The following is a 144,179-nucleotide window of genomic DNA, read 5'->3' on the forward strand; positions in this document are numbered from 1 at the left end:
CATTGTGGAGATGCTGACAATGATTGAAACAGGGTGGCCTAGTACAGTAGTCACAGGCCCTCAGTTCCAAGCAAGACAGAGGATGAGCGCATGCATGTGGGGGGAAGGGAATCATAGCTGGGCAGAGCAGGATCCTTCATAAGATTCTGAAAACTGGGGTATGGGAAAGGCAGAAAGAAGTTGATTACAGCTACCAAAGATGACAGAAACCTGGGAGAGTAGAGATTTTCCCATTGGAGAACTGATGCATGTCGCAGAGCAGGTCCTTTTGACCACGACCTTGCGCGCGCATTGCCCATTCTGCCACACAAAGACCCCTCAGAGAAAATGTAGGCCGCAGACACACACTGAGAAAGCATAACTTGTAAGCGCACAATGCAGCTTTCTGTGAACGGAATTTAACCTTGTAGGCATCTAAGAACAGGGAGGTGAGCATGAAAAGATAGCGCACAGCTGCAAGACATAAATAAGGCTTTCTTGACCAGTCCTTGAAGGTAGGGAGGTAGGCATAGGGAGATAAGACGTAACTGCCATACACACTGACCATGCCCGCACGCGGCACTGTCCATGAAGCCATTAGGCGGGCATCATGAAAAATCCTATAGGGCAATATTGCACATTACCTCATTACCAGCCTATCAGGCCCGGCCAGGGAACAGACCCTAATAAGGTACCGGATATCAGGTTATGTTGTAAAAGATCCTCGACCCCTTTGTTCAGCGAGGTTCCGTGTATTGAGGGCACGTGTCTTTTTGCCCAGCTGAAGGATTGATCACCCTGAGGCTGCCTCCTCACCCTTCGAGTCAAAGATAGGGGTTCGCGAGTTCTGAGCATGCTCCGAGTTCTAGTGTGTCTTTACACTGTTATCGTTGCTGGATTTGTAAGTATTTCTTAAATATACTAGTCATTGGTTTAGTTAATAGTTGAATCGTGTTAATTTCATTGTGTAATTCTGTAGAGTGTAACTGAGTTCTATTAACCACAGGGTGTAAATTGTATAATCTTGTGTAGTGTAGTGGTATTGTATTAAGGCCAAGTATAAGTTTTACAAATAGAAACCTAGGAGTTGTTAAGTTGTAGAGGTAGATTAATGACTAACTCCACCAGCTGCCCTAAAATAACCATAGAGGGGCTGGCTGTGGACTGAGTTTTTATTATCATTATATTGGCTTTGTTTTTATATTTTTTGCTTGCATGCTGCGCTGCCTTAAGCGAATTAGAGATAGTGATTTAATATAATCGAATTATAATCACAAAGTTTGTAATCAGTTAAGTGCAGTTTGGTTCAGTTTTCCCCTCCTATAAAAGCATTAGGCAATTGCTTGTTTTAAAATTCATTTAAAAGTCACTTGATTTTTGATAAAAGAACCATTCTGTTTAATAAAAAAAATCATTTGTTTCACCATCATCCAGTAGTTTTCACTGGTTTGTCGGCTTTAACCCCTGGGGGCTCCCATCACATCACCAAACCAAGTTGCGACAATGTATATCTTTGGAAGGCTAGAGAACACACACATACACACACACACACACACACACACCAGTTTGCTTTTTCCTATCTGTTTTAAAACATGTTCCCCTCCTCCCCACCATCACTCTCCACCCTGTTTCAGGCATTTTTCTGTTCCCCACCATTCTTTCTAGCATGATAGTTCATACCATCTGGGAATCAGTATATTAAAGAAGGAGCAGTATGAACACTCTGTGAATGGGGTTCTCCCTCACTATTAGATCTAGATGATGGCTTTCAGAATCTCTCCAACTTTCTTTTCAGTTTACCAAGTTAGAATCACACTCCTAATGCTGTCAGGTGAACTGGAAAAGGGAAGTGCTACCTTGTCAATGAGTCTCATCAGGAACACTAGCTTTGCTATCTGCTTAAGCGGGTAGGACACCAACCTCAGATTCAAAGTTAGCAAACTGTAGGGCAGGCTTTAGATGATATAGAAACATGGGCTGCAGGTTTAAGAAGCAAGGGAAGGCATTGCCTCCCCTGGGTCTTACTGCCCAACCTCTCATCTCTTCCTATCCCTATACTGACAATTCCTGCAGGTTCCCTCATCAGGCTGTCCTATGGTGGGGCAGGGAGGAACTTTAAAGTGAAGAACTTTAAAGTGAAAAGCCTTCTAACTTTCCAGATCTATTAGAATAACACTGAACTTGCGAAAGAGCCAGTAAGTGACACTGAAGCCATTTAACAGGCATGTGACAACTGGAGGCATACGTTGTCAGTTTCTGAATCTACTGACAAAAATTGTGCATTATTGTAATGCAAATGAAGTCCGGGATTTGAATTTCCCGGGCTTCATTTGCATATTGCTGGGTGCCGCCATTTTTAAATGTCCGCTAGTTGGGACTCCATGCCCCGCGGCTACACGCAGCATGAACTAGGTAGTTCAGACTAGGCTTCCTATTCCGAACTACTGTTACTCCTCGTGGAATGTGGGACAAGGAGTACCGGTAGTTCGGAATAGGAAGCCTAGTCCGAACTACCTAGTTCGTGCCACGTGTAGCCGCGGGGCACGGAGTCCGCACTAGCGGACATTTAAAAATGGCGGCACCCAGCAATATGCAAATGAAGCCGGGGAAATTCAAATCCCGGGCTTCATTTGCAACTCCGGTTGACTACATTACCACCCTAGTTCGAACTAGGGTGGTAGTGTAGACATACCCTCAGAGTATGTATGTCTAGAATACAGGGTGTTTTCAAAAAAAGTAGCCTTTTTTCGAAAAAACTTCACCTGCATCTAAACTGCAGCTGCATTCTTTCGAGTAGTTATTTTGGACTAAGGTCCTCGTGTAGATCAAGGCAATAACATTTAATGATTTTCAGGAAGCTGCAGCAATTTCCCCACCATCACCTGTTTTGTTACCTAAAAACACCAATAAAACATGATATGCTGCCTCTCTCCTCAATAGAAAACACCTGATTATCTGTTTTGACTATTTTTGCTGCAGTCTTGATTACCCAATATTAAGTTATCCAAACTAATTTGTCCCTTCTGTATCTTAATGCATTGAAAATTCCCTCAATTACCTGAAGCCTCGACCATCCAAAAGTATTCCATGTCAGCTATAATTTCCAGGAAAAAAAATCAAGGCTGCATTATACTTAAATTAGCTCTGTGGCATCAAAAACTATGATGGTTTTACAACCTGAACTCCTCTCTTGGAATAGCTGCCCCTCTTCAATCATTAAAACAAACAAACAAACAAAAAACCCAAACCCTGAAATGAAATGAAAACTATGAGAGACTGAAGTCTGGAAATAATCTCAATAACACAGCCTGCTAGAACTGAAACATTTCATCTCCTCTAAACTGGTTCAAATACAAAAAAAAAACAAAAAATACAAAAAAATAGAAAGTTCATGCTATAAATGAGTCTATTTACAAGACTTAAACCAAACTCTAAGCTAAATGAAACAACTATACATTCTGATGTTCTTTAGTGAGATGGATCATTCTTCCAATCGTCTCATACCCCATTGATGCTAATATTTTCAGTGATCCCAAATATCAGTGACAGTGCAAGGTTTTCCATACTTCACTCCAACAATTTTCTTCAGGCTTGATCAAGTAAGATTACCTTTCAGAGCAAAAGCCTCCATACACATTCAACCCCTCATTCAAAGCCTCTTTGGTGAGACAGCCAACTGGAATGCCAGCAGGGTACCAATTGCAATATAAACACAGACCATCAACTTATTTCAAATAGGCCATTGAACATCTGTCAGATGGTAATGATTTTCAAGTAACTGTCACTAATGACCATTACTAGATTCTAAAATCTGAAAAAGCAGGCTGTTACAATTGAAGTGGCATGGTGACAACGAATTTTACCCTGAATTGAGCCTGTGCTAGCTATATTACTGTCAAAGATGCCAGCATCAAGTTTCACTTACCAAAGTATGATCTGTCAGAAGAATCAAATTAAATCGTAGGAAAACAGCAGGAACAATATGTAACTAAATCATTTGTCTAGAAGACCAGGCTCCTCACCTCAGACTAAATATGTCAGATTCCTCTGCTTGACAGATATGCTTATGGTTCTTATGGGGGTTTTCATTTTTTTTTCCAGAGGCCTTTAGAACTAGAGCAGCAAAGGGCAACTGAAGGCTGCAGCATTACATATTATGAGATAAAAATAGGTGCTTTCAGTGTAAAAAATGCAGTGTAAAATGAGCTATAACAGTATTCATTTGAATAGATGTTCCATAGAAAATTCCTGTCAGAACATATACAGTTTCTGGCAGCAGGCAAATGTATAACTGCACTAATATATGCATGTACGTGTTTTAACTATAAAAGACATGTGTGTCAGAGGCTGCTATAAATCCATGAAGTAGATTTTGGTGACATCATAAAGCATGAGGGGACGGATGATCATAGGGCTAAAGAGCTGAAATGAAGCAAAATTGGTCAGATATTCCTGGGAGAATTCTGTACCAAAAATTAAAAATTCTGGGCACAATATTTTAAAATTCTGAATATTTTATTTGTCAAAATAACACTAAGTAATCATGCCAGTTTCATTTTTTTTGGTGGTAATTTATTTCAAAGAGCCTGTCAGTAGGTATGTCTGTAACAATACAAACAATAACAAAAAACTCCCAGGAGTAGAGAAATTAAAAAAAACTGACAAACAAGGTCTGTTTCTTTGCCCACTTCTGTCCTTTGAGAAGCTCATCTGTGGGGCACTTCCCCAATCCCAAATACTTACATTCCCTCCCCCCAGAGCCCAGTTGTAGGGCAATGCCCCAGCCCAGACACTGGCATCTCCTTCTCCACAAAGCCCTGAGGTCTAGAGGGAGAAACAGCTTGATGTTGAGTCCCAGGCTTGCATGGAGTGTTTCTGCTTGCCATCTCTATCCTCAGGGTATGCCAGGAATTGCAGCTGCCAGGAACTCTACAGCTCCCTCTCCTCTCCCCCAGCAATGTCTTCTATTTGTGCAGTGGTGCAGAATTCTCCCAGAAGTAAGGGCTCAATTGTTAATTCCCTTGTTCAATGTCAATCTCTTTGTGCCTCACCTCTCAATTTGCGAAATGGGGATAATGCTTCCTTGCTTCCACCCTCTGTCTTCTCTGTTTAGATTTGAACCTATTGAAGAAGGGAATGTTTCTTATTGTGTGTTTGTACTGTGGCTAACACAGCAGCACCTTGATTGATACGTGGCCTCTTGGCACATAAAAATAAATACATTCTAATAATAATAAATGAAAGCAGAGACTGGATGGTATAGTGGTTTCATGCCAGATGCAAATGAATGGCATTTTCCTAAACAGATGTATTTGCATTGTAATTGTTAGGATTTTACATTTTAAAATGTCAGCTTACATTTATACTATGCAATATATTAATAAGGCAGCAAAGGCTGAAATGACTGATTATAAAGATTTACTCTATTGTTTATCCATATGTAGTAATAGTAAAAATGTACATCAGAAACAAAAAAGTATTAGGATTTTACATACATAAAATGTAGGAAGTGAAAAAAAATAAAACTCAAAAACAGTTTTAATGCTACACATTTGTGTAAACACATTAACATAAAAGGATTTTTTTTAACAATGTTACTTCACAGTTATATAACATTGAGAAATTAAACATGCCATTGATATACCTGGTCCAACTACATGTCCAATTGTTACAAAAATGTAACCAAAAATATCAACAACACAAATGCAATTACAAGAAATAGACTTGTTTCACTCCCCAGCACAGCGAAGTACAAATTGCATGGGCAGCTTGAAGCCCTAGTAACAAATTATATATATTCTATGTGCCAAGATCCCGCTGGATAGCAATGCAAGATTACTAATCACTTGGACCTGGCACATCAGTAAGAGGAACAGAAAGAGGCTGCATTTGACCTTGATGCATTATAGGAAGGGAATTATAGTATGCAGTATTTTGTAAAATATTATAACAACTTTTTACAGAATGTTATAACATATCATTCCCCAGTTTCTTTAAAGAACCAAAAACAAGACTAAAAATTCAGAGGCAGATCTTGATACCCATACTTATGTGCAACAGTGCCTTAGTTTCTAAGTAATCCCATGGCTATTGGGCAATGAACAATGGAAAATGTTAGTCAGACATCATGTCTATGGGACTACTTACCAAGTAAGCTTCTCCATATGAGTAAGACAGAACATAGTCCTCAGTTAATCATCACAGATGTAGAATCTGAGGAATTCACCTAAATACTGAGCAAGGACATCGCGCTGTGACTCCGTCTTGCACTTTAAAAAATTATATTTCCTAATTTAATACAGGATGATGTCAGTGGGAGTTTGCCAGAATAAAAACTGAGTGAGAACCTGAAGTTGTTACTCACATACTGTAGAAATTTTCTATTTTGAGTTGATTATGTACAGATTAAGGTGTCAAGATGATTCACTCTCCAATCTCTAGAGCCTCAAAGATTAGGTATTGCTGAAGTGGGGCAAAGTTTGTGTCCTAAAATCCCTTATCAATGCCACTGATAGATTTATTGTTATTCATGTGATTGAATATAACCACTACTGTACAGGCAGTCCCCGAGTTACGCGGATCCGACATAAGTCGGATCCGCAGTTCTGAACGGGGCCGTCTCCCTGGTCTCCAGCAGACCAGGGAGAAGAAGCAAAGTGGCGGAGCACGCGGGCTGCGGACAGCCCAGACGTGTCTGGGCTGTCCGCTGCCCGCGTGTTCCGCTGCTTTGCTCCCCGTCCCCCTGGTCTGCAGACCAGGGAGAGGGGGAGCAAAGCAGAGCAAAGCCGCGGAGCCCGAGGGCAGCAGGACAGCCACTCTGGGCGCTACTGGACCAATCCGGCAGCACCCCAGCTGCTCCGCCCCAGGCGTCCTGATTCAGCCACTGCTGGTCAGTTTCAGCAGCGGCTGAATCAGGACGTCTGGGGCAGAGCAGCTGAGGTGCTGCTGGGTTGGTCCAGTAGCTCTGAGGAGTGACGGCACTACTGGACCAACCCAGCAGCACCTCAGCTGCTCTGCCCCAGGTGTCCCCAAGTCAGCCGCTGCTGAAACTGACCAGCGGCTGATTCCAGGAAGCCTCTGCCCCGGGCTTCCTGGAATCAGCCGCTGATCAGTTTCAGCAGCAGCTGACTTGGGGATGCCTGGGGTTCTTAAGTGGAATCTGTATGTAAGTCAGATCTGTCATCCAGATTCAGCCACTGTTGAAACTGATCAGTTTCAGCAGCGGCTGAATCTGGACGCCAGTTCCGACTTACATACAGATTCAACTTAAGAAGAAACCTACAGTCCCTATCTTGTACGTAACCCGGGGACTGCCTATACATGAACTTTCTACTCGCTGATTCACATGCCATGTCCATGTGATCGTATCCACTTGAATGTAGTCCATGGTTTCTAATTGTTTTGTGTTACAATTTTATTGTTATGGAAAATTATTTTTATGTAAGATATATTTATATGTTCAAGGCCAAATTCCCAGATACGTTGTAGTCACTTGGTATTCTTTAAGCAGTGTAGAGTGTCATTCAAGTGGCTAGAGATGGCTAACGAAGAATTCCTTTTAAATAGAGTAAACTATCTTCTGATGGAAAGAATTGGAGCCTTAGTCACTTTTTGAATTTGGTCATCTAATGTGACTTCACTAGTCACACAAAAGGACAGAAAAGTATTAGACACTTTGAAAGAAGTTCAAAGAGAAGACACTTTTGAGTTTAATTCCAAAAAGTACTCAATTTAATCAACATTTTCAGAAAAATGTTCAGTTTTCAGATATTACCTTCTATGTGAAAGCAAGGATTTTCTTCCCTGGAATCAACCAGGAAAAAAAAAAAATCAAGATCTGCTACATAACAGGGATTCACTCTTAGGGTACATCTGCACAGCAGCATTATTTCCAAATAAGTGATGTTATTTAGAAATAACAAAGAGCATGTCTACACTGCAAGCCTTTATTCTGAAATAATATTGAGCTGGAGAACTTCTTACTCTGACTCATGCTAACCCTCATTTCACAAAGAGCAAGGGAAGTCAAAGGAAGACTGTTCTTCCTTTGACTACCTGCTGTGTAGACAGTGCCTGAAGCCAAGTTAAACTATTTCAACTTCAGCTACGCAACGAACGTAGATGAAGGTGTGTCACTTAATTCAATTTTAGCCCTACTATGTAGACATACCCTAAAATGATGTAAAGGCTACCACCTCTCCACGAATACACCCATTTGCAATTCCAGGACATAACCTTGCTCTGAGCAGAAGAGCTTAAAAAAACCCATGGACTTACAGAATTGGTTCTGTTAGCTCTCAACTAAGAAGTACCCTTATATGTCCTTTGTAAGCTGCCAATAGCCAACAAAGGACAATATGCTTGCATACGAATGTGCAAGGCCCAATCACGCATCCACTGAACTCAAAACAGCAAAAAGCTCCTATTGACAGCATTGGGAAGAGTGCTGGGTCAATAATTCCCATTGGCATCAATGAGAGATGCCAAAGAGAGGTCCCAAACTATCTGCAAAAGTCATTAGTAATCTAATTGAATTGAAACCTATTTTCTGCAAATATGGGGGATGTAACTTGAAGAAAAAAAATGTAAAGGGGAAGTAATTGTGAAACACTGAGGGTGTGTGTACACTACAGTTTTATCAGAAAATGGACTAAACTTGAATTACGTCCACACTGCAATCACGTTCTTTGCCACCAAAGGCCACATGCAAACCCAGGAGTAGGTTTGCATGAAAATCAAGTTTGTCCGGTGAGACCCCAACCCTGAGCTTCCCCTCCCACTTCTTCCCCTTGCTATCCCCTTCCAGCTCCCTTCTCCCAGGTTTTCCCCTCCCCTCTCTCACCCTCTATCTTCCCCTCTCCTGCCTCCTTTCCCCAGTCTCACCAGAGTTTCATCCCCCCTCCCCAGTTTTGTTAAATAAAGAGAGTTTGTGTTCATGAAAATACATGTATTTTATTTGACATCAGGAAGGGGGATTATGGAGGGGTAAGTGGAAGGACGTGAGGGAGGAATAAGGCTCAAGCCCCCAGTGGGGCAGACCAGGGAGGCTCTTAGTGCTCCTCAGGGTGGAAGCTCTCCCACAGGGCCTCCTGGATACTGACAGCCCCCCGATGGACCTTCCAGATGGAAGCCTGCAGAAAGTGTAGCCAGGCTCACAGCTATACCTCCATGAGAAGCACCAGAGTGCCCAGGGGCAGCTCTGGCTCCATGTTGCAGAGTGCTGTGGTGTCTCAAGTGAGAGCAACCAGAGCACACAGAAACAAAATGCTTTGCTGTCCCTCATCGAGGTAGGCAAGCAAGCAGGGAAAACTGAGAACCGACTCTGTCCAGGGGTGTGGAGGTGTCCCTTTAAGCACAGGCCTCGGATAGCCTCAGGCAGCAGCCATACAAAGTAACTCCTGACCTGATGCCCTGCCGGACCTGGTTCCAGCCATCCTTAAATGCGATTCAAAGTCCATTCAGTGTGGACACGCTATTTTGAAATAGCAAAAAGCTATGTTGAAATGCATTTTGTGTGTAGACACATTATTTCGAAATAAGCTATTTCGAAATAACTATTTCAAAATAATGCTGTAGTGTAGAGATACCCTTGGGCAGTTATTTTGGATAAATAAATAAAAGCTAGTAGTATAAAACATATGACAAAGTCCATTAAATTACCTTTGTCACATCACTACCTTTCAACCTCCAAAAATTCATTTTGTAGAGTACATAGAGACCACAGGACATGAACAAGATGAGACACCTTTCATGTCAGGGGATAACTAAATTTGCAGAGCTTACTGACATGACAAGGAATCTGACCAGTGCCTCTGAATCTCTTTTCAGCCTAGGAGAAAATTAAAGGAACTCCTAGTCATTTTCTCAGGCAATTATGCATAAAGGGACTTAAGCTCAGTTTTCATGATAACAAGCAACTGGATAGTGATAAGCAATCCGTGGCATCCTCTGCATCCCGTCTTTCTTCTCCAGTAGAGGAATGATACTTTCTGTAATGAGGTCTTTTCCCTCCTACCAGCCCTCAGTGGTGTCCAGGGAAAATAGTAAATTAAAGGTTGTTCCTATGAATTACTGAGGACTTCCAACCTAGCCGAGGCAAAAAAGATTTATGCTATGAAACCAATAGCTCTCTGCAGATTGTCTTTACTGTGTATATTGTCTGGGAAAATAAGATATGTCTCTCTCACTTTCTCTCTCTGTTAGATAGCCTATAAAGGTCACAAAAGCTAAATCCAAACATAATGACACTGAGAAATGTCTCTATTGCTGAGTAACTACTAGCTGACTATAATAGCATTCATTTATTAATACAAAATAACATTACTCAGAACATAAAGCCAATTTACTGTGTTCCAACATGAAGCAAAATAAATACATCTAAAATTAGATTCTATTTGCTGAATGAGATTACCTCATTTTCAGAGCAGGCTAGTTTAAGAAGCCAGTTTAAGTTTTGCTTCTTTTTTAGTCTGGAATGAAAAATAACTGACTTCATAATAATTTCTAAAGCAAAATCCTTCTGTAGAGACAAAAATGTTTAATTCCCATGAGAACTGCATTATTATGCTATTCCATTCAACATTAACTAAATTCATAATCTGTAAACAGGGAATCTCCTACACCTTAATCTGCAGTAACTGTGCACTCCTTAGAAATCATGTCCATCTTGGTCAGGATTTTCTCAGCTTTTACTTGAAGACAGAGGTTTTACCTCTGCCATCTTAATGAAGGAAAGCCTAAGAAACTACATAGGCTTTATGGACTAAAGGGGTAGATGTGTTAGTCTAACTTTAAAAATGAACAAGTAGTCCTGTGGCACCTTAGGCTATATCTAGACTACAGAGGGTTTTTTTAAAGTGGCCCTTTTTCGAAAAAACTTCACCTGCGTCTAGACTGCTGTTGCGTTCTTTCAAAATTAAATCAAAACAATGTGGCTGTTTTTTCAACAGTGGCAAACCTGCTTTTATGAGGAAGAATGCTTTTTTTTCAAAAGAGCTCTTTCGAAAAAAGGCATTCTTGAATGAAAACAGGGCCTTTTCAAAAGAGAGTGCCCAGATTGCCAGGGTGCTCTCTTTCAAAAAAGCGGATCACTTTTTCAAAAGTCTTGTGGCTGTCTAGACTATCTCTTTTGAAAGAGGCTTTTTTCCAAAGAGCTCTTTCGAAAAAGCCTCTTTCAAAAGAGATCGTTTAGACAGCCACAAGTCTCTTTCAAAAGAGACTTGTAGTCTAGACATACCCTTAGAAACTAACAAATATATATATATATATATATATATATATATATAGCTTTTGTGTGTAAAATCCACTTCGTCAGATGAGTTGGAGTGGAAATTACAGAATCCTGGATATATACAACAGAAAAAAGTAGTTACATGTCAGTTGTGTCCCATTTATAGAATTTGATATGGAAATGCAATTTCTCCCACCTTTTATATTCACATTTCGCATCCAGCCTGACTTAATTAGCTTTATTAACACCAGTCCTACAATTGACAGGTAACTGCTTTTTTCTGTTATATATACCCTGGATTCTGTAGTTTCCCTCCAACTCATCTGACAAAGTAGGTTTTACCCACAAAAGCTCATTATCTAAGCTTAAGGGAGCGGTCGACAAAGGCTTCTCTTGTCGACCGATCTGCGTCTTGACTCATGCACTGTGCTGACGATCACCTGAGCCGGCATAGCACAACGGCCATTTTTATTTTAACAAAGCCAGGGATATTTAAATCCCCGCTTCACTATGTCGTGTAGTCTATTTTACATGCCTAAGGTACCACAGGATTGCTCATTGACTTTATGGAATTCACTCCAGATTTGCAGTGGTATATATAGGAGCAGAATTGAGTTATAATGCAGTGGGAGACAGATTAATCCAAACTCTTGGGGCCTGATTCTCAGTTTCCTGGCACCTTATATAGTCACTTATTCTGGTGCAAGTGGGTGAAAAACATAACCATGTCAGAATGGCAGCATTATACATCCACTTTGCATAGCTATAAATGACTATGGAAGACCATGGAGAATCAGGTTCTTAATGCCATAGTGTCTGTATTTACTTTTATTCTGAGTCTGAAAACTGTAAATTGAGACATACCAACATTAGTCATAATTTCGACCTTCTTTATATACTTTTCAAGCTCTGAAGTGCAGCTTGTGGGGGTAAGTTCCCCGATTTTGCTTCTGCTTTTACCAGTGAGTCAGTAGTGAATATAAAGATTTAAATCTACCCATTTCTGTCTAGAGAGGGCTTTTTAATAACATGAAAATACTTTGTCTTCCTCTGTTATTTGCCACAGCTCACACGCCCACCTGATTAAGTGTTACTAGAAAGCGTGACTAGTTGCTCACTGCACAAAAACACATTAAAGTTTGGTCCTAGGTGAGAAATAACCTGACATAGAAACTTAACAGCAATGGTCAGGCAACACAACAACAAAAAAAATAACTTATAGAAGAAGTCTTTGGGTCCTAAGGTCACCAAAACACCAAATGAATTAAAGAAAGACTTCAGCTTTGACTAATCTTTGCACAACAATAATATTGAATGTCATAGTCAATTCACATTATGGAGTATATTTTCCTTTTGATATTCATGCACAAGTCCTGTTCTGCTCAAGTTCCCAAAAGACATTTAAAGTCACTAGTACAGAGTCAAATCTTCCCAGAAATAAATCAGCAAATATAACAGCTTTAAAATTTGCTTTATTTTGAATTTCAAGCATTCTTAATAAACCATTAAGAGGTAAAAAGAAAGAGAAATCACTTCCTGGATCTTCACCTTTTGTTTAAAATTTTATAAAGATTATAAGATACTGTAATGGGGTACTCACCCCCAGAGTGTCTTCTGGCAGTCTAGTGCAATCTGGTTGTGGAATCTTCATCATTGGAGACTTTTAAGGGCAAGTTAGACCAACACCCATCAAGAATGGTCTAGATAATAGTTAGTCTTGCCCTGAGTGCAAGGGACTGGAATGCATGACCTCTTAAAGTCACTTTAAGCACATCTACAGTAGGAAGTTATTTCAAAATAACTGAATGTGAAAAAATAACTCCCGAAATTACACAGTTGAACTAGTGTGCCCACACTACAGTGAAGCCTCGAAATGAGTCCAATGCAGGCTCCGTTATTGTGGATGTGCTACCTTGACAGAGTTCCAGGAAACACTGGGAAGTAATTACTTCAAATTACTCTGGGGAGTAGTTATTTCAAAATAGCAGCCACAGTTCATCCACACTAACGCTATTTCGAAATAACTATTTCAAAATAAGCATTATTACACAAGGAAAGCAGGAGTACAGATTTTGAAATCACCAGCCTGTTATTTCAAAACAACAAGCTTGGCAGTGTGGATGCTCTGCTTATTATTTCAAAATAAGGTGGGTTATTTTGAAATTACTCCTTAGTGTAGACCAGGCCTTCTGATTCTATGAACACCACAATCACAGCCCTGCCTCAGCTTCCCCCTACTGAGCTTTCTGTAAGTCTAGTGAGGCAGCATGTTGAGCAGTGGTGTTTCAGGATTCTAACTTATTTAACTCAAAGGTGAATATTATACAAATACACTTCCACCTCATACCCTAGTTGGTGGGGAAAGGGACCGAGTTAACCTTAGTCCAGCAACCCCACTTATGTCCAGGTCCCTTACCAGTGAGGCTTTCTTGACCCAGAACCATCTTCTGGGGTCAGGACCTTTAGTATCAGCTGAGTCAGGAACCCCCACTGGTCAAACCACTATGACACTTCCTTAGAACAGCATGGAATTGCTCTGATTTGGGGCTCCTGCTATTACCTGATGAAATCCTTCAACTGAGACCAGGTTTTGCTAAGAGTTGGCATTCATAGTTCCTTCCTTTTGGAGTCTCTGGCTATGTCTAAACTGCAGGGTTATATCGGAAAAAGATATGCAAATTGAGAATTTTCTCCTTTTTTTTTTTTTTTTTTTAAAGACGCTTTTCCAAAATTTGGCCTGTCTACACGGGGCCAAATTTTGGAAAAACCTCCTCTTTCGGAATATCCCTTATTCCTGATACAATGAGGAATACAGGGATGCCGAAAGAACATGTCCACTTTTTTGGAAACTGTTCTACTGCAGTGTAGACATAGCTTCTCCCACTTAGGAGCTTTGTTTTCTTCCCTAGTGGGGCTTCCTCACTAGCTCCCTCTGAGAAGCCCTCCCCTTAGCAACTTTGTCTCTCTCTTTCTGCAAACTGTTCCTTTCTCTAGGAGCTTCTGTTTTCTAGGGACACTCCACTGAGAATAGCTTCCTAGCCACCTACCTTCAGGAGTTCTTTCCCCAAGTGCTTCCTCACAAAAGTCTCTTCTGCTTGAGCCCACATAACCCTTAAAGATGTTCCTTAACTAATTAACTAGCTTCCAGTTATTCTGAGTTAACTACTTCCAAATGAACCTGCTCCATTCCATCTTGTGGAGCCTGTCTGAGATAGGTGGAGCCTCTCACCCCTTCAGAAGGCTAACATCCTTCTGCCAGATACATTTATTTATCATGTGGGGATCTAGCTGCTTGTCTTGCATTGTTAACAGTGGAAGCTGCATGACTAATATGCACGGTTTGGAAAAGGTTGGGATGTTTGAACAAGAAAGGGGAGACCAATGTGACAGCAGTTGGTTGAAACACACACATTCTGTCCTCTACCAGCGTTTATTTGGCAACTTCCTTTCACATATGGATCAAGAAGAGGAAGGTTTTCAGAGCTCATGTGGGATGAGTTGTTTAGTCTCTTGTTTATGGCAAAACTGTTGAGATTCTGTGTCTGAATGATTCATGGGAATAGTTAGGTGGAGATCAGCGTGACCATTGAATCCACAGGGCTGCCTAGCATTACCTAATAACATGCAAGTTTGGGGACTGATTCTGATATCATTTAACTGGTTTTTGTTCTATGCCAACATTAGTGACTCCAGGGAAGTTGCTCCTGAGTTCTGCCAGCATAAATTAAACCAAAATCAGGAACAATTTCCCATGTTATCTGTGCCTGCATGTGTGCATCTTGGAAGTAGCAGTTTCTAGGGGATGTATGTGGCAGGGATATTACAGGTTCATCCATATTCTGGAATATATGCTTTGGTGAAGCATCAAGTATTTTAAGCAGTGTAAGGGGGTAGCACTCACCTCTCACAGGTGCCCTCTTCTGGCCAACTATGTGTGCCTGCACAATGCTGTTTGAAGCCTATTTGACAACTCAGACTTCTGGCAGTCTCACATGCCCTCTGTGCAATTAAGCACAAAACCCCTTCTGGGGTACTCCTTTAACAGGGGCCTATCTCTATGGCCCCTGTAGTGTCTTTGGGTCTATGCCTTCAGTCTGCTCTCCATTGTGGTAGAGAGTAGTGCTCCCAGAAGGCAGCATCTTCGCCCTTTTCTCCTGGAGGCAGCATTTTAACTCTTTCCTCTGGGCTTTATCTCCACATTCCAACAAAGTTCAGTTTCCAACATGCTCTCCCCTCAAAGCTATCTGTAGGGCTTCTGCTCTCTCAGTCAGGCACTCCCTCACTCTGCTAAGCTTGAGGTCTCCAAAGAAATTGAACATCCTGTGGTCTGGCAGCTCCTTTTATAGGGCCTTCCTGGCCTCTGATTGTATGGTTCTCCTGCAACCACTGTAGCCTTCTTGGAATACCTCTCTTTTGTCCTTTTCTGGGGCAGGGTGTGGGAAGGCCACAGGTCTCCAGCAGAGGTCTTCAGGGCCTGGTTCTCCCCATCACAAGCAGTCTGAAGGTTACATTGCCATAGATTTAACTGAGAAGCAGTTTGTTGGTCAATTGGTTTAGCATCTATCTGAAAGAGGGATTGTAACAACACTGAGCTTGGTTCTTCTTAAGCCATTTTCCAAATGAGCAGTTCAATCTTCTGTGCTTTCAAAAAAATCAGAGGATCTTTGGCTTTCTTCAGAAAGATTGCAGAAACCTGGTTCCCTACTATACCTGGGGAACAAGCACACACACAGACAGACGCCAACACCAATTCCCTCCACACTGTCCAACTGTGCAACCAGACCAACAACTCTCAACCAGCAGAAGATGATATAGAATTGGCAATGAGCAGGGTTCAAATAGTAGCCTTCCCTGTCTTATGGGTTTAACACCCAGAGGCCAAATTGTGTCCCCAAATATCTGCAGACAGTGAAGGCCCTTAGTGAGAAAACAAACCCTGCCTATGGCTACAGGATTCAACAGATGGAAGGGGTAGAATGTGTGTGAAAGAGGTGGAATCACCTTCTCTATATGTAGCTTTCCAATATTCTCTGAGGTTCCTGCTCTCTATAACATATATCCTGGGACTGTCTCTTCTGTTTCCCATTACCTTTTCATTTCTTTTTGTTTTGATGCAGTGGTTATTATAAAGTAGCCTACTCCATTTCCAGTGAGCTAACATGGCCCATCCATAAAAATGAACTTCTCCCAAACCTTTCTTGATGTAAATGCCTATGTCTGTCTCTTAAACCACTTGCCTGATGCTATCTTCCAGCACTCATCCCATATTCAGAGGCTTCCCTAATAGCTGTATCCCATATAGTGAAGAATATGCATAGGAAACCCCTAACATTGTCTGTTTTGGAGATTCCTGTGACATCAGCACACACAGTACACATTCTATCAGGGAAGATCCAAAACATGTATGTTCAGATTTTGCAGAAGGGCATCCAGCATCACTGTGAATTCCTCTGAGAAAAATCCTGGTGGTGGGTAGGAGATTGATGAGCTTCACCCGACTGTAAAAATTCCTTGAGATGGGGAAAGAGGATCCTGTACTCTTTGCCACAGAGACTCTGGCTGTTAGGGAAGGGGTACCAGAGAATTTGAAGCTTACCTGCTATATTAAAGGTAGGGAGGAAGGGTGACAGTTAGAAGTCTTCTAAAAAAGTTTGTATTGTTCTAAAGAAACCCACACATCTCTCTTTGCTTGATTGAATTTAAGGGTCGCTCTAAGGTTCAGACAATACTTACTGAGGGTGTGTTTAGACTACAAGCCTCTTCTGACAGAGGCATGTAAAATAGGCTACCCAACATAGACAATGAAGTGGGGATTTAAATATCCCCGGCTTCATTAAAATAAAAATGGCCGCTGGGCTGTGCCGGCTCAGCTGATTGTCAGCACACCGCGCGAGTCAAGACGCGGATCGGTCAACAGGGGAAACCTGTGTCGACTGCTCTGTTATGCCTCATGAAACGAGATTTACAGGAGCGGTCGACAAAGGCTTCCCTTGTCAACTGATCCATGTCTTGACCCGTGCGCCGATGATCAGCCGAGCCCGCACAGCCCGGTGGCCATTTTTATTTTAATGAAGCCGTGGATATTTAAATCCCCACTTCATTGACTATGTTGGGTAGCCTATTTTACATGCCTTTGTCGGCAGAGGCATGTAGTCTAGACATACCCTGTTGGACTCCCAGTTATCAGAGAAGACAGAAAGGCCTTCTTCCATCTGCAATTTTTTCCATTTCTGTTTGTTAAAGACATAACTACGTTTTTGCCCCCTCCAGATTACACTATTGTAATGTGTTATACTTCAAGTGAACCAGGAAGTGCCCCTAGAAACTAAACACGGGCCCAGGCCTCAATAATAACCTTTTCCTCAGTCATACACAAAATGGCAGCTGTCTTTAGCAGAGACTTCTTCTCACAGAGCCCAGGGTATGTCTCACATGAGCTGAGAGAAGAGGGAGGAAGGAAGTTACTCAATGCACTGTTTGCAGCTATGAAACAAGGTTCTCCCTTAAGAAGGTGGAGTCTGTTTTACCATCTTTAAGGCAAGATGCACAACTCACTTCTTGGTGCAGGTCTTCTAGCAAGGGGAGGGTGGTGTCTCCTGACTCCACTTAGCAATTGATCCTTTTACTAAGAGTCTGTGTTGGATGGAGGAAGGTATAGAGAGCTCTACTTCCATTGTGAGTGAAATCCACAGTACATATCTTTATGCAGGAGCACCAAGACACTACAGTGATGAGTGCATTAGAAGTGAGTTTTATCATTTAAAAGGAAAACAATTCATGAACTGCCTTTTGGGGAAATTTTAATACCATTCCTTGTGCAGTGGTATAAGGCATAAAACTGAAAGGCTAGTGATTTTAATCACCTAAGAAGATTAAAAATTCTAATTATTTCATAAAAAGACATTGCTTAGAATGACACTGCTAATATGAAATTGGATTTCTAAAGAAAAACACTATTGATATGGGTAAGACATTGCTGACAGTCTTTTGGAAAGCTCAAATTGTGCACAGCTGTCTAAAGCTATTTCATTCCCAGAAGGATGGACGAGATGATCTAATAAAGCCTTTCCAATCTCTAACTTTCATTATGTGATACAGTTATTATATAAAAGTATGTTAACCTAGATAAGGAATGCAATTGTTTTCATGCATAGAAATTATTTTACAGTATAAACATATATTAAATGCTTCTCCTCGTACAAACCACAACAGATTTATTCCAGCAGCATGCTCTCAAGTGGCTCCTCAATACATTTCTGCCACCAAGCATAAAAGAAAGTATCCCTAATTTCCCTGCCTCTTTTGGGGATCTAAATAATCCCTGACAGAGACAATTTATTCCTGAGACTCATAAAAATATTTGTGCTGAGTAAATTTACGTCTTTGAATTTGGAATGGCCCAGACTGAGCTAGATTATAGGCATCTTCAAAACGTTGCCACTGGAGAAGATAGCCCAGATTCAGTTACAAAATCTTTACTCTCCTTCACACTATACAATCTGAATAGACTCTCCATTCACTCAGTATAGTTCATAGGAAGGAGCAGCGTACTAATATTTCCAGCATGTAAATATATGATGTCAGTTTGCACAGCAGTGCTGCCTGCTCTGGTTATGATTGTGAGATAGCATTTTTGTTTAAACAGAAAATCAAATGAAGGGTTTCCTAAGCTGCTTATGTCTCCTCCAATGGAATTAACATACCCCTGGGACAGAAGGTTTGTTACAGAGGCAAACTGATGTGAGAACCCCTGTCTGAAATATTGGTAGTTCGTCATTGATTCATTCAATCTATTAGTGAAAACTATGGTTTGCTACTGCAGTCACTGACATGGCAAGCATACAACACATCAACTGCCCACTAAAGACAATGGGTATGTTGTCAGGTTGGTTGGCAAATGTGAAACAGACAGTGGGAGACAGATATATTGTAAGGTAAATTCTACTCTGCAGTTAGATCGATCATGTAGGGTTACCCATAACAAACACATCTATAGCTGAGACTAGCACGTTTGAAAAAACAATGCAGAGAAAGCCGTAACTGCAGTATTTCTACTACCACATTGCCATTTTGAGGAATTACCGTTTTGTTCCCTCTAGAACTGTGAGCCTGCTCTTTGGAGAGCCCATTCCAGCAGCAGGGTTCCATTTCAAGCTCTCTCAGAGTTTGAGCCTTTTCAACTGCAGAGGTTCCAAGTGACATTTCTCTCCCACTATTGATTCAGCTACACTAATTATGCCTTTGGCAATATTGTCTGTATCCATTTGGGGTCCTTTTCTTTCTTTGCTTTCAAATGCTTAAAAATGCCTCCTGGTTTAAGTGTCTGGTCTACCTTCATTGAAGCTGAGTTTTCTTTTCTTTTTTTTCCTGTGATGCACTGCTGCTGTGCAAACAGACAGCCCCTTTTCTCCCTGTCTCAAAGTGGTAGAAAGACAGTCACACGAGCACACCAGTCTGTTTTTTTATCTTCTCTTCAGTGATGATGCCAGATCTACAAAAAATGTTATGTTTTCACAGAGCACAATTTTTTTTAACCTTCCTTCCCATGTGGGAGGAGGACATTTAAATCTATTGTAAAATTATAATGGAGGGAAAGAGTGTTTTTCTGTAATAATTATGAACTCCAGACAAACAAGGACTGGATAATGCTGTGTAGTGGCTGCAGATTCTGTTGAGTATTCTAAGCTTGTCTTCCCCTATTTTCAGTGTACTGGGAGACTGAATGAAAAGGTAACATTCCACACTAACAGGCTGCTTCAAGGAAACATAGATAGATAGATAGATATATAGATAGATAGATATATAGATAGATAGATAGATATATAGATAGATAGATAGATAGATAGATAGATAGATAGATAGATAGATAGATAGATAGATAGATAGATAAAATAAAACATCAGCAAAGACAGCATAGCAGAAAGCCTTCTCTAAATTTGCTTACTTTTATGTCTGGCTCTTTATTTAGAGTTTTTTCTACTTCTACTCTGTTCACTTTAATCTTTGGAACCATTTTTTAAGTAACAAGAATATAAAGGGTCACACATTGCTGGATAACCCCATGGCTATAGAAACATTCCAAAGCACAGCACTTAGCCCAGTGGCACAATTTCCTTAAAACAGTATGATCACAAGTAGCTTGCTGCAATTCCAAGAGAGGAAAATACCTTTTGAGATCAAATAAAATGTATGAACTATAAGATCATAACAATGAGTGGGACTAAAGAAAGGAAAACAAGTCCTGATATTTTATACTAATGCCAGGTTTCTATATGAACCTGTGAGTTATAATGATGAAGTGCTGTAATGATAAAAGACTCATTTTCTAAAATCCAGTGCCAGCTAGCGTCTATTTTAAGATGAAACAGGGATATCCTCTCCAATATCATGTTGTATGTGCATTCTGTCCATGCATCCTACTTATGTTCAGAAGTCAGAGAACTGATCTGCAGTGGAATACTTAGGACATAGACACATGAATTTGCAGTCTCCTTCCGATAAGTCCTTTGAGTGATGCAGAACCCAAATGATGGGAAATGGGAACACAATGTGATACAGTATTACTACCCTCTGAAACCAGAAATTCTGAAAAGCTCGTGAGTGAGCCTCTTTTGAGATTGAAGTCCAACTGTGATACCCGTATTCACTTTGACCAGCACTTCACTCCATAAATAGCTGCACTGAAGTCAATGAAACTATTTGTGTATTATGAAGTTCATACTAATGTGAAGTTCAGAATCTTTGCGATTTCCCCATCACTGGTAACTAGTGTGCATTTTATTACCCATACGAATCTAAGTTTAGTACCACAGATGTTCCTAATTTAGTTCAAAGACTTTTGTAAGACATTTGCTAGATTACATGTCAGATACAGAATCAAGGCCAACAACAGATACTCATAAAAGCGTATTTCTCTCTAAGGCTGAAAGAAGCAATTTGCATTCAGCACAAAGCAAAACCATCTCCAAGGTCAAAGAAAGGATTGCTGAAACTTATGCACTTGCATAGTTTGTAAAGAATGCCGAAGGTGTGTATAGCAGGAAGAATGGCAAGATGTCATTTAGAACCAGAAAGGTGGAAATTAGAAAGGATTTGGGTATGAGATTTTTCTAGCACAACTAGAGCTTTTAAAGCTGATTGCTTTTAAGACAACTCCAGTATGGTTTGGCACAGATTCTGATCTGACACTATTTCATAATAGAGAAGTACTAATTACAAATGTTAGTCAAGAGTCTTTGGACAGGAATATTTGTTATTGATAATAATATATAACACTCAGAGAGTGCTTTCCTAAGCATGGAGCTCAAACATGGGTAAGCGTCGTGAATCCTGTTATACAAGTGGCAAAACATACACAGATTTGGGCCCAGATTTTCTGGAATGGCTATTCATTTTAATTGGCCAGCTTGAATCATTAGCCCTGATTTCCCCCAAGTATGGAGTCTGCTTTTTCCTTTCAACTTTATGAGAAATAATAAGATACTATTAACAGACAGCAGGCCAGAACCATTTAACAAACTTAAAGGTCATTTGTCTCCCAATAGAATGTATCATTTGCTTGCCTAGCATTTACCCTTTGTGCAGGAGAGAGGCACCTTGAGAGCAGCCTCACAAAAGATTGCTGCAAGCCGTCAGGCTAGAGTGTGTACATGATTAAACTGACCCAATGGCTCAATAAGCCACCCAAGGGGACTGGGATCACTGGATTCCAGGATGCTAGAGCAGGCAGGCTGAAATAATGGCATCAGGCCTTAGCTCTTGAGTTGGGGGTTGGATTTCACCCCAAGTACTTCACATTCATAGAGAGCTTGAGTGTGTAAACAGCTAAAAGGAATCACACAGAATGAGCACAGAAATTATTGCCATGTACAAAATAACTTTACTGGGCAACAACTCACAGCTCAAGTAGCAGACTGTACCAAAGATTTCCTCCAGTAGCAGAAGGAAGAAATGCTCCTCAATAGGCCAAGCAGCAGCAATGGACCTGCACTGTGGATGCAACTTCAACCCTGAGGCTGAAGTAATTTTCTGGTGCCTGCTGCCCTCATTTGCATCGGAGGGAAATAGCCAGTGCATGCATACAACAGCAGCCACTCTGATCCAGCCACTGCCATGCCCAACCCCCTCTATAATCCACATTGCCCAGCAGTACAAAAAGACTTCACTCCCATCCTCCTCTAAGCTGGACTCCATGGCACCCACACTGTGTATCACTTCCTCAAGTCCTACTCCTCACTTTACCAGTTCTATTGTGGCAAAAGCCTTCCTTGCCTGTGAAGGTGAGGGCAATTTTTTCCCTCAGACTTTTCAGTCTAACTTGAAAAAAAAAAATCTCTGAGGGGCAGCCATGTTAGTTTGTAACTTTAAAAACAATGAGTAGTCCTGTGGCACCTTAGAGAATAAAAAAAATATATAGTATCATCAATAAAACCCACATGATCAACTGATGAAGTGGATTTTACCCACGAATGATCATGATACTATATATATATATATATATATTTGTTAATCTCAAAGGTGCCACAGGACTACTCATTGTTTGAAAAAAATCTATGATCCCAGGCTAATTTAGACTAGAAGCCTTTGCAACAGGGAACATGTCTCTCTAATTCTCTGTGAAGCTGCCAGGAAATCATTGCCTTTAAAGAAATGATACAAATGACATTCACTGACATTGTAGTCACCTCATTATAATACAGACTCTGCTTTAAAGAAAAAACAATGACTATGCTAGATCTCCACAAAGATTACATTATTACAGTGGACGAGGCTATATATTGAATTATTTTGTATGGGGGAAAATAATGCTTGACAGCTGAAGGCCCTGAGAGTTATAATTGCTCCTTTCAACAGCTAGGACATTCACATATGTATTAAACTGGTTGCAACATTACAAATCATCTTGATCAATTGGTCCATCAGCCCTCAGAGAGAGAGCACTGATCACAACATACCATTAGTGCTGTTCTAGGCAGTACTTCAGCCACCCACTGGCCAGGCTGTCAGTGGCAACATTACAAATAATGCTCTCAAAGACTGGGCTTGAATCTGCTCTGGCTTGCATGGGTGTAAATCAGAAATTACTCCACTGAAGCTTGTAGGCCTTGTCCTTTGCTGGGGTAAATTGTCATGGGTCCATTAAAGTTAGTGGAGTTATAACAATTACACTAGCTGAGAATCAGGCCATCTATTTGCATTCCTAAATATGGATTTAGGCATAATTTAAGGCAACCAAGAGTTGAGAAATTTGGCTTATTTGTGATAAATTAAATAATTTTAAAAGATCCTAAAAAGCAGAAATTGAGCTGTACCTTCTTTTAGCTTTATTGGCTGGTGAGAGGAAGATCAATCATTAACAGAACGAGCACTTGGAGTATCTTTATTGCTGTTTGAATTAGGGGGTATGACTCAGTTTTATTTTCCCCAAGCTGGTATTTTTTGGTGATATCTGCAGCAGAGCAGAGCTGGTGGCTGAGAAATTACAGCAATGGCATATGCAGAGTGGGTCACATGTATAGGCCTTCTGACCCTCCCTGTTTATAAAATTCTATATATAAATCAGGATCAAGATATTCCAGGACAGTTTGCTATGCTACATATTACCACATAGAGGCTCTTCTAAAACCCAAGGGAAGTATTTTTGAGATTGCTATAGACTATGGGTCAAAACTAGATATGTTGCCATAACTGTTTAAGTGGAAGCAAGCATATATTTATAGGGCTTTTAGTTTGTAAACGAAGAGGTTATTTTTCCTAACCTGGGTCAACTTGATGGTTGCTTCTTTCTGGGTTGTGATATTTTGTCATACCTCTCACAGCTTTCAACTAGTCAGCTTTCTGCTCAAAGGGGATCAGAAAGGGATCAGTTACACATGAGACTGGCACAAAAGGCCTTTTATTAACTCCCTACCCACAGAATTTTTCTAAGATTAGAGTCCTTCAAATGCGTCAGAACAAATTGTCAATCTAAGTCTTTATCTGAGCTGTACAAAACCGTTTTAACCTGTCTGCCAAGTAAAACGGTTCATTCACATACAGATAAGTTCTACCAGATTTAGCTTAGTTCATTACCTTTGTGCCTACCCCGTTTGAAATTTCCTGCTCCATTCCTAGGTCTGACAGCATTTTTCTCCTCCCTGCCCTCCAGCTTTCAATTGCTCTATTATCCTTTGATTGGTTCATGTTTGTTGTAATTCATTTACTCCTATGTCCACGCTAAATCTATTTCCCTTGCAGACACATCCTCTCACTGACACTTTCTAGATCACTGACATTCCCAGCTTGGTAACAAATACTTTAAGCTTTATTTAAACCAATAGTTATGAAACTGTGCTCTGTGACCTACTGTCAGGTCTTGGAGGGAGTCCCTGTGGTCATGGGAGGTCATGCAAAAATGTAAAATTCCACATATTTTAAATGATAAAAACTGGATGCATAACAGAAGCCTTGTAATGGTGAAGCCATTCTACTGCTGTAGCCTTGAAATCCCAGTTAGCTGTAGCTGTGTGTTTGACTGGCTTTACTTTATACAATAGAATACAAACTCCATTCAAATATATTATTATCTGTGACATGAAGTTCAGGTACCATGCAGACTGACCATTACAAGATGTGCCCCTCATTTCAGATCTGCCTAGGGAGCACAGTTAAAATGCTGGAGTTTTGCCATATGAATGCAGGGTGTGTTGGTACAATGAAGAGCACCGAGTCTGGGACCTCGTGCTCAAGATGGTGACTTGAGGGGGGAGAAAGACGCTGAATACTTTAAAAAGTGAAGTCAGTAAATAGCCAATAGGGCTTTAAAATATCTGAAGTATTTCTGTTGAAACTACAGAATTTTAACATATGATTGTATGAATATAATGGACCAGATCCTTCAGATTGGCTGAAGGCCACTTGATGTGAGTCCTGAGATGGAGAGTAAAGATGGCTTTAAGCCATTTCTGTGTTTTCCCAGTCCTGAAGCAACTAGATGTTGGCCTAGTTCCCAGACCATATGGAAGCAGCATGAAGGCTGATCTAAAATGCACTGGCTGAGAAAAGCCCCTAGGGTCACCAGGGCACAAGAATACTCTAGCCATAATCATTTTATCCAGCTATCTCTCATGAACCAGCAGCAAGCGCCGTGTGCCACAGGAGCTGTGACAGTGACTCTGTGCCACACCGGGATTTCCCGAAGTCAGAGCAGACCTTCACTTGCATAGACAGCTTTCAACACTGTTGCCAGTCAACTCTGTCCAGGCCATTGCAAGACAAACTGAGATCTCTCTCACGGTACAAGATCCCACAACCGACTTTCTTTAGCTAGGAACTCAGCAGTTTAGATTGTTTTGTAAGGAGGAGTACCCAGCTTTAGCTGCAGAAATCAGGGAAGTTCTCATCCAGATTTTGTCCTCATGTCTCTGAGCTGTGGTGCTCTTCTGCTATGGCAATGAAAAAAAAGTAAAATATCAATGCAGTTTTTATCAACCATAAACTATCTTAATCTGGACAATACTTTCCCAGTATATTCTGGTGAGGAACTGCTTTTATCATCTATTCAGGCCCATTCACAATATCAAACTGTGAATGTACTTTGGTCAAGATTTTTACAGACATAAAACTTAGGCTGCTAAATTTATATTTAGACACCTAAATAAGTAGCCTGATTTTCAAAAGTGCTCAGTACACCCAAGTCCCCAGTTACTTCAGTTCAATTAAATATGGTTACAACAAGTTAATTTCTCCATCTTTTTTTAAAGTCTTGGCCATAAACTTTTTAATACATGGTTATTATAGGAATAGTTATGGTTACAAAAATGTGCCTACTCATTGTTAGAGATCTTGCTAAGGTGAGTGGGAAGGAGAGTCACTAACATTCCTCAGTCTGAAAGGGCATCTATCACCAGCTCCAAAAGCATTGGCAATCATTATTTAAACTATGAGTTGGGCACTCCTAGATTATATTTGGTATCCTTTGGAATATTACTTCAGCTAGCACGGAGCTCAAAGCCTAAAATAAAGATTTTAATCATGTGAAACAAGTGGCAAATAACTGTCCACTAGACAAAATTTCTCAAGTTTGTGGTCTAGTCTTAGATTTAATTTAAAAAAAAAAAAGTATGTGCCTGATCTATAGAGCCTCTTCAGAAACTCAGTAGTAACTAAAGAGAAAAGCAAGAATGACATCAAGGGAAAAAAATCAAGGAGAAATAGGAAACAGAAAGGCACTAAAAAAAGTGTCCTGTGCATCCCTTTGATAAGTTAAAAGCCCTTCTTCGTTCCTGTTTAACAGTGGTAGTTTGAAGTTGAAACAGGAGGAACTGTATATGAACTGCAGCGCTAGCTGTGCTCAAGTCATTATGGCTCTGCTTTTGATGTTAATCTTCCAGCAAACTTTTAAGCAATATTTGGTAGGGAGGGTATATCTATTTCTCCATTTACTACCCTGAGAGACCGGAAGTGTTTCTGATGTACTTTCAGTTCCATGCAGTGCTAGCACCAGCTGCGATTTCTTTTCAAATAAACTTTTAAAGTGAGTTTGCAAGCTTGTGAAAAGTACCAGACTGATGGCGCTGGGGAATGCAGTCCTCAGCCTATGCTCAGAACAGGACTGGGTAGCCGCTTACTCTGCCAGTTACTCTGCGCCACTCCTCCTTGATATGCCCCAAATTGTGAGACCACACCTCTGAAAGGAAGATGTCAGGTTATTGTCGATGCCATTCAGTCCCAGGCATTTCAGTTGAGACATCAGAGTGAAATTAGTGCCAGTTGTGTTGGGGTTGTGAGGTGGATATGTGTCTCCTTGGAGTCCGCTTAGGAGCCCTAAACTCATTTCTCATAGGACACACAAAAGCTTACAGGTGGTAAATGCGGCATGTACCACACAAAAGTGATTATTTGTTAAAGGAAAGAGCAAAGACCCAATTGTTGGGTCCTGTTGAGCTTTCCTTGGCATAGGACATTAAGAGTGCATCTAAACTAAACTATCCTTCGAAAGAGGATATGCAAATTCTGTGGGAATCTTCCAATCGCATTTTCAAAAGAGGAGCTCTTGAAAATTAAAATAGTCTGGACAGGGTTTTTTTTTTTCAGAAAAAAAACCTTTTTTGAAAAAAAACTGCATAAACCTCCTTTTTTTAGGAAGAGTGTTTTTTTTTTAAAAAGGGTCTTTTTTTCAAAAAAACTGCATCCGGATTACTTTCTTTTTTGAAAGATCCTCTGTTGAAAATGTTATTGGAAGAAGATATGCAAATTCCCTAAAAGGGAGTGAAAGTCTTCAGTACAAGTTAAAGCAACCTCTAGAAAGGATACAGAAAAAACCACCAAAAACAATTCCAGGGAATCTTATAGAGTAATTGATGAGTAGAAAGCAAAATAAACCTTGATTGATTTGTTTAAGGACATCCTTAATTAGTTTAGCAGAGAATACAGCATGACTGCTTTGCGGATTATGCTAGGGATGGAGAAGCCAGGAACTATGCCAGGACTTTTCCATGTTCCTACCAGCACAGGCTGCCTGGGCAGGGCACTAGCTGACCTAGTCGCATCTCTGGGCAGCTCTGATCATATTCTGGGCTGAGTGACAGAATGGGTGCTGCTGATTGTTTGTATTGCTGTGCTTCTACCAGTGGCCCATAGCCACAAGCAGAACCGAGAACAATCTTATATTAATATGCCTATCACAAAGAATGTATACAATACAACCATAAACCTGCAGCTTGCCCATGCCAGCCAACTTGGGATCATAGGGCTCACACTGAAGAGGTGGTTTAATTAGGTTTGCGCATGGGCTGAAACCAAGTTCTGGGACCCTCCCACCTTGCAGGGTCCTAAAGCCCTGCCTTCAGCTTGAGCCCAAATGCCTGCACTATAATTAAACAGCCTCTTAACTTGAGCTCTGTGAGCCCAAGTCAGCTGGCACTGGCCAGGCACGGAGTTTCATTTGCAGTGCAGCCATACCTGTATTGAGTTTATTTCTTTTCAGGCAGAAATCTGTACACAGGGTACACAAACTTTTTTTAAAGTCAACTGGTGTTCTTCCTTGTATCTCTAGGAGCAAAACTGAATCCTGGGTTTACATATTATACGTCATCACAATATACAGCAAAATCTGTAATAATTGTATATTTCACAATGTGCAGATCTAACACAAAATTCTCCATGCTTGTTATTATCCCTACACAGATTGCAGTTCTATATATGTACTATGTTGCATACACAGCACATACATTCTGAGTGGGTAGAATGATCCAAATCAATCCCAGCTTGTGTTAACATGTAATTTAGGACTTTTGTTCAGCAATTTGTCCGTTGCTGTATATCATAAAGCTCATTTTCTAGCCATCAAGGCCTGTTACTGTAGCTATTGAGTGACTGCACTGCTACTCGCTGAAAGAGTAGACTGCTGGCTGAGTGTAACTGTATCAGACAGACAGCACCATTTCCTTGAATTGCTATAGGGAGTTCTCCCAACAAAGGAAAGTGCTTTTGATGGGTTTTTTTGTTGTTGTTGTTTTTTTTTTTAACCTGCTTGCTGCCAGGAGGCTCATAATAGAGCCCATGCTGTTAAACCACATTGGAGCTCAAGCTGCAAGCTGTGAGCCAACGGAGCTTGCAAGCTGGATGAACTGTGCAGAGCAAACTATGTATTCTCAAGCATCTGCACATGTACCAGAGGCTAACCATTTTAATGCAGTTACTGTCATAAGACTTACAATGTGCTATCTAGCAAGACCTATTAAAATTTGCCTTATTCTAAATATTGATAGCAGTGTGCATATGTCCAAAGTTTGAGGTAATGCCATTAGCTAAGGAAATGGCATAAACTCTGGCTTAATTTTTTCAGATGTAGGTGCCTACAGCTAGTCACCCTATGGTCACATTCTAGCATCTAGTTACCCATAATTCAGAAGTGCTGAGAATCTGTAGCTCCTGCTGAAGTCTTACAGAATATGTGCTTGTATGCTGATAACTGATCACTCTGGACCATTTTTTCAAGGGAAATGTCACCAAAAACATTCATTAAACTTCCAGTTCCCAAATGCCTCTTTGGAAATGTATTCCTCACGGCATTGAGATCCCTGATGTAGCCGCATGCCACAGTGTTTACTTTTATGTACCTACCCACACAATTTGCAATTTTGTATGACTGAAAAAAATCAAAATAATTCTTTCTAGCTAATTGTTTTGATTGCTCAAAAATAGAAAACTGCAACATACAACACATAAGCAACACCCAGATCAATGACTGCCACTGAAGAATGAGTTGAGATCTACAGCACAGCTCACTTTTGTTTGCTTGCTTTGAATCACTAATTTGTGCTTTACAGCTAAATATCCCATGTAAAAGAACATGAACTGCAACATTTAAATTTTTAAAAGGTACAAAACAATCTTTTCCACCCATGTGCAGATTTTTTCCATCTGTGTGTGGAATAAATTTTTAATGTGCACCAAGACATTGTGAATGTGCATCACCAATAGAAACAAAAACCTAGCTGTGAACACGCTGCTAATCAGTTGAGTGGCATTTGAATCTTTTCTGATTGGCACACAAGCATACAGCTTGCAGGGAATACTGGATACACAATATTATCTGCATTCTTTTTCATTATTTTTCTCCCTATTGCAGATTCCCCTCTGTCATCCCCCTCCCTGTCCCTTCTCTGTCTCTATGATCTTTTCACATTTTCTTGTAATATGTGACAAATTTAGAGTCAGATTATAGCCCATCCAGAGCTCTGGGGAGAAGAGAGAGCAAGGGAGAGACACTTTATGTCATATTCAGGCATACTGCCTTCAGAGTGCTGGAGGCAAATTATGCTAGGCAGCAGTACTTGCCACATAGCTGTAAAAATATATACACACAACTTTACTCCCTTTTTCCCCCCAGCATTTCCCTGGCAGTCCTGCCCCTATGTAGACACATACCTGGGTCTCCCAAGAAAATGTCCTCTGCCCCACATCAAAGATGTAATCACTGAAATATCTTTATTCCGCAGGTTTAAATTATCCATAATGCCTCCCAACTTTGTATTATCAGTAAAATTAATTACCACACACCTACATTTTGTGCTGAGGTCATTAATAAACATAGACTATGTCTACACTGTGGAGCTATTTTGGGATACCAGAAGTATCCTGAAATAGCTATTCCACTTCTTTTCATCAAGCCTGTTATTTAGAAATGTAACAGGCTTGCTATTCTGGTGTCCCTGTAAACCTCATTCCACGAGGATTAAGGGACATTTCAGAATAGCACTCTATTTCAAAATTAACTCAAAGTAAGCTACACAATTCGTGTAGCTCAAATTGCATAGCTTATTTCGAGATACGGGTGCAATGTAGAAGCACTTTCCACCAGCCTGATAGTTCACCTTTCAGCACAAGCTACTGCTTTCTCTCCTTTAGCCATTTCCTTACTTACCTTACAATTCTTGCTCTAATCCACACCTCTAATTTAACTCATACTTTCCCATGTGGCATCGTGTCAAATGCTTTCCTAACATCCAAGTATATTATGTTTACTGCATATCTCTCGTCTAAAAAAATTAGTTATTTTCTCAAGGAAGGCAAACATAGAATCATAGACTCTTAGGGTTGGAAGAGACCTCAGGAGGTTGAGTCCAGCCCTCTGCCCAAAGCAGGACCAATCCCAACTAAATCATCCCAGCCAGGGTTTTGTTAAGCCAAGACTTAAGAACCTCTTCCACCTCCCTAGGTAACTCATTCCAGTACTTCACCACCCTCCTAGTGAAATAGTTTTTCATAATATCCAACCTAGACCTCTCCCACTGTAACTTGAGACCATTGCTGCTTGTTCTGCCATCTGTCACTACTGAGAACAGCCTCTCTCCATCCTCTTTGGTACCTCCCTTCAGGAAGTTGAAGGCGGCTATCAAATCCCCCCTTACTCTTCTCTTCTGCAGACTAAATAAGCCCAAATCCCTCAGCCTCACCTCATAGGTCATGTGCTCCAGCCCTCTAATCATTTTGGTTGCCCACCACTGGAACCTCGGCAATGTGTCCACATCTTTACTGTAGTGGGGACCCCAGAATGGGATGTAATACTCCAGATGTGGCCTCACCAGTGCCGAAAAAAGGGGGATAATCACTTTTCTAGACCGGCTGGAAATGCTCCTCCTAATGCACCCTAATATGCCATTAGCCTTTTTGACTACAAAGGCACAACTATTGACTCATATCCAGCTTCTCATCCACTGTAATCCCCAGGTCCTTTTCTGCTGAATTGCTACTTAGCCACTCTGTCCCTAGTCTGTAACAATGCTTGGGATTCTTCCATCCCAAGTGCAGGACTCTGCACTTGTCCTTGTTGAACCTCATCAGATTTCTTTTGGTTAGTCTGGCACAATCTACCTATGGTCAACCCATGTTGCATTACTTTCCTGTTTCCATTTATCTCCGTTATTCTTTCCTTCACAATTGGTTCTGAAATCTTGCATATTATTGCCATTGGACTAACATGTCTGTTAGTCTAGACTACATGGCTCCATCGACGTTTCACGAGGCATACTGGAGCAGTCAACAAAGGCTTCCCTTGTCGACTGCAGAGTGTCTAGACTGCCCCGCTGTGCCAATCAGCTGATTGTCGGCACAGTGCGGCGGCCATTTTGATGTAAATGAAGCGGCAATTATTTAAATCACTGCTTCATTTTGCTATGTCTAGTCAACTCATCTACATGGCTCTGTTGATGGAGCCATGTAGTCTAGACATACCCTTACAGAAAAAAACAACAAATGGTCTGGTAGCACTTTATAGACTAACAAAACATGTATATGGAATCATGAGCTTTCGTGGGCACAGCCCACTTCTTCAGATGATCAGAAGAAGAAGAAGTGGGCTGTGCCCACAAAAGATCATGATACCATCTACAAGTTTTGTTAGTCTATAAAGTGCTACCAGACCATTTGTTGTTTATGTCTGTAACTGTTCTGGATCACTCTTTCTCATTTCTTAAATATATGTAGCTATTCTACAGTTATAGACTACTCCCACTGATTAAGTAGATTTTTTAAAAAATCCTTGCTACTGGACTATCAATCTCATTTGCTACATCTTTCAGAATTCTGTAATGGAAATTATCCAGTCCCCTGGATTTGAGCACATTAAGCTCTTTGAAAGGGTGAACAGTAATTTCACTTCAGAGGCCTACAGCCTGTGTTTTCTTGTGGGAATGAATAGAACCAATAAACTTCAATGTTATTCCATATTTACTCTGACATGACAAAGTATGGATCAGTGTTCGCATAGCAGCTGTTTGGCCCCACTACTATATGCCCAATATCCAGCCACAAAGTATTTCCCAAACTGCAAAAGTTGCCTTTCCTATATTGTTCAAATTCCACTTCCAGCCCAAATATTTTGGTAGTTGTGATCCACAGGAGGAGCTCTTAACTCTAGAAGCACATAAAACCTAGTCAGTAGGGCTGACAGCCTTGCCGGGCCCCTGGGCTATGTGGGAAGGGTTCAACTTCACGCTCCTGGAAAGAGCGAGATCTTAACCAGAAGGGATTTGGCTGGGGTAGCCAGCCCTGAGTGCCACCCGGATCACTCTGCACAACTCCCCTCCCCTCCACCACAGCTATCACAGCTACTTGGAGCACACCATGGAGGTTCTCTGGCATCAATTTAAAGGGCCGAGATTTCAGACACTAGTGCTACTATGGTAGAAACGGCAGCCAGAGCCCCAGGCTCTTTTGAGTCCCCAAGCCCCAGGACAACTGCCCTCTTTGTCCCACTGTTGGTGGGTCTGCACCTAGTCCATGCATATGAACATATCTGCAACATGGGGACTGGCTAATAACAGCTACGTGTTATTATTTTAAGGGGTATAGATTTCAGTGTGGAAATTCTATCATCTGCATGCAGCTGACAGTGCTCAAAAAGTGAGTACAAGTATTTTCACAAGCAAGAGGCATGGCTACCTTGTGAAAGTTTGGCCCTTTGTTTCCTTCAGTGCAGAGAGATGAGGAGGTAGAGGGTTAGATTTCAGGCTCCTCTCCAGCCTGAGAGTCACTCACTGTAGTTCTCATGAGAAGCAGCTGTTTAACCAGCGTGGTCCATGCTAGACACATCTATAATCAATCAGGTTAAAATAGATGATGTGTTTCTATCAGCCTATTTTTAATTGTACTACTAGCTGCCTTTCTTTTTTGCAGCGGGAGGTGGAAATGCAGAGGTTCTGCTTTACCTGCTTTTCTTTTATAAGTTCACACACCAGCTCCTTTTATAGCTTACGAGCTGGATCTTAAATGTGTAACAGGGAATTTCAGACAATGAGAAAAAGAAAGGGAAAAGCATATGCTAAGAAGAGACAGAAGAGACCTGACACTTGAGGTCATTGGAATTGTTCAAACAAAATGTGTAAGATATCTTATTGTCCTGATTCATCAGGTGCAGTCAATACAGAGCTCTTACTGGGTCTGTCAGAACCTTGCAGTCCACAGTCAAGCAGCCTTGCTTGTTATTGGAAGCATATAGCCATCCATCTGTCAAATCCCTCTGTGCTCACAAGGTCTTGTGAAGGTGCTGGTTATTTGCAGTCTTTTTTTTTTTTCAGTGCTGATCACTGTTTGGTGTTCAGATGATTATTAGGAAGCACTGTTTGTCTCCCCTGGCTCCTGTTAATATGTATGTATGATACTCCCCCCATGCTTTATGGAAATTGGCTTGTGACTATGAATATGCATAAGTCAAAAATGCTTTAAACAAAATACATCACGTGACTTATCAGTTTTAATGTTGCAATCTGCTGGATCTGTATATCCTATTTTGGAGCATGTATCATTCTTGTATGTGAAGTTAGAAATATGAAGTGTGAATCTGTTAATAGGTTTAAATGTGCTAATGAAAGCCATTACTGGTGCCCCCAAAGCCTAAGGGCTTGTAAACAGCCTTCTTTGTGCTTTAAGTCCCATGGAGGTTGGCCTTAGGAAGACATGTGACCATACCACCTGATACTGGAATTCATTTTGAACCTGTTTTTTTCCCCATGGAAAGGGGGGAATGCCAAACAAGAGAGTCCCATAGGGGGAGGGGAGCAGGGAGAGAGAGCCTATTTAAGCACTGGAAAGCCTTTGTCTTCAACTTGTCTTTGAAACTCCCTGACACACCTAAAAGGATACTTGAAAAACTCTGAAAAGCTGGGGACCCATCAGAGTAAAAGAGTTCGGTGATTTGAAGATTTTACCTGAAATAAGAACAGCTGTTTAGGGTAAGAATTTGTATATAACGGTTTTCTTAGGGTGCATCTACAGAGCAGGGCTTAACTGAAAATAAGCAATGCAAATTGAGTTATATCAATTGCACAGCTTATTTTGAAATAGAGAGCTCTTCCTCCAACTTCCCTTACTCTTTATTACAATGAGGGTTACAGGATTTGGAGTAAGAAGTCCTTCAGCTTGACAGTATTTTGACATTATTTCAAAATAACTGCCTGCTGTGTAGATGCGGATTAACTTATTTTGAAATAACCCTAGTTATTTTGAAATAATGTTGCTGTGTAGACATACTCTTAGTGAATTAGAACTAGCTATGCATTTTCTATTCGTTGTAATTTAGTAACTTTGATCTGTCTGTTTTCACTTGCTGCCACTTAAATCCTACTTTTTTGTACTTAATAAAACCACTTATTTACTATCAGATCCAGTGTAAATAAGTGTTACCTGGGGGGAGGAACCACTGTGCACATCTCTCTTTCATTGACAAAGGGGGTGTACAGCTCCATGAGCTTGATGATAACCTGCTCTGTTCATTCCCTCTGAAGCAGCCACTACTGAAAGACAGGATACTGGGTAGACGGATCATTGGTCTGAGCCAGAATGGCCGTTTTTCTGTTCTTATTGAAAGGAGGAGCTGAATGACTCTTTAATATACCAGTCATAATCAGTTTTGTGGTGGGGGGTGGTTTCATGGTCCTGGAAGGGGTGGGGCTGGAGTAGCCAGTCCTCCACTCTGTCTGATGCCTGGTGCACCCCAACCTCCAGCCCTGAGAGCCACACAGAGTGGCACTCTGGTAGCAATTGCAGCAGCAGCAGCGGCTGGGAACTCAGGGCCCCTTTGGATTTCCATGCCCCAGGTCAACAGCCTTCCCTTCCATTGTCAGGCTTGATGTTTCATTTCCTATCTAGCTCAGTAGTGCCAAAAATCACTCTCACGTATGGGCTGTTTAATGGCCTATGTAAAATTGTTTGGTAATAATAATAAAAATAACAGCTAGCTTTTATATAGCACTAATCAGTAGATCTCAATGTGCTTTCAAAGGAAACAAGTATCATTAGCCTCATTTTAGACTTGGGAAAACTGAGTCATGGAGTGGAGAATTGACTTGGGTCACACAGCAAGCCATTGGCAGAGCCAGAAATAGAACCTACATCTCCTGAGTCCCAACACAGTGCTCTGTCAACTAAACAACACTGCCTCCCTACAGTATGCAGTACATTTGCCCATGCATGGTAAACTGCCATCACATTGGGCATTAGCTGGCATGATTACTAGTAGTCTAGCTGAGGAGAGCCAGGAATGACTCAGCAAAGACATACCAGGGTTCCAGAGGCCCTTTATTGCTTTACTTGCTATAAGAACCTTAAGGCTAAATCCACCAAGAGATTTAGGTGCCTAATTGCCACACAAGGTGCCTAAATCCAAAGTTTAGATCTTAAAACATTCCTGCCTATCCCTGTAGCGGCCTATGTTTCTATCAACAAAGTCTCCTAACTTTCTGGTAGTGGATGCATGCACGGCCACTTGAGTCTGATGCCTGGCACCTAACTCATGCCTAAGCCCTAGAATGAACCTCATATTTAATGCTCCCCACCCCTCATAAGCCTATAGACATTGTTCAGAGGTAGCCTCCAAGTCAATACTGAAGAAAATGCTGGTGGTGGTGCCACCTCTCCCATTGTTACCCAGTAGCCCAGTGCCTAGCTCTCTCACATCCCACAGAGTGCCCTAACCACTTGGCTATGGAGCTGCCAGGAGTGTGCTTCTCTCAGTCTCTCCTGTTTGAGCTGTTCTACCTTGTATAAATAGTTAAATATGGCATTGGACCAAAGGAGGAAAGCAACAAGGGTATGTGTGACTGCTGCACCCACCTGAGAGGTAAGAGACACAGCTTTAAGCCCCTGCACCAATGTATATTTACATATGATATACTCAGTGACACAGCTTCAACAGGCATGCCCTATAGCCTAGTGGTCAGATCTTTCTTGTGTGAGATCTGTGCTCAGTGCTCTGTTCCAACTCAGGCAGAGTAGGGATCTGAACTCAGGTCTCCCACTTCCTAGGAGCATGTTGTAACAACCAGGTAAAGGCGGGGGGGAGGGAGCATTGCCTCCTTTTCTTCCATTTTGTGTGAAGAAGGGATTGCCTGGTTTAGGAATCTACCTCCAGGTGTGAGTCATGAATCCAAGTGGAGGGAGGTGGCTCCTGCAAAGGTGACTAATTCTCTTTGAGGGGCACAGCATTGACCACATCCCTCTCCCTCAGCATTTCCTATTGGCTAGTTCACGCAACTCCCCACTCAGTGTGCTAGCTTCTGTGGATCCCATTCCCAGAGCCCTAACGCTCCCCATGCATGTATAGGGAACTTGTATGTCTAGCTTGGGGCTGTGGAGTACACTGAACAGAGTGCCAAAAAATTAGGCATTGCACCAGCGTGTTTAAATCCCCTTTGTCGATCTAGCTCTTAGGCTAGTTAAATCAGTTGCCTTTCAAGAGGACTGAGGGATGTATCTTATAAACGTTTACTCTTGTGGGTAGTTCTTGCCTACCCCCGTTACAGTCAGTGGGACTATTGATGTGATTATTTGCAGGCTCAGACTCTCGATTCACTTTAAAATAGGGATTTCACTCACCGCAAGTTATGTGGTATATTGCTTAAAATGCCTTATAAATCCAGAAATGTCATTTTATTTTTCAATTCACCGTGATCAGTGCAAAAGCCCTGAAATTTGTACTCTGTTATTAAATGTGAGTGCTCCTTTAATCATTAATTGATATTTGACATCCAATAGCTGCCTAATTGCATTTAAATTACATTCTTATGTGAGATGCTTAAGTATTTAACATTAACTGACTTGTAAATAATTGATTTTTTAAATTGTGAACTATCAGCCCCCCCCTCATCAAGCAAGTCACTGGTCATCAGAGAGGAGAATTAGCTGGGTTCGCAGCACTGCTGCCTCCCATCACACAACTGTGGACAGTTGCAAGGTAACTGGGGTGGCTGAAAGAAATCTACTTACTCACTGTATTGCTTTGAGAAATACCCCCACTGAAGAATGTTTAACCACAGGAGTCACCCTTCATAGTGACAGCTCCATGGCCCTTACTGAAGTGGCACGGAAGACATTTCTAAAGGTTCAGCTACTATGCAGGACCATTAAGCCTCTGAGGCACACAGGAAAACAAAAAAGACTGTCAGTGTCATGTCTGAAGCAGAAACAAGCTTTGAAATATAGGAGAGGATAAAACAAAAAGCCTGTACAGGTATGTCATTCCCAATCCGATAAAAATACTAGCAGAATGAACAATAAAGGTTGGATTTGAAAAGCTGCTGTCTCTGGGAGAACCATGACTGGTTCGTTTTAACCTAAAACCTGACACATAATTGTGCTGCATCTTAAGGTCTTAAGAGCTCACTGTGGCTACAAGCTTAGCAATAAGAAAAAAGAGATGCATAGAAATGGTGTGTTAAACAAGATTTCTGGATGTCTGTTTTATGTAAGGAAAGCCCAGTGTAAATCATAGAGGAAGATAACACATTTCACCCAAGTTGCTTAGCAAAGAATTTCAAATTTCAGTTTCTTCTAGAGAATCCCAGAAAGACTATACACCCACAGATAAGGTCACTGATTAAGAAATTAAATGTGTATTAGATGTTTAAAGTTGTTCCTAGGGAGTATTTGTAATAAATAAATATATTTTTTGAGATGAAAAATGTGGCATGAAGTGATAGCAATTTTTTATGGTTCCGGTCATCTTTATTAAGGCAAAATAGTGCACCCATAAAGAGCTCTTCCAACCATGGATTTAACTTGTTTCCAATACAAATGCATCAGCTGCAGCATTTTCATGAAAGACATTGAGTTTTGAATGCCTTTCATCTTGTTGTCTTGTGATTTAGGTGGGGTAGTTGTACATAAATATGCAGAGTTCTGCATCCTTGATGAAAATAGCTTCCCTAGTTTATGAGCTTGCATACATTGTGGGCTGAATTTCTTGACACAGAGTAAAATTTATATTGAAAGAAAAATATGAGAATAAAGCAAAAAGAAAATTACTACAAAGGGCTTTCCTTTATATAGCAAAAGTGCCAACACTAGCCAAAGTCATTTTGGACACTTCCTGTTGGTTACTGTCCCTTGAATACATATTGTTTTAGAACAATGTTGAGTTAAAAACTATGGACCAGATCCTTCTCCACCTTGGCAGTACAAAGGAAATTTAAAGATGTGAAAGTAGAAATGAGAACAGTTCTTGTGTAAAAACCATTACAACTGATGCAACCCATACCTTGTGTCTGCTTTAAGTCCCATAGGATAAGTTGTGTAGAATTCAATTTATCAACAAGGTAATCTCATTTACCATTTACATCTCATTTACCTTTTTTTAAAAAAAAAATTGGCACATTAGCAGTTGTTTACTTTTCTGGAACTTCTTCAGGCCTCCAAGACTTTGTGAAAAATCAACATTAATGATCCAGTAATTGACCAATACCACTGTCAGGATTCTTTGAGTTTCAAATATATTTTTTTAAATTCCTTCTTACCCTTAAATCTGCTGGCCATAGATTTTTCTCCTTGTGGCCCTTTGTCTTCCTTATCAATTATCTATAATTCCTAACTTCTCTCTTATATTCATTTCTATCCACTTCCCCTTTCTTCCATTTGTTATAAATAGAAGTGGACCACATAGGAAAAAATGCTGAAATGCCACCTTTGTTCTCTTCCTGATTTGGCATATTTGTGCGTTCAGCCCCTGACAGTATATTTTCAAATAGATAAATCTCTTTTGTGTCTTTGAACTTGCATGCTAGTGAAGGAAGAGCACATTAAGAGGATTTAATTAGAGGAAAAGTTTAAATACAGCCTCTCTCTCTACTGCTAATGCATGGGAATGTGAAGTCATGGGAGGACTAAAGGGGTAATACATTCATACGCATAATCCATGGCTAAAGAAAGGGAATATCATACAGTATATAACAGTGATCTTTTGTGGCCAGTTAAATTCTGCTGTTCACGAGATTCCTCCCATCTTTTAAACCTGGCAGCTATTGGAGGTGATGAAAGCAAGGCAGTTATAAAGCACAGAAAAGTGGAGAACCTTTGGAGGCATGATGGATTTCCTTAAAAATGCATGCAGTGACTGGGGAACATTGTTAAACTAAAAATATGTACTAGATTGTGTAAAATTGTTTGACCAAAGTTGGGCAGACACTGTTTTTCCTGGGAGTGAAATTCTGGCCTCATTATAATCAAGTGCAAACTCCCATTGACTTAAGCAAAGTCGGAATTTTACTCTGGATGTAGTAGCAGACAATTGAAGATGATCATGCCCCTTCTCCTCCTTTGCTTTGTCTTCCTCATTCCAGAGACAGCTTGTGACATTTCTGACAGGTGCAGCACAAATCACAAAACAGTTATTTCCCTCTCTGCCCATGGTACAATGTACTAGTTATAAAAAGCTTACCTATTTATAGTGAAGAAGCAACAGGCAGACCCAGAAGTGAAGCTGTCACCACCTCCTTTGACAAAAGGGCTGGTGCAGGAGTGCAATAGGAAGCAGGCAGAACCTGAAGCATATGCAGAGCCTATTCCATGGGGATGGAAGACACGGAGGCACTGCCCCATCCCCACTCCCTGCAGCCTGACTTAATTGCTACCATCCTACAATGGCCTTACCAAGCAATGGTTACCACAGCTCACCCTTATAAGGTAACGTCTCAGCATGGTAAATTGGCATGATAACAAGGCAGCTTCTTGACGCACAATTAGCTATGCCAAGATTTGTGCCTCATCCAACATAATATTCATCAAACATCCTGGCATTGCGTTTCGGTACCCGATGTGACATTTAAATCAAACCACAAATTGTCCTTACAAAGACAATTTTGTAGCTTTGGGGAATTCATGGGTGGGGTCTGCCTCACTTGGTTTGGCTGATGAGCTCACCTTGCCTCAGACAGTCAGGGGCAGGTACATTTTAGATTCTCAGCTGTTTGTGGCCAAAGTGGTTACTGTCTACATCTTCTGAGAAGAAGCTCACATGTCAGAGGTCTTAGAGACTGCTTCATTAATCACTCAGCCTTTGTAGAGCACTTTGCATCTCCAAGTATTTTACGAACCTTAACTGCTTAAGCTTCCCAACAACCCTGTAAAGAATGTGGATAAAGATATGTTTTATTAACCGCTTCACAGATGGGAAAACAGAGATCGAGACATTAGGCAATTTGGTCAAGAGCAATAAGAGATTGGATTAGAACTCAACAATTCCTGGCTCCCAGAGCTCTGTTCAGACAAGAGCTCTGGTCTATTTGACACAAATGTTTTTGTATGAGGATGAAGCCTAAGTACTAAAAATCCTTATGCTATTGGGTGGAGGGATGGAGGGAATGGTTGTATATTTGCAATTCTTCTTTTTTTTTTAAATCCCTTAATCCTCACCCAATCATTGTAGCCCAGATTTCCAGTTCAAATTAGAGAATAATGGCAGCTGAAAAATTCGTTTTAAAGAAAACAATCTCAAATGAAATAAGTCCCTGAAAACACCAATGTTCATTTTGGTTTTTTTTAAACGCTCATAACTTAATATGACCAAATATTCTTTCAAATAACTCCCATGCTGAATCCTAGCATGCCAAGATTTAGCTTGTTGCAGAGTGTTATTGAAGAGTGACAGTATGCCCTCCCCTCAAAATAGGGGCTAATGGTGGAAAACTTGGCAGCCTCCCAACTGAGCTGCACTGAGATAATAAGGTATACATGAGTTAATGGCTTCACTGGGTCACCTGCAATGGAATTCTGAGAGCCTGAGATATGGTTCCCTGAGCAAAGGGGTTTATTGTGATCAGACATTTCATAGAAATAATGACCAGAGTGTGTGCTTCATTTCCCTTCTCCTGGTGATACCCTGACAAAGGCCATTTGGATGAGATTCAACAGTTTGAAAGATGCTTTGGAGTACAACATTCTGTATCTGAAGATGACAGAATGTCACTTTGTTCTCCTTTAGAGGGTTTCTAATCACAGCTTTGTTACAGCTGCTGGGATACTGAACAAGATAAACCTATCTGGGGCTCAAAAATAACATCTTCTCCTTCACCTTTCTGCCATGCAAAAGTCCCAAAGGGAAACTATTGAATGATTTGTGGATAATGGTCAGAAATGGGGAATGTCTACAAATTGAATTTCTGTATATGATAGGTGCCAGATTTACAACCCTGGAAACTGAAGTTGTGTATTCCCAAAACAGGTGGATTCATGGGCTACGGCAGCGCAAGTTTCCCCAAAGTGCCCTGGAAATATACTCTCAAATCAGGAGTAATTTGAAACTGGAGCTGGGCAACTTTTTTAGCCTAGATATCCACATGCTTACTCAGAGAATCATCACTCATGCTTCCTGCTTTTGTCCCTTGTTAAAGATTTTCTAGCTGCAAAACATCCTGTAGCCAAGTTGGCAACGATAATGCAGCAGGGAAGACCTAGGGCCAAAGTCTCAGCTGGTGTAAGTCAGTGTGTCTCTGTAGACTATAGCAATGAGGTCCTTTGGTATGGCATATATGCCATGTTATGGATGTGTTTGTTTTGTTGTTTCTTTAAATCTGCTCTTTTGAAATGGCTGCCATAATTTCAGCCATTTAAGTCACCTTAGAAAATCCTTAGACATTAACTAAAGCCATAGAAAATCTGTCAAGAAAACCTCAGAATTCAAGATAAGAATGCAAAAGTCAGACCCATGACTCCAAAGGTACAGGCCCATTGGCAGAGGAGAGGGGAACAAAGGCAAGCAACTGCCATGGGGCCTGGCTATTCAAAGGGGTCTTGGGCTTCCAGCCACCGTCATTACTGTGGCAATATCCAGGGCCCTGGGCTATCGCTGGAACCCTGGGCAGCGTGCTACAGAGCCCTGGGAGGTGCACTGCAGATGGCCCTGGGTGGAGGAGGGGCTGGTCTGGGCAGTACTGAAGGCTGGATGCCCCAGACTCACCTCTTTTGCCTGAGGTCCACCCCTTCCAGGAGCATGGAGCTGCCCCCCACCTTGCCTCAGGGCTCAGGGAGGCTGTTGGGTTGTCTGCAAAGGTAGATAGAACTGATCATAACATGGCAGTTCAAACTGACTAAGCCTCCAGCAAAAGTGCTATGCTTCGTTGATCCAGTGATGCATGATGCATTCTGACCTCCCTGAGACATGGCATTGACTATGCATTGCTCTGTGTCCCTGAGCTTTTAGTTAATGGGGCTAGATGCAAGAACTTTGCAGGATCAGGCATAGTTCAACAGCATGCATTATACATAGAAGAGCAATAACCTGCCATGTTCACTGGTTGCATAGCACTGTCAGTACTATAGAAAAGAAAATATGAAAAATATGTTTCCTTTTTCTTAAGGGATTTATAAAGGAGGCAATACATAGGGTTAGTCAGCACTACAAATATGCTGCTGGTATAGCTATACCGGCAAAGCCCCCTGGTGGAGATGCAGCTCTACCAGCTAAAGGAAATCTTTGGTTGGCATGTTAAACAGCTCCCTGGATCACATAAATTATGCTAGGAAAAGGGCTTGTTTGATGGTATAAGATGCAGTTGCACAGGAAGTTTCCAAGCTATCAATTGGGGATATGGGTTTTGTTCCATACTCCTAAATGAAGGAGCTATGCTAGCAAAACTCTCTAGTGCAGAGGTAGGATCTATGAAGGTAATAAAGCACAGGAGAATAAGCATGAAATCAATTCTTATCTGCCCCCTTCAAAAAAATCCACATACAATCAAAAGACAAAGGAGGCAACTGTCACAGGGACAGGCAATTCAAACCTGGCCTGGAGTTCCAGTCACCACTGCTGTAGCTGCAGCAGGGGCCAGAGCTCTGAGCCCTTTACATTGCCACAGGAATATCACACAGTGGAATTTAGGGCTGCCTGGGGAAACAGAGATGCCACACGGCATGCTCCAAGCAGCTCTAGGAGGTGGGGAGGGGAGAGTGGGGGCACAATCCGAGCAGTGCTGAGGGCCACCTCATATACTAATTTTCAATAGCAGTTCATTTTTACTTAGAAAAAGCACCATTGATTGGTCCACATCTGATGAGAAAAATATCTCTGGCTGAATAAGTTCTTACTTCTGTTAAGGACAACTTAAATATAAAAAATTGCTTTGAAATCAAAGAACCTAGGAGGAGAGACCCCCTATGGGATTTGCAACAGGGGTAATTATGCTATGTGTGTGCATGCACACACACACGAAAATCCTGACTTAACTACAAGGAAGGTTTCCATGATTATATATTTGGCACACAGGATATCACAGGTGGCAATTCAAAGGGGGTGTTCTCAAGAGATATTCTATCACCTAGGATTTACTGTGACTAAGGCTCCAAAGCTGGTTTTAAATCTGAACTGGAATTTAAAGGAAGGGGGGAGGGGGAAACACTTCAGCACCACACAGAAAATCAATCAAACCGTAGGCCTAAAAATATCTCAGCTTTGGACATTTTTTTCATTCTTATTAGACTTGAAAGCATGCCCATTGATCTAGCAAGAGCAATTTGCTAATAATTAGACCAGCAAGGGAGGACTTGGGATTTTAACCAGGAAGGTGGAGGGGGGGGGAGGTACTCATACTTCAGAAGCCATACCTGTAGCAGCAAAGATAAAAGAGCAGCTAATACTTTTGCTCACTGAAAAGCAGATATTGTTATACTAACCCACAACCAAATTATCCTACCAAGCAACAAGTCTGAAGCCTACAGAGTCATGCACATTTGTAGCTGCCAGCCATCTGTGTCTCTGAGATACCACAAATTATTTTTGAGCACTTAATGAAATAGGCAAGGAACTTCTGGTCTTTCCTATCAGTTGTCCCTGCTAATGGTGAGTTGACTGCATCAGCTCCAGTGCTATGTTAACAATATCTGTCACTGAATTAAAAAGGTAAAGCAGGTTTGCATCACACAAACCAGACTAGTCCTCATTTAAATATCTTATAGGAATGCATGAAAGCAATTCAATAGCTATTGTGCATATTAGCCTAATATATATTAAAAGTTGAAAGTAAATTAATTGTAAAAGAATGTTCATTTGATTAATATTTCATAAGGCAACATCCTGTCTCCTGCACCTTTCTAGATGGCACACAAAAAATCAAAGGTATTCATTTTCTTATAAATTATGCATTGTTTTTTATTTTAAAAGAAAGAGGCAGATCAATTTTAGTTTGAAAGGCACATTAAAAATGTAAGCTCAAGAGCATGGGATACATTTCACAGAAGATTGCAACTGCTAACCGTTTTTTCTCATCTACCAGAAGAAATCAAATGAAGCCAGGTTGCCTCTGGGGTTTCAAACATCATTACAATTCATCTTAATAATGAAGTTAAAATTAACTGAAAGAAGACAAAATTAAAGGAAAAAAAATCCTCTCTTTTTCTCTGTACCAGCATATGGGGTTATTCATGGAAAATGGATGAAAGTCATGCCCTCTGGGGATATTTAAAGAAGATGGCAAGATATCTGGGATATAGGTCACAGTGGATCCAGACTGAACAGCAGTCTCTACATATTTACAAAAGTAATAAATTCTTGTTCTCCAAACAATACACAGAGAATACAAAACACAGCAAATAAGCATTGCTGTATCTCCACTGCTAATAATGCTCATAATTAAGTTCAGGAGCATAATTCTGTAATATGTACATTTCCAAGGCAGCCTTTCTTTAATTTCCCCATTGGAGGATGAAAGTCGCAGTGTAAAGAGCAACAAGAATATATAATCTAGACAAGTCTCTTATTGATTGATTTTGCTTACATTCTCCAGGCTTGACCTGAAAACTGCAGAATGCTGTCTACTTTGTCTGTACTGGCCTACATATTTGAGTATTGGACCATGTACAGCTAACACATGCACCCCACAGCCATGCCAACATTATGCTGTGCTGGACATGGGTATAACTTTGAATACATGCATATGCCCATAGCCACGCCATCAAAGTATTATGTGACATTAACACTAATATTTCCGGGACAGTATCCCAGGTTTCTGTGCATCCCAGGGAAATACTCTAAGGGTATGTCTACACTATAGCACTAATTCGAATCAGTTAATTTGAACTAAGCTAATTCGAATTAGCGCATCTAGACCCAAAAACTAATTTGAATGAGCGTTTTACTAATTCAAACTAGCGCGTCCACACTGATTGGACGCTGGGTCATATTTAAGGGCAGCTGAAACCGGTTCCGGCAGGGCATCAGGTCAGTAGTTGCTTTGTGTGGCTGCTGCCTGAGGCTATCTGAGGCTCGTGCTTAAAGGGACCCCCCTGGACAGCCGGTTCTCAGCTTTTCCACTTGCTTGCCTACCTCACCGAGGGACAGCAAAGCGTTTTCCTCTCTGCCTGCTTGTGTCGGTGGTTCCCATTGGGGACACCGCTGAAGTTGGCACCATGGAGCCAGAGCTCGCCTTGGGCATTCTGCTCCAGTTTTTGGACTTGATGCTGCAAGCCTGCCAGGAATGGGTGGAGGCTGCCTTGCACCATCTGGTGCACGTCAGCCCCCTGCCTCTTCCCCTGGCCTCCCTGGGGGTCGTGGAGGAGCGGCAGCAGCGCCCGGATGCCAGCATGCCCTGCCACATCTGGCGTCAGGACACCAGCAGCGACTGGTTGGACCGCATCATCCTGGAGCACTGGGGAGACCAACAATAGACCCAGAACGTCAAGATGAAGGAGGACACCTTCCTGGAGCTCTGCAAGTGGCTCACCCCTGCACTGTGGCGACAGGACACTTGCATGAGACCCACCATCCCCCTCCAGAAGTGCGTGGCCATTGCCCTGTGGAAGCTCTCCACGCCGGACAGCTACCGATCTGTCGGGAACCAGTTCAGCGTGGGGAAATCCACCATCGGAACAGTGCTCATGCAGGTACGGCACCCACCAGCCACTGGGCGTAAGACCCCAGGATGCGGTCCAGGGCCTCAAAGTGAGGGCATGCCGCTGGGTCGGCCCCTGGCTGGGAGGCCCTGAAGTAGGCCTGCCACAGGTCCTTTATTTTGCAGTGGATCTGCTCCCCGGTCCGCATGTGGCCTCTGGTGGCCAGGCTGTCAGTCATGCAGCTGTAGACAGCCACGTTCCTGTGGCTAGTGCGGAGATCGTGGACATTGGAGGCCTCCCCCCAAACCTTGATGAGGTCCACGATCTCTGCACTAGACCAGGCTGGCGCCCGCCTCTTACAACCCCAGGCTGGCTCCTGTGAGCCGGCAGCCTGGTCCTGGGAAGAGGTGGAGGGCTGGGTGGCAGCGGGTGGCAGGCTCATCTTGTGCCAGGTGCAGGGTCTGCTGGCTGGGTGCTGGCAGGCTTGCAACTGGCACAAGCACCGTAGCCAGACCGTGGCCCTTTAAGGGCTCCGGAGCCAGGAGAGTTTCCCTGGTTTGGCCCAGAGTGGCCACCAGGGCAAGCTGGGAAGGGCTAGCCTCCAGCTAGTTCAAATTAAGTGGCTACACAGCCCTTAATTCGAACTACTTAATTCAAACTAGGCGTTAGTCCTCATAGAATGAAGTTTACCTAGTTTGAATTAAGCGCTCCGCTAGTTCGATTTAAATTCGAACTAGCGGTTTGCATGTATAGCCGATATTAAAGTTAATTCGAACTAACGGCTGTTAGTTTGAATTAACTTTGTAGTGTAGACATACTCTAAGAAACCACCTGACAGGGACACCTCTCAAATCTTCAGACAGGCTCTTTCATGTAAGGCTGCAGCAGAGCAATGTCTCTGAGGCTGTAAGGGTTGGTCCTGCCCCTTACACTCCCAGCACTTGGGCCATGTGTTGCCCAAGCCAACTCCAACCCCATCTCTTCCCACCCCTTGCTCCTCTGGAGCAGCACAGAGACAGCTGAGGCAGTCTGAGACGTACTTTGGAGGAGCTGCTCATTGGAATGGACAGGAGAAACCAGGAGCAGTTTGAATTCTTTAGAGCATGGGAAGACTGGGAGCTTCATTGGGAAAAGACTTTGATGAACCAGTTCATGGAGCAGGCGGCAGCCAAAGGCAGTCAGACCGGTGGTGGGACAGGGAAGAAAACAAAGGAGAAAATTGTCCAGAGGCCCAGCATCTCTAGCGGCCACTACTGTTGCTGTAGCAGCAGCTGGGAACCTGGGTCCTTTTCAATTGTGGGGGCCCCAAGGTATCAGTACTGAGTGAATGCTGAGCACTCATCAGTGGACCCCTACTTCTCCCCAGCACCTCCTGCCAGCAGCAGATACTGCCTACCCTATCCACCTCCATCAGCTGTTTGGAGGCATGCCAGACACTCTTGACAGAAGCGGAGGAGCAAGGAGAGGAAGTGGCAGAGTTGGAGCTGGCCTGGGCAACACATGATCCAAATCCTGGAAGTGGAAGGGTCAGAACCACCCTTACAGCCACAGAGACACTGGCCAATATCTGGAGAGTTTAGTGGTTTTCAAGGTGCCAGAATGGAAAAGCAAAGTGGCTTTCCAGTTCTGTGCCAGAGAGATGGTTCTGCTAATGGTCCCCTCTCTGTATATTGCAGAACTGAAGGGTTTGGTCAGCTCTCTAGGTGGAGCAAACAGATTTGCACTACCGTTGAAGTTCAAGACACTGCTGGAGTTTCTTCTACATGGGTACGTCTACATTGTGGCACTATTTCAGAATACTTCTGGTATCCCTAAATAGTGTTTACCGTGTCTTGACAGTGTGCCTGTTATTTTGAAATGCAATCGAAATAACGGGCACACTGTTCCGACGTCCTGGTAAACCTTGTTCCATGAGGATTAAGGGACTTGTCAGAATAGCACTCAACTTTGAAAGAACTCACCCCATCAGAAGTTTGATGAAATATGCTTACAGGATTGAGAGTCAATTTGCCTGTAGATGCACTGTGAAAATGAAAGGTGGTTGGCCCCATTTATAGCTCTGTGCAGGACTGAATCTGCCATCTCTCATCTCCTCCCTGCAGATTAAGAAAATATACATTAAGTTTAGTAGAAATTTTACAAATTAGAAATGTTCACACATTAAACCCTTTAGGAAAAGTAGGTTATCTCCCAGATACACCAATGCTGCTGACAACAATGGATTGCTCCTAAAGTTCTAGAAAGGTGACGACAAGTGGGAAAAATCCCTGTCCTATTTAACTTCTCCACTTGGATTGGCAGTGTAATTACCAGTATAATTTTTCCCATTTTAAAAGCCTCTTTGGTCATTTTAAATGCCCTGCATATTTAGCATGGAGCTGTGGAAAAATCCTCACATATTGTGTGTTTTATAGCTGAGACAGAGCCGAGGCAGGAGGGATGAGCTGGGGAAACATTTTAAACCGCACATTTGTCTTGATGTTTTGGAGAAATCTTTGAACAACAACAAAAATCAAGAAAGGATGGAAAAGAGAAAGAAGTAGACTCACTACAGGGAAGTTGCCTGCTGGCAAATTTCCTCTCAGACTCTACTAATCTAAGAACTGCAACAAAGTAGCAAAGGCAGCAGGAGTTAAACCTGAAGTTCCTAGCTCCAGCTGGGGCCCCCACTGCAGAGAGATGCTGAGAGCATTCATTGTTGCTGTGGTCTTTCTCCTCCCTCTTGCTCTTAAAAAGCCTTGTGACTTTACCGGTGTATTCACAGCAGCAAACACAGGGGCCTCGGCTTTAACCGCAGTGATGGCATATGGAGTTCCACGACACTATGCACATAGTCTGTGTAAACACAAGCTCTTGTTATTGCTAGCCTCCTCCTCTCTCTTTTCTACCCTAGGCTCTGACTACACCAAAGAATTGAACCACTGGTAATCAGGGAAAACCATTAACACTTTGTATTCTGCTTCACCCCTGGATCCCCATATATATGAAGCAAGTTCCCTAAACATATCCATAGAGCTTCCACCCTATGCACCTTCAATCCTTGCTCAACACTCATGTCTGATGCCTACCAGATGCTAATGGTGGGAACCTGCTGATTTTTGCAATCAGCTCTGACAAAGTGAAGCTATTGCTACTGATCGAAAGTAAATCTAACAAAGCAGAAGCGGCAAACTGTGCATGTAACTAGTCTATGCCAAACAGATTTGTGTTACCTTTATCTTGTCTTCCCTCCTCATTTATTTTCAGCCTACCTGTTGTGTCTTGTCTTAAGACTGTAAACTTTTCATGGCAGTGATTGTATTTCAGCAGAGGTCTATACCTAGAACAGGATCCTGGTCCTGGGCCTCTTGGCACTACTGCAGAAGAAGCAGTAGGTAATAATCATACTGTAGCTCCTTGTGAGACGTTATGATCTTTTACCCCCTTCCTTAGGATTTTCTTTTAATTTGAAAGTAAAACAAAGTACCATGTGAATTACCTTAGCTTCCATGCCAAGGCAGGTGTGGACAAGCTGGTAGGATTCTCCCTTAAGGAGCTCCTGTCACCCTAATTCTCTGCCCTTTTAATTGACCTCCTAAGACCTACATGGTCTAGCTAATCAGGTGAATGAGCCATGTCTCTCTGCACGTCCATATAGCATCCTAGATAGAGCCTGACAAGTTCTTCTAAAAAAGGGAAGCTAATGTACCTTTGTTCATTTTTTAAAAAGGATACTGCCAAGTAATGTGGATTTTTCAAAAGGAAACTGAAATTTTGTTTTGTCCTAATCATTTTAAAATTCTGTTTCTTCAGTCCACATTGCCTGCAGCAAACTATCAGCTCGAGGATGTGAAGAAACATAACAGAAAAGAGATTGACTGAGTTGAAATCTAAGGGAGGGAGGCTTAGCAGACTCCAGGTATTGGGCTTTAATGGCATGAAGTGCAATGAGAGGCTATTTTCCTGGTGCTCAGGCATTCATGTGCTGTAAATACCCAGTGGCGCAGTATATCCTGCTTTGGCAATCAATGAATCTAGTGAGGTTCCTAGAACTGTTGGGCAAACTTGCAAAAGTATCAGCATCCCTTCACAGCCAAAAGAGACACCCGAGTGAAGCATTCTGGCAAGTGTGTATCTGATAACCACAAGTAAACGCCTCTTCAGACTGGCTAGTGCCCAGTGGGTAAGGCAGCCAATCCTTACTGCCACCTGGAGTGTGGCACATCCCTCCCCCCGCCCCAGCCTTTGGAGCTGCACAGAGCAGTGCTCCAGCCGTGATTCAAAGGGGCCTGAGGCTTCAGCCCCACAGCCAGAGACCCAGGCCTCTTTAAATCTCCAGGCCCTGGAATAAGTACCACTCCCATGGTCCATGGACTCAGCAGTGTTTGGCATTGCAGCACCTGACTTTTAAGTGCCCTGATGCCTAATGGAATTCACAACCCTGAGTTAGGAACCAAGGCTCCTTATACAACACAGGGAGGAGTTAGGTGCCTAAGAAGGAGATCCACAAAAGTGGGCCCTTCCCTCCAACAGCAGTTCTGGGTTCACTTTTGTGGATCTCATGTGCTGCAAATGTGCTTGTATGTGCACGGGGGTGGAAGAGTCATCTAGCCCCCATGCACATGCAAGCCAGTCCCATGCAGATGTGGTCTGCCTAACAGTTGGGTGGTGCTGAGCTGCTGGCTGTGCTGCTGGGCACGCTCCTCAGACTTGGCCTGGGCTTACACATACCCACCCAGCAGGGTTGTGAACTGTTTAACCATGCAGTCCCAGACCCTTGCCCCACCCCCTGTCCCTCCTCTTTTCTGAGGCCATATCCATGTTCCATGCCTTCCCCAAGGCCCTGCCTCCCACTCATTCCATCCATCGCTCGGTCTCCCCCACCCTCTGTTTCACCACACTGGGGCAGAAGGTGGGGTGTGAGAGGAGGTGTGGGGTGCAGACTCTGAGGGAATTCGGGTGCAGTGAGAGTGAGGAGTTTGGGTGTGAGCTCTAGGCTAGGGTAAGAGGGTGGGGTCCAGGACAGAGTGCAGTGTGCAGGCTCTGGGAGGGAATTTGGGTGCAGAAGAGAGTGCAGGCTCTTGCAGGGAGTCTGACTGCTAGCTATAGACTAGGAACAGAACTGGGGCAAAGGAGGCAATGTTGGAAGACAGTTCTTGAATTTCTGGGAAGGAGTTTGGTGCTGGCTCTGGGCTGGACATGGAATTGGGGTGCAGAAGGTCATGTTGAGGGGATTCTGGGAGGGAGTTTGGGTGTGGGCTCTGCACTATAGCAGGAGGCTAGGTACAGGAGAGGGTGAGTGCTTACTTCAGGTGGCGCTCAAAAATGACCTAGCACACCCCTTTGACAATGGCTCCTAGGCAGGAGAGCCAGGAGATCTCTGCATGCTGCTGCTCACAGACACTGCCTCTGCATCTCCCATTGGCCGCAGTTTCCAGCCAATGGGAGCTGTATTGCCAGCACTTGGGGAAGAGGTGGCACATGGAGACCCTTCTCCCCTTCCTGAGGCCCAGGGACGTGCCAGCCACTTCCAGGAATGGCACAGAGTGAGGGTGGGCAGGAAGCCTGCCTTAGCCCTGTTGCACTGCCAGCAAGTGTGCAAAGTGGCCAGAGACCCCAAGGTCCTTTTTAAATTACCCAGGCTCCTTGGCATTTGCTCTCTTTGCGCCCCCTCTTTGGCATGCCTGCACAAAAGCCTGCATGCTGATCAGGGGGCAGCCTAACACCAAATTCCAGTGGGAAAGGCCAAATAGAGGATTTGTGACCTAAGTTCCACCCCTAAAAGGGAGTTAGGCACCTAACTCTGGGCTAGAGGGAGGACCCCTGTCTTCAACTGGGATTCACAGCTGTGAACCCTCTTCTAAGTGCCCAAGGTATGTCAATGAGTTTTTGAGAAAAATTATAGTGATTGTGATCTCAAACTTTAGCTCATTCACCTAAGAGCATAAGAGACCCTGGCTCACATCCACTTCCCTACTCCACAGTGGATCAAGGACTTTAACTTTGGTCTTTTCTGGACAGTGGCCTAACCATTGGCTTACGAAGTATTGGTGTGTGGGTTTCTCCCATTCTCACCGTATATAAATAATTAAATAATGATTGTCACCAGGGAACTGGAACTAAGGTCTCCCACAGGAGTGCCATAACTACTCAGCTATAGAGACAATCTTAATTGCACTCTCTCTGAATCAATATTGTTACTGAAACATTGATTTCAATGTGACCCAGGATTCTCTCACACTATCCACAGGTTGTATGCAGTGTTCTTGTATGCAGTGTTGCCAGTCCCAGGATATTAGAGGGATGAGAAGCTGATCCAATGAAAGATATTATATAATCTGTTTTGTCTCTTTAATATCCATGTATTGCTAGTTTGGTAAGCTCATTGGAGTGGGGATTCTATCTCTCTCACAATTTTTGTACTGAATTTAGCACAAGGCTATAATCCTAAATGGCATCAGTAGGTGCCACAGTATTATCCATATCAAATAGTAATAAAATAACTAATAACGATAGGTATTTTCCATTCTATTTAGGGCTACATCTCCTAAAGAATGTTCTTTTTCCACTTGTGCTCATTTGAGAAACAACTGATGCACTGTACTGACTGGACCAGCTGTTTAATCTTTGAAAACTGATCCAAGACACGAAAACTGGTAGAAAATAAAATGTATTGCTTTCTAAAACAATCGTCTCAAAGATTACGACCTGTGTAAAGTATTAGAAACAAGGCAATTCACTTTTTTCATACAGCTATAATAAATCTGTCTAATACTCATTTATACAATGTTGCTTATTTTCATCTTGGCCTACCATGTTACAAAATCCAAGATGCACTGTTGGACCATAAATAGACCAAACTACAAGGAGAAGTATAGAAAGGAAACTGGAGCAGCCTGAATGATTGTGGTTTATTTATATTGGAATTCTGAGAAGATATTTTACATTTATACAACTGAAATTTTGACAGGCTGGATCCTCTGAACATGTATTGTAGAGACAGAAATCTTGCGGGTGGATTGGAAAAAATGCATTGGTCTGACTATGGGTGGGAGTTGTTAATATAAAGAAACGTGCTGTTGCACAGTGAAATTTCTGCTGTTTCATACTGACAACAATTATGTAAACTCCCATTACAAATAGAGTCTACCTCCTTGTTTTACATGGAGAATTATCTTTATTTTCCATTGCACAAAGTGTAAAACTGACATCGAAACCAACACCTCTGTCTTCAATATTCTAATCCCATAACTTATTCTCAGAAAGCATAATTATATATCAGCACTAGTGAGGGAGTAATAATGGTGTTTAGTTTCCGACACACAAATGATACTTACACCAAAAAACTGTTCATTGCTTTAGAGTTTCATTTTTGTTAGGAATATTTAAGCTTCTCTCCACACTGTTGGTTGCAGTCTTGGCAGAAAGAGAAAAATAAAAATTACTGAAGTTCATTAGACTTTAAAATGTGAGGCATTTTCAAGTGAAACATATTTGCCTGTAATTTATATTGTGTATAAGTCTAGAGTTCCTTCAGTACATAAATATAGACTTTGATGCTGATATAAGCCAGAGACATCCACTAAAATAATCACACAAAGGAGAAGAAAGGCACTGAAAATGCTGAGTAGAAAGTGATACCCTCCTGGGTCCATTCTAGCTATAAACTGACAAAAACAAAGACTATACCACATTAAAAAGTATAATATTGAGGGCTACACTCATTGCTCCTCCTCAGTCTTTTGAACAATGTTCTGGAAAAAAATTGAGCAATGTTGCTTTAAACAAATGCTTATTATAATAGCTAAACCAGGGGTGGGCAGTAATTTTTGCCTGGGGGTCACTTCAAAATTTTTTGAAGTATCCCCGGGTTATCCCAGAAGGGGAGGGGCCTAAACTAGAAGGGGCTGGACTACCCCAAGACCATGATTGCTCCCAGACCATGATTGCTTGCAGGGCTGGAGCAGAGCGGACAGGGCTTTAGGTGCTCCCCCACCCCCAGATCAGCAGAGGCCCTTTTGCCCACCCCTGAGCTAAACTGATAGTCACTGTATAATATAACAGAGCTTGTTGAATAGTCATTTGTAAGCAAATTGAGTTATTTTTGCTGCTTTATGTATTGAATCTAGAAGTTTAGTGAAGTAGCTTTATCTGAAAAGAGAGTAAGAGACAAAACTATATTTGACTTCAGATGAGCTTTTAAATTACTTCACAAATTATTTATATAAAGATTTTCTCTGAAATAGGACAGTAGGCATGAACTAGACATTATATAAACCATTCTATCATTTAAGTCACATTATCTGGAAAATATCATTTTCCCATTATCCTCAAAATACCCTTTATAAACACAATTGTTATGATCCTTTAATTTAATTTAATATGAATTGATTAAGGTGTGTCAAATTTTTTAATTATGTTCTTGCAATGAGAATTATAATTCCTCAATAGAGGGCTCATTCACTTTTATCAGACTGGGGGAAGAGGGTTGGGATTCAGAAGAAGGGGATGCAGACTCTGATCTTGGGCTAAATGATTTGGTGTGTGGGAGGGATTCTGAGCTGAGCCTGGGACAGGGAGTTGAGGTGCTGGAGGGGGCTAGGGCAGTGGTTTGGAGTGCAAGAGGGGTTCAGGACTGGGGTCGGGGTTTGGAATGTGAGCTCCAGCTTGGCACCGCTTACCACAGGTGGCTTCTGGGTGGTAGCGCAGGGGGCTAAAGCAGGCTCATCCCTTCTCTGGCTCTGTTCCACTCCCAAAAGCAGCCAGAAAACTCTCTCCATCCCTGCCCCCCTCCCTACTCTGTGGAGATGGGCTACCCTGCCATTAACATGTGTACCCTGACATTGCACAGCAAGCAGAAGGCTCCTGGGGCTGGAGGGGCAGCTACAAGACAGAGGGCAGGAGCAACACGGCAGTATTTAGAGGGGCAGATGAAGTGCTAGCTCTTGACAGCCTCCTGTCAGGATCACCTGTCAAAGGCTCCAAGATCTAACAGTAGATCCCGATCTACTGGTTGGTGACCACTGCTCTAAGCTACACAACTGTTTTCTGAGCTCTGCTCAGAGGTTCAAAGCTCTCTGCATAAGCAGGGAGCTCAGCTGACTGGCGGGACATCTAGCTAAGCAGCAGCTAAATGTTGCCACATGCTGAACTGAAGAGCTCCCAAAGAAGATAAACAGACAAGATAAGGCGGGAGGGAATAATTAATTGGCTGGGGAGGGGGTGTCAGAGGGAAGTGGAGTTTGGAGAGTCCCATCTGCCTAAGGAGAAAGACAGCCAGAGAGAGTCAGAAGCAGAAATCCAGCAGTCTCTTCAATCCTCCTGGGCTGGGAAGGGGAGGTAAGGGGCTGACTGCGTGATATAGGTGGGAAAAAGAGGGAGTGAGTGAGTGCTGGCAGCTATATAGTGAGGCAGGGAGCAGTTTGTTCAGGGTGTCCTTACTCACTTGCTGTAGTCCTCGCTGTCTGGGTTGGAAGGAGGGAAGGGAGAAGCAGGCTGCATGGTATGTGTGCGCAAGGAGGACATTTGCATGATTACATTTCAAACAAACTTTACATAGGTATTAATGGCTTAAGGTAAGGAAGAAAGAGATTCTTTTAACAGATTTTTTTTGGAGTGTTGCAGATATCTAAAACACTGAACTTAACGATTTTTTTAAAATCTGTGTTATTAATTAATACATGGTAAATTGCTTGCACTAGGGCTAGATCTTTGTTATGTGGTAGAGTTCTGTCTCCTATGAGTCAGAAGTAGCAAGTACTAGTTGTGATGCTAGTTTTGTAAGATGAAACCTTATTTGCAAGCTCTTTGAAACATGCATCTGTCTACAAACACTGAAACCATGTGTTAATTGGCTCTGGGATTTCTATTCTTCCTTGAGTGGAAGATGGCTAATTCCCTACCTTTGTACAACACCTCTGTCGTCACTAAGGGTACATCTACTGAACAGTGTTATTTCAGAATAACTGATGTTATTCCAAAATAACCTAGTCCGCATCTACACAACAAGCAGTTATTTCTACATAACATCGAAATAATGTCGAGTTGGAGGACTTCTTACTCCAGCTCCTGTAACACTCATTTTACAAGGAGTAAAGGAAGTTGGAGGAAGAGTGTTCTTTCTTGGACTTCTTGCCATCTAGACCAGATGGAAGCCAAAAAAACTATTTTGACTTAAGCCACATAATTGATGTAGCTCAAGTTGCGTAGCTTATTTCAGCTTTAGCCCAAATGTGTAGATGTGTCCAAAGGATTGCTTAAATAAATAATTACATAAATAAAATGTGTGTGTGTGTTTTGTTTATATTGGTGGTGCATATCCACATACTACCTCAATACTGATGTTGTACATAAGAAATTTCAACCCACCAAAAGGAAAAATTCAACACTCCCAAGGATAGAAAATGTTAGCGTAAACACTGATGGTAGTGTGGACGCTCTGGTGCTGCTTATTTGAAATAATTACTTCCCAGAATAATTTGAACTAATTACTCCCCAGTGATTCCTAGGGCTCTAAGTCTGGTGTAGCGCATCCACTATTATTGATTTTTTTATTTTGATAGCCTTTTTAATGTCTCTTATTTCATAGTCACTATCACTATCCTGGTCAGGTGATCAAGAATATATCTTTCCCGCTATATTCTTATTATTCTAGCATGGAATTATTATCCATAGAGATTCTATGGAACATTTTGGTTCATATAAGATTTTTACTTCATTTGAGTCTACATTTTCTTGCACGTATAGTGCCACTCCCCCACCAGCATGACCTGTTCTGTCCTTCCAATATATTTTGTACCCTAGCATGGCTATGTCTCATTGATTGTCCTCATTCCAGCAAGTTTTTGTGATGCCTATTATATCCATATCCTCCTTTAATATGAGGCACTCTAGTTCACCCACCTTATTATTTAGACTTCTAGCATTTGTGTATAAGCATTTTAAATTTGTCACTATTTATCTTTCTGCCATTTCCTGACATGTTAGAATCTTTTCCACTTGATTGTATCTCATCTGATCTTACCCATATTTTATCATCTTCCATCCTCTCCTTTTTACTAGAACATAGAGAATCTTTATTAATAGACCCTCTTCTCAGAGATGTCTCTGTCCAATTCATGTGCTCCTCTGCACTCGTCGGCATTCCCCCAGCCCTTAGTTTAAAAACTGCTCTATGACCTTTTCAGTGTTAAGTGTCAGCAGTCTGGTTCTATTTTGGATTAGGTGGAGTCCATCCTTCCTGTATAGGCTCCCCCTTTCACAAAAGTTTCCCCATTTCCTAATAAATCTAAACCCCTCTTCTCTACGCCATCATCTCAACCACACATTGAGACTCTGAAGTTCTGCCTGCTTAGCTGGCCCTGCACATGGAACTGTAAACATTTCAGAGAATGTTACTTTAGAGGTCTTGGATTTCAATCTCTTTTCTAGTTGTTTAAATTTGGCCTCTAGAACCTCTCTCCTACCCTTCCCTATGTCATTGGTACCTACGCCTACCATAACCATTAGTCATCCCTAACACCACACACAAGTTTACCTAGATGTCTCAAGAGATCTGCAACCTTTGTACCAGGCAGGCAAGTCACCATACAGTTCTCCCAGTCATCACGAACCCAGCTGTCTATTTATCTTTTAGATAATGCGGGCCTTAGAACACTGTGATCCAAATCATTTTATTAACTGTTTCTAAAACTGGAGTCCAGATCACAAAGAACCACCGTAACGTCTACAACTGTGCTTTAAATGTTGTGTTTAAATATCTGGTTACATTGCTGAGAAACTGATAAATAAGTTTCAGCTGCTAGACAGTATACCTCTTCCAGGTTATATCTCTTGCTTGGCCTGAGACATCACTATTCTTAACATTCTTAAGATATGTGAAATGCAAATCATTTTCCCCACACTTTTTCCTCACTCCTTTGGCACAAACTAATACTAGATATTCTGTTCTGCATGCTTTGTTTTCTTCTTAGGAGATACAGCCTTTATGAAACAAACATGTTTACCCAAATCCTGCACCGTAACTTCCAGTCTGATACATAAAAAATCTTCCCATTAGTAATTCAGCAAGAATACATTTATAGGACTATATGGTAGTGTTTGATAAGAGAACAGGAAAGAAGCTATTTTCTGATTTATAGATAGCGTATCTTCTTTGACAGTTTTCATATTCGTTCAAAAAATCCTAACGAAATGTAAGCTTCCACAGTAGAATTCATATTATAGATTACATGTACATTAACCTGCAAAAAGTTCTTTAACTTTCACAATGTTCTCTGGAGTCAATCAGTAATTAATTATATTTGGTAACCCATAAGTCACAAAATGAAGCATAACATCTTAATGATATCATCTTGAGCTACATCAAGTAACTACTGGCTACACTGATTATGAATCAATTGTATGTCAAAAATCTTTCTCTAAAGAAAGGGCCACTAAAATCTATATGAACTGGTGGTCACGGATATGATGTCTATTTACAGAAATTTGCTGGTGCAAAATAAGACTTCAACTGTACAAACTTGATTCTTCAGTATCCCTGTCCATATCTGGCCACTAAGCATGTAGCCCACCTCATGGTTTTCCTGCAGTTTTGTTTAAAACACAAGGAGAACAACACTTCTCAAAAACTAGATCAGGATGAATAAAACTTTTCAATTAGTTTTGCCTCTCTTTCTAGTCCTAAATTATCTGGGAACTGATCACAATTTATTAATTTGAAATTACTCACTATACGTGTTTCTCGAGATGACAGTTGGCCGCTGTTGGTCACGTGATCACACTAAGCTCACTTTACAATAATCCTCAAACATCTAGCACACATTTGTGTTTGCAGATGAATGTGACATAAATCTATCATCTCACAAGAATTAGTTATATGCCTGTTAGATGAGTACATACTTTACTGATTTTTATACATTTACTTAGGTTATGCAGGAATCTCCAAGCTACTTCATGTGTCTGTGTCCACAAAGATGCTTTATGCTGATGTACAACCAATGGACCAATGAACCAATGGAAGTTCTGTAGAGTATAAATTGGATTCTGCCCCTTTAAATAGTTTACCAGCCTTCTGGTATCACTGTGTTCTGGGTTTTAGATGCTGCCAAAACCCACTGGAGCAACAGTATAAATACATAGACCATCCTTGTATGTTGTATATATGCAGTGAATATAGTTTAAAAATTTGGAATCTGTGTCCATGTGGTGCCTTCATAGTATTAGTGTGTAAAAGGCACAACAAAGCTCTGGCTTTCAATTCAGATCTATGATACACTGGTTCCCAGGGGAGCCAGCTGAGGTCACTGAAGTAGGGTGCTCTGCAAGAAATGGGACGGTCAATCCTCAATACTGGTGATTACTCCAATATTTATATTTTTCAAGCCAGTATCAGAAACAGAAAGCTTCCTGACAAATTGGGCTTTTCGCTGCTCCTGGATCTCCTGGCATCCTGATACACTTTGACTCTTGACAACTCACTTGTGATTCCTAACCTCCAGGATGGCTCCTGTCTCTGTTCCCCTGGTCTCCCGACCCAACTAACTCTTGCCTCATGTGCCATGAATACTGGCTTTGGATGGGATTCCTAGGTCTATCTGCTCATAACTCATCAGTGACAGCAGGATAGACTCACTCTCCAACTCCCTGAATCCTTTTCTGTGATTTTTCATTGTTTTCCTGCGCCTCTGCCATAAAATGTACTAAAAAAATTTCATGCCAAAATCATGCTCTGCAGACCAGTAATAATGTAGAGGTAGTCAGACCTGTAAATTAAACTCTCCGTTAGCATGACAGCGGAGTTTGTTTTTACTATTCGGTTTAAGAAATTCATGACTATCATAGTGAGATTTGCAAATATTGCCAAGGGAAACATTTATAATGTATGTAAAAATTCATCACATACCCTAGTGCAGCAACAATACATTCTGCACAATTTAACCCCAATGGTGGATGGTGCAGGGATAGAATGGCCAGAAATAGGCCTCTGCATTGCATAAGAGCGGGACCTCACAGGCTAGAGGAACTACAGAATCGGCTAGAGGAACTACACTGCTAGAGGAACTACAGAAATACACTGCTAGAGGAACTACAGAATCGGCAATAAACAGATCCAACAGCCCTAACACATGGTGCCACTAATGTGTTTCTGCCATTTTGCTGGAGCAGCGGTAGCAGCAGCCATGCAGAAGCTGCCCTGATGCTTCCACTGTCAGAGCAGAAGAGGGAGTAGTTTATGCTCCTTGCATTTCCTTCACTTTTCACCCTGATGGTCACTCGGGCTTCATTCATGAGAGTGGATGGATGATAGCAGGGGAGAAAAGATGAAGAATGGAGATAGGGCCTGGAGAAAGATGGAGAAGAGGAGGAAGAGTTGAATGTTTGAGGTTGTTAAAGTTAAATTTTCAGCAGTTTAAAACCCTCTTTCATGTCCCCCTTTCTCCTTCATTAAAAAGTATAAAACAATTAAAATGATCAGTACAGTAATTCTTCATTTAACACTATAGATATGTTTCAGAAAATGATTGTGTTAAGTGAAAACGTGTTATGCAGGGTCAGTTTTCCCATTGAAAATAATGGAAAAGGTGGGGGTTGTGTTTCAAGCAGTGGTGTCTGTTGGGACTGGGACATAAGGATGGGGGAGAAAGGGGACTAGGTTACAGCAGGGAGGAGAGGTGTTTGGCTCTGGGGAACAGAAAAGGAGGAGAGGGAGGGGGATTGGGTTGGGAGTATGCCCCTGTGACGGGTCTGCCAGGACCAGCACTGCGTCCAGCGATGGGGGGTTGCTGGGAACGGTGCGGCATGCAGCAAACCCTCCGCCGTTTTGCAGGGAGGCAGGGGAAGTCCCGTGCAGCTGCCAACGACAGGCTGGCTGGGGAAACCCAGCCGCCGGCTTGCAAGCGGGGGTGGAGGAGAGGTGGCAAGGCATCCGGAGAGGCGGAGTCAGCGGGGAACGGTGTGGCGAGCAGTGAACCCTCCACTGCTTTGCAAGGAGGAGTGGGAAGCACCATGCAGCCGCCGACAATGGGCTGGCTGGGGAAATTGTGTTATTCCAGGGACAGTTATGTAATTCAAAAAACATTCCCTTAAAAAAAAAAACCATGGAATTGCAAAAACGTGTTAAGTGGGCACGTGTCAAATGAGGAATTACTGTATAACAATAACACACATGTGTTTCCCATAAACCTGATAGCCACCATAATCTGGCCTCTTAAAATTCCTCTCTTATCCACGAAAGAGTTTATAGCATATAGGCCTCAGAGTTTATTCACCCTGGGGAACTGTTACTTTTGTAAAGAAAGCAGCATCCTGTAATTATCCTTAGGACAATGTTTATCAGTCAAATGCAGTAGGTTTTATCATGATAGGCACAAGTTAACGCATTTCTTCTTTTTTTTCCTGGCAGTTGAAATTTAACCAAAAGGGGTTAATTGGATTTTTTATTTGTTTCTTATGTAATTAAAGGACCAGCACATTTCCTTTGACATTTTTAAATCCAGATTCCAAGATGACAAACCTGAACACAAAATGTTCCTGTGGCTCTCTGCCTCGTTCTAAATTCAGCTTGATCATCTGTAGTCAGAAATTCTAAGTACAAAGCTCTAGGGAGGCCTGCGTTTTGCTGCATCCATATGTATAGCATTATCAATATTGAGGCAAAAATGCCATCCAGTAATGAAGGTGAGTCAAAGGTGTAGCCAAAAACATCATGAGAATTGGTTTCTTGAGACTGCTGAGATGCCTTTTCTGACCTAAACTATTGTAGTAAGAAGGGTCACTTTCTTCAGTAACTGGGTGAGTGGTTTAAAAGAAACAATGCTTAGCATTCTGCTCGATACATCTATGTATGTTATTGCCAATATGAAACTCTGGGGAAATCCTGCAGCTGTAAACCAGCAGTGGACTATGACCTGTAGTTAATATTGTCATGCTGAGAGACAGACAACAGAATGAAGTCTAATGCCTTCAATTAAAAGGGCATACCTAGAACAAAAAATAAAAGGGGCGAAGAAATCAATTTTCTCTATTTCCCTGGCTTCTGAATCATTGCCATAAAAACATCTGCAGGATTTGTTTTGTCCATATCAGCCAGATCCCATCATCTTCTATGCCATCCTGTTCACACAAAGAAATCACAATTTTCCATATGTATTTGTCCTACGTCCTTTTCTGATGAGACCATGGGAAGGGAGAAAATGCATTGCTCAAAGGGGAAACTGATCATAAATTGAAAGAATATAGTTGTGTTTTCAAAGGCCTTGTAGTTTTTTAACTTATTTTTATACAAATAGTAAAGATGCACGCAAGGAAAGGCTCTTCCACGTTAGTCTTTAAAGCGCTGCATAGTCCTTTCTTTTGTTTCAGCAAGATCAGACTAACACGGCTACATCTCTAATTTGATCTGAGGAAGTGGGACTGGCTCACGAAAGCTCATCACCTAATAAACCATCTTGTTAGCCTTTAAAATGCTGCATAGTCCTATCTGTTGTTTCAGCAAGATCAGACTAACACGGCTACATCTCTATTACTATTCCACAAAACAGGTTAGACTGAAGGGGTTTCATCTTTCTTCCTCCTAGCTATTCAGTTATTTTGCCTCACCATGCACATGCATCAGAAACCGCTGTAATTCATTTATATTGGAAAAGCGGAATACCATATAAAAGCCACTTCAGAAGGTGAGCAATTCTATTACCCAAGATATAGATTAAGGAACGTTTAAAAGAAATAAGTTTCCCAAACATCATCATTTACAGCTGGAAAATTTAGATAGATATTCAGAAGGGAATAAATAGGATTCTTTCCTCTTTTCAGCCTGGAGGAAAATGGCAAACCAATGAAGGTCCTATTCAGGTGATTTTTATCGTGTAGCTTTTTGTGTCAGTGCATTTCTATTCCTCCTCCTCCCCCCCCCCCCCCCGTCCCACGCACCCACCCTCCCTCCGCCCTTTTATTTAACCTCCATAAAGAACAATAACTTCTAGATTTGTGAGGGAAACAACAATAATTTGGAATGGTGGGCAAACCAGAGCATAAAAGTTAGAACTATTGTAAAGCTGAAGCCCAAACAACTAACCTGTTTTTGAAGGTCTGAATCAATCCTCTTGCCCGTTATCCAACATCCAATATTTCTGCCTTGATGGGCCACTGCTCACCTTTTCTTATATCTCAAAAAAATTCAGAATGTTTCCCGCTGGTCTGGCGGCATTAATGAACAATCTATGTTCATTTTTCATACACTACCAGGTGCCCTTGCACCCAGTGAATCCTAGGGCAAACTCTGCAAGGTCGGACGTCAATGGTACACCCATCAGAGAACACCAGACATAATGAAACTTCACAAGTGCTTCAGCAACATTTAAGATAGTCAAAGCTTGAGAACCTTGGCAGGGCGGTTTGAGAGGGGAACAAACACGAGGAAAAACAAAAAACAAAACTGTGCATGTGTAACCCACACACCAAGGCTATGTCTACACTGGTGGCTTCTTGCACAAGAACAACTTGCGCAAGTGTTCTTGTGCAAGAAGTCTTGCGCAAGAAAACATCCACACTGCCATGTGCGAGCTGTGCTTTTCCGCAAGAGCGCCCATGGCAGTGTGGACGCTCTCTTGCGCAAGAAAGCTCTGATGGCCATTTTAGCCATAGGGCTTTCTTGCGCAAGAAATCCCAGCCAAGCATCCACACTGTCCTCTTGCGCAAGAACTCCTGCGCAAGAGGGCTTACACCTGTTAAAAAAGAGCATAGCTCTTGCACAAGAAGCCCTCTCTTACCACACCGTACTGTAAATTTACTTGCGCAAGAATGGGCAGGGCAGTGTGGATGCTCTGCAGATTCTTGCGCAAGAATGGCCATACTTGCGCAAGAAGCCGCGAGTGTAGACATAGTCCTAGTGTGGTTACTGAGCAATGCAAGTGATACCTAGACCACAGCAACAGTTAAGACCAAGAGACCTCTACAGCATGGGCTGGGGAGCCAGCTGGCTTTTAGCTCAGAGGGTAGAGGCCTGGTGGTGGTTACACATGCGTTTAATTAGAGTAGCAGCTCAAAGTGCATGGGTCCCACTGCCCAGGGTGACTCTCTAGATCTCTGGTACCCCTCCAAGGGAGAGGAGCTAGAAACCCTTGTACAACTGACCAATTTCTTCCGTTCTGATTTATATAACTGGAGAGGGCATTGGAGTAAGCCCTGGCTTCTCTTCCCTTAGGTGAAAGTTGGGAGGAGAATCAGCATCCTCATCTTTCCCTCCTTCAGTGATACTGACCTTCACCTTATAAAATGGTAGAAGCACCAGAGGGAAAATGGTTAGGTAGAAAAAGGAGATTCTGAACCGGGGTAGTAAAGAATGGATATGAGGAAAGGGGGCAAGAGTGTTTTCATTTAAAAAATCTGTAGGGATGGAGACTCCACTACTTCCCTAGGTAACCCATTCCAGGGCTTCACCACTCTCCTAGTGAAATAGTTTTTCCTAATATCCAACCTGGACCTCTCCCACCGCAACTTGAGACCATTGTTCCTTGTTCTGCCATCCATCACTACTGTGAACAGCCTTTCTCCACTCTCCTTGGAACCTCCATTCAGGAAGTTGAAGGCTGCTATCAAATCCCCCCTCACTCTTTGCTTTTGCAGACTAAACAGACCCAACTCCCTCAGCCTCTCCTCATAGGTCATATGCTCCAGCCCCCAATCATTTTGGTTGCCCTCCACTGGGCCCTCTCCAATGCGTCCACATCTTTTTTGTAGTGAGGGGCCCATAACTAGACGCAGTACTCCAGATGTGGCCTCACAAGAACTGAATAAAGGGGAATAATGACATCTCTGGATCTGCTGGCAATGCTCCTCTTAATGCAACCTAATATGCCATTAGCCTTCTTGGCTACAAGGGCAAACTGTTGACTCATATCCAGCTTCTCATCCACTGTAATCCCCAGGTCCTTTTCTGAAGAACTACTACTTAGCTGGCTGATCCCCAGCCTGTAACAATGCTTGAGATTCTTCCATCCTAAGTGCAGGACTCTGCACTTGTCTTTGTTGAACCTCTACAGATTTCTTGTGGCCCAATCCTCCAATTAGTCTAAGTCACTCTGGACCCTATCTCTGCCCTCAAGTGTATCTACCTCTCCCCCTAGCTTAGTGTCATCTGCAAACTTGAGGGTGCAATACATCTCCTCATCCAGGTCATTAATAAAGATATTGAACAAAACTGGTCCTAGGACTGAACCTTGGGGCACTCTGCTAGAAACCGACCGCCATCCTGACATCAAGCTGTTGATTACTACCCGCTGGGCCCGGCCTTCTAGCCAGCTTTCTATCCATCTTACCGTCCATTTATCCAATCCACATTCCCTTAACTTGTTGGCAAGAATATTGTGGGAGACCATATCAAAAGCCTTGCTGAAGTCAAGGTATATCAATCACATCCACTGACATTCCCATATCTACAGAGCCAGTTACCTCATCACAGAAGCTAATCAGATTGGTCAGACACCACTTACCCTTTGAGAATCCATGCTGACTTTCCCCTCTTCCAAGTGCCTCAAAATGGATTCCTTAAGGATCCCTTCCATGATTTTTCCAGGGACTGTGGTAAGACTGACTGACCTATAGTTCCCTGGATCATCCTTCTTCCATTTTTTGAAGATGGGCACTACATTTGCCTTTTTCCAATCATCTGGGATCTCTCCAGATCTCCATGACTTTTCAAAGATATTGGCCAAAGGCTCCTCAATGACATTTGCCAACTCCCTCAGTACCCTCGGATGGTTTAAGTCCGGACCCATGGATTTGTGTATGTTTAGCTTTTCTAAATAGTCCCTAACCTGTCCCCCCCCCCCCCAAGGGCTTTCCATCTTCATCCCATCTTTCATCACTTAGTGCATTAGTCTGGAAGCAGACCTTGTCCGTGAAAACAGAGATAAAGAAAGCATTGAGTACTTCAGCTTTCCCCACATCATCTGTCACTAGGTTACCTCCTTCATCCAGTAGGGGCCCCACACCCACTCTGATCACCTTCTTCTTGCAAACATGCCTGTAGAAACCTTTCTTGTTATCCTTCACATCCTTTGCCAGTCGCAATTCCAACTGCGCTTTTCGCCTTTTAAGTGAGACAGATTGGGAAAGAGACTAAAAGCTTTCTTCTCCGTATTTGTGACTCCAAATCTTTCCCCCATTCTCTCTGTGACTCCAAATCTTTCCCCCATTCTCTCTCTTCCCCACCAGAATAATTTTTTCCCAGCAACCTCCACAATTAATTCTAGACCAGGTTAACTTGCCTCCCCCTATACAGACTCCTCAATATATTGCCCTGCATCTTCCTCCTCCCCCACACCAACACACAATGAATTACTCTGATACCTCTCTCTCTCTCTCTGTCTCTCTGTCTCTCTCTCTCTCTCTCTCTCTCACACACACACACACACACACACACACACACACACACACACACACACACACACACACACACTCACACTCTACCCAAGGACTTCATTTCTTATACCCATCACAGGTCTCAATTCCAATTTCTGTTACAAACCTTCAGAGACCTTATAATTTATCGACACAAACTTATTTTAAAAAATGGGTATCCAAAGCTTCAGCCCAAGAGAGTATTCTCTAAAACAATTTGAAAAGAAAATGGGTTTGACTGCTTCTTTGGTATAGAAACACATGCTATGCAATTTTCCTTTATCACAGGCTATAATGGATCACGCGTAATGTGTTTCCTTGTTAATTCCATGCACTTTTGTGACGTGAATTTTTAAGCTTAAAAGCTAATCTGTTCATGTGCAGAGAAGAATATATTGAAATAAATTGAGGCTCCTACATTACTATGTTGCCTGTAAGCAGTGGCATAATAACAGGGGAGCACGGAGCTGATATATCTGTCTGGCTATCCTCAGAGACCTGGCAATGGCTGCCTTCTAATTCCGGTCCATGCCAAAGACAGCTGCATGGGCAGCCCCACAGCTGCAGATCCCTGTCCCCACAGGAAGTAATAGGCTGGGCTGCCTGCATTCCCGCAGGATGAAGAGGGGCACTTCATTGCTCTCCCTTCCCCCCCCCCAATAGGCATGTTACTAGAGAGGGGCCCTCTCCTTTGGAAAATTCTGCTTGGACCCTAGCCTGCAAGTATACAAGGGCCTGACATTCAAAGGTATTTAGGCACTGAAAAATGTAGCAAGGTACTTAGTGGAATTCTCAAAAGTACTTAAGCAGTTAAGAACCTAACTCTCAGTGAAGTCAATTTGAGATAAGGGCCTAACTTAAACCTGCTTAGGCACTTCTGAAAAATCCCACTGGTGCCTATCTGGCTGTTAGGCTCCTAAATACCTTTGAATATCTAGTCCTAAATCTATAACCTGGCAATATCTTTGAGAGTTAGGGTGCCAAACTACATTTAAAATCCCATTTAAATGGTTAACAAGTTAAATGTAATGCAGATCGGCAGGGCTGGAGTGGTTCCCCACCGCACTCAGCTGGGCTGGAACACTTCTGTATGTGGAGGGCCTCACAGGACTGGAGCAGCCCCCTACCCACATTGGGTAGGGAGCTGCTCCAGGCCCCACCCATTAACCAGAACTAGTAAGCCTCGCCTGTTAAGGGTTAACCAGTTAACCTTACACATCTTCATGCCAAACCTGCATTTCCTACTAGTTGCGCTTACACTAACAGTCCTTATTCACAAAATTAGTCTTACTGAACTCATAGGGACTGTGTGAGAGAATAAGGATTACTCCTGTGAGTAAAAAAATTGCAAGATTAAAGCAGCATTGTTCCTTGGCACAGAAAAATAGAAATAGAAAGCAAGCATTTTTTCTGGAGTATCACCATAATTAGAGTCAGAATGCAGCCTCCTTGAAAAGAAATGATGGATACAAAGCTCATGCCTGTTGATCAGTCTTTGTCCAAACCACTCTTTTTCCTTCTAATTTCTTTCAAACTTACTATTTCTTCTAGTTGATATGACTTTCCTTATTACCAAAACACACTTCAAAGCAATGTTAGACTGTTGTGGAGAAACTGATTTACAAGCTACTAGCAGAGCACTAGTGTAAACAAGATAATAGGCATTTGTGCTCAACAGGTCAACTAGTATTCAATTATTCTGAATGATTTAGTCAGTACTTGGAAATCATAAAAAGAAGAATATGTTGCTTAAAGGAAATGTCTCTCTACTCTGTTCAGTATTCACAAGGCTAAAACTGTTTTAGAAGCACTACACTGTAAAATATATTTTAAAATTTCAGGTGTATTGTAGCCTCTAGGAAAACTGCTGCCATTAAATACCAATACATTTTTTCCATCTTGCTAAAAAGGAATATTTGTAACATGCAAGAATGTTATACAAATCATCATCTAATATACATTAATATTTTAATATTCAAGTATTGGGTATTTAAATTAAGTATTTACATTTTCAGTATTAAAGGTTACATATTATGGATGGAGCGGCTATTTAAGGATACCCAACATTTCATCTTAAGACCTTGTTTCCAGCTGCTTCTGACTGCCAACCCTAATCCATATGGGTTGGAATTTTCCAATGCCAAGTGTCTGCCTCAGGCTGAAATTTTGAAAAATATTATCTAGAAGAGGTTGGTCAGTGTAATTACTGGAAAAAAAACCCATTGTTTCGCCAATGTTAAAAGAATTCCTACAAATGTTTAATCAAAAAGCTTTGGAGCAGGGATTTGAAATTTGGCAGGGAGGTGACATTTGTATTAGGAATGTGAGTTTTGCTGTTCCTGTGCAAAACATCTACATTTGGCCAAGTTGCAAGCCTTTGAAGGATCACAGCCTGCACATGTTCAGTACAAATTTATTTTGAGTTTGGCAACACATGCTCCAGCCCAGGGCTGAAGTAGCAGAGCAGGACATCCCCTGCCATTTTCATCCAGCCTGGCAAGGCCTGATATGGAGCTACGGTCTCTTCTATGCTCTCAATGCCTCCACTACTGGCTCCCAAGGCAGCACAGAGGAGAAAGAAACAAGATGATTCAAATTCAGAGAGGATGAAGAATAGGATCTTGGACCGGAGGAGTCCATTGGGACAAAGAGTTTATGGGAAAGAGACCGGGAGATGATGCAGGGAGACAGAACTGTCTGAGCAACAGGATTGGGTCTAGGATCCTACAAGATTTGGGACAAGGGAGGCATAAGAAGAGACAGTGGAGGGGACTGAGATTGAGCAAAGAACAGGAGGAGCAGGAGTCTGGGACTAGCTGGGCAAGGAAATTAGAACCAGGGACTGGGGGAGGGGAAGAGAGATTGGATGTGGGACCCCAGAGGATGAGACTGGGACGGCTGGACAAGGAACCTGAGGATTAAGAGCTGGGAGGAGGAGGAACTGGGATGTGGAACCAGCTAGGAGAAATACCGGGACTCTAACTCAGAGCCTAGAAGCAAAGACTGGGAAGGTCGAAAAGACCAAGTATCAGAACAGCCAGGCAACCAGCTGTAAACTGAGCAGGAGCAGAGGCACAGGCTGAAGCAGGCTGTCAAAACTACCAGATGACAGGAAGCATCTCCAGCAACACAGTGACACTGAGCAGACTGGAGTGGTTTCATTAGAAGCCCATACCCCTGCCTTGTGGTCACCTGGTTACGCTCTGGCTTATGGCTTGGATGGGCCCACAGGACTCAGAGGAACAGGGGGTGGAGAGAAATCGCAGAGCCAGAGACAGGCTGGAGGTGAGGAGGGGAAAGAAGAGTTCAGCCTTGGGGAAATAATGGCAGAATAACCCAAGATTCCTAAAACTCACCATTCCTTTGCTATCGGAAATATCTGAGCAACCTTATGGCAAAAAAGAATTACACTGCCCCCTAGGTGCTGTTCCACACTGAGGCTACGTCTAGACTGCATCCCTCTGTCGAAAAAGAGCGACTAGATTACATTATGCCAGACTGCCAGATGCTCTGTCGAAAAAAGAAGGCACCTGGAAGTGCTTCTGGCAGGACATGGAGGCAGCCTTTATTTCCAGGTGCTGCTGCCTGCCCTTTGCAGAGACACGTGCTTAAAGGGATCCCCCTGGACAGGCGCTGCTCTGCTCCTGATTCTGACTTGCCTACCTCCTAGAGGGAAAGCAAAGCTGCTGCAGTGCTTGCTCTAGTCGCCCTGCTTCCACGGACACCACAGCAGTTTATTTTTCCTGCTTTTCACCTTTTATTTGGCCATGCAGCCTGAGCTGCCCCTGGGCAGGCAATGGCCCCACACTGCAATACTGCAGCTTCTCCTGCATCTGCATGACTCTGTCATGAATCTCCTGCCCCCTATGAACCTGGACCACACCGAGGAGACCCTCCTCCAGGATGCAGGAGCTCTGCCCTTGCACCCAAACCTTTTTGGGGACAGGCAAATTTGGAGGCACGAGACAAGTTCAGACTGGTGGGACTGGCTCATCATGCAGCTCTGGGATGACGACCACTGGCTCTGCAACTTCTGGATGCAGAAAGCCACATTCCTGGAGCTGTGTGCCTGGCTCGCTCCTGCTCTGGAACACCAGGACACTCACCTGCAGACCTCTATCCCCCTGCAGAAGCGGGTCACAATCACTCTGTGGAAGCTGGCCACCCCTTACAGCTACCACTCCATGGGACACTAGTTTGGCGTGGGGAGGTCTACCATCAGGGCTGTCTAGATGGAGGTAAGTCACTTTCGGGGAACAGGCCCTGCTGAGTGGGGCGGGGGGTGAGAAAGGGGGACTGCCAGGCAAGGGGGTGTGGGGGATGGAGTAGCACTTGGAGGCCGTTCCTCGGCCACCCCTGCACTGATGTGGGGGAGGGGGGCATCCTAACAAGGGGATGGGTGGGTTGTGGGGAGGGTTCTCCTCCCAAGCCCTTAGGTAACCTGTCTAACTCCCTGGTTTCTATCTGTCTATTTGTCTAGTGTTGCAGGTGGCGAGGGCCATCAATCCGGAGCTGCTGAAGAGTCTTGTCCATCTCAGGGACCAGGACAACATCCTTGCCGGGTTTGCCACCCTTGGATTCCCAAACTGCAGAGGAGCCCTCGATGGGACACACATCGCAATCTGCGCACCGTCCCCTCGAGCAGCCCAATGTATAAACCGGAAGGGCTACTATTCGATGGTGCTGCAGGCCCTGGTTGACCACCAGGGATACTTTATGGACATTTGTGTTGGGTGGTTGGGGCGGGCACATGATGCCTACATATTCAGGAACTCCTACCTGTACCGCAGGTTGCAGGCAGGAATGTTTTTCCCCAAGCAGCACCTTGCACTCAGGGACGTGCAGATGCTGGTGTGCATAGTGGCCAACGTAGCCTACCCCCGATGCCATGGCTCATGAAGCCCTACACCAGCCACCTGGATGCGAGCAAGGAGCTTTTCAACACGCATCTTTCAACACGCAATGCACCTTTAGACATTTGAAAGGGAGGTTCCGTTGCCTCCTCACATGGCTGGAGATGGGCAAATGCAACATACCGGAGATGGATGCACCTTCCATAACCTGGTGGAGAGGAAAGGGGAGGCCTTTATGCTGGGGTGGGGGACAGGTGCTGATGACAAGGAGAGGCCATTTCAGCAGCCCCAGAGGCCTGCCATCTGCCAGGCTCACCAGGCTGGTGTCCAAATCCGAGAGGCCCTGAGGGAGAAATTCTCAGAAGGAGCCCACTGACTCTCCCCAGGGCCTCCTCCATGGGGGGTTTGGCCTGGCCCACCCCTACCTGTCCCTCTACTACCCTCACCCTCTTCCCATAAAGAATACACACACACACGGGTTTCTTTGTACACAGACATTAGTTTTTTATTTGAAACACTATCAGTAAAGAAAATGTGCTAAATGTATAAAAAAATTCTCTGTGTACTGTTCAAATGTTTATAGACAACATAAATCTTTCACTCAAAAATAAAGATTTTGTTATATAACTGAAATGACCTTTATCTGGGGTGGTAGGGGACTGAAAACCTGGAGGGGGGGGGCGGGGGACTCAAGCAGGCCGCTGCTTCCCTGATTGCAGTGTCCTGCCACCTTCCTGCGTCCTGGCATCACCACGGCCTTGGGATCGGGTGAACAAGACCTAGCCCTGGCCTGGGCAGGTGGGGTGGGGGGACAGCTGTTCGGCCTGTGAGGGCTTGGGAGCAGGAGGGGCTGGGGGGGATGGAGGAGTTGGGGGAGCTGGGACCTGGCGTGCAGGAGGAGTGGTGTCCGTGACAGGGACAGGCAAGCCGAGGACCTCCCGCATTGTGGCACAGATGTCAGTGCGCTGCTGGACCAGCTCATCCAGCAGCCTGGTGCCCCACTCGGCCTCTGCCTCCATCCTCTGCTGGAGGGTCCTGTTCAGGTCCTGCAGGGCCACTACGTGCTCCCTCAGCAGGTCCATGTAGACCCGCCAGTGCCTGCGGGTGCCACGGGTCCGGGATGGTGGTGGGCAGGTGTGGTGCTCCCCTGTTGGGTAGAGGTTTCAGGTGTGGAGGGAAAGAGGAGGAGACAATCACTGTCTGTGTGCACCCCTGCTATCCCAAGTGCATGCTGTGGCTGTCAGGGGCTCTCCTTTTGACAGGAGACTCAGGGGTATTACACGTGACACCGCGTGTGAGTTGGGCAGCAGCCTGAAAGCCTCACGGGGCCCCACAGTGGCAATGGGGCTAGCTGACCCCCCACACTGCCAACTTTCCCATGTGTGGTGACCACTCAAAGTACTCACCTGATGTTCCCTCCCGGATATCTGCGGATGCCTGGGAGGCATCTGGGGTTTGGGTCCCTGCTGCCTCCTCCTCCTCCTGATGCAGCTCTCCCACCTCTCCTGCCTGGTCTTCCTCCCTCAGGAGTGGTCGGTTCACGATATGGTGGGGTAACCCGGACTCCACCATATGCAGTGGAGTCTGGGCTTCCCCACTGCCCTGGATCTGCTCCAACTCTTGGTAGTAAGGGCAGGTCTTGGGGGCTGCCCCGAAGTGGGAGTTCTGGTCCCGGGCCCCGACATATCCCTGCCACAGCTCCTTTACCTTGGCCCTCACTTGTGCCACGGTGCGGGGGTGATGCCTTTTGGTGGCCAGTCACTGGGCCAGGTGCTCATAAATGTCCGCATTACTGTGGCGTGTTTGCAGGGCCTGCAGGGCTCCTTTCTGGGACCAGAGCTCAGGAGGTTTTGGATTTCTGTCACTGACCAGGCTGGTGCTTGCCTTTTGCTGCCCCTGGGTGGGTCCTTGTCTCTGTCCTGAGAAGGGCCAGGGGGACCTTGAGGCTAGGACATGGCTGCCGGACAGCAAGGCCTGTCTGGATGCCGGTGCCTTTAAGAGGCTGCAGCCAGGAACTACAGTGGTGCCGTACATGTAAAGGCTAGCTTTCCACCTGGGCTTCTTCCTGGAGGCCTTTTTTGTTGGCAGAACTGGCTCCCTGCATCCACACACAGATCTCTGTTGACAAAGGTGTTTTTCCTCATAAAACGAGGTTTATCGCTGTCAACAATACTGCCGCGTTATGTCGACTTACTGTTGACGGAATGCTGCGATACAGTAGACGCAGGTATAGTTTTCTCGACAAAAGGCCACTTTTCTAGACACACCCTGAGGATGATACCCACTACTGCCACCTGTTACTCTCTTACCTCAGGTGGCAGAGGTATCTGTGGTGGATCTAAATGTTCTAACTTTGCAGATGATCCGTGTGAGTAGGAGTCTGTTTCCACAGGGTGCACAACTGTTTTTCAATTTGCTTTCTTCAAAACATATGAAATCATAATAAAAATATTGAAAGATGGTTAAAGTTTCTAAGTAAAGCATTCATAAGTACATAAAGGCCAAAAATAAGATGGTCAGTGCAATATTAATTGAGTCTCTCTGTGTGTCTGTATTATGATACCATCTTTGAATACATGATCACATAGAATGCTATTAGTTTTCTTTCCTTGGAACCCCTGCTACATTCAATGCGTAGGATGGACTTGCTCTGGGGACAAATCAGGATTGTGCAGTGAAGGAAGCTACCCAGCTTCATTTGTTGCAGAAGTTGGAAGGAGGGTATTGAATGATACACTCAAGAAGGGACCAATTACAAATAAAAAACTGACAATAGAAAAAAATATAGATAGCAATCAATATAAATTAGAAGCAATGAAGTGTCGAAAAAATCAATAAAAGGAGCAAAAGATATCAGGGAAAAATCCATTGCAACCAATGGTAAGGACAAATAAAGAGGAGTTCTTCTAAAAGCACAAAAGGCAGGTGTGTTCCTATTGGCTACGTCTATACTGGCCCCTCTTCGGAAGGGGCATGCTAATTTTGAACTTGGGAATAGGGAAATCCGCGGGGGATTTAAATATCCCCCGCGGGATTTAAATAAACATGGCCGCCGCTTTTTTTCCGGCTTGGGGAAAAGCTGGAAAAAAGCATCTAGACTGGCGCGATCCTCCGGAATAAAGCCCTTTTCCGGAGGATCTCTTATTCCTACTTTGAAGAGATCCTCCGGAAAAGGGCTTTATTCCGGAGGATTGTGCCAGTCTAGACGCTTTTTTCCAGCTTTTCCCCAAGCCGGAAAAAAAGCGGCGGCCATGTTTATTTAAATCCCGCGGGGGATATTTAAATTCCCGCGGATTTCCCTATTCCCAAGTTCAAAATTAGCATGCCCCTGCTGAAGAAGGGGCCAGTGTAGACGTAGCCACCATGTATTTGGAAAGAAGCAGGATGATGTACTTGTATCATATGAAAATGATGTAGTACTAAGGGGATTTTAAACAACATTTATTGTGGGCAAAAATTTTAAAATCAGTACACCCAGGTAACCTACATCCAAGTTGAAAGAGTTGAATGAGGAGATAGCTGCCCTCTGATCAAAATTTTTAATGGATCTTAAAATTCCAAAAGACAGGAAAAGTATGATTGTTATTCAAAACAGTAAGCAGGATGATTTAGGACATCATAGGCCAGTTAGTCTAATATCAATCATGGGTAGAATAATGGAAAAGTTGACAGAGGATTCATTTACTAAAGAATAGGAATATAATTAATGCCAGTCAACATGGATTTATGGAAAATTGGTCTGGTCAAATAAACCTGATTTCATTTTTGATGCTATTACAAGTTTGGTTGATAAGGCAAGTGTGTAGACATTACATACTTAGACTTCTATAAGGTGTTTGACTCAGAACCACATTATGTTCTCGTTAAAAATAAGCACTATACAATATCAATAAAACAGCTGTTAAAACTGGCTAACTTACATATGTCAAAAAGTAGTTGTCATCAGCATCACCTGGGGGTGATTTCAGTGAGGTTCCCCATGGATTGATACTACTTCTATGACTGTGCAACATTTTTATCAGTGATCTGAAAGTAAGTATAAGCAAACTGCAACATTTTGGTAAAATAGGCCTATTCAAACAAAATGTGTTTTAATGTAGACAATGGCAAAGTCATGTGCATCTATTAACAAAGAATTCATGCCATGACTACAGAATGGGAGCTTTGTCCTGGAAAGCAGTGACTCTGAAAAGGATTTGGGGGTCATAATAGAGAAACAAAGTGTCCATTAATCTCTGTCTCAGTTTTCCATCAATTAAATGGGGATAATAGTAATTCCCCCCCCCCCCCCCAACACACAATTCCCAGAGACATTGTGAAGATAAATTCATTAATATGCATGAAACACACAGATACTCCACTGTCAAATGCCATCGGAATGTCCATGAGAAAATTAAAAATTCTATATTCAGAACAGTATGTAATTTTGTATCAACCTTTGCCAGTGATTATTTAAATTTCTTGAGCCAATAAAATCTGTTTACAAATTATCTGGAAGTTTTAACTTTCATATCTGTGAGGCTATGGTGAAACTTTACATCAGGGGAGAGGAACCTATTTTGGGTCGGGTGCCGCTGACTCACAGAAAAATCACTTGGGGCTGCACACAAGTGAGAAGCATAAATAAGTAAATAAATAAATTGAGAAGAATAAAGACACTCCACACATTCCCCTAACACACCTGGGGGTGCTCCACCTCTGCAGAGGGAGGGGGGATGAGAGTTCCCCTGCTGCAGGATCCCCAATGCTACAGGGGAGCCCTGAACCTGAGGGGCCAAATCCAGGCAAGCTAGGGGCTACATCCAGCCCCCAGGCCTTAGGTTCCCCATCCCTGCTTTACATAGTAAGAAATCCAGCCATCCAGGAGAATTTTATCTTTACGTAGCTTGTGTACATATCTAATCCTGTATAGGCAGTTTAAGCTCATTGATTTTTCCCAGTTATTACATAAATGTTAGCTTGTTAAAAATGTTATTTAATCTAATACTTATTGGATTATTAAATGATGAATTTGTAGGTACATTAACACTTACTTTCTCATCCAAATATACTCTAATTTTAATGCTTCTATTTCAGCACCTTATTGTTTTGAAAAAAGCAAATCAGAACATACAGCATCATATCTTGCACCAGGTCTCCAGAGCTATCCCGTCTACTTCTAGCTTCCACCCACAGCCCCAGATGATGTCATATGTTCCTGGACAGGAAAAAATTGCAGAGGAATGAACTCACCTTGTTTCGAGTTCCTCTCCACATCTGATCTTGATCCCCTTCCCATTTTTCAAAGGGGACGATCAGTTGCACTTGTGGATTTTTTAACTTCACTGTTTAAGGCACTGACCCTTTTCTAAAGCATCTGCCTTTTACTGGTGTGTCAGCTTTTCATGGCTCAGCTGTCCTATCTACAGAGCACTTTTACTTGCAGTGTTCATGTGAAGTGTGTATGATTGGCAATAAATATAGCTTTACAACCTTTCTGTAAACAACAGCATAGCATCTCTAACCTCTTCCCACATTGTGACGAGCACAGCAGAGCTGAGATCACTCAGCCTTCCCTTCCTTTGCTGATTTACATCTCTTCTATAAAAGTATTTTCACCTCATTTATTGTGGTTAATTATGTGTGTGTGTGTTAATAATGAACACCCCAGGATTCTTTCCAAGCACCACAGAAAACGTAATGTCTGTAGAGAAACTATTTCAGATTTCAGAAGACTTTCTACCCACCCCTTCGTTCACCAGGAAAACAATCTTGAGAAGACATTGTGCCTGTGCCTGGATACACATTTCCACGGCGCACGGCTTTGAACACACAAAAGGGATGTCTAGACAGTGATATATCTGAAAAGTGCAAAAGAAAATGAGATTTACCAACCATCTGGGTACCACAGAAACTTCTCCACTCTTCTTCTCCCCCCACTTCTCTTATGCCAAAGCCATGTACATTCTGGCTTATCAATCAACACAGACCATAATCAGTGATTCACTCTCCTTTGGTCTCTGTTAAAGTACAGCAAACCAAGGCCATATCGCCAGCTGATCCTAATCAAATTGCAGCCTGATCTCTTCTGCTGTGGCTTTTGTCATTATTCCTTTCTTTTTCTCTCACATCAGCTGTCTTGTGCTTTATCAGCTCTTACAGGCGTAAGCTGCAAGATGACAGGAATGCAAGGTTTCAAAATCAAATATTAAAAGACATCATGTAAGAGACTGTGACACATGACCATTTTTCTTAGCAACAACATAATGCCCTTTTTACATATCTTCCTTTGCTCAGCCCGCCAAAAGATTTTTGCTGGATCCTCTCCCCCTCCCTCCCCCTTTTTTAGGATTTTTAGTTTATAATAACTAAAGCAACTGCCCTTTACAATTACTTTTCTTCCTTACTTGACTACAAAATGGCATCATGCAGCTGCAGAGGGAGAGATAGGAAAACAAAATGAAAGATCTAGTAATAAGTGCCCACAGTTTCCTGACCGTCATAATTTTCACTTTCCCAGTTGATTCAATTCAACAGCTGAAAGTGAAATCTGAGAGGAATAAGTAAGTTCTTTCTTAACGGTTCTAGTGAGACTTAACTGCATTAGGGAACATCCTAGTTACAGGCACAGTGGGCTTATTTAATATAAGTAACAAGCAACACAAAAACATGGGGAAAATAATGAAGCTCTAGTGTCCCTTCTTGCCTCTTAGTTTGTTATAGCCTTGATGTGATAAAAACCTTGTGTGTGAATTAAATACATAATCTTATTATAAGAAATAACATCTGGATTTCCTTGTTCATAGGCCCCAGAGGGTTAATTTGTTTGCTTTTGTTCAGAAATGGAAGGCAGACCTGCCTTTGAAAAGGCATCTGGAAAATTATCTTAGATAGCTACAGAACTAACAACACAGAGTAATCACAGAAAAATCCATGTTTCCGAGACCTCAGTGCATGTGGGTATCTCTGTCTGCTAACAAACAGTGACAGGCTGTAAATGGACTTGGCTTGAGACCTATCTCAAGTATAGTTCCTTCACATCTGTCAGGTTTTACTCTTGAGTCCTTGTCATCTTACATTGTGTACATAGCCCCAGAGTAGTAAAGACATGTCCTGGGGAACAAGACAGTTCAACGGAGGAGCTTGAAAACAACCTACTATTTTTGAAGATGCAAATCCTTATGTATTTCTAATGCAAAGGTATCCACTACAGACACAAAATCAGAATTCCAAAAACATGGCTGCAAGTGCTAAGATACTAGTTCTGATGTTAGAGGCCTATATATAGGGAGCAATAAAGAATCTAACTGTGATACCATCTGGAGTAGCTCACAACTGCAGAGCACATTGTCAACAGACACCCCAAACTGGTGGCATGTTCTGTAATTAGATCGCATTAAGCCACTGATAAATGTGAATTCCAGGATTACTATACCAAAGGTACCTGCAGAGAATATTGGGCATCATGTGGCAGGACAGACAGACCAATGTTAGTGTCCTTGCAGAAGTCAATTCCTGCAGCATTGAGGCACTAATAGTCCACAGGAAGCTACGATAGTCTGGTCATATGGTCAGGATGCCTGACACACCATTGCCTAAACAGATTTTCTATGCTCAGCTGAGGACTAGGATGAGGTCTCATGGCTGGCAGAGGAAGTGCTACAGAGACATTCTTAAGAACACCTCAGTAAAGTGCGACTTTGACACTGACACCTGGGAGAGGCAGGTGGAGGATTGGGTAACCTGGAAGACCACCATTAAGAATGGTGCCTGATGAAGATAGAGACCTCATCTGCAGCCAAGATGCGCAAAAGCATCCGTGCCAATCTAGACGCACTTTTGCGGAAATACTTTTAACGGAAAAACTTTTCCATTAAAAGCATTTCTGCAAAATCGTGCCAGTCTAGACGCAGCCTTAGTATTTATGAAGCTTAATTACTAAAACCACAAACGGCTTTGATCTGAATACCACATGTGAATTGACCTGTGAATTGATCTCACTCTGAGATCACCTCATCTGCCAACCTCATACCAACTGAAAAAAAAATATTGCTGTTTTTAAAATCATGCATTCTGCTAGTATATCATTTGAAGGTATCAAAAGATGCAGAGGAAAATTAGTTACTGTTCATAAAAGCATCAGATTAATCAAATGGAAAAAAAATAATGCATGTGTTTAGGTGGATGTAATTACAGGAATATGTAAATATCCCTTTAAATCATTTGTGTGCCTCCTAGTGCCAATCATTGTGGGATTTTTTAGAAAATGCCAGTCACCAGTACATGAGCAGTACACTTGTTCCTAGATCTTTTAGGTTTGTGCATACTTAGTAAACATGGTTATATGGGACTCAGCTGGGGTTTCTTTACATTAATATGTTTCATAAGAGCAACACACACAACAGTGGCCCTACACAAACACATTTCTTTGTGTTCCCAGGTTGCTTGGCTTTGCAGCAGTAGCAGAGTGGATGCAAACTCTATTCCTGTGGTTGTATTGATGTCATTGGTGCTATTTTGGTAGTAATAAGCAATAGAAAGAAACAAGCACATTAATTTTAAGATCTACTAGAAACCAGGGGATGGAGTGTGCTCTGAGATTGGAGGGAGGGGGGCACAGAGCAGAGTAGCAATATTAGCCAAATGGAAAATTGATAACACTTACAAAGTATGGTCTCATTTTGATTTTCAGTATCACCAAAATAGAGTTTTAAACATTTTGGCAAGTCTTTTTTTTTAATTAAGGCTATAAAAATCTGTCTTGTCTCTTTGCTGCAGTGAGTCATCACAAAATCAATTCAAAAAATGCCTTTCAAGTTGAATGTGTGCCCTCACTAGTTCTGGCCCTTTGAACCCCTTTCATGTGTTGTTAAGGCTGGGAAAGCAGCAGACATAGCGTATGACTTTTAGTGAAAAAAACCCAAAAGCTATCCCCAAGACTATTCAAGAAACTGGTCCGGCATTTTTAGATCAATGCAAAGAAATTTCAGGGCTTACAGCAATTCTGCAGTAGGAAGTACAGTCTAGAGAACAAACAGGAAGAATAGTTAATATATCCCTGAGGCAGTCTCAGAAAGGGAAGAAGGAAAAGAGGTGTTCTAACAACTGATTTCTGGTGACTCATTTTTATTATACCATGATTTCTGTTTTATGTTGATAGTGGTCTTGATACAGTGTCATGTTACCTAACACAATAATAACCATCCTAAACTAATTTCAAGATGCGGGATTTTTTTATTCATACAGGGCACCAGACAATATAATTATGGCTATACTATCTGCTGCAACACGCTAATTAAAATATAAGTATCCTATCCTTACATACCAAAAAAAAAAAAAGACCTAAGCCTTACTTTTCTATTGTGGAAATGTCACTAAATGGGCATATTTCTGAGCAGGAACCCAGCACACACATTTTATTCAGCTGCACTGAATCCAGAGCTCAAACTCTTAATGGGCTTTGAAGAGTTGTAATCTGATAGTGAATTCTCAGCACTGCATATTCCTATTGAATGCATGTCCAGGGAACACATGTGAGAAATTCAGTTACTGTCTCTATTGTAGATGTGTTGAACTACCCCCACTAAATGCAGTAAATTGCAAGACTGCATAACTGTCATTTCATAGGTCAGAATGATGCCCCGATTCCACTTTTATTGTATATTGCTTTCTTTAATTTTTTTGCTATTACTTGCTTCTCCTAATACTGGTTTGTGTCAGAATGGACATTTAAGTGGACAGCTGTTTCCAGCAGGCAGAGAAACCAAACCAACACAAAACAAAATAATAACAAAACCGCAAACCCAGTTAAACACAGACAATTTGTGACTAGAAAGGTACAATCAACTATATACTCTGATTTTTTCCCAGATATTATCTTCTTTTTTAGATAACTTTGTTGAAAAGGAGTTATAGAGCTCTGATGACTCTTGGCATTATAAAGCCATTCAATTTATTTCAAATAATTTCCTGAGGCATGTAGACCTCCATCATTTCCTTCAGCAGATCTCCACTGGCATGTATTTTATTGTCAAGGTACGTGAAGTGACTCACGTCTTAAATTCCTTTGCCTTCTAATTAAATGCTTGAGTGTGAAGCTGATTAAACACACACAAAGATACATATATAAAAACACATCCTGTAGTACAAGGCTGGCAGTATGATGTATGTTACTGTTACAACTTTTCTTCGTCTGAATTATATTGACAAGTTTCTAAAGAGATCAGACCATTTCCCAAGGTACAGTCTGGACTGTTCAAGAGCTGTTCCTCTCCCCTTTGGTGCCTTTTCCACTGCTCTGCTATGAGGGTATCCACTCCCAGTCTGTTCACATATAGACTCTGGCATGCAAAACCACAGCCACCCTTATGAGATTAGAGTGCTTATCAGTCACTCCTGGATTATATTGATGAGTGACACCAGCAAATTCCCAATCCTAGATTTGTCCCCAAAAATGCAATCTTGCACTGCCTAGAACCCCCAAGGACAATACAAGCTTTTAGAAAGTTCATCATTTCATTAATAGAAAGTAATATGTATGTTGTTGATGAGTGCCAACTGTCTTATCCTGATGCTGGGGCTACCATCTCTTTGCCTGGCTGATGACTATGCTATCATATGGCTGGGCGCACTGCATACTCAGAGATACACACAAACTCCTTCTCTCAAATGCAAGTTTCAAAACATTTCAATCCAATATTGGAAAAGACAAAACAATACAACACACATATTAATATAGGGAGATTTTAACTGATAACTAGTAATAAGAAATAAAACTCAGAATTGGTTACAAATCACTTACAAAGGTAACATGCAAATACCTAATGACTAACTTAACAAAATAAATTAATTCAGAGCAAAAGGTTTTTCTCACCACGTTTACAGCAGTCTGCCCGAATTTCTCAGCAGGGACTTCTGTCCCAGATCAATGGTGATTCTTTTGTCTTTCAAATGTTGATGATGATTTGAGTAGAGATGAGGGAAAAGGTGATTTTTGTCATCACAGTCATCTTCTGCTGAGGTTCAGGTGACAGCAAGTCTGTCTGCCAAGATGTAAATTTTTCACTCACACACTTCCTCCAAATGCCAAAGAATAGCCATTTACTGACGTAATATTCCATTTAATTATGCTAACTCCTGCCAAAGGCACCAGTTTTACTTTTGTCTTTAAGGAACTTGTCTGTGTCTGCATTTCTAAACTTGCAACATGTCTCACCAATGTCATACAATATGATCTTATAACTTTACATACAATGTTTACACATGCACACCTTTTACAAGGACAATATTTATCAGCAAATTGTGAGTTTCCAAATGATACCGCACAAGGAATACTTTGTACAAAATTTATCACAGTTTTGTAAAAGTGGCAAACATCAAGGTACAATCTGTCATAGTAGAAATCATGTACCTGTGATGCCAGCAGCTGCCATTTTATGAGGCAGACTTGATGGATCATGTTGTAATGGAGATATACGCAGTATTCTCATGGAAATTCTACTTTTGTTCTTTTCTGCTTTTTCTCATCGTCCAAAATTCATATAATGTAGACAAAACGTGGAGGAATACAAGGGCTAGTGGGTAAGTACTGTAATTCTCCAGGAAGGATACATATGCAGTTTCACATAAAATCTATCACTATATCCACCAACAATCCCCTAATATTTTGGAGGAAATATATAAATAGGTAAGCAATCATATCATATGTCATGATAAATCAGTGGACCCAATATTTTTCACCAATACTGACAGTTGGTCTGCACATTAAAATTACTCCAGAATAATGTAAAATACAGATGTAAAATGGATTAAATATTCCTGATTAGCGATCTGGGTGGACACTATAATTCTGGAATAAGAATGCCTCTTTCCAAATTAGTTTAACCCACTGGATGAAAATTGGGATAGGATAAACTGTGAATGTAAAGAATAAATCATACATGGATAGTATATGGAGAAAGTACATTGTAGGGATCAGTTCAGACAAAACAATCAAGCCAATCCCAAAACATAATGCAACATACAGCAAATATGTGGTGATGTGAAAATGTATATAAAGAAAGGGGTTTTGTTTTTTTTTAATTTGGGATGTGTGGCAGATATCTTATACCACCCCCTACAGTTGCGCATGACCAATTCAAGCTTAGTTTCATCATATGCAAGTAAAGAAACTTGAGTGATGAGTATGGAGTTAAAGTGATTTTTTGCATTCCAAAAATCTAAAGTGTTCTTCCAGAACTGGACTCCATGCGCTTCTCCAGGGGGATGGCAGGCCGCAAGTGGGTGTCCTGGTGTTGCAAGGCAGGGGCAAGCCAGACACAGAGCTCCTGGAAGGTGGACTTCTGCATCCGGAAGTTTCGGAGCCACTGGTCGTCATCCCACTGCTGCATAACAAGCCGGTCCCACCAGCCAGAACTGATGTCCAGCCTCCAAACTCGCCTCTCCAGGAATAAGTTTGGGGGCAAGGGCAATAGGGCTGCAGCCTGAGTGAGGGGCTCAAAGCTGGGCTCTGAATCCAGCTCTGCCACAAACATCATGATGCTCTCATGCAGATGCCGCAGAACATCCAGCATCACAGTGTGGGGCCATTGCCTGCCCAGGAGCAGCTCTGGCTCCAGGGCCAAAAACACAGTGCAAAGCACAAAAACAAACCTGAAAATAAACTGCTGTGGTGTCCGAGGAAGCAGGGCAACCAGAGCAGGAATGGCAGCAGCTTTGCTTTCCCTCTAGGAGGTAGGCAAGCCAGAAGGAGGAGCAGAGCAACGGCTGTCCAGGAGGATCCTTTTAAGCACACGTCTCTGCAAAGAGCATGCAGCAGCACCTGGAATTTAAGGCTGCCCCTGTGACCTGCCAGAAGCACTTCTGGGTGCCTTCTTTTGTCGACAGAGTGTCTGGCAGTCTGGATGCTTTTTTTCAACAAAGGCTTTGTTGACAGTATCTGTCAACAAAGCCTCTGTCAAAAAAAGCCTGTAGTCTAGATGTACCCTAAAAGTCTTAAGAAAATTATTTTCTGCCCATATACATTTCACTGTGTAATTTGACCTAGATACAATGTTTTTCTCTTCTTGTCCTAAACAGGTGCATAGCTCTTAGGTGTACTATTAAGAAATTGCTATATACAACCCCAGAAAAGGCTACACAGTCATGTTTGGTAAGTGATTCTTGGTACTGTGAATTTTATTTATAAAATATTTTGAGAATCCTCAGGAAGAAAGGTACAATATATATGTATAGAGTGCCACATATATGCACGGCACATTATGGGTAAAAATAAAAAGACAAAGCCGCTATTTGAGTTCAGATAGGATATGACATGACAAGAGAAGGTGAAGGCCAGTTCAGGATGCACAGGGAACTGGAGGTCGAAACTGCCTGAAACTTGATCTTCCGTTATATATGTGATATTATCTCACTTATCTGTAGAGCCTGAAAGGCTCCTCTCTGCAATTCTGAACAGAGCAGCTGGAGAACTTAACAGTCTTTGTAAGTGCTCTCCAGCTACAGTATCCCCAATGGAATATTATTGCTATGAAGCAGCCATTCTTTGTTTGAGGTTCCAAACATTACAGATGTGTCATTTGTGGCCAAAAGTCAAGGTAGCCTGTGTCCACAGATATTAGGTTCTCGAGTGGAGAAAAATGCACACTGGTGCATTCTGTATGAGTGATGTGCGCAAAGCTTTTATTCTAAAATAAAGGAGGTTTGGGTCATAAATAATATCATTAGCTGATCCAGCATTGTTCAACAGTTTCCTCTTTCCGGAATGCTGTGCCGACAGTAAGTCTACCACTGTCACTGTAATCAGAGAACTGACCTGTCAGTTAAATACTTTAGCTTTAAATGTGACACTTTCCTGTTTAAAAGCCATTTGGATCTGGAGAGAGCAGGATAGAGTGAAGTAAGGTGATGGAGAGAGGCAGGTTTGGAGGCTGTTTGGTATGTTTGTGTTTTTTGCAGAAAGGGAAACATTCCAGGTTTCATGAATCCAGTAAATTTGTTTATTTGTTGATTGTTGATCAAATGCCATTTTATTCCTTATGTTCCAATTCCTCATACTCATTAGGTCAGTAATTGTTAATTTGTCATACAGCATAACAGGTAATGATTGCTAAACAAGATAATGGAAGTGAAATAGAATTGATTAAGTGTTTAATCATAGACAGTTTGACTTATTAATATATTTGCATTGTAATCACATTCACATTAGGCTCTGAAGAAGAAAAATAAGAGTTAAGGAGGTCTGAGCAAATTACAAGCAAGGCTGTTCTCAACCACCTAAACTTGATGGATGTGAAGGAGTGAAATGTATTTAATCCTTGTTTAAATTCTAATTTCCATTTCCAAGTCCTTAGGAACATTTTGGCGATGGTTATTTAAAATCATCACTTATACGATGACTTTCCCTTTTAAAGACTCCCAAATAGGGTATATTTTGAGTAAGAAACAAGCCTGTAGTGGGTCATCCGTGGGTGTATTTGTCAGCCGACGGTCAGGGCAGTGTGTGCGTGTGTGTTACACCCAAGTCTTCAACTGCTGAGACACAAAGTCTAGTTGCAGTGGGCAGCCTAGGAGGCTGGAGGGCGCCCCGAAAAATGGTTTAACGTCTGTGACTTTACTGCTAGGACCGGGGTCCCGTCGCAGAGGGCAGCCAACAGGCTCTCAGACGCCCCGAGTTTATAGGAAGAGCTTATTACACCTTAGATTTCAGCTGCTAGAATTCGTAATTCCTTCGCAGCGGGTAGCCTTGGGGAAGACTGAAAGGTGCCCCAGTGGATTTTGCCACCTGGGTGTGACACAAATCCAAATGCCCAAGCTCTCCCTATATCTGTCCCTAATGACCGGCTGAAGTTCTTTTAAATTGTGCTTGGTTCTGTTATAGCAACTGAAGGAGTCAGGTTAAAGCTTAAACAGTTACTATTTTATTGTTACAGGGTAAACTTAGTTGTTAAATGCTACTGCTGTGTTACAGATAACACAGCCACTACAAAGGACAGGACAGAAATTACACTAAGAAGTCACTTACAGGTACCATGAAACCCTTTTGGTTCTCTGAGCTCTTATTAAATGCATGCAAAATAGACACATAGCAGGTATATATTCTCACCCCTGCGTTCCAGACTTGGCGTGGCCAGCGTCTTTCTCTCAATCCCTTGGGAAGAAGTAGGGCGAGGTTGGGCATCCCACAGACTTCGGGAGACAATCAATACCTGCCAGCAGGTATAGATGATTGGAGCTCAAATGGGGTGGGCTGCTGAACCTCTTTTTATACCCCTTGGGTCATGTAGGCTTCTTCCTGGTCTCAAGTGGCCAATTAGGAAAAATGGCTTTGAACACCAAGTTTCCCACGAAGGGTGCAAAGCATAATTTACACCTGGGAAAATGCAGACAATGGGCACCTCTGGTATGTGATGGGTGAAGATTCCTCTCCTGGGACAGTGCAGGCGTGTCAATTACTGGTACTAGCCATCAGGGCGACAGGAGGCCCCGGGTCGTCAGCTAGTCCATTTACTGTCTGGTTTCTGTTTATGGTAGAGTCATGGACAGGCAGCACACCTGCGTTCCCAGGGCATCAAAGGCTGACTGCCTTTCTCTTGCTCTCTGGAGGGGGGGGGAACAAGATGGGGTTCGTGGAAAAACAAGATGGGGTTTGTGTCTGGCTACAGTATTCGATGTTAAGATTGAGTTAGAATGGATGGTTTGAGTTCTTTGAATTAATATTTTCCAACTATCCTAAAGTTAGAAAGAAATCAGTTGTTTGATCCTACAGTCCTATCTCAGCAAAACTCACAATGAAATTCTTGGTCATTTTCCTTGAACGTGGACTCCAAAATGAGGTAATTTATTAGAGGCACAATAGCACCTCTGTAGATGGGTTAAGGCTCACTTTTTCCACTCAAAGCAGGAGTTCAATCTCCTTATAGTATATGAACATTAATTAATCTTTCCCAAATTTGCAACATATAATATGAAGGTTAAAAACTGAATTTCCTGATGATTTTCAAGTATTTCTGTTAATTAATTTAAGATAAAAGAAACTGAAAATAGGTCCTTTAAGGTGGATTTTTTCTAAGTATTTCCTTTTTGTCAAATCCCTCTGATTCTGAGGTGAAAGTAAACTGGATTGCCCCAATATACCCCATCTGGCTGGGGAACTTGGCTGCAGTGAGAGGGGATGTGTGCTCCCAGCCTGGCTCTCAGGGCTTCCTGCAGGCTGTCACACTAAGCAGTAGGCAGCGAGGAATGTGGAAGGAGCTGGCTGGGGGTGCGCCCTCCTCACCAGTCTGGGATTGCCCAAGCCCTGAGCTCCCTCCCATCCTCCTGAAATGTTGCCCTCGCCTCCCTACCCACCCTAGCCCTCTACCCTGACTCTTGCACCCCCACATCCTCCCTGCTCGGAGCCCCCCATACACCCAGTATCCTGTCCTGATGCCTGACCCCCACATTTCCCAACCCTACTCCCTGCAACCCCATGCTCCCAGCCTCCTGCCCTGACCCTCCAAACCATTGCTCCCTGCTCTGAGCCCTTCCTAACTTCCCAACCCTGACTTCTACACCCCCACATAACCCCAACCCCTCCTACTCTCTTCCCTGAGTCGCTACCTGGAGTTGGGGCTATGAAACAACAAGTTACTTTCACCCCTGCTCTGACTGGCTTGTTACCAGTCACACTTTCAGAGGATTTAATTTTTCACAGAGTATTTCGAAGAGTTTCCTTCCCACACTCCCATTTGGCGCTCCAACTGTGTGATGTGGGGAAGGTCTCAGAGCTTTAGCTCTGTGGGGCACACAGGGTTCAGGGTTTCTGCCTCACAGGTTTGAAAATAGAACAGCTCTGGCTGCATTTAAGCCCTGTGTTTGCATATACTTAATACTCACTGAAAACCAGGAGCTCAATGTAAACCTGATGAAAACAGGCTAGAAAAGATGGAGTCCATAGTGAAGCATGGAGCTTTGTCAGTCTCTATGGGTACGTCTAGACTACAGGCTTTTGTTGACAGAGACTTTGTCAACAGATACTGTCGACAAAGTCTCTGTCAACAAAGAGCGTCTAGACTGCATTACGCGGATCGAAAAAGCAATCCGCTTTGTCGACAAAGAGCATCCAGAATACCGGATGCTCTGTCGACAAAAGAAAGCACCCGGAAGCACTTCTGGCAGGGCATGGGGGCAGCATGTACTTCCTGGTGCTGCTTCCTGCCCTTTGCAGAGACGCATGCTTAAGGGGACTCCCTTGAACAGCCGTTGCTCTGCTTCTGAAGGTGCCTTGCTTACCTCCTACAGGGATAGCAAAGGTTTTGCAGTGCTTGCTGTGACTACCCTGCTTCCTGGGACACCACAGCAGTCTGGGGTTTGTTTTTTTGGAGATTTTTCTGATTTAGATGCCTTTTTTGCCATGGAGCCAGAGCTGCCCCTGGGCAGGTGATGGCCCCACTCCATATTGCTTCAAATGCTGCTGCAACTCCATGAGACCTTCATGCTGCTAATGCCCAGTCCGGATTCTGAACCCAGCCTGGAGCCCCTCCTGCAGGATGCAGCAGCACTGTTCTTGCCACTGAACTTTTTCCATGAGAGGTGATTTTGGAGGCTGGAGACAAGTACAGACTGGTGGCACTGTCCTGTACAGTGGGATGACCAGGTTGGCTCCGAAACTTCAGGATGCAGAAGTCCACCTTCCAGGAGTGCTGTACCTGGCTCACCCCCACCCTGCAATGACAGGACACCCACCTGCACCCTGCGATCCCATTGGAGAAGAGGGTAGCTATTGCCTTCTGGAAGCTGGCCACTCCTGACAGCTACCAGTCAGTGGGAATCCAGTTTGGTGCGGGGAGATCTACTGTTGGCGCAGTGTTGATGGAGATAAGTCCCTCTGGGGGGATGCAGTCCATAAGGGGTAGGGGGAATCTAACAAGAAGGGGCACGGGGGGGGGGGGCAATGGAAGGGAGGTGGTTGAGGGCTCCTGGCCTCACTCCACCCTACTGCTGGGAGCAATCGCCGGGGGGGGGGGGGAGGGAGAGAGGAAGGGAATCCTGGGGTCTTGGGGGGGAGGGAGAGAGGGGAACCTCCCAAGGACTTGGGCAACCCCTCTAACTTCCTATTCCATGTGTTTGTATGTGTCTATTTCTGCAGGTGGTAAGGGCCATCAACTTACCAGAGCCCCATACACCATTATGGATGGTTTCACTGGGCTGGAGAGCAAAGGAGAGGCCTTTCTCCCAGGCTGGGGGGCAATGGCTGAAGTGAAGGGGAGGCAGTTTGCACAGCCTCTGACAGCTGCTGTTCACCAAGCCCATCAGGCGGGGGTCCGCATCCGGGAGGCTCTGCGTGAGCGCTTCTTAGCTGGAGCCCAATGACTCCCCAAGGTCTCCCCAATGGAGCCTTTGGGCCTGGGGCCCCCCATCCCTAAACCTTTCCTCCCACAAGCCATCCCTGCACCAGCCTCCAGGCTGTTAAGACACACACACCATGTTAAATCTCAAAAATATGTTTATTAACAATTAACGTTCAAATAAATAACTTTGAATAAAAAATAGAAATGTTCAACATGTAATAAAAAATAAACCCTTTTGTAAACTCTTCAACTGTTTTTAAAACTGGGGGAGAAAGGGGGGGTGTCAACCTGGAGGAGGGAGGGAAGGAGGGAGGGCAGGCAGCTTACGGATGATGGCGGTATCGCCTGGGCCACAAACCTTTGCCACCTCGGGTCCATGGACCCTGCTGTCCTCGGGATCGAGTCAGGGCTGTGCCGGTGGAGGGTGAGGGGAGCTGCAGATGGCTCTGCCCTAGCGGCGAGGGGGCGGGGGCAGGGCTGGAAGGGTGACAGGGGCTGAGGGAGAGAAAGGGGTGGCAATGGCTGAGGGAGAGGAAGGGGGGCAGAGGAGGCTAGAGCCGGATGAGCGGAAGGAGTCCCCAGGGGGAGAGGACCTGGCACTGCCAGAGCCTCTTGGACAGTGGCACACATAATGCTTCACTGGGGGAGGAAATCCTCCAGGAGACGATTGTGCCAGCGAGCCTCCTCCCTTGCCCTTTCTGCCATGGTGTCCTCCATTCTCTCCATGGCCTCAACATGCCTCCTCAGGAGGTCATTGTAGACCCACCAATGCCAGTGGGTGCCATGGGACCAGGAGGGTGGTGGTACGGGTGTTGCCTCGTGGTCAGCAACAGCAGGTCCAGCTGTGGAGGAGAAGACGGAGAACTGATCAGTGTCAGGAATTCACACACTGTCCCTGCTTGAGCTCAATGAATCAGTCCTTACAGCAAGGGATGGGAATGTTGTTACTGCAAGGCCATGTCTGGCCCTGCCAGCTGCCCCAGCCTCACAGGGGCCCTGTTGTGGCTAGGGCAACGTTCGCCCCTACTCCTTAGGGAAGTGTGCAGCCACAGTGGGTCACAAGACATAGGACAGGGGCCTGGAGCACCTTGGATCCCAGGGCCCCCACCCACATAACCACTGCCTGCCCACTTGCTTGCACATGCACAGAGAGATGCAAGCTGTCCAGGAAGACCAAGACATGTGCGAATTGCTCTGCATCCTCTCTGCTCCCACCTCCCCCCTTCTGTGTCTGTGACCCTGACTGCACTCACCTGATGTTCCTTCACCAGCATCAGAGGATGCCTGCGAGGCCTCCTGGGTCTGGGGGACAGGCTGCAGTGTCAGGGTCACCGCAGTTTCAGTGGTGTCCTCCTCCTCCTCGTCTTCTCCTGGAACCTGCTTCTCTGTGTCCAGTATCCCCTCCTGGCAGTGCTGCACCAGTGTGTGCAAGCCCGTCTGCACTAGCACCGGGGCAGACAGCAGTTTCCGACCACCCAGGATGCGGTCGAGCTCCTGATAGTAGGCGCAGTGCATTGTTGCTGCACCTGAGGAGGAGCTGCACTCATGGGCCTTGGTGTAGCCCTGCCTGAGCTACTTTACTTTGGCCCAGACTGCTGCAATGTCCTGAGGTGGTGCCCTTTTTGTGCCAGCCCCAGAGCCATGCGTCCGTGTATGTCTGCATTTCTGCATGGGGTGTGCAGGGCCTGGAGTGCTTCCTCCTCCTCCCAAAGTTCAAGCAGGGTCAGGACCTCTGGCCCTGACCAGGCTGGAGCTCTCTTTTTTCCTTGAGAGGACACCTGTGATGGCTCCTTCAAAGGTCCTTGGGGGCCTCGGGGATCTTGGGCTTCGCACATGGCCACATAGAAGGGAGAGCTGAAAGCTGACAGTCTTGGTCTGTGGCCAGCTTTCTGTCAGAATGGCTACCCAGGGTGTCTGTGCCTTTAAAACATGGCTACAGACAGGAAAAATAGAGGTTTTCCCTGAAGATGGACTGTTCAGCAGGGGTTTTCCTTGGAGGTCTTTTTTTGTCAACAAAAAAAAAAAAAACCCCGTGTCCACACTGACCTTTTGTCAACAGAACTCTGTCGACAAAGGCATTATTCCTTGTAAAATGAGGTTTACCGCTGTCAACAAAACTGCCGCATTCTGTTGACTTACTGTCAACAGAATGAGGCGGTAGTGTAGACGCAGGTATGGTTTTGTCGACAAAAGTGGACTTTTGTCAACAAAATCCTGTAGTCTAGACACATCTACTAAAGTGGCTAAAGCTTTAAATTCTGCATATTCAGAAGAATTTTCCATGTAAGATCAGAAGAGAGTAGCCAACTTCATCGAAGCAGATTCTGTCAGATCTATGAGAATGTGGTGGGATATAGGCAAAGATGGGAGGGTCTGGTAGGGGCAAAATTGATTTTAGATCATGTTGTACCAGGAGAATACTATTCATCTGAACCAAGAAAAATGGCTTGGGTTCTGTGTTGTGCATGGGCCTAGTTTCATGTGACTAAGGGAAGGTATCATTATTTTCAAGCCTGTTTTTCCATTTGTTGTGAAGTCGTACATTTTCCAGGACATAGACTAAAAGAACAGTAGAAGAGATTGACTATCTTCAGGCAGAATACACAAATAAATCAGAGCATTTTCTGTACAACTTATCTTGTATTTGTATTCTTTACTAAATGGTAGCAGCTCACAATGAGGTATTCCATAAATTCAGGAACTAGAACACAACTGTTTCTTCCCATCCCTAAAGCTCAATATAATTTCTATTTGTAAAATGCTAGCATTTGTGCTAAAAGATACTAAATGATTCATGATAAAAATAAAGACATACTATAAATAATAAATCACATTGATTACAATGATTTAGTTAATATTTATAAGACATTCCACCTCTTTCCATAATAGAAGCTCAGTAAAAGCAAGGAGAGTTCCAAAGTAGCCTTCAATTTGCTTTAGACTCTCACCTATTTGCAGCTGCTTCTGAAAAAAAAATACTTAAGAAGAGAGCCAGCAACTCAAATGACCCTAGCGTTCCTGTGCTTTGCAATGTGCTAAAGCTGCTAAGCTTTGTTTCTTTCTGTTTAAAAGATGAATAATAGCATTACAATGGTAAAATATGCTGTCAAAATGATATGAGAGATTGTATGGGATTAGTCACTGTCCATAAACCAAGCTTGAGCTATTGAACTTTAATCTCAGCAAATATCAGGAACCTCTGCCCTTCCATGCAGTCCAGAATGAGGGGTGAGAAAATGCTCACAATCCAGTATCATAGAAGATTAGGATTGGAAGAGACCTCAGAAGATCATCTAGTCCAACCTTCTGCTCAAAGCAGGACCAACCCCAACTAAATCATCCAAGCCAGGGCTATGTCAAGCTGGGCCTTAAAAACTTCTAAGGATGTTTTTAAGATTCCACCACGTCTCTAGGCAACCTATTCCAGGGCTTCCTCTTCCTCCTCATGAAATAGTTTTTCCTAATATGCAACTTAGACCTCCCCCACTGCAATTTGAGACCATTGCTCCTTGGTCTGTCACCTGTCACCACTGAGAATAGCCTAGCTCCATCCGCTATGGAACCTCCCTTCAGCTAGCTAAAGGTTGCTATCAAACCCCAGCCTCCAATCATTTGAATTGTTCTATGCTGGACACTCTCTGAGGGTATGTCTACACTACCACCCTAGTTCAAACTAGGGTGATAATGTAGGCAACCGGAGTTGCAAATGAAGCCCAGGATTTGAATTTCCCAGGCTTCATTTGCATAAAGCCGGGCGCCGCCATTTTTAAATGTCCACTAGTGCAGACTCCGTGCCACGTGGCAACACGCAGCACGGAGTCCGCACTAGCGGACATTTAAAAATGGCGGTGCCCGGCTTTATGCAAATGAAGCCCGGGAAATTCAAATCCCGGGCTTCATTTGCAACTCCAGTTGCCTACATTATCACCCTAGTTCGAACTAGGGTGGTAGTGTAGACATACCCTAATTTGTCCACATCTCTTCTGTGGTTGGGAGGAGTGGGGCAAAACTGGATGCAATACTCCAAACGTGGGGAATAATATTCCAAGCAGAGAAGAGGAATCACTTCCCGCTATCTGCTGGCAACACTCCTAATAATGTAGCCCAATATGCTGTTAACTTTTTGTCTACAAAGGCACACTCTTGCCTCATAACCAGCTTCTCATCCACTGAAATCCCCAGGTCCTTTTCTGAGAACTGCTGCTTAGATAGGCTGTAACAATGCATGGGAATCTTCCATCCTAAATTTAGCACTCTACACTTGTCCTTGTTGAACCTCATCAGATTTCTTGTGTCTACATTTTCCTTGGTGGACTTCCAATTTCTTTTGGCCCAATTTGGTCTAGACCATTCTGGACCCTGTCACTAGCCTTCATGTGCAAGAGCACACCCACACCTCAAAGCACATCGCAAAAGTGATGTGTTTTTGCACAAGAGAGTGTACACACTGCATGGACACTCTTGTGCAAGAAAGTTCTGATTACCATTCACAGAGAACTTGTGCTTTTTCCTTTTGCAGCATCCACACTTGCCTTTTTGCACAATAGCTGTAGTGCAAAAGGGAGTTATTCCTCATAGAAGGAGGTTTACCTACACCAGCAAAAGCCCGCTGTTCTGCCATTTTACTGCTGATTTACTTGCGCAAAAGCACATTTGAGGTGTGGACGCTCCAAAGTTTTTTGTGCAAAAACCTTGCAGTGTAGACATAGCCTAATAGAGCAGTCTCCATGAGTGACACTTGGTACCATCTCCAGCAAGCTCGGAAACCCCATTGCATACTGGTGGATGATGACCTTGCTTCTGTTATTTATGCCTTTGTCAATGCTCAGCTGGACAACCACAATGAAATATAGATGGATATGAAATCTTCAGCACCTAAGAAGCTCCAACCAGTACAAGACTGCAGTGCATCTCCTCTGCACCACTAGATATCACCAGCATATCAGACCAGTCATTTAGTATTTATGCTGACTTCCTATAAAGCATCAAATCAAGTTCAAACTCTCGGTGGTTCTTGTTAAGGTGCTCAGTGGCCCATGCTCAGAACGTGTGAAAGATTGACTAAAGCTCTAGGATGCAGGCTACAGTCATATAAAATGCTCATCAGGTACAATGGAACACAGTAGCACACAGGAGACGCTTGTCTGTGCAAGAGACAGAGCTTTTTTGGAGGCCAGTCCAAGACTGTGGAACAAAGAACTACCATTAGAAACTAAGAACTATCACAAACCTCTGCTCCTTCCATTCCTAGTGCAAGAAGCATTTATTTATTTCACCTTCTTTCTCCTGCATTAACCCAAAGCGGTAGATATATTTAAAAAAGCAAGAAATAACCTACCAAAATACTCCACACACTTCTCCCCCCTATGGGCAGGATGAGAGACCTGACAACATGTGATAGTTGTTAGTCATGTGACTAATTCACAGCTGGGAGGTGCTCCGATAGTACAGTGATAGCATGGTATATGACTTATGTAAAATAAAATAAATGTGAAAAATCATATCTTCTGTTCAGCGAGGTCAAATCTAAACGAAGCATCAACCTGCTTTCGCTAGTGCAGCTAATTAGCATCCCCAACAAACACTGACATATTGAAGAGCAGGATTTGTATTTGACAAAGGGAAGGTCAGTACTTTATACACTTATTTCTCATAGGTTTGCTGAATCTTTCAAAACAGGGAGCAGTGCTGAATCCTGCCATGGGGGCAGGAGACTGGACTCGATGACCTCTTGCGGTCCCTTCCAGTCCTAGTATTCTATGATTCCTGCACTGAGCTGCAAGCTAGTGAAAGGGACAAATAGACTTTTATACTCCAACATGATAAGAGGGGAAGAGCAATGGGAAAGAAAGATAAAAGGATAGCAAATACAATAGAGACAAAACAAACAGTGTTCCAGTTTCATAGAGAGGGAGAGTGGGAACTAAAGACATCATTCATTTTATTCCTAAATGTCAGTCATGCACACTGCTTTATAATGTGTTGCCTATTTACAACACGAACTCTACAGTGCACATCTCTGGGGTATTCGATACCACATGATCATTTATTAAATATTTTTGTCAGAGGCATAATAAGCCCAAGGTGCCAGGTTTGGATCCACATCTAGGTTCTCTCGCTGCTTTGGCATGTTCAGATTATTATAAAAACATGAGTCGGTAACATTTACCTCCAAACTGTTCCATAGTTCTGGGGAATTTGATTCAGACTCAGATTTTTCAGCTTCACATGCCATAGAGTATTGCATTTATATATGTGAAAGGACAGTGTCCCTATTCCAATCAAGTACAAAGAAATGAAAAGGTCAATCTTAAGACTGAGGTCAAATTGTACGGGAGAACATGTCCATTAGAAAGCTCCAAGCAGAAAGTTGGCACAAGAAAAATAACAAGGACTAAGGAAGCAGGTGTTAAGGAAGAATCTGGAGGTAAATAGAATGGTAAGTGGATCAGAGGCAGAGGAAGGCTGCAAACAATTTTTGTTGTATTCACAGTGCTCCATTCTCATAGTAAGCAAGAGTTCACTGAATTCTGGGTGCATCTCTTCACTGCAATTAATCCAAGTTATTGGAACCTAAATTAGCTCTGCCCAGAGGTGAGCAGCCACGCTGCAAAGCCATATCCAAGTTAGTTTGTCCTCATCTGCATGTATGTTATTAGTAGATCTGATTGGGAATTTTTTGACAAAACTCTTTCCTCAGAAAATACTGATTCTTCAAACAGTGAACTCTCAGGAAAGTGTAGGTTTTGACTAAACTTTCCTTGGGAATGTTTCTCAAATACAGGCTGGAATTTCTGATTAAAATGTGGGGTGGACGGGAGAGAGACTCCCTACAAAATAGCCAATAGAACAGTGCTTAGGCTCTCCCGGAATGTGCCAGATCCAGGTTCAAGTTCCAGCTTGGTCTAAGTCAAAACAGGGACTTGAATATGGTTCTCCACACACCAGATGAGAGCCCTAACCATTGGGCAAATTAACTATTCTGGAGTGGGTCTCCAGTCTATCCTCTTGCAGCTATTCCACTTTAAATTATTAAATAGTTGTTGGGCCAGAGAGACGAAGAGATTATCTCTATATCCTAGGGGTTAATGTCAGAAGACTCATGTTCCCTAGAGGGATGGTTATCACAGTGACACCAGTCTTTTGAAACAGGGAACTTGGAGTTAGACTGGAAGCAACTCAGCCACACTGACGGAGCAGTGCCCACTTGTTCAATTAAACCTGCATTCAGCGTCACTCCTTACAAATGGCACATGGTAGTGACGGCATCAGAGCTATGAGTTCTCTGCAGCATGAGCCACATAACTCAATCTGAAGCTCCCGGGAGCTCTGGATTTTTCAGCCCAAAGATGGACCTGGTGGAAGGAAGAGTTCAGCCTGCACGCATCATACATGTCACCCCTTTTTTAAGCCTCATAGCAGTCCCAAAAGCCCTGGAAAACTATTGTTTCCCCCCCCAGCAGAATTAAACTGTGGAACAACACAGGTTTTTCACTAGAGTTTGAGTTCTCATACAACTTCTAAACCAGCAAAGTCCAAATTTGCATTTCATTCTCATGTATAGGAGACTAGAATATACAAGGAAATGTGAAGTATATATTCTTACATAACGGTGTCATCAAGTAGCATGGCAATGAAATGTCGCATATGTAAGCTGCACACAGGACAATAAGTAGAAAGAAAGCAGAGATGTATTCTGCAGCTTTTGGTTATAAGTAGTTGGTACAATTGAAAAGACTCTTCCAGTTCTAGGGACGTTACTAGTTTTAAAATTATTGCCCTCTATTTTTAAAGAACAGGAAACATCTCTAAAACTTGCAATAGCCTAAATCACGGGTGGGCAATAAGTGGCCCATAATCTGGACTGAGTTCCCCAGGGTTAGCCTCTGGCAGGCCACTGGCACTTTATTTACATGTGTCCCCAAAGGTACGGTCGTTTGCAACTCCCATGGGCCAATGGGAATTATGGGAAGTGGTATCCTGCACCATATCGCTTCCCACAGCTCCTATTAACTGGGAACAATGATCCATGAACAATAGGAGTTGCAAGCAGCCATACCTGCAGACACAGAAGTAAATAAAGCTCTGGCAGCCCACCAGGAGTAACAAAGGCAGGCCATATTCACAGTGCTTACAATCCAGCTAGTTTCTTAGGTCAGGGTGGTATAGTAATGTTGATAAGGGATGTGATTTTTTAAAAGTGCAATTTTAAAAAATGGCAAAAAGCCCTTGTGTGGATGCAGTTATACTGACAAAAAAGTGCTATTGCCAGTGTAAATTATTTCAGGGAACTAATACAAGCTACATGGGCAAAAGCACTTTCTTACTGGTATAAACTGCAGCTGCACTAGGAATGTTTGCCAGCATAGCTATACTTCAAAATCTAAATAAATGAAGAGGAAAAATGCAGCCTAGAATGTACCTCAAGAGGTCTTCAAGTCCATCTACCACAAGTGACACAGCACAAATCTATCTAGACCACAGGTATTTGTGTAACCAGTTACTATACCACAGGTGTTTGTGCAATTAGTCCTTAATCCTCTAGTGATGGGGATTACACAACCACCCTTGGTAACCTATTCCAAATCTTAACTACCCTTAACGTCAGACATTTTTTGTAGTATCTAACCTAAATCTTGCCTTGCTGCTGCTACTCCTTTTTTTCTTTATTTCAAGTGGACGTAGAAAACAATTGATCATCATCCTCTTTATAAATATAACATATTTGAAGATTATCCGCCCCTCCCCCCCAAGGCTAAATATATCCAGCTTTTTAAACTTTTCTCAGAAGTTGAGTTTGCTAAATCTTGATAATTTTTGTTTCTGTCCTCAGGATTCTCTCTCATTTGTCCATGTCTTTCCTTAGAATCATATATAATATGATTTTCAGGGGTACTTAGCATCCATTGTTCTCATTCACAGAGGCCTAGCATCTGTGAAATGACTACTCCTCAGGAACCAAAAAGTCACACAAACCCCATTAAAAGGGGTTTAAAAGAGAAACAAAGGAGAGCAGAATGCCTGTCCAAAACCAACAGGCCAACATTATCCAGGCAAAAAAAAAAAAAAAAAAAAAGTAAACAAAATGTACTATTGGAAATAACATTGTTCTCCTTACCTGATATTTGTTATAAGAATATGCTAATTTAATTTCTATAGAACACCCTGCACAGTTCAATGGAATAAAAACATATCTAAGCATATACCAATCGAAATTTTATTAAATAATTTAAGATGTTTTTCTAAATTTTAAAATACAGTATATTGATTTCTGTTACAACACAGAATACAAAGCGTACAGTGCTCCCTTTGTATTATTTTTATAACAGATATTTGCATTGCAAAAATGGTTAACAAAATAAATAGTATTTTTCAACTCACCTCCTACAAGTTCTATAATGCAATCTCTGTTATGAAAGCTTAACTTACAAATGTAAATTTTTTTTATTTCATTACTGCACTCAGAGCCAAAACAATGCAAAACTACAAGTCCTTTTATCCTACTTCTTGTTTATCCAGTCTCTAAGTCAAACGTGTTTGGTTACAATTTGCAGGAGATAATGCTGCACACTTCTTGTTTATAGTGTCACCTGGAAGTGAGAACAGGCATTCACATGACACTTTTGTTACCAGTACTGCAAGGTCTTATTGTGCCAGATATGCTAAACATTCATATGCCCCTTCATGCTTTGGCCACCATTCCAGAGGACATACTTCTATGCTGATGATTCTCGTTAAAAAAATAATGTTTTAATTAAATTTGTGACTGAACTCCTTGGGGGAGAATTGTATGTCTCCTGTTTTGTTTTACCTGCATTCTGCCATATATTTAATGTGATAGCTGACTTGCATGACGACTCAGCACTTGTTCTTTTTAAGAACACTTTCACAGCAGATTTGACAAAACACAAATAAGATACCAATGTGAGATTTCAAAAAATAGCTACAGTACTCAACTCAGGATTAAGAATCTGAAGTGCTACCCAAAATCTGAGAAGGATGAGGTCTGGTGCATGCCTTCAGAAGTATTAAAAGAGTAACAATGCAGAAACTACAGAACCTGAATCACCAAAAAAGAAAATCAACCTTCTGTTGGTGGCACCTGACTTATATAATGAAAATAAACATGCATAGGTCCACACTGCTTTGGATCATTATTGGGAATCATTATTGACCAGCATGGACACACGTCTTCCAAAATGGTGATTGAAGCATGGAAGGGAGATAAGTGCATCTGTTATATAAATATCTTGCAACACCAGCCACAATAGTGTCATGTGAACGCCTGTTCTCACTTTCAAGTGACATTGTAAACAAGAAGCAGGTATCATTATCTCCTGCAAACCGTAACCAAATTCGTTTGTCTGAGCAATTGGCTAAACAAGAAGCAGGACTGATTGGACTTTAGGCTCTAAAGTTTTATATTGTTTTATTTTTGAATGCTTTTTTTGTACATAATTTTACTTTTGTGAATTCAACTTTCATGATAAAGAGATTGCACTACAGTACGTGTATTAGTGAATTTAAAAAATACTGTTTCTTTTGTTTTTTATAGTATCAATATTTGTAATCAAATTAAATATAAAGGAAGCACTCTGTACTTTGTATTGACTTGTAATTGAATTCAATATATAATTGAAAATGTGGAAAACATCCAAAATATTTAAATAAGTGGTATTCCACTATTCATACCAGTGCAAATAATCATGATTTATTTTTTCTAATTGGTTGGCTGCCCTAAAAATCAATTAAAATGTGTAAAAAGCGTGAGAGGAGGAAAACAACAGACAAGAAATATATGAGAGGACCACCCAGATATATTCTAACACACACATACAAAATAAAGGCTTTAACTGCTTTGCAGAGTGAGATGGACTATAGACTTCAGAAAGACTATAGACTTCATCCTGGGATCAAGCCAGAAAAGGCCCAATCATCTGCTGACAAAAGCATTTTGTGAGAGAGTATAGATTGTCATCAGGAATCAAGGAGGGGACCTAAATACAAATACCGCCTGCTCCATTCCAAAGCTTTTAAAATCCACAGTGAGAGTTTTAAGTCAATCTGTCTTTTTAAAAGCAGTCAAACTAAAGCAGGGCATGCATAATATGTTCACAATTGCTCACGCCAAGAAGCAAACATACTTCTCTATTGTGAACAAGCTGTAAGTGATATAGCTGCCATACTTAGAGCTCTTCTAAGACAAAATTACAAAATGTGAGCCTCATTATCTAGGGAGCAGGTCTTGTTTTGCAGGGTTTTTGATGGGATCAGTGAAGCTATAGCTTGCACACAATGGACAAATGGAAAAAAACACATCAGAAACATGCTTTTACTTGAAAAGACCATATTCAAAGTGTCACCAAAATTCATAAACAGAATCACTACCTCCAATTTAAGAAATTGAAGATAAAAGGGAAAGTGAACTTCTCACTTCAGACAACCTACATCTTGTGGCAAGACATCAAGTCTTAGACATGTACTTTCCCAGGACCGATGCTGAGTTAGGTGTATTTTGCTACAATACAGTTCCATTATTCCAACATTACTGTGTGTGTCTACACTACAAGCCTTTATTTTGAAATAATGTCAAGGACTTCTTACTCTAACACCTGTAATCCTCATTTGACAAGGAGTAAGGGAAGTCAAAGGAAGAGTGCTCTTCCTTTAACTTCCTGTGTTGTACACAGAGCCAAAAGCTGAGAAGCTATTTCGACTTAAGCTAAGCAATTGATGCAGCTCAGGTTGCGTAGCTTGATTCAACTTTAGCCCTGCTGTGTAGATGCTGCCCAGAATGGCTGTTTGTGAAATTTAGTTTAAATGGAGGCGGGGGAGGAGGGAAGAGGGGAGTGTTTAAATGTCATTACACGGCAGCCCCCTTCTGATAACAAAAAATACTGCCTGAGCCCCACATGAGCCCTTCCTACCAGCTAAGAGAAACTCCCTGCTCTGTCCTCAGCAGGGAGCTGCTGCTGTAGCTGAGAGAGAAGTGCTCCTCTCCCAGCCAGGCAGCTCTGTACATGGCAGCCTTGCTCATTAAGCAGCTCCATGGCTGTGCTGCTGAGCAACTTAGTGGGAACCTTGCCCACCGCCCAGGATGAAGCCGCCAAACTTCAGCTTTAGCCCCAGACCAGCTAGGGAGAGCTGACAGGATTGTCGGGTCCCTGGGCAATGTGTGTATGTGGGGAGGGGGTCTGCTCCACATTCTGGCAAGGGGCGGATCCTCAGACAGAAGGGGCAGGGTTGGGGCAGTCAGCCCAAACCATGCAGCACAGCGCTCTGGCAGGCATTGCCTGGTGCTCCAACAGCAATTCCGAAGGGCCCGGGGCTCTGGCTGCTGCCCAAGGCAACTCCCCCCCTTTTTCCTCCTGTTGGCAGGCCTGACCACAGCAAGTCTAATGCCAGCCCTGGCTGGCACCCCCATTAAAATAGGGTTGGCAACCCACTTTGGGTTCCTGACCCAGAGTCTGAGACCTGCTGAGTTAATTATGTTACACATGGTACCACCGAGGGGCTGAGTACAGTTTAACATTCCATTCCAGCCTCCTGGAGCCCGCAGACTGGGGAGAGCGCCGAGAAAACACAGACAATGTTCAGAGTCTGTCAGAAGATTAAAACCTACATATGGGTAAATTGGAGGGGTGGGGGTCTGGCTGAATGTGTGTGGAATTGTCATTCAAGCATTCCTCTAGCATAGAGAGCAACACTTAGTATCCATGGAGGAAAGACCTATACAAATGCATGTTAACTGCATCCTGGGATATTTATACCTCAGGCTTAGAAGTGGCATTGCCTTGAAGCCTCTAAGTAGCCTGAAGGGAGACACATTGTATGCCATTTCCAAGGGATTTGGGATAGGAATTGTGTGTGTGTGTGTGTGTGTGTGTGTGTGTGTGTGTGTGTGTGTGTGTGTGTGTGTGAATGTAGGGGACAGCCACAAACACAACACTTTTGAAGTGCTGCTGACTGCTAGTATGCACACACAGCTTCAGCCCACCCTTGTGATTGTGTCCTGCCGGGCTCCACAAATAGGGGTGGAGCCTCCCTGGGTATGGAAAAGGAAGGCTGATATGGCAGGGGCCAATCGTCCACTGCCCAGTGGCCTGAGCTGCTCCGATGAACCATAAGTCCCCCTTTTTTTTCCTGAGAAGAGAAAAGGGGAATAGAAGGTAGACTCTTTCCTTGGCCAGAAGGAATCAAGAGCCCTAAAGAAAATAAAAGTTATGGCTGGCATGCCCGCTCTATTTAAATCTTTGATTTTTGGGGAAAGGGAAAAAAGGATGCCCAGGAAAGTGTGTTCCTGTTGTTTCCTAAGTGAATGCATGGAAAGAGATAAATCTGTAGAGTGGAGGAAAGAAAAAGTGTGATGAGAGTATGGGAGAGCGAACAGGCTGTACTGTTCCAAAAGCAAATGAAGGGAAGAGCTTTAGGCTACAGGGAAACAAGAGAAATATGACATCAACAGGAAAAGGGAGAAAAGGAAAATGACAAATTTTAGCCTGAGAGGAAACACAATGGAAGAGGGCAGAAAAGGCACATGTGCTAGGAAAGGAAAAACAGAGTAAAGAGAATAAAAAAAAAGAAAAAAGAAACAAAGGAGACAAGTAAAACAGGTTACTATTAAGGGAATTTTTGAAGATAAATTATTACAATAAAATAGATGTTTCCATTAGCTCAAATGGCAGACGTCTATACTTGTAGTTGTGAAATGTTCCAGCTTTATCTCTGTGGACAACTGCTGCCTATTTTTGTTGAGTCACTATATAATCACATGACTTTCTGCAGAAAAACAACAAAATAGTTAAACCAATAGGGTAAAACACAGAGATTGATAGGAACCTGATTTAAAAGATAAACAAACAATGAAAGTTGGGAAATGGGTGAGAAAAACTTACAAATGGAGTGTTGAAAAGTCACAGGCTGCATGTACTTGGTAACAAGATAAGAAATACACTAACCATCAGAAGTCACCATGGATACTTCGATCTGTGTATATTTATTTACAGATTTCTCTGCGATGCAAGCATCTATTTTATCTTTTGCTTTCTTTTAGGCAGCAGGAATCTCTATTTCCTAGTGGATGGAAATTTATTGGATGCCACAAGTAACACTCAGATACACAGATGACCTGAGAATGTGTTTAATTAGGGCTTTTGAGGCTTCAGATCCTCCTGAGAATTTGTTTGGCTGGCAGCAGGAAGATGCTAGCATTGTTAAATTATGTTAAACTGATGAGTGCTGAAATTAGGAAAAGAACTCTGGGCCATAGTTGACATGACAGAAGCACAAGGGCTGTCAAACATGACAATAATTCACTTGTCACAGAAGGAAGGACAAGAAATGTTTAATGCAAAGCGAGGCTTCTGTGATTGATATGCAGCCAGATCTTGGCCACAAAATACAGTGAATGGACAAACAATGTTAACTTAGCTGTCTCCAGAGGAGAGAACACACATTCTGCAACTATGAGTGTGACAATTAGACTATCAGTTGAACACACATTTATGAATAATGGTGCTTTACAAACACTGGCGGAATTAATACTCTTTAGAATGACAGATCTATTTCCTCTTGCATAATATGTACAAGCAAACAGGATCATTTTTTAAATAGCATGAACATTTATTCTTGCCTTGTTATTTTTCTATTGCTTCTAATATCTGCCTTTCAGAAAGATTAAACAAAAATGCAAAAGTATTAATTTTTTTAAAAGTCTCTACTGATTACTATTGTCTAGGTCAAGCTGTACACATGCCCCCCAAGATAAAACAATTTTTTAAGTGATTTAAGATCATCAGCCTAGCCTACAAAACCAGGAACATGCATTACTGTTACCCTCTTTTTCTCTCCTATTACTTTTCACACTAATTTGCCATGTTTTGTCTCATCTTAGATCTATATATTTGAGAGAGCTTGTCTGTCTGTGAATGAGTCTCAGAGGGGTAGCTGAGTTAGTCTGTAACAGGAAAAACTTAAAAAACAACAAATAGTCTAGTAGCATCTTAAAGACTAACAAAACATGTAGATGGTATAATGAACTTTTGTGGGCACAACCCACTTCTTCAGATGACAGAAGTCCAGATCTAAGAATAAATAAGGGAAGGGAGTGGGGGAGGGAGAAGGAAAAAAAGAGGGAAAAAAAGGAGAGGAGGAAGAAAAAAAAGAGACAGTGAGTAGATAGTTCAAATAGTTAGAAGAGGCTGATAAGAACCATTAACACTTTCATTGTTTTGTTGGTTGTTTAAGTCATTAAGATGCAGAAGATAATCTGAGAGCCAGCCAGTTCATACCATTTGCATAAGAATTAAAGTTGTGAATTAAGTTAAGTTCCAACCCTTCTCTGTGTATTTGGCTTGTGGAATTGGTCTGAAACAAAACAGTGACTTAGAGATCCATTAATGAGTGTCTAGGAAGATTAAAGTGTTCTCCAATAGGTTTGTGTGTATTGCCTTTCTGGATATCTGATTTGTGTCCATTAATTCTTTCCGAAGAGACTATCCAGGTTGGCCAACATACGTTGCAGTGGGGCATTGCTGGCATTTGATGGCATAGATCACATAGTGGATATGCAGTTAAATGAGCCTTTGATTTGGTGGCTGATGTAGTTGGGTCTAGTGATGAAATGGCTGGTGTAGATGTGTGGGCAGAGTTGGCACTGGGGCTGATTGCAGGGGTGAGTTCCTGGATGATTATGATGGAGGTATGTTGTGTGGTTACTGGAAAGAATTTGTTTGAGGTTAGGGGGTTGTCTGTAAGTGAGAATTGGCCTTTCCCCCAAGGCCTCAGAGTGAGGGGTCATTTTCCAGGATAGGTTGTAGATTATTCATGATGCTTTGGAGAGGTTTAAGTTGTGGACTGTAGGTGATGACAAGTGGAATTCTGTTGTTTTCTCTTTGGGGCCTATCTTAAAGTAGTTCATGTCTGGGTACTTCCTTGGTTTTTTCTACTTCCCCGGGTGGATATTTCAGTTTTAAGAATGCTCTGTATAGATCCTGTAGGTGTTTGTCTCTGTCTATGAAAGTGGAGCAAATCCGGTTGTATTTTAGGGCTTGGTTGTATACAATAGATTGAGAAATGTGTCTGGGATGGAAGCTAGAGGCATGAAGGTAAGTGTAGCGGGTGGTAGGTTTCTAGTATAGGGTGGTGGAAATTTGTCTGCCATTTAATTGTACTGTAGCATGAAGGAAGTGTATTTCTCATGTGGACTGATCCAGGCTGAGGTTGATGGTGAGATGGAAGTTGTTGAAATCCCTGTGAAATTCTTCAAAGGTCTCTTTCCCGTGGGTCCTATAATGAATATGTCATCGATGTAGCATAAGTAGAGTAGGGATTTTAGGGGGCGAGAGCTGAGGAAAACTTGTTCAAGGTCAGCCATAAAGACATTGGCATATTGTGGTGCCATGCAGGTGTCCTTGGCTGTGCCACTAACTTGAAGATACTAATTGTCTCTGAATCGGAAGCAGTTGTGGGTGAGAACAAAGTCGCAGAGTTCTGTAATCAGGTATGCAGTGCTGTCATTGGGAATGGTGTTCCTGATAGCCTGTAATCAGTCTTCATGTAGAGTGTTGGTGTAAAGAGCTTCTACATCCATGGTGGCCAGGATAGTATTTTCAGGTAGATTACTGATGTTTTGTAGTTCTCAGGAAGTCGGTGGTGTCTCGAAGGTAGCTAGGTGTGCTGGTAGCATAGGACCTGAGGAGAGAGTAAATATAGCCAGATAATCCTGTTGTAAGTGTGCCAATGCTTGAGATGATAGGTCATCCATCATGGGTCGTCCATTGAGTGAGTCTGTCTGTTGTTCAAGAACCCCTAAATGCTAAGATCTAGGACCAACAAATTTGGTAGTCAGGGTTTATAATTTATCAGGGTTTGGTTTTACCAGGACAATGGGACGTGCCTGGAATGGGACTGCCTCTCAGAAAACCATATACAAGAGAGACAGAATCACCAGGCAGGTGAAAGGAGCTGGCAGGAGGTTTGGTCCCATCCCAAGCCTCTCATGCTGCTGGCGCCTTTTAAAGAGCTGAAGCTTCTCTCCCCTCCCCAGTTTGTATGGGAACATTGCTTACTGTTCCCGTTCATCAGGGAGCAAGTGGGGAAGTACACAGTTTGCGGCATTCCTCACCCTGGTTGGAGAGTGCAGGGTGCAGATGAACCTGGACCTGCCCAAGCAAGGAGACATGCACCCTTCAGCTCCAGTGGGCATTGCCAGAGGAAGTGGCCATGGAGAGGTACTTCTCACCTGGCCCCAAGATGCTGCAAGAAGAGAGGGATGGAGTAGTCTTCTCTTATTGGGAAGCCTGTATACTAAACCCCTCATACCTGACACACCCAAGAGCAATGATTTAAATGAAGAAAATAAAACATTAATTGAGTTAAGGACCCGAGCAATGGTGGTAAATGGAGTAAATCAGTCCAATGCCAGAAAGTGTTTATTTTACCATTTGGGGTTTATTTCTCAATATTTTCCAATCCTCCTCAGAGCAGGCCCCAGGAGTATTCCTCTGCTAAGCAAAAATAAACAAATGTATAACACAAAAAAGGGGACCTGCCTTTTCCTCTCAGTGGTGAAGCCTTGTTATTGATCCCAGGGTACCACTCTTTCCTCTAAGCAGGCAGTTAGTTATGTAGCTTTCCCAGTAGGGAGAGGAGCATTCTTCCAGCCTGAGGAAGCCTTTCTCTCTGCTATCACTAGACTTGCAGGAGCTTTTCTCTCCTCATCCTCCCTTAACAGAGGGAGGGGTTATACAGGTCTCAGACAGTCCTTAATTCAGGGCAGCCACAAATAGTGGGTGGGCTACATGACCCTCCTTCACCTCAGTGGATCACAGAAGCCCTCAGCTCACTGGGGTTCCACCCAGGGCCGGCTCGAACCATTCCTGCGCCCCGGGCAGCTCCACCCCGAGCACATGATGCATGCACGGCCCCACCCCCCAGCATGCTGAGCGCCTGGTTGCAGCTCTAAGGGACACCACATGGCCCTGGCCCTGGGTGCACGGTGCCCCTTATAGCTGCCATCAGGTGCCCCGGGCAGCTGCCTGGCTACCTCCCCCTTAATCTGGCCTTGGTTCCACCTGTGCCCCCCCAACTATAATCTTTTCCACCATGTGCTTCTCACACACTGGACCACCAAGCCCCACACTTACCTGCTACCCCCACCCTCCCCATACTTTCAGAGCATGCAAACCACTTTATTCATGCTCCATCCCTGCTCCTTCTCCTCCCTCCCAGAGCTGGAATGCTGCAAATCATCTGTTTGTGGCATTCCAGCACTAGGAGGGAGCAAAGGAAGGGAAGGACGGGAGGGGTGAAGATATAGGAAGTGCGGGATACTGGTGCCCCAGTGTACAAGAAGCATGTGAGGGAGGAGGGACAGACAGGGGTGCCATGGGGCCACAGGTGGAACCCCCATGGGCTGCACCACTGACTTAATTGGACTTAGATGTCCCTAGGTGACCTAAGTAATCCCTTCTCAGCTTACAGGGAAAAAGGTCTTCATCATTTTAGGGCTAATATACCTGCCTCCCCCAACTCTCTTGCAGCTGTCCAACCTGTTTAAGTCACAGTGCTAATTCCACTCCCTTCACACCTTAATTACTACCATATCCAACCTCCCCAATACAACAGAAGATAGATGAGTTGGGGAACTGGATGCACAGCCTGACTGTTTCAGGGGGTCAAATTCAGTGCAATACTAAGGTATCCATAAACCAACCAGCCGATTACTGTTCAGTAGCCTACCTGATATGGGTTTGATTGTTTCAGTCCATTTCCAAGCAACCAAGTCACTCCACCACACAAAAATGCACTATGACAAATGATATCCTCTCTCATACTCTCAGCAAAGAGCCCAAGAATATAATGAGCACACACAGACTGAACTGCTCCTTGACATCTAGAAACTGTCACTCCAAGGCAGTGTTCCTCAAAGTGGTCCACTGACCTACTCTGAGAAAGCTGCTATCTGGCCTCTTCTGTTTGTTTATTTACCGGCTCAGAAGCCAGAGAGCCTCGCGGCTCCCATTGGCTGCAGTTCACCATTTGCATCCAAGGGAAGCATCAGGAAGAAGAGCCCAGTCCATGTGGCTTCCCGCAGCTCCCCTTGGCTGGAAAGAGCGAACCACAGCCAATTGGAGCTGCAAAGCTCCGTGGCTGCAGAGCCCATAAATAAACAAATGGGAGCAGCCAGAGAGCAGCTCTCTCAGAGTGGGTCCATGATCCACTTTGAGAAACATTGCTCTCAGGCAGGGGTGTGGAACCTTTTTTCTGTCAATGACCCACTGAAAAATCAGTCAGGGGCCACACACAAGTGAGAAGCCAACCTCCAACCCCTCCCAAAACCTCAGTGTGAGCTAGAGGCTTCCTTGCACTCCAGCTCCATGGGCAGAGAGGCCGGGGGGCATGCTTGGGGCTTTCCCCTGCACCACAGAGATTTGCCACAGGCCAGATCAATGTAAGCTAGGAGCTGGATCCAGCCCATGGCAGTAAGTTTCCCACCCCTGCTATACACTACCACTTATGGCGGTCTAACTTCCATGCTGCAAGTGTATGAAAAAAGCCATCCTTCTGAGAGACATAAGGTACACTGACCTAAGTGCTGGTGTGGACAGCACTTTGCCGGCAGGCGAGCTTTTCCCACCATTGCTTGTGAGGGCTGGAGTAATTAATCTGACAGATACACTCTCTCCTGTCAGCTTAGAGTGGCTCATTAGAAAGTAGTTGCGCCATTGTAAGTTCTCTAGTTTAGCCAGACCCTTAGTTATTGTTCAGACATATGTAGAGGCCATACAGTTGTACAAGGAAGTTTGAACTGTGTCTACCACATGTTGTCTGTGCACTGTGAATAAACAGAATGCCTCAGTCTCTGGAGATTTCAGTCTTTTCCCAAGCACTATATTTATTAAAAAAAACCAGTAAGCCTTTTCACCATGGCTGTGTATGCAAGGCTGGCGCTATCAAAGAAAACTAGATTTGGAAAAATGAAGTTGCCTCTTGATGCACATATGATGAATTACCTATCTAAATCCCCATTCATTCAGAAAGATCAGAACAAAGTCTTCAAAACACAAAGCTTCTGTAGCAAAACTGATAGAGAAAATAATAGCGACATTGAAATAAATATTTGAAATGATACTTGTCACAGAAGGGTTAAACATAAGGGCTATTGCAGGAGATCTTCATCATATTTGATTTTACTACGGTTAATAACTCAGAGGTAGATACACTAAATTTGTTCTTATGAGAGCAACTCCACTCAAGGATTTACCCTGATGTAATTTAGGCCAGAATTTGGCCCCACAATCACAGTTAGTTCTTTATACAAAGTCCAGTTTTAATATCTGCTCATCCAACCTCATTAAAAATGGACCAATAGCATGAGACTTTAAATGCAGGATCCTAGATCACAATATAATATTTTTGAAACATCTGGGGAATGAGACACAAATACATTAGAATTTATTATGGAAGAAATATTGGGATTATTTAAAGGGTTATTGTTAATATTTGGATTGTCCAATTGCAAACACAGCTCCACTTAGAAACTTCAGATTTGTTTTAATCGGTTGGCTTTAAAGAAAACAGGTGCCGTTGACAAGTCATTTTGGGGGATAGCAATAACAGAATACTTTATTCACTTAAAAATTTTAGATTAGATTGGAACCATGAGCTAATATCATTGTACACTCTGAAGAATGACTACATAAATGGCACCTTTTGGACTTCAGAGATTTGGTCCCTGAAACCTAGTGGGTCTGCCTGTTATATAAATACAAATAAAAAGAAAACAATGACCTGGATTGATACTGCAGGAGCCTCCCCCGACAGTAATTTCTCCTTAGCTTCAGGGGCACTACAGGATCTAAATGCCCAGTTGCAGCCTCCACCTCCTTCCCTAAAACAGCTGAGTAAGTATTTTCCAGTAGGGAATCAGATACAATCATTAGTTGCTGCAGAGCTAGATATCATGGCTCCCAGGGAAGTCAATGGGTTTGCACAGGTATCACTCAACACAGTATTTCATTGCCCAGGAGCAATTGAGAGCTTAATTCGCTTTGGAAAAAACTTTTATTACCAATGACGCTAAGTAAGGTGTGTGTGGGGGGAGGAGGGAGGAATCTAAGCTAACTTTCAGTTTGATTTATGAATTTGCACAATTGGCAGTTAAGAATAAACATTATTTCATTTCTAAACTGATCACATTTGCTGCAGAAATAAGTGACACAAATATGGAACCACATTGTTGCTATTTTTACAGTCACTTGTCCAATTAGAACGGTACAAATTAATGTATGAATTTTGCAACTTTACTGATAAATCTCTCATATTATTTTACATGTAAGGTGTGCACATGCCCTGGATGCAATGTATATGAAACATGAGGGAGGTCATATTATATAGCATACCCCCTACAGTACTAAGAATTGGATACATTTATCGGATACATTTATCAGATCAAACATTTCATGTAAAGATCACTCTTAAAAAGTTTATTCCAGTTTTGGAGCTTTTATCAATTCCAATGATAATTCACTCCACTTTTAAATATAGAGGATCTCTGCTAATCCACAGGAAGCTTCCCAAAAGAATGAATTTCTAAGTGAACTTTTAAGTGAAACCACTGTATGTCAAATCAGCCACCTTTTAGTGAATTGCTAGAAATGCACCAGCTATTGAATCAAAGTTATCACCTCATAAATCATATCAGTATCAAGTCAATGTCAGACACAGTGCATGGTTGAATAGATATATCCCCTTGTAAATTAAAAACCTGGTATCTACAGCAGCTAACATTTACAAAAGCAATTACACTCAGAACTAAAATGGGGGTTTGACTTCCTCAGAAACTCTTGATATATTGAGTTTCTAGGAGGACTTCAGTACAATTGGGGGGAGGGGAGGAGTTATAAAGAGTTGTAGATTTTTTTCATGGACTCATATCTAATATAGCCTTTCACAGATTTATCATGCTATGCTAGAGCAAATTAATTGATAGTCAGTAACAAATAATGCATTCTTTCTTTATCTAAGCAATTATTTGAACATAAGAGTTTTTGTTAAACAGACTCATTAACACATTTACTTAAGAATTATAACTGATATTAAAAATATTAATTTTCACGTGTTGTTTAATAATATCTGTTAATATCCATATATATATTATTAGGTGCCTTATCTAATTGTTATTTGAAAATAATATTATTGCTACATTTGTAGCAAACACTGTAATGTTTATTAACAAAATATATAATTTAAACAGGTATTTAATGCTTTATAATTTTATTGATCCACATTAAAAGCAAAATAATATAAATGATGAAAATTTTTCATTGAGAATTTTGATTTAAATTAATTGGCATTTTTTCCCCAATGAAAAAAGGTTCCTTCAGAAAATGTCTGTGTCAAAAAATGTGAAGTGAAATAATTTTGATATGGTCAGAATGTTCTACTGTGGTCTTACCAGAATGGAATGTTATTATTTTTTGCTTCAAAATGACTTTGTTTAGAATTTTATTTTATTGTATAGTCTATTATATAAAATAAAAAGCTGACATCAAAATAAAACATTTTTATTTTTTTTTAGAAAATAAATATTTCATTTAACCGTACCATTTTCCCCAGAAAATAGTGTTTCACAGAAAATGTCAAAATGTGATGTTTAGTTTTGATTTTAAATGAAAACAAATTTCAAAACTGTAGAACTAATACCAAATATAACCTCAATGGAAGAGAAGAGTAACAGGTAGTGAGAGTGAGAGACAGAATGAACAGGATAATGTTCAAATTCTTCTGTTACTATTCGCTTCTAATTATAAGGAAGAGATTTCAAGAGCAATATGAGTTATGAAGAAAAGTCAAATTCTGGTATGGACTAAGCGTATTTTCTACAGGAGGAAATCTTTCTTTTAGAAGGGAATCTGCAAGCTACCAGAATTTTCTAGGAAAACATCCAAAAAGTTTTACACTGTGTAAAGGAAAAAGAAACCAATTTTCAGATACATTAAAACTCCACTTTTAGGCACATCAGAGGACTCCTGGTGGGGTAATGCTTTTAATTTTTCCTGTCTTACTTTGAAGAGTACTACATCAGAATATTTCAGCATAAAACAGGATAAACTCAATTCCTCCATGAAGGCCATAAAAAGTTTGAGGCTATGGCAGTTCCTTTGTTAAATGTTTTATAATGTCAAAAATTAGAGGGAAATTGCTAAATATTAATTATTAGGCTGAATGCATTTGCTAAAACAACTAGATACTAATTTCTGGTTGGCAGTGCCATGAGAAATCCAGTTCAAATGGCTCCAGTAGAACTGTGCCCAATGCAGCCCCCCCTCCTCCACTCACTTTTTAACTTCTCCCTCCTTTCTTCCACTGTGGAGCCTTAACCTTCTTTGTAACTTTTCCCTTCACCTGGATTAACCTTATCTGCATTATTGAACTCTGTCTCATTAGTAGCTCTTAGTTTCTCAGGGCTATTATAATTGTTAACTAATAACTCTGAGAGAAATCTTTCACCCACTAATGGAGTCATTCTAGACCTGGGAATTCATTAATGAAGCACTTGGTGGATGAATTCTTATAGTCATCTGTGATTTCCACAATGAATATCTACAAGCACAAGAGCATTGCTCAAAAATCCAAGCTGTAGCAGGCCCATGAAAAAGATAATTAGAAAAGTGCAAGTGTGACAGATTTTTGTTACCAATCTGCCTGAAGCATCAGGTGATCAGGCTGAGGCCACAGGATTGTTAAGGGAGGAGATGACGGAACACACCAAGTGTCTAAGTTTTAAAGCTTTATCGATAAAAAAATAACAGCGGCGAGTGATGGGTGCTTCCCACGTCACTCAGAGGAAGGAAGAAAGCGTTAGCATCCCAAGCCCTAACCCACTTTCATACTTACATACTCACTACCCAAGGCTGGCCAGGCCTGGGTGTAACGAAAGAAGAAAAGGGGGAAGGGTGGACGGGAGTTCGGTCCTGTGCGCACAGGTTGTCCAGGCTCCACTGTGATCTCTCTGAATTGCTCCAGCTCTAAGGAGGGTTTTTAGTCCTGGGCTCCTTTGGGGGTGTTCCATTCCGCGACCTCTGGTCCTGCTGCTCTTCACGACAGTCCAAACTGGCTTTCTGTGGTCTCCTTCACTTTCCCAAAACACACCAGCTAGACTCTGCTGTTCCCTTTGCTTCCCTCTGTGCTGGCCTTCACTTGTTTTGCTTGTTATGGGCTGGCTCTGCAGAGTTGTTCTGTTGAATCTGTCTTTCTTACGGCTGGCCAGTGGATTCCAGGTCCCCCTCTTTCTTAGCCGGCAGCCGAGAGTCAGATGTGTGCTGTGGCCTTGAGCTCGCTGGAGCCAACGTCTTATCTTCGGGCCTAGCAGAAGTGTGGAGTTAATCCGTTTGCTGCTCTCTTCATCTCCCTCCTTTTTGGCCTCTCGTGACCTGCAAAGGAATCCTTCATTCACTCCACATTCACACTTTTGACCCTTCCCCAAAATGCCCTGCGATGTTTGCAACAGCATTAGCAATATTCAGTGCTGTCCTGTCTCCCCAGGGGGACCCCTTGGTGGGGAGGTCATTGGGGTGTGACACAAGCAGTCTGCAAAACATCTTTGCCCATTTAAAGTTTGAGCATATTTCTGGTGAGCACTCTACAGATGTTTCTGGTACTTGCATTTCTAACCTAGCCTTAGCTAGTAAGGACATCAGTTAAGGTTTGTCAAGATTGTTCTGTTCTAGTGTCACTGATTTGGGAACAAGTATTGACTTTGACTTGATGGGTGTCAGAGTCTCTCATTTTCAGCAGAAAATTGCTCATTGGTTGCAAGTGCTCCTGATTAGGGATGTGAACTCAGAGTGATTTAGTAGAATTTTGACTTTGATGCCAGAGATCTGACTACTCAGCCGCAAGTGACAAATTGTTTTGACTTTTTTTTTTTTTTTTTTTTTTTGGGTAGAAAATGATCCCGTTGTAAGTTTAAAACAAGACTTTTTGCCCATGAAGTGAAAGCAAGGAAAGTATTAAAATTGTGGTTCTGTCTCAGAACTCCTAATGAGGAATTGCACCAGTCACCTTGATTCATGTGCCATTTGACTCTTGCCTTTTAGTTCTCTTATGGTTTTTTGATTTTCCAGCCAAACTTCTCATGTTTCTTTGTGAACTGTAAAACTGGATCTGCAAACTTTTTCTACTCTTGCAAATGATTATGCCTATAAGATTCCAAAAGAGCACTAGATGGCCATCACTCTCTGGATGAACTTGCAGAATACTTGGAAAAGGGTTGCACAGCAGATGTGTATATGTTTTTCAGTTATCAGATACAGAAGGACATGTGATGCAATATTTTGCATTCTTTCTTGGATATTTTGCTGTACCCAGGGGAGAAATATTTAGCTTTGCTAGATTTAGAAGAGAAATTAGTCATCATAATGGTAGTTTTTTGGGTTTACTTTCATTACTTGCATGGTACAATAGTGTGTTGTGATAATGTAAAAACTAATGCCTCAGAGATGACATACTTGTTAAACCAAATTCAAAATAAATTCATCAGTAGAATAGCTAGAAAATGTGTAAACTATTTTTGACAAGTTTAGGAAAGTAAAATACTGCTTAATTATGTTTGACTGCACTCCAGACCTCTTCTGAATGGAACAAATGTCTCAGGTGTTAATGTTTGTCAAGGTTTTGAAAGACGGAGAAAAGGTTAGGGACAGCTTTGTAGACTTCATTGATATTCACACCTAAACAGGGAGATGGTACGACAGAGGTTATTTTAAAGAAGCTAGAAAAAGATAATTAGATATGGCTAACTGTAGAGGGGCAAGGCCAGCAGCCAGTGCACTCCAGCTCTTGACCTCACTCCCAGGCAGCCCCTGCCACTCAGTGCTGCTGCCTCTCATACAGAGGCAGCAGTGCAGGGTGGCAGCAGTCCCTGTCCACGTGAGCCCCGAGCTCCCAGGGCCAGCTGCAGACAGAGACTGCTCCACTGCAGCCTTCCCTACCCCACACCTGCACTGCTGCCTCTGGTACAGGCAGATGGCTTTGCAAAGCTAATTCTTGTGGGGAGCTGGCTTTTAAGCATGAACAGAGAGCTGACTTAAAAGCTGGCTCCCCACAAATCTGGGCTCCTGTCTGCCCCCTGCCCTGCTGCCTCTATCAGAGGCAACAGCACAGGAGGAGGGAGGTCAGGTGGCTCTGCGGGATCTGGTGATTTTAGGAAGCCATGGGGAAGCGGGGGGCAGTTGGTTCCACAGGAGCCAGTTCCCCAGAGACATTGGCTCCTACTTCCCCCACCTTGCTGTCTCTGTATCAGAGGCAGTAAGGAGGTGGAGTTGTGTGTAGTCATTTGAATTAACTAATAAGTTGTTTAAATGTCTGAACACTAACGTCCCTAGCTGCACTTATTACTTTTCATGTGTCATGCTTCCTTGTTTCCCCTCAAGCCAACCTTAACCCCTGGATTCACTTCACCTTTGCTTTTTAACTTGTACATGACGTACCTTTTCTTTGAAATATTCCCTTCAATAGAACTTTTCAATCTGCTATCAGAAATTAACAGTGTGAGCAAAAACTTGCACAGTCCAGATCTTGACATTCAAATACGTCATGGTTTGCTTGGTGGCCTTTAAACCGCTTTATCAGAATTATGGCTGGTGTCAGAATTACAGGCTGAAATATTAACAATACCCAGGCAGTTAAAAGAGAAACAATCTTTAAGAAGGAAAGTAATGCCAGACAAACTTGCAAAGGACGAAAGGTCATCAGAACCTCACAAAGTTTTTGTATGAGAGGCTTTCAACACCATCTTAAGCACACTATTAACACACTGGGCAGTAAGATGAGTAAGTATGATGAGTCGGAGAAAGGTTTGCTTTTCTGACAAGTGAGAAACTGAAAAGTCTCAGCTGCAAAGTCCTACAGAGGCACATTCAAACCTTAGTATGCAGCTACCCTGAGGATTTAAACTCAGAGACTGAAGACAAGATTGAGCCCTTCATCTTTTCTGCAAATGATCCCTTAAGGATGACTTGGAAAGGAAGGTGCTAACTGTGCTCTTTAGCTACAGTCCCAAGAGGACTTTGGATGCCAGTTTCCCTATCACAGAAATAACACTAGGTATTTTTGTCTTGAGATCTTGTAACAGTGGCTGCTAATGAAAGGAGTTTCAGCAAGCTAAAATCATTCAAGACTTATCTAAGCACATCCATGGGCCAGGAAAGGTTAAGCGATCCAGCAATTATTATTACAGAGGATTCAGAAGCAATGCAGATAAACTGGGATGAGTTGGCTAATGAGATTGCTTAAGAAAAGGCGAGGAAAGTCCATTGTAAAAGTACTTAGTGGAGACTGAATTGTATTTATTTTGTATTTATTTACTGGGAGGAGGCATGGTATAAACTTGGTACAGCACTGCTGGTTAGTAGATGGTACACCCTGCTATTTAACTACAATTAGAATTGAGGAGATATTAGTAGATGAAATAAAACTTGAAAAAAAAAAGGCTGATTTATTAAATCTAGCTCTACATACACGTAGAGCAGAGCAAAATTCATAATACACAATTTGGCAAGTTTCCTCTTTTGCTTGCAAATTGTCCTATTCCATTTTTAGATTTTTTTATTATTCACAATTATTTGTTAATTTAGTCAGGTAATCATTCCTGAACTGCAGATTGTTCAAGAAACTTCACTGTAAATTCTCAAAAATGAAATCCACACTGTGTTAGGTAGGCATGTGAGTGATTAACCAGTTAACTGGCAGTTATAGTTAATTGGCAGGGGCTGGAGCAGCCTGGAGGGGCCCACCATCAGTGCATGGTGTTCCAGCCCTGCCAGAGAAGCCCCTGTCCACAGTGAGCCCAGTCTGGCTGGAGCAGCACATCATGGGTTAACGTTAAACCGGTTAACTAATTAAATTGTATTTTACATCCTTAGTGCTAGGCAGGTACGTGAGTGCCACTGTATAGTCTCTGTGCCCTGGTAGGGTGACTTACATAACTAAATATTATTAGCAGTGTGAATTGCATATCTTTGTGCTAAATTTTCAATAATTTTGCATCATTTATGCAATTTAAAATTCACTTTTGTAGAATATTCAAGTTTTAAATGCAGTTTTAACAAGCATTTATGCTGGTAAAGCTACTTCAGTAGAACAACAGCATAAAGCAAAACATAAAAGGGGCTGAAATATCTCCCAGGTGAAGTCATTTAAAATTTCAATTCATCTTTTTTTGTTAGTATTTTTGCTATTCATCTGGGGTGTGTGTGTGTGTGTGTGTGTGATATAGATATAGATATAGATATAGATATGGATATAGATATAGATATAGATATGGAGAGACTAGAATTAGTCCTGCAACTGACCTCTGAGAATGTAAGGCACCACTCTCTGTTGTGAAGTATACATACGAGACATTTTCCCTCTACACAAGGGAGAAACATTAGTATAAATTATTCTAGAGCTATGTTCATAAATTGAAAAATTAAAGCTTAATGAACTTAGAAAAATTATGGTTATATTTCTCTCCAGAGCATGGAAGCAGTGAAAACGAAAACATTTTAATGATCCTTTAATAAAAACACACACACAAGATTAGAATGAATATTTACTGTACATAACTAATTCATTTCTTGCTTTTTAATATATCAGTTTAGAAATGACAATTGGTGTAATTATCTGGGGCATAATCAAAAGAATTTTTCAGGAGCCTAGTTTCTCAATACACAATCTTTTGTTTCAGAGGGGTAGCCATGTTAGTCTGTATCTGCAAAAAAAATACAGGGGCTACGTCTAGACTACATCTCTTTCGGAAAAGGGATGTAAATTAGATGTATGGCAATTGCTAATGAAGCGGGGATTTAAATCTCCCGCACTTCATTAGCATAAAAATGGCTGCCACTTTTTTTCGGCACAGAGCTTTGTCGGAGAAAAGCGGCAGTCTAGACACTGATCTTTCGAAAACTAAAGCCTTTTCGAAAGATCCCTTATCTTTCATGAAATAAGGGATAAGGAATCTTTCAAAAAAGGCGTTATTTTTCCAAAGATCAGCATCTAGACTGCCACTTTTATCCAACAAAGCTCCGTGACGAAAAAAGCAGCAGCCATTTTTATGCTAATTAAGTGCGGGAGATTTAAATCCCCACTTCATTAGCAATTGTGATACGTCTAATTTACATCCCTTTTCCGAAAAAGGGATGTAGTCTAGACGTAGCCAGGGAGTCTTTTGGCACGGTTAAGACTATCAGATTTAAACCTGTTAGTCTTTAAGGTTCCACAGAATTCCTCGTTTTTACACTCTTTTGTGAAATTTTTCTTCTGGAGAGCCCATCCCCACAGACAACAACACTGAAATGGGAAATCTAGATCAATAATGTTATTATAAATTAAATGCTAAATACATAGTTGGTTGCTATCACTTAGTTTCTGTTTCTCTAATTTGACTATATTTAAAATAGAACTGCTCAGGGATCTTCCACCGATTTTTTTTTTTTTTTTTTTTTTTTTTTTTGGACAGAAAATACAGCTTCTACCAATTCAAAATTTTCCATGGGAAATGTCAATTTTGTAAAAATGTGCTATCAGGAAAATCAAAATGAAATGTTTTGTTTTGGGTTGAATTTCATCAAATCCATCTTTATTTTCTGAACCAAACAACCATTTTGTTTTGGGTCAGGATGACACTAATTTGTGTCTTCTCCTGTGCAGCCGACAGATGACATTCAATATCAAATCAAGCTAAAACTAAATATTTCAAACACTTCAGAATAAAATTATTTTGTAACTTTTCACCCTGTAAGAAGTTTTGATGTTTCAGCTTTTCCTCCCATTTCCAGATTAATATAAATGCCCAAATATTAGGAGTTCCTATTTCATGAAAAAAATTCACTTTCAATATACTCTACATAAAAACATAGGTAAGTATAAGGATAGCTCTTTTGTTACCAATATGGATGAACATGATAATAGATATATTAAACCCAACCCAAGCTAGTATGTTCCAGATAAGTCTAGAAGACATGAAATAAATGGATTGAAGCTGCAACATTAAATAATTCTGGAACAGAACAGGGGAGGGAATATAGTGAAAATCTTGAAAGTAGGCTTGAGATCAATCAAAAATGCAAGTTTGTTGGCCAGTTTTTTCAATCATACATTTGGTTATGTTCACACACATTATAAATGCACAAACATCAGAGCCTCTGTCCCCTGCACTGAGAACAATTCAGAAGGATTCTGTATTTTTAGGACAATGTCATTTAAGAGTATGTTTGTGGCAGGTCTGCAAAGGAGTAACTGCCCAAGGGCAGGATGATTTAAAATGGCCCAACTGCTACTGCCCTAGGCTCTTTAAATCACCACCATACCCCCTGGGAAGCAGGGTGGTGTTACGGGCTGGTGGTGGTTGGGGGGTAGGGAGAGAGCGGTGCTGGTGCCGAGGGCTGGCTGCCCATCCCCACCACTTCCACCCAAGGCTCTGCCCCTTCCAGGAGCTCGGGGACACCCCCTTTACCATGCCCAGGAGCTTGGCAATTCGGTCAGCCCCATTAGTATGTATGCATAATTCAGAGCCCCAGAACTTCAGATGATAGATCATTAATTACAAGTGCTTATGTATTGCTGTATTTTTATTTGTACCTGTGTCCATTTCAGGTTGTACTCGTTTGCGTAAATGAAACAAGGATTTTGACTGAACTATCTTCAACCTGATAGCAACATTCCACATTTACACAGGAGTTACTGCACAGCAAACCACCGTGTGAATCCACAGGGCACCTGCTAGTTGCACATTAATGTCCCCCTGCTACAATACATTGAAAGTCCCAAAATGCAGTTTAGTGTCTATCCTTTCAAACAGTAATATGCTAACTGCACTTCGGGGCTTTCACTGTGGTAAAACAACATCTATATTGTGAATGAATGCATGTAATTAAAGTCTGAGTAGGCAGAAAAAAAACAAGTTAGAGTTTCACAGACAATCTTAGTTCTGCCATTTCCTAACGTTGAATTGCTTTGCAAACTTAATACTGGTTTTTTCACACAGTATTTGTCAGTCAGATACCCACAATATAAGCAATTCTATTAATCTCTGAAGTACTCCATCCAAAATCAATAGGAAATTGAGATAAGAACTGTATTTTTCACATAAAAGCTAGTGAATGAAAATAAAATCCTTCCGCTAGAATCAGTATCCTGATTTTTATGACCTTTAGATAAGGTGTGGAACACAAAAATACTTGAATTCCATTCAATATTTGAGCTTCAGTGATATGAATGGGATAATAGGAACTCTGTTTTCAGTCCCATACAATGATTTACTAACCTGACAAAGGACTCAAAGATTAATTAACTAATATTTGCAACGTGATTTTAAATCCGCAGATGAAACATATTAGCAATAAGGATGTGAAAGTGTAACCGTGCACACAATTAACCAATGAGTCAGGGCTCGTTGGTTAACATTCACGATTACATACAGGCTCCCTGTACATATGGGGAGCTGGCTTAAAAGTCACCTCCTGGCACACATTGGCTCCTGGGGAGCCAACTGCCACCCCACATATAACATGTAACCGCTGCATTTTTTCCAGCAGTTACATGGATAATTAACTGCATTAACATCCCTAATTAGCAATATATTTTAAAGTAGAACCTCACTCATTTCAATTTACTAATTCACAAAACAATTCTCACACAAAAACAGGCAGACACACACTCTTATTAAACGTTTAGGTCAATTTTTTAAAATGAGTGCCTAAAGTTAGGCTCTTCACCGACCCGGTCAAATAAAATCACACCCAAAGTAATTAAAAATAAAACTTACCTCCCAACAATATTATGAAATAGCGTTACCATAAGATCATTCCGTTTACTCTGCTTGTATGCTACAACCCTGTTTCCAACTCTATGTCTGTCTTGCCTGTTTACATTGTAAGGGATGAGGGGACAGGGACGATCCATTACTTTGCATTTATATAGTATTTAACACAATGGGGACCTGATGCTGTATAGGATTTGTAGGCACATTGAAAATATTTACAGTGGCTGGCCAGTTGTACACACTTACTTTGTGTACATAACTGATAAATATGAGCATATATTATGCACTCAATTGCAAATGCAATTTGCACAGCTAACCTTTTAAATATCCCATCCTTATTTTACCTGCACAATGTGAATACCACTACACTTGTTTAACAGTTACATTATCACATTTTGGGCACAGTCCTTTCATACTCCCATAGGGATCTTTTCACATTCTGCCTGCTTGCATATTCAAAACTCCCAGTCAAGGACTATTCTGAAGATTTGAAGCAGAATGTTAGCCTTCTAATTGTTTTGTTATTTTCTGGAACTGCTGAGACTTCATTAATGCTTTTGCTGGATTAAATATCCAGTGTATTGTCAACATCAGTTCCATCCCAAGAACCAGCCAGCTAGAGGCATGTGTGAATTGAGAATCTGTCACTCTTCCCTTCCTCCTAAGCATCAGATAATTCATCTTTCTAATGCACCTGAGAGCCATAGGCCAAAAGATGGAGGGGAGAAAAAAACCTCTCTGAGTACTTTTGGAAACCCTGAGTCTTCAGCTCCAATCACTGGCACTTCACTCAGTCATGTATTAATTAAATGTAAATATTGATACACTTTTAATAAATAATAAAACGCCTCCAAGTGGAGGAGAACTGGCAGCTGCTACAGGAAGATCAAATGGTTTAATAGTGGCTGAAAATATATGTTATTAGAATTACCAACCAATGAGCATTTTCTTGATCAGCTCTTAGAATACTGACATTTTTCCAGACTAGCATGACATGAATGCTTATTTACATGTCTGTGTAATACAGAGAGAGAGAGAGAGAGAGAGAGAGAGCGCGAGCGCGAGCGCATCCAAAGGGCTATTAAAAGGGTTCTGTTTCCTCATTCAGAATGAAGCAGTAACAGCAGCTGTTCACACATGAAGTTCTTTGCATAGTATTCTCTTGCTAGAGCAGGATGCTTATAGAGAACAGAAAATTTGTGTGTGTCTAAAAACTTGAGCTAAGATTACTTGGTGCTTAACTGTGTTCATTTCCTGATGTATTTTTCAATAAATGTTATATTCACAATGACATGTACATTTGATCTATCAGGTCATAAAGCTGTTCTAAGGTGTATTACATTGCTATTGAATTTTGCTATGATTTAGTATGCAATACTTTGTATTGGGTAGATTTACAAAAGTATTCTCTATAGATACAAAATTAGTCTAATTTATTGCTTATATATTTCACCATTGTGAATTGTTATTTTCTTTTTATATAGCTGGCAACTCTTTCTTTTAGCTCTTTAAATTCACTTTTCAGTGCAGTCAGTTGATGTACTGTTCATCATCAACAATAAGAAAACACGAAAGAATTGCATTCTCATTCCAGAGTCTAAATCTTAATCAACATGGTAGGCCCTGTATTCAAGACAACAGACTCAGGGTATATTTGTTTGAGCAGAACTCTGGGAGTTCACAAACAGCCAGGGACTAAACAGAACTGGGTGATCGGGAACAGCTTGAAATGATGCCTTTCCTGTTCCTTTCTTGTCCCAGCATAAAAGAAACACAGTTTTCCCCAAGCTGCTTCTTCTGCAACCCGCTGGTAGCAGCGCTTTCTTTCCCCCGCCCCACATCCACACACATAGTCTATCTTTTCACCCTTATGAAAGCAGCATGATTCTAGGCACCCATCTCAGCATCTCTCTTAATCTCTTTGTGATTCAAGCAACATGGTAACATGTACCATGTTGCTTAAAAGGTACACGCCATCCCCTCTCTGTGGGTAGAGTGACAGGAATTTTCTTTGTGCGTAAGAAATCTACAACAGGGTCTTTCCCACCCTCCCCTCTCAGGTAACATGTGTTGGGTAATAAAATGAGCTGATTACATGTCTCTCACACTGGCCTGGCTTGTCAGAGAAACAGAAATAATAGTTTTAAGCAGAGGTGAAAGTAAGCAGGTGCGCCCTGCTGCTCATCTCCAGCAAGAGCTGAGGCAAAAGCCAGCAAGGAGCTATGTAAAGAGCTGGCAGGGACTGAGGTGGCAATAGGCCAGTACCCGTAAGAAATTTTAAGTTACTTTTATTGCCGGTTTTAAGGTAGCACTGCTCCTCCTTCCCAGGAAACCTCCATGCAGATTGGAGGCTTACCCAGGCTTCCTGCTCTGAGCATCAATAAAACAAACCAAAACCAACCAAAAAGGGATCCCATTTGTCTTTGTATTTTGCAGATTGGTGTCTATGCATTAATAGACTGTTATTTAGCCTACATCAAGATTTTTCATGATACTGAAGTAGCTGGCTGTTTCCAGTGCACCATGTCTTGGCAGCCCTCTCTGGCAGGAATACTATACACACACACACACACACACCTGGCAGAAAGGAGTGTAAAATACCTGCCAGGCTAACCAGACCCTTCTTATGCTGTGGGTCTGCCATGCTGCTCCTGAGAGGCTAACTGTACTCTGCTCTCTCTCGGAGGTCACCCATGCTTTCCTGCTCTATCCAATAATCTATGTGTTAAAGTTTACAATTGTTAGCTCTATGGAGCAGCTTTGGAAAAGGCTCAAACCAGCAAAGGCTTTCTGGGTGTGGTCACTACAAGCCAGTCAAGACTGAAAGGTTTCCTTCCAAGGAGCAGGAGAAAGATCCACGGTAATGAGTCTGTGGACTTTTCCTTTAGAAGGAATGAAAGTTGTTTTATCTCACACAAACTCCCAGTTCTTTCATCTCATTCCTCACTCAGCAATAGAACTATCTGTGATTTGTTACCATCCTCCATGACAGCATCATGATTGGAAGTTCAGTTAGGGGAGTGCAACTTTTAATTGCAGTCAGAGCTCCACAGAAGTCCCTTTTTAAGTTATCTGGGAGATGCAATTAATCAGCAAAGCCTTGTTGTGCCCCCGCCCACCTAGCACTGCTCACTTTTTAAGCTCCCCTGACCATCTGTGAATCCACAAGAACAGTTGGGAGTTGTGAGCACCTTTCATGATCACAACACCCACCCAATGGACTCAGCTACTAGAGTTCTGTACTCAGGGTTATGCTAGCAGAAGCCATCATAACCACAAGGCTGAATCCAACTTATCAAATATATTAGTAAATTACAGTTTCTTTATATACAAGTAGCACTGGGTGAAATCCCAAGTGTTTACAGAGCAATTCAATTCAATATGTAATTCACTAAAATCCACTCTCAAAAAATGTCATGACTTTAAAGATAATGTTCAGTACATTTTAAATTAAACATCTGAAAGGATAAAACAGTCATTGAAATAGCACAGAAGCAGATTGTCAAGTAGTCACATCTTTTTCTTTCTCTCCTTCTTATATACACACACTCAATACTCCTTTCAGTGTAATGAATCTCACAGTTTACAGAATTGACTTACAATGCAATCAAATTCACTTCCAAAATTGGCCACAAAAAGCACTTTTTATTGAACTTTCCTCTTTAAAAAGATACCTTGGGTTCTGCAACAAATTTTTTTGCTCTTTTCCAGCATTAATCTCCTTTATAATCTCTCTCAGCCAGCAGACCAGCATACCCCTAATAATTCAACTCCAGCAAATTTCCGATCGAGCAGGAAATCCTATCTTTCTGTCAACATGGAGAGAAAGAAGACTTCAAAATGTCCTACAATATCACCATGAAGGTTGTTGCTCTCTTTGCAGCATTATTTGGCTGGAAGCATAAGCAGCTAATCATTAGTACAATACCATGTGTTTATCACCTTACCAACAGCAGAATGGATACTAGACTTCAGGGCACAAAGAAACAGAGCTGGAGGATCTAAGACATCTGCCTGCAGAATGTAGGGATTAATTGTGGAAGAACTGTGTACATGCAAGTTTAGGGGTGGTGAGACATGCATTCTCCCCTTCCCCTTTTCCCTATATCTGATGAGCCAGAAGCAAGCCTTTAGGACCATACACCATTTAAGATAAGCAATGATGCCAGTATAGCAAAAACAAGTTGTAGATAAGGGTAAAGAGCAGGAACATATAAACAATCTTGTTTACCCTAATGTACTGATCATGTAAACAAGGCTAAAGGACAAGCAGAACCAGATCAGTACCAGATCGATAGTTAACAGCTAAGCCATACATATCAGCAAGTAATGAGTAACTCCTAAACATTTCCAAACTGTGAAACAAGGCAGAGACATTCTATTTAAAGCTTCACCAGAGCACAGTAATTTGGACCTAACTGGGCTTTGGTACTGGTGCCTCAGAAGCCAAGATGGTCTCCCGCTTCATCTGCAGCTGAAACGGGGTTCCCAGCTCGAAGAAGGGACGTAAGACGCTGCTTTTCCTATCAAGTTGTTATTTTACATAAGGGGCGCAGCTGTTAGCTGTCAGAAAATAAACTTCTTGTGTTTGACAGATACCTGTGCAGCGTGTTTTTGTACTGTGAGAACCCAGCGTCGGATCTGGGACTTACTCTTGCTGGCAACACAGAATAGCTAGTGGGTTGATGATATGGCAACCAATACAGCATAGGGAATGGGAAGCAGTGTTGGAGCCACTTCAGTGGACACAGGAGCATTTGAAGAAAGACAGCCATGAAAAGCATTGCAATAGTCAAGATGGTTTATGGTAAATGCATGGCTGAGTCCTCAGCATTTGACTGGAATACTTATCACGGCAATACACCTCAAAGAGTAACAACTTGTGATATAGTGGATTACAACTGTCAGTCAAACTTTCAGTGCAGAACAGTGGATAGAGCACCAGGATTCAAAAGATCTAGGTTCTATTTCTGGCTCTACTGACAGCCTTCTATGTGACATTCTATTTATGGCTTAACAAGGAGATCTTGCATGATCTCAAAATAAAAAAGGAGTCATATAAAAAATGGAAACTAGGACAAATAACAAAGGATGAATATAGGCAAGCAACACGGGAATGCAGGGGCAAGATTAGAAAGGCAAAGGCACAAAATGAGACCAAACTAGCTACAGGCATAAAGGGAAACAAGACGACCTTTTATAAATACATTAAAAGCAAGAGGAAGACCAACGACAGGGTAGGCCCACTGCTTAGTGAGGAGGGAGAAGCAGTAACAGGAAACTTGGAAATGGCAGAGATGCTCAATGACTTTTGTTTCAGTCTTCACCGAGAAGTCTGGAGGTGTGCCTAACGTAGTGAATACAAGCAGAGAGAGGGTAAGTTTAGAAGATAGGATACACAAAGAACAAGTTAAAAATCACTTAGGAAAGTTAGATGTCAGCAAGTCACCAGGTCCTGATGAAATGCATCCCAGGATACTCAAGGAGCTGATAGAGGAGGTATCTGAGCCTTTAGCTATGATCTTTGAAAAATTATGGCAGACAGGGGAGATTCCAGAAGACTGGAAAAGGGCAAATATTGTGCCCATCTATAAAAAGGGGAATAAGAACAACCCAGGAAACTACAGACCGGTCAGTTTAACGTCTGTCCCAGGGAAGATAATGGAGCAGGTAATTAAGGAAATCATATGCAAACACTTGGAAGGTAATAAAGTGATAGGGAATAGCCAGCATGGGTTTGTGAAGAACAAGTCATGCCAAACTAATCTGATAGCTTTCTTTGATAGGATAACGAGCCTTGTGGATAAGGGAGAAGCGGTGGATGTCATATACCTAGACTTTAGTAAGGCATTTGATACGGTCTCGCATGATATTCTTATTGATAAACTAGGCAAATATAACTTAGATAGGGCCACGATAAGGTGGGTGCATAATTGGCTGGATAACCGTAGTCAGAGAGTTGTTGTTAATGGTGCTAAATCCTGCTGGAAAGGGATAACAAGTGGAGTTCCGCAAGGGTCTGTTTTGGGACCTGTACTGTTCAATATCTTCATCAATGATGTAGATATTGGGATAGAGAGTACGCTTATTAAGTTTGCAGATAATACCAAACTGGGTGGAGTTGCAACTTCTTTGGAGGATAGGGACATAATTCAAAATGACCTTAGCAAGTTAGGGAAATGGTCAGAGGTAAACAGGATGAGGTTTAATAAAGAGAAATGCAAAGTGCTCCACTTAGGAAGGAACAATCAGTTCCATACATACAAGATGGGAAGCGACTATCTAGGAAGGAGCATGGCGGAAAGGAATCTAGGGGTCATAGTGGACCACAAGTTGAATATGAGTCAACAGTGTGATGCTGTTGCAAAAAAAGCAAATATGATTCTAGGTTGTATCAACAGGTGTGTTGTAAGCAAAACTTGTGAAGTCATTCTGCCGCTCTACTCTGCACTAGTTAGGCCTCAGCTAGAGTACTGTATCCAGTTCTGGGCGCCACATTTCAAGAAAGATGTGGAGAAATTGGAAAGGGTACAGAGAAGAGTGACAAGAATGATTAAAGGTTCAGAGAACATGACCTATGAAGCCAGGCTTCATGAACTGGGCTTGTTTAGTTTGGAAAAAAGAAGATTAAGGGGGGACATGATAGCGGTTTTCAAATATCTAAAAGGGTGTCACAAGGAGGAAGGAGAAAATTTGTTCCTCTTGGTTACTGAGGACAGGACAAGGAGTAATGGACTTAAAGTGCAGCAGGGGAGGTTTAGATTGGACATTAGGAAAAAATTAGGGTGGTCAAATATTGGAATAAATTGCCAAGGGAGGTGGTGGAATCTCCCTCTCTGGAGATATTTAAGAACAGGTTAGATAGACATCTGTCAGGGATGGTGTAGACGGAGCTTAGTCCTGCCTTGAGGGTGGGGGGCTGGACTTGATGACCTCTTGAGGTCCCTTCCAGTCCTATGATTCTATGACTGTGGGCAAGTCACGTCACCTCTCAGGGCCTCTGACCACTTTCCCACCTTTTGTCTGTCTTACCTTGTTAGTGTGTCAACCCTTCACAGGAGAAGCTGGCCCTCTAGGTTCTACTGCAATATAATTATATAAACAACAATAAAGGTCACTTACAACATTTGTCAAACTGAGGCATTTATCAAAAAAGAAAGAACATTACACCAGCCCTTTGAAACAGTGTAGCTAACCTGCCAAAATGATTTGGGGGGAGGAGGAAGCAGAAACCCTAATAAATGTTTCTGTCCCTTCCTTAGGAATGACTGAATAAAGTCAAATAAAATATTACTCAGATGCAGAAAAAACTATATTCTGAAATAGTTGTCAACATTCTTTTCACAAAACAAGATGAAAGGTCTGCCTACTGGATTTTGTGTCTAGGAAATCTAATTTATATAAATAGTACTTATATTTTTTTCATGAAATACCCCTAATGATAACTGTATGAGCCAAGACATCTGTTTTTATTTGGGAAATTCATGAAAGAACCTGGATATTAAGTATGAGACAGAGGAGTTTCTGATTTGGGTGTTCTGTACTTTTTGTCTGAAGGAAATTAATTCACCTAAAAATTCCTAGATTCAAGTACCCTAAAACTTCTAGCAATTATTCATTTACTCATCTGAATACTTATTTTCTAGTAAATCTTAATATAAAATCACAAATCCAAAAAAGCTAGTTGTCTATTAGTAATAAAAATAATATATAGCTGAATTCATTTCTGTGGTGATTTACTACAGTAACAGAGAAAAATTGTTGTATGAGTTCCAAACAGATTGTAATTAAACAGAAAAGACATGGAACAATAGGTCATATGAATTGGCAAATAAAATAAGATATTCCTAGAACAAGTAGATCAAAGCAGGATTTTTTTGCCTAGAAAATCAAAGATCCTGAACACCCGCCCACCCCATGAACCAACACATCAAGACATTCATTCCAAAACATCAAGAGCGCAGGAAGAGCCGCTATTGACTACTGCTTTAAGTATGACACATGAAAGTTTCTTTATCTCATTTACTGTAGTTCATTTATATTGTATTGGTGTTTCATATGTATTCATTTGTTAGCAGGTTTTTTGTCATCCCTTTTTATAGTGCTTCTATTATTTGTTTATAAAGCATCTAGCACACACTGGGCACTATACAAATAATATGTATGTAAATAAGGGGAATGGTGTTATCTGATTCTCAGTTTGAACTTTTCGCTCCACCAGTTGCAATCATGAAAATTAATTCGTTTCTTGAATCTTGTGTTAAGAGATGATTTTTATGAGGAAAAAAATTCCTATTGTTCAGTTTACCCTGGTACAAATGACTCAGGCCCAACTAATTTCTAACCATCCAGGATTGTATTTCTAACAACTACCATTCCAGAACGAAGGTCGGGGAAGAAATGTTTAAGTCTAGATATTATCTGTGGCACAGAAACGACAAATAAAACCACTTAATAGCAGCTCAGAATGATAACATGGTTGGTAAAAATGGTGAGTTACAAAACCAAGTCCTGGAGAATTACAAATTCTATTTGAGCATTAAAAGATTAATTTTTCTAAGGGTTACAAATGAAAACCTCTGAAAGCAAATTTCATCCCTAACAGCTAACTCCCGACAACAGATCACCAAAATATTATTGTCAAGAATGTGGCAGACGGTTCACAGTAGAGCTCTTTCAATAACATTTCAAAAATTGGTTTTTGGTTCTGTCTTAATTAGGCAAAATACAATTGTCCCATGTTGTACCCTTCCAAGAATAATTTTTTCTGTAATGTGATTCATTTTATGGAGAAATCTGTCTAGCAGTCAGCACACAAGAGTGGAAGCCAGGGACTCCTGGGTTCTGTTGCTTGTCCTACTGTTGAGTCACTTTTAAAAAGACATATGACCCTCATGACCCCACTTTGCTATCTCTAAAATGGTATAATATGCACAAAATCTGTGTAGATCTGTTCTGTCAGAACTGGAGGATGGGAAGTATTTAGGGGGCATTACATAAAAATTTCTTAATCTTTTTTCAATAGACTTCCAAGCATACAATTTATGTTTCATTACAACTGAGACCCCAGTACAAGTCAAAAGGCTAACTTTTTTCACTTTACACACCTTCATTATTTGGCCATGCCAATGGGAGGACAGGAGACATTGACATGTGTTTAATGAGGCTGCAACTTTATTATTAAATGTCTGGGACTGCATGGCCGATAACAGTGCCCAGTACAAGTAAGAAATTCAAAAACTCTTTAAGAGCTTGATACAAGGGAAAGCACCTTAATTACAGGATATGTTTGACCAAGTTTACCTAGGAGGTCAATGTAGAGGGCATTTAATAACCACTAAATAGATAATAGAAGATAAAAGATTATAATGTTCCACCAGAATATCAGCAGAGATTTTCCCTTTCAGTGCTTTAAAACCCACTGGAACTATTCACTATAAATTTAACAGTTTGAACCGTATTTCTCTCAGTTACATTATACTGGTGAACCTTCATTAAAAATAACCAAGAGGAGAGTTTAATCCTGTGTGAATAGTACCTTTCCCTTGTCTTCATGATAGTAAGAGCTGGTCCTCATTTCTTTTTTATTCCTCTGTTTGGGTTACTTTTCTCAGTTTTTTTTTCCTCACTATTCCTGCCTTCCCCTTGCTTATATTCACAGATCTCCTTTAATTGGAATTTCAATTTTGCTCCTGCTCATGCAGAAATTTCTGTGCTCAGTAGACAATTGCTCTCAGAATTGTGACAAGGAGTTTAATCCTCTGGGCCCTTATTCATGCACTTGTATTTCTTGCTCTGTCATTCTTTCACATTTCCCCCTTTGTTATGTTATTTTAACTATGGATGTGGCAGTGTTGCCTACTATGTAATTTGTGTCTGACACAAATCAATAAAAACTCCTGCCAAACTAGCGGGCAAACCATTCCATCTGGATATTTGATATACTGATTATAGTACAAGAAGCTCTGCCATAATAGGTTTGATTGAATAATAGCGTGCCATGAACACTGAAGACTGGCAGAAATAATCATAAAATAGCCTGAAAATAAGAAATTAAGCCTTTCTCGCCCACTGAAATAACACAATTAATGAGCATAATCGATATGCTTAAACATTGCTAAGAGATTTGTCACTGCTTAAATACATCCTGGTGTGCACATCAATATCAAGAAGAGGAAAAGGCCTTCCAGAATCTCAAAGCACACCTGAAAGATGCATCTCGGAGTGAACACTGGGTATAAAATAGAATGACAGCAATAGGGACATTCCCTTCCCTCACCCTTTGATTTTTGTCACAGCAAACAATCAGTATTTGATCTGCATTTTGTAAAGCTGCTTTGACATCTTGGATGTGAATACTTGCTGTGACAGTCACAGATGCACTAAAGACAGCAACGAACACCCTCAAGGTCATGCAGCAGAGAGGAAGAATCACATTTTTTTATCACCACTTGCCTGCCTAGCAAAAACTATTCTCCCCACCCTGTATGTAGGCAAGTCATTTTAATTTCTCTTCCCATTTAGCATTTCGAATGCTCTTTACAATACAAGATTGCAGCCTAAAAATGGCCTTGATCAGTGAAGGATTTTCAGTCACTCTGGCCATGCTCAGAACCAGCTCCACAGGCTGAACAGCTGCAGAACTTAATCTAGCTTCTGCAGTAATGAATTCATTCAGCTCATTCATATGCAAGACATGTATAAGTATCACAACTTTAAAGTCAGAGCAATCTTTTTAAATGGAGTGAATGTACAGTAGACCTAGACTGCAGAAGCTTGTATAGAATTCATAAAGTATTTGCAGTGTTAATGGGGGAAGCCACACACTGTTTCTCTCTGTGGTACTATTTAATTCCCCCCCACACCCCTCATACCTACAAATGATGCCAGCCATTGCTGCATCTTAACTCCTTTGGAGAGACAAGAACAGGAGATCATCTTATACCCCTGGATCTGGCACCAAATCGAAGAGGACGGAAAAGAAACATAATGGACCCAGGACACCTTATCTCTGATATACCTGGTGCACACTAGTCGGGCATGGTCTGCCTCACATTTGGTCTAGTTAGTATAAATTCCTCGTGTCACTCCAGCCTAGGCCAGCTAATGGGAGGGAAAGGAGGGCACAGAAGACAATTGCCCTGGGGCCCGGCAATTCAAAGGAGCCTAATACTCTGGTCACTGCTGCTGCTGCAGGGGCCAGAGCCCTGAGCCCTCTGAATTACCACAGGAACATGACCCAGAGCGCTCCAAATGGCACGAACGGCAGTTGGAGGAGATGGAGGTGGCGCACAGAGTGCTTCAGGCTGCTCTCAGCCCCACCTCTTCCACCTGAGGCCCCACCCCTTCTGGGAGTGTGGAGCCAAACCTCCCTCCCCATGCATAAAAGCCCAGCACGGCTGTTCGCTCCCCTGCCCCAACCCTGCTTTCTGATACAGCGTCTGATGCAGGTTTTGACTTGAAATGGAACAATATGGTAGCAATACTAGGCCCCGGTCATAATTCCTCAACACCTCCTACCTATGGCTGTGACCCCACAAAGCAGATGTGTTTAATTTTAAACACATGGGTAGTCCCATGGACTTTAAAGGGGCAACTCATATACTTAATGGAAAGTTTAAGTATATGGACTTAACTGTATGAGATGAAATATTTTGCTTGGATCAGGGCATTTATGCCACGTTGCAATCATTTGGTCACCTGAGTGCAACTGCCACAGCACTCAATAATTTAAAACACTTGATGTTAGTGAGGGAAAGCATATTATTTGCCACAGTGTAAACCAGAAGGCTTCATAGATGGGAGAAAGAAAAGCAGGGACTGGAATGTGAAGGAGAAAACTTGGTGTTAGACTGAAGATCAGGGCAAAGGATAGAGAGAGGCTGGGTTATCTGAACTAGGCATGGAACTGAGAGTCAAGAACCCACATTCTGTGGCATTGGGCAATTTTGTTGTCCTCTGTGATTCAATTTCTCCATCCTTTAAATGAAGAGATCCCCTACTACTTGACTAACTAATCAGGGTTTTGTATAGAATAATGTCTGTATAGTGCTTTCCCAATGTTAAGCAGCATTATGTAGAATGATGTGCACTAAACTTTGCTTTTCTGGGGGGTTCCATTTGAATCCTCTCTATGTGGTTATATCTACTTTAGGCTTGTCTATACCATAATCTACATTGGCACAGCTATGATGCTACAACTGTAGTTCTGTAGTGTAGACACTTTAGTAATGGAAGGGGTTTTTGCCCATCACTCTACTAATCCACTCCTTCACAAGGCAGCTACTAAACCAACGGCGAATTGGTCAGTCTATCAATATCTTTATTGGAGCAACTTCAAATGCATGCATTTTTTAATACCCCTGAGCAATATAACTAGGTTGAACTAAGTTTTTAAGACTCGACTTAGCTTTAGCATCACTGCAACAGGCTCTCTGGGATACAGTCTAGGACCATGAGACCGCTGTACACTCTTAAGTCTCCAGGGTGGGCTCTCTCTCACAATGCTTCACTAGTAACAAGCAGCAAATTCCTTGTGGAACCCCACACCCAGCTAGATTGCATGAATTGTACCAGGCCCACTCATGAAGCACCAGCCAAATCTCCTAAGCTCCTGCCTTGTACCTTAGTAAGGAGAAAAGGAGTCTTCTAAACTTTTGGCTACATCAGGATTTTTTTTTTCTTGCTACTGTTGTGCTATTAGTGGTGACTCAACATTGGTGGCCACCAGTATTTTAAGCACCATGTTGTGTACGTGACACTGCTCAAAACACCCGTGGCTGCTGGAACCCTGCCTATATTAGCTTGTCGTTGGTGAAGTTGCCCCAGTGATAGAGCCTGCAGAAAATTCTAGTGAAACAAGACTGCAGAAAAGCCCCAACCCCAATTCCAGTAGTGTTGACCTTTGTTTCTGCTGTTGGCATGTATGCTATTAGTACCGTATTTTATACTATGAGCATCTGCTAAGCAACCTATAGATCAAAGATATATTAGTTAGGTTTGTTTTAAACATTTCTCTCAAATGTCACTCCTCTTAGTTCCAAAGTTACTTTTGTTCCTCACAAATTTGTGTCTCCTCCCCTTTCCTGTTACATTAGAAATAATTGATGCTGAAGATATTGTTGTAGCTATGTTAGTCCAAGGATATTAGAGAGACAACTGCATGAGAATTTATTTTAGTGGACCAACTTGTGCTGGTAAAAGAGACATTTTTGAGCTTACACAGAGCTCTGCTTCACACGTAAGCTGGGAAGCTTGTCATTTTCACCATCAAAAGCTGCATCAATAAAAGGTATTAACTATTAAAAGATATTACCTCACCCATCTTATCTCTGAAACTGAAGAGTTACATGACTCCCAGAATCATTTTTGTCCCCTTCAATTTCACTCTGTGCCACATATACCACCTCACAATGGGCCAAGTTGAGAGTTATGAGATTTTAATCTTATTTGCCTAGTCTGTCTAGTAGATGAGGCATAACCATTCTATAATAGCATTTAAAACTCATGTTCAAGACTGGAATGGGTTCAGCTAACAGGGTTTCATGCCCAGTGTATTACTCAAGAGTAGAGTATTTTTCTTTACATGTCTCTAAGCTGTACCCTTCTTGACCTCATAAGAATCTCATTCTGCAATTAGGATTCTGTGCTTGTCTGAAGCATCTTTTAAAATCCAATTCTTAACACATGGTCAAAACTATCCAGTTCAGAGATCTCTGAACTAAGGTCACTAACCTGCAATTAGGAAAAACACATCTCATCCATTAGCCATTTTTCAATACAGAGCTATTTTATGTTGCCAGTTGCTCAAAAGTGATATTGTTAAGCACCATCCTTTCATTAGGGTTTGCCTTATTTTCGGCCAAACCTTTAGCTTTTCACTTTAAAAAACCCCAACACTTTACATAAATAGATAGATGGAACTGTCATAATTCTAATGGGATTCAGCAAGCAGTGTGTCTGTAGGGATTTGTTTGTCTGAAGTACTACTGTTGCCAGAATACTGTGGTGGCAGATGTCAAAAGACAGCAAACTGAAAGGACAGACTATAGAGACTAGCTTGAAATCTACCCCTTGCATACTGATAAACAGAATGCCTGATCCTGCCCCTGTTGGCGCAAGTGAGAACAAGATCAGGTTAGTTACACTTTGGGATTTGTCACAGAGGCCCTTGACACTCCCATGAGCCTTTGTTAAATTTCTAGTACTAAACTGATGAGAGGGAAGTGTTTAGATTTGCCTATTGCTGTTGGAGTTCACTTTCTCTATGAATGCAGCTAAACCATTCCTGCCTGAAATGTATTCCTGCAGCTCCTAAAATTACTTCTGGAAAGCAAACTGTATGCCTTTGGGCCATATAGCACAATAGGAAAACAGGAATCTGGGGGAAATATCCCTTAATAATTCTTGTAGGTGATCAGATAACATGGTTATGAGTTCAGTATAAAAACTGTGCCCCTCGATCATTAAATCTAATCTGCCTGGGCAGATCCACTAAAGTCAAACATGCGTAGGAGTCGGGCCAAGATCTAGGGACTAGAAGATAAAGTTAGACAAATTGAGACTGAAAACATGACTCACATCTCTAACAACGAGGGCAATTATCCATTGGAACAACTTACCTAAGGGATGTGGAGAATTCGGAGAATTCTCTATCACTTGTAGTCTTCCAATCAATATCAGATGTCTCGCTAGAAGATGTGCTCCAGCTGAGCTAGGCCTGTTGCAGGAATCACTGTCTGAAAATCTGCAACCTGTGTTATGTGGGAGGTCAGACTAGATCATTATACTGTTCCTGTCTATCCTTAAAGCGTATGCATCTATTTGGAACAGATAGCACAATGAGGAAGTCCAAGTTTTTATTGCACTCATCCCCAGCTTACTGAACTAGCTACACTTTCCCATCTCTAGTTATAGGCATGAACCCTGCGCTAGGCTATCAAGAAACTTAGAATAGTACAAGCAAAAACATTACAAGTGCATTTAACATGCATTTGTTTAGCCATACTTGGCTGCAAGAGAAAACAGGTATATCACCCAGTCCTTCAATCAGTCTTCATCATTTATACAGCAAATGCACACTGGGACACAGAGTTTATCACAGACTGTGTGCAAATTTTTTGGAGAGATCATTGTTAAAATATTGCCAGCACAATTTTACGTTCACTTGGTGTTGATATAGCCCATATAATAAACATATGTCAATTAAGGGTTTATTGCTGCTCCCTAAAGAGGAAGGCTATCAATATTGAACCCTCTCCCTGTATTTTAATGTAACACTAATATGGAAAAGGGCATCTTCTGTGACTAATAGATGACTCTGATTTATTACAAAAACCAAGTTGCAGAACACAAAAATACGTGTCTCAGAACTACATCCAAACTTCTTTGAATTCACAGGTATAATATAGTCTTTTAGATTGCATGATGTGCAATATCTTGCTTTTTTCTTTTGTTTTGCTATTTTATGAGCCATCCCTTTGCACCATGAAAGTGTATGTACGATGTACATGAGACTGTAAAAGAAAGCCTGGGGCAAATACAATGAAATTTACTTTTTTTTTTTTTTTTTTAAACAGCAACATTTATAAAAAGTTTCAGTGTTCCGGTTGCTGAACAAGTGGCTGTGACACACGTTTAATGTGATGGAAAGCACTGAGGCCTACGGAATGGCTTGTGTAGTAGGGTTTAAAAGATCCCCCCTTCACTCATTTTATTTAGCTTCATAAAAACATGTGCTCACTGCTGAAGTCTGAGTCTATATATAACACACATGACTAGATAAGAAATGATGCAAAAATAAATATATTGACAGCAATCCTTTTTCAAAAATACTATAGCGATTGCCAAAAACTACTATAAAGTCATCAGCATCAAATGCAGTGTTTGGGAGCAGTACTGTAGTACATTTCATAAAGGAAATGGCAACATCACACCAGTTCCCAAAATTATTTCAGCTCCCCTATAAAACTTAAAGCCACCCCTCTATCTAGAGTCCTCAACCAATAACATTACACGAACATTCTGCATATCTAAATTGGCCTGAGACATTTCGTTTACATAATGGATGTCTATGTACCAGTCATGTTATGAGTCTCTGGCCTGAATGCAGGGTTAACAAATTTGGAAGTGGCAGCTGGAGTCAAAGACCAGTGACTCATTATATGACCGGTATCTAGACATCCATTATATAAATAAAACAAACCGGCTATAGCTGAAGAGTCACTCTTCTATTTTGGGAGGGCTCTAATAAGGGTATGACATTGCCCCTCGGAGCACTGCAAGGATTATTCATTGTCCAAAGCCAAAAGTATACAGTGAAATCTGTCTTACATGACCATTCAATGGAACAACAGACATGGGCTCCTAATGACGGTAGAGCAGAATTGTAGTCAGGACATTTGCAGTTGCCTAATTAGGGTGCTGTCTTGCACAGGTTTCACTGTACTATTTCACAGCTTGTTACATTTGTTACAAGGTTATCTGCCCCTTGCCAAGCTAAATGTCAGCATTTACGGAAGCAGGGATGGCAGGAGACAGCACTGTTGTTATAAAGGCCAACCTAGGAACACAACAAAGACAGGAAGAGCTTTGAAATCAACAATCTTGAAATGTCCTGAAGAGACTGCAAAAATAAAATGAAATCATAGTCCACTCTTTGTACTCTGGAAATTATTGCAGTTAGAACCAATGAGTAACAACTTTATTTCTTGCAGTCCCAGATTGTGTTTATAAATGAAGAAAGAAGATATAAGGTTTTTTTTGGTTTGTGTTAAGTTTACTAAAAGCAATAATTCCCAAAATGGAAAATACATATAATCTGATCCTTGTGATAATGTTAGTCTATAAAAGGTGTACTGTGCTAATTCTTGCAACCCTAGACAACATTATTAGCATGCTAACTTTACATGTTTTTTGCTCAGTGAATTGATTGATATCTAATGGAAAACAATCAATAATAGGTGACTGCCACAGAAAACAAGGAACAATGGGCACAATTAGCAGAATGTCTTATGAAACTCCATTTCATTATTGTAATTATTGTTGTAATTTGTAGTGCAATATTACCTTGTCACATGGAGTGCATCATGCATAAAAGCGGGCATCAATTTCTAATAACCTACAATGGGAAGCAATTCTACAGCCATATTCACCAACCAAAAAAAGAAATAATAGCAACAAAACAAAAAAATCTCTGTTTAAAGTCTTCTGGCAAAGATTTATTCTGAAAGCAAGTCACACGTTGGGGTCTGAAGATTAACCAATTTGGAATCCAATTGACTAGCAATAGTGGAATGATCCAGTGTTTGGGACTCTCCTCCACTATCCCCTCAGCCTTCCAGAGTGCACATTAACACTCTACAAAATTCATTCTACATTCCCAAGTGTGAGATTTCCAAAAAAGAGAAAAAAAAACAGCGGAGAACAAAGAATGTGATTTTTTATTTTATTTTGGTTTATTTGTATTTAAAATCCAGACTACGGGAAAAAAATGTGTTGAATGTAAAGGATGAGTAAGTATCATGTTTCGTACTAAGTATCAGGAAAGCCAAAGAAAGTTTTTGAATACAGAAAAGCACCAAGAAAGAATACATATGATATTTTAAAAGGTGTAGAACAGACTGTCAGAAAAAAAAAAGCTCACTTGCCACCAGGATCTACTTCTAATTGCATTTTCTCTTTATGGTGTATTTGATTAATTATTTTTTAGTTTATGTGTTTCCAAAGCATTATATTGTTTCCCCATGTGGGATATAGAATAGTCGGCAAGAGGCAAATAATAAGCTTAGCAGGTATGGATGAAGGCTCATTAATAGCTGTTGGGTGATTTGTTGCCAGTTCCAATAGCACCTAAATCTTGAGATAAATATATTCCAAGGCTTAGTTATCCCAGGAGAGAACATACATCATTTTTCTTTCATTAACAATGAAACAGCAACAGCTACATATTTATTTCTATGCACATTTCCAGGCCTAAAAGCTTGTCCCTTTAAAATTGCTAGCACTAAATTCTGATCAGCCCTTGATGAAGAAAGAATTATGAATCAGCAGCAACCCTGCTAACATCTGTGCACAATGCATATTAAAAAGAAACAAAAATCAAAGAAGGACTCTCAGAATACATCGGTTTCTACGCCAAGAGGATTCTGGAATAAAATGTACAAAATTATTTTCAGTTCTTAATCATACTAATCACAAGTATTAATAAAGAACTGGACTGAGATCATGTTAGTAATACTGGAATGCCAATACATTTAGTAATATGCAATTGACCACATAATGATGGAAGACCATTGCTTCATCAGTGCTTAATCAATAGTTCAGCATCATGTAACACATTAGAAACCTCTACTTTATATATCTGTAAATGGAAGCCTAAATCTGAATGAACCTTATTGAGTACTTCATTTTCAATATACCAGTCCAGATATTAATTTACAACTCGAAGATTTACCAGGCATTGCTCAGGTCCTTAATTTTTATTTTTCTTCATTTAAATCATTGCTGGGAATGAGGCTGCCCCGGCAAGAGAGGACAACCCCTGCCCACTCTCATCATGGCAGCTTGGGTGGTCCAGCGAGACACTCCTCTCCATGGCTGCTGCAGCTCCAGTGGGCACAGCCAGGGGAGGGGTGCACGTCCCCTAGCTGGGGCAAGTCCAGGTTGGTCTGCCCCCTGCATTCTGCAGCCAGAGTGAGGAAGTGAGGATGTGCACTTTCCTCTCACTCCCTGATGATGGGGAAGAGCCAGCAAATTTCCCATATGAATTAGGGAGATGGGGAGGAGCTTCAGCTTCCCTCAGCCCTCCCTGAAAGGCACTTGAGGGATGGACGGGTCAGGGCTGAGGCAGCTCCAGATGGGCACCTCCTGCCGGCCCCTTTCACCTGCCTGGTGATTCTGTCTCCTCTGTATGGTTTTTTGAGAAGCAATCCCAATCCACGCACATCCCATTTTCTTGGCACAACCAAACCCTGGCCTTGGTTTAAGAGGAAGCTGCCTACCACATATGGTGTTCCTAGCTCTTACCATTTAGGAGGAGTTCCTGAACAGATACACAGATAGACAAACTCTATATAGTCAATGTATAATTATGTAACCCTTCTGCCAGGCCGAGTTAATAGCAGCAAGGGCCGGGTTCAGTATATAGGGGTCTCCTCCCAACAAGGTAATACAACACCGGCTCGAGCCCCCACCCAGTGACCTGGGAAATCTTACATATACCGCTGGGTGCCTCAAAGAGGCAATTCTTCCCCTCTTGCAAGCACAGAGCCTCGGTATAGAAGCAAATCTTTAACAGGAGGTAACCAACCTCAGCATTAAATTGTGAAAACACCACAACTCGAATTTATAGACCAAACAAGAGCAAAGACCCACCCCCCCAGCCATGAATCACCCTAAGTCCCCAAAAGTCCAACACCCCAAGAGTCTCTTGAGTCCAGCAACCCAAAAATCACCCAAAATCCAACACCCCAAAAGTCTTTGCCCAGGGTCAGTGCCGCCCCAGCGTTCAAAAGTTCACCCAGCATGGTGTTACCATGCCAAACTGGAGGGAGGCGAGGGTTGATACACCTTACGTGGTCCGCCGATGGCTCCACCTCTCCATAGGGTTCTGCTGCCGGAATCAATGCGGGTCACTCCACCACTCCACCTGCTGTCCCATGAGCCACCTGAGCCATCCCACGAACAGCCCTGCTCCACCAGCCGTCTCGATACATGCCCCTAGCCACCAGCTGGTTGCTCCTGCAGCTGCTCCACTGGCTGCCTGCTGCCGCTCCTACTGGCCGCCCGCAGGTTGTCCCCACCAGCCGCTCTGCTGTCCGCCTGCGCTTGCCGGTTGTCCCCGCAAACCACTCCGCTGGCTGCCTGCACTTGCTGGTTGTCCCCACAAGCTAGCAACAGGCTCCCCACAGCACCAATTATTTCAGTTCTTCCGCAGTATAGCGCCAGGCTCCCTGCAGCACCAGTGATTTCAGCTCTTCAGCAACTCCAGCTCATAATAGAGGACCCTCAGCGCTTGTGCTCCATTGGCCCACAGTGAAGTCAGCTCAGCAGTTTGCAACTAGACTCCTAATGGAATCCAAATGATCTCTGATATTCCACAGTGGAGAGAAGGGGGTGCAATTAGTGTTGTTTAGGCTCTCAGACAGGGCCCCACCACCAACTAAAAAGACCTGTCCCCAGCCTCTCTCAACTTGACTAGGTTTGGAACCCATGCCCCTTGTCTAGAAAGTGCTACTTAGTTTATGGCGAATCCCTCTGTCATGAACAGTTCCACTATTCCATTGTCCTTGATTCACATTAACAAGGTAACAACACTTTATCCCCCCTGCCGCAATAACAGAGAGACTGGGGATCCATAGTGGCCAAAGTGACCATTTGGGCTGCTGTGAGCACATACTAGGCAGGGTGGGCATGCCTATGCAAATGAGATCAGCCCCTGAAGTCTTTTTGCCTCACTCACCACGATTCACCACCAGATGTCAGGGTAGAGCTTATCCTGACCTTGCTTACAATTAAAAATTAATTACTCTGTCCTCTAAGTTATTGCAGTCCAAGTAGTGGTAGAAGCTTTGACTCCTTTGAATATATCCTTTGAATACAGCAGTGTTCCCTGACAAGTATATAGCAACCTTAACCCTTCTTCAGATGCCTTTTATCAACCATAATAAAGCAATAGAAGCTGTAGTATGTCTGACCCACTTGATTTTTTTGTCTGATCTCCAAAATTTAGCTAGAGAAAAGGAAGAACCAACAAAGAAGAGCTAACTCCAGGGGACAGCAAAGGGAAGCTGCACAATCTTTGGAAATGGTGGAGCCTAACCCTGAAGCTACGTCTATACTACAAGTTTTCTCAGCAAAAAATATGCTAATGAGGGATTCATTTGCATGAGTCGCAATGTCCTTTGCATATTATCTGCCAATCCGTTTTTGCGCTGGGGTTTTTGCGCAAAAACAAGCAATGTGGATGTTTTCTTGTTGTGCAAAACCCCCCCCTCTCATCTTGCGGAAAAAGGGGGTTTTGCGCAAAAAGAAAACATCCACACTGCTTGTTTTTGCGCAAAAACCCCAGTGCAAAAACGGATCGGCAGAAAATATGCAAAGGAGATTGCAACTCATGCAAACGAGTCCCTTATTAACATATACGTTGTAATGTAGATGTAGCCTGAGTGTTTAGGTCTTATGCCTGGTGTAATGGTTTGCTAACCCGGATAGACAAACATAGCAGAAGTGTCTTGGGTCTCAGAGAAAGACATCGCTGGTAAATGGTTAATTTGCCACCCCTTCCACACCTGGAGACTGACGGATGCAAGGCTCAACTTGCAGCAAACCACGAAGGTAACTTCCAACCTTGGGAGGAGATAACATCTGAATAAATCCAAGGAGACATGCCTCAGCAAGTGCTCCAACACCACCACTGCTTCCAGCAGGGAGACAAGGTAAAAAAGAACAAGTCAGCATCAGCCCCAGGTTCACCTGCACCAACAGGCATCTCCTCGGCACCAAAGACATCAGTGCCAACATTCATATTGCTGTCTTAATCCAGAATACTCCATGTGCAGAGCAGCCCACACACGAACACAGCTCTGAGTGAGCAGAACATCCTTCCTTTAAGGAAGGCTCTAAGGAAAAGACATTGATGGCTCCAGTTTGGAAGATGGTAGCAAGATCCTGATGACAACGGAGGCCAGAGAGGCTTTGATACTAATACTGTCAAAGACATGGAGAGCTTTGCTGGTATCAGTATCTAAAATATGTTAGTCTCTAAGGTGCCACAGGGCTGCTCGTTGTTTTTAAAGTTACAAACTAACACGGCTACCACTCTGAGACTTGGGCACCTTGGAGCCTCTAGACCAGGGGCCAAGGTTCACATTTGAAGATGAACCCTCACCCTTCCTTTCAGCATAGATCATGGCACCAGCTCTGACATCAGCACCAGAACCACTCTTGATGCAGTAGGACCACAGATGTTGCTGGACCAGAGAACCCCTGGACCAAGAGAGTCTGAGGAGCCCAGTGGCAGGCAGGAAGACAGGAGCCCTGTGTGGCATGGCTGGCTACAGAGTAGCTGCCCAGGGCAGCAAAACCCAGCAGCCCCCGAGCCACAGATTTCAAGCAATTCCAGCAGCCCAGAAGCTCCAGTGACCCTGGGGCAATGGAACCCTGAAGGGCCAGGCAGCCCCAGCTGCCCTAGAGCCACTGAGCCCCATTCGTCCCAGGGCAGCAGATTTCCAGTCACCCCCAAGGCACAAAGCTCTGGCTGCCCCAGGGTAGGACAGCTCTGGAGGCCTCGGCAGTCCTGGGACAGCAAAGCCCTGAAGGCCCAGTCAGCCACAAGGCAGTGGAGTCCCAAAGAGGCAGAGATCTGGAGGCCCTGGAGGTGCAGAGCCCCAGAAACCCCAAGATAGGAGGGGAGCCAGACCAGATGGCAGAAGAGCCAGGTGGGGAGCCTGGTGGGGTCAGTTGATGGACCCTGGGAGAGCTTTGAGTCCATCAGCAGCGCAGCCAGAGTTGACCTCCCGTGGTCTGGAAAAATCCCTCCT

At 42.2% G+C, this 144,179-nt stretch overlaps 1 long non-coding RNA gene across 1 annotated transcript; it reads left to right on the plus strand.

Moving 5' to 3' along the window:
* Positions 1–584: 584 nt before the first annotated feature.
* On the plus strand, positions 585–90,056 carry LOC142829890 (uncharacterized). The gene is made up of 3 exons (XR_012904790.2): positions 585–880; positions 84,574–84,646; positions 89,624–90,056. It is a non-coding gene; the product is annotated as an uncharacterized LOC142829890 (long non-coding RNA).
* The last annotated feature ends 54,123 nt before the right edge of the window (positions 90,057–144,179 follow it).

The sequence above is a fragment of the Pelodiscus sinensis genome, chromosome 6 (assembly GCF_052426305.1).
Source record: "Pelodiscus sinensis isolate ZL-2025 chromosome 6, ASM5242630v1, whole genome shotgun sequence".
In the NCBI taxonomy this organism is placed as follows: Eukaryota; Metazoa; Chordata; order Testudines; family Trionychidae; genus Pelodiscus; species Pelodiscus sinensis.